The 128,516-nt window shown below is 41.9% G+C and overlaps 4 protein-coding genes and 3 long non-coding RNA genes across 7 annotated transcripts; 5 read left to right on the top strand and 2 right to left on the bottom strand.

Moving 5' to 3' along the window:
- The first annotated feature begins 23,699 nt into the window (after positions 1 to 23,699).
- On the top strand, positions 23,700 to 30,125 carry LOC120433972 (uromodulin-like). Its single transcript, XM_039601222.1, has 5 exons — positions 23,700 to 23,729; positions 28,432 to 28,538; positions 28,648 to 28,893; positions 28,975 to 29,137; positions 29,479 to 30,125. The coding sequence occupies exons 1-5, from the start codon at positions 23,700 to 23,702 to the stop codon at positions 29,569 to 29,571; spliced, it is 639 nt and encodes a 212-aa protein (XP_039457156.1). The 3' UTR covers positions 29,572 to 30,125.
- A 2,158-nt stretch (positions 30,126 to 32,283) lies between these two features.
- Positions 32,284 to 35,016, top strand: LOC120438954. The gene is made up of 4 exons (XR_005612277.1): positions 32,284 to 32,444; positions 34,305 to 34,494; positions 34,593 to 34,706; positions 34,861 to 35,016. It is a non-coding gene; the product is annotated as an uncharacterized LOC120438954 (long non-coding RNA).
- A 573-nt stretch (positions 35,017 to 35,589) lies between these two features.
- LOC120438953 lies at positions 35,590 to 36,804 on the top strand. The gene is made up of 3 exons (XR_005612276.1): positions 35,590 to 35,933; positions 36,034 to 36,134; positions 36,277 to 36,804. It is a non-coding gene; the product is annotated as an uncharacterized LOC120438953 (long non-coding RNA).
- Positions 36,805 to 42,730: 5,926 nt separating this feature from the next.
- On the bottom strand, positions 42,731 to 47,079 carry LOC120438944. Its single transcript, XR_005612269.1, has 4 exons — positions 47,019 to 47,079; positions 45,774 to 45,885; positions 43,823 to 43,980; positions 42,731 to 42,784 (listed from the first exon to the last, which is right to left on the bottom strand). It is a non-coding gene; the product is annotated as an uncharacterized LOC120438944 (long non-coding RNA).
- Positions 47,080 to 53,017: 5,938 nt separating this feature from the next.
- LOC116312290 (NXPE family member 3-like) lies at positions 53,018 to 84,055 on the bottom strand. The gene is made up of 8 exons (XM_039605366.1): positions 83,898 to 84,055; positions 82,445 to 82,514; positions 82,079 to 82,291; positions 69,117 to 69,575; positions 65,030 to 65,319; positions 64,547 to 64,617; positions 55,064 to 55,270; positions 53,018 to 54,975 (listed from the first exon to the last, which is right to left on the bottom strand). The coding sequence occupies exons 4-8, from the start codon at positions 69,384 to 69,386 to the stop codon at positions 54,422 to 54,424; spliced, it is 1,392 nt and encodes a 463-aa protein (XP_039461300.1). The 5' UTR covers positions 69,387 to 69,575; positions 82,079 to 82,291; positions 82,445 to 82,514; positions 83,898 to 84,055; the 3' UTR covers positions 53,018 to 54,421.
- A 23,402-nt stretch (positions 84,056 to 107,457) lies between these two features.
- LOC120439364 (Fc receptor-like protein 5) lies at positions 107,458 to 111,482 on the top strand. Its single transcript, XM_039610284.1, has 6 exons — positions 107,458 to 107,526; positions 107,829 to 107,864; positions 108,378 to 108,641; positions 110,206 to 110,451; positions 110,527 to 110,685; positions 110,833 to 111,482. Exons 1-6 carry the CDS (start codon positions 107,499 to 107,501, stop codon positions 110,925 to 110,927), a joined length of 828 nt encoding a protein of 275 aa, XP_039466218.1. The 5' UTR covers positions 107,458 to 107,498; the 3' UTR covers positions 110,928 to 111,482.
- Positions 111,483 to 111,922: 440 nt separating this feature from the next.
- On the top strand, positions 111,923 to 118,233 carry LOC116329336 (zinc finger protein 2-like). The gene is made up of 6 exons (XM_031751342.2): positions 111,923 to 112,230; positions 112,944 to 113,046; positions 113,147 to 113,262; positions 114,992 to 115,230; positions 115,346 to 115,449; positions 116,637 to 118,233. The coding sequence occupies exons 1-6, from the start codon at positions 112,008 to 112,010 to the stop codon at positions 117,955 to 117,957; spliced, it is 2,106 nt and encodes a 701-aa protein (XP_031607202.1). The 5' UTR covers positions 111,923 to 112,007; the 3' UTR covers positions 117,958 to 118,233.
- The last annotated feature ends 10,283 nt before the right edge of the window (positions 118,234 to 128,516 follow it).

Genomic DNA, 128,516 nt, shown 5'->3' with positions numbered 1-128,516 from the left:
CCTGCGACCCTGGAAAGGATAAGCGGAAGCGAATGGATGGATGGATGGATGGTTTGCTCTGTGATGAAATATTAAATAGGCATACATTGTACAGAGCTCTAACAATCAAAACAATCCTTTAGCCTGTTGATCAGAGAGAGGCAGTCATTATGTCCATTTAAAACCTGTAATCAAAGAGTACAATGTTTCTATCAAACTATAAAGTCCCATATGATCCTCATCATGTCCAGTGACTTCAGAGTGGATCCTCCCTGTCATCCGGCCAGTGTTTGATGTGTGGCAAGCAGCACAGAAGCAGGATGGCTGAGGACTTTAAAAGAAGATCAGAAAACAGGAACATGTTGTTAAGGGTTCAGATATTGAGGAGGAATCCAAAAATAATAACCACTGATCCGGCCGGGTGCAATTAGACGACATTTTAATGAATACACATGTGGAGTCCAACACTTGTGCAGATTCAGTGTTGAACTGTCTTACAATAGTCAGAACAAAGACTTTATAGGGTTTCTGTTGCCAAGCAGACTCAATACAGCATACGTCAATCCAAAACCACAACCGTTCCGTTGACAACTTTTAACATAGTTTAAAAAAGAACATTGTCTTCGGCTCGAACCCAGGTGCTTCCTGTCACCATCCTGCCCAGGCTTATCTTCTGGAACATCAGGTCCACGTTCTGCACAAACTTTCACATAGGCAGGCACAATTTTGCAGTCGCATGATTAAACTCTTACCTATATAAATGAGTCTAATACTGTGTGTGTGTGTGTGTGCTGTCCTTTATTTCACCCTTCACTTCATCAGCTAAACCTTGTAACCTTTCCACCAGACAGAAGGCCAGCACGTACACAACTGAAACTATGTGTGTAATAATCTTGACTTACATGTAAAATATATAAAATGTATAAAACAAATGTTTCAATCTAATACAACTACTTAAAGCTTAATCAAAGCTTAATCAAAAATATAAATGCATAATAAAATGACAAACCAACTCAGACTGCTTTCAGTTTCACTTCAGCAAGCCTTGCAGAAGTGTTTCCTGTCTCATTTTGGCACAGAGTATATTTCCTGTCCCTGCAGCTCAGTTTCTCACCCACTGAAAACTTCAGTGTAAGAATATAAAAACATTCAAAAGCCTTTAAAATTATAAATTCAACTCAACAGTTTAAAGTGGTTCTTCTTGGACCTGTAATAAAAGCTTAATTGGGTGCCAATATGTTTAAACATCTAAATGCAATATCAATATTAATAATTAATGGAATAGTAATAATGATCATAAAAAATAGCAGCAAATAATAGCAGCATAATATTTTACCACTCCGGACAATGTGTAGTTGTAAATGTAAATATCAGTGATACTTGTCTTGTCAAAGGGAATAAAATAATGAAAATGTTAACTTACACACTCATTTAGGGAGGATCTTGACACTGCACAGAGGAGGCACAGTCAGTCTGACAATGATGGTGATCTCCAGGGATGTTTTCCTGCAGCAACATTCCTGCCAACTGGCCATATGATCCAGAGTAGTTGGTTTGTAAGGAACAGAAAGGTGTATATGTTAGGTAGTGTGCACTTAGAGCTGGTCCTAAGAAACAAACACATCCTGTAATAAACTGAATACCTTTAGTAGTGCTGCTGCAAATATAAGCCCTTCTATCATGAGTGGTTTCAAAGAAGGTGTTTTGTAGGCTCAGTCACAGAAACTGTGCAGTCTGTTCAGTCCTGAGTGTCTCAGCTCTGAAGGGGATGGATCACAGAGGGAAACACCTGAGTACAGACATTAAAATACACTCAAAATAACACTCCTAAGGTCAAGTGAAAACACAATTTAAACACTTTACAAAGAATTAATACATGTTTTCATGGAAATAATGTCATTAACCCTTTTTGTTGTGAGCAAATCTCACCGACTGCTGTGGGACAAGCTAGAAGGGAGACTTATCACAGAATCTCTCCTGTGCTCCAGATGTGAAGTCTCACACTCTGATCGTACGGCGAAGATGGTGATGATGAAGCCTCTCTGATCTGTGGCATTACAGTTTCTGGCTTCTATGTGCTTCACACTGTTGGATTTTACATGTGAAGCTTGGAGAAGACACAGAACTGTGTCTCTCTTAACAAAAAAAAAAGAAAAAAAAGAAAAGAAACCTAACAACCTCCCACCGTAACCCCCCATTCAACTCCCACCTACTCACTCCACTCAACTCCCCAGCCTCACACCATCTAATGTCTATACAAATGTAGGGTATCAGCTAGTAACAAAAAGCAAGTATGTAGTACATATGTAACACTGCTGAAACATTTCTGGCCAGAAATGTGCAGTTATCAGCCAGTGCATTTATCAACCCAGACCCAGACCCACCCTGATAAATGCACCGGCTGAAACATGATAAAAGCTCAAAAAAATGTATGTTTCATCGAAAGATTTGTCCAAAAATATAATAATATACTTTTGAAAAAGTTTAAAGATCATAACAAACCAAAATCAATAACATTTTTGTAAATAGTATTTCAAAATAGAGGCACAAATAAACTGGCTTAACTGTCATTATTGCTGTAATTAGGTTTTTCTTTTTTTTTTTCTTTTTTTAAAAAAAAGCAACCTTTAGTCTGTGTTGCTCTCTCAGAAACAAGGAAGAATCTGTTGAACATTTATTTGTTGTGTGGGCAATCCTCTGGTCCACCCTCCCTCCCTCCCAGCCACAGTGAGACTGGGGCAGCCTGGCAGGATTTTGAAGCCTGGCTGCACAGAGGAGATGCCTACACTGTTCGTTTTAAACTGCTATATTTGATTTTTCTGACATTCATAGATTACTGTAGGTGATTTTTAGATTTTCTGTAATAAATAAAATTGTCATATTTTATTGATATCATTACTTAATTCATTTAATTGTATTTTACATTAAAGAATTCAAACATTATACTGCAATGCAGGGCGTTTTTTCTTAAGCCAACTTTTAAATATTGCTCTATTTTCTTAAGTCATTCAGGAACAAGGTTATTATCGTTAACGAAAACTAACGAAATAACGAATAAAAAACATTTTCGTTAACGGAAATAAAAATAAAAACGAGACTTTGCAAAAAAAGGAAAACTAACTAAAACTGAAATGACCGTTCACAAAACTAACTAAAATTAACTGAATTTATAGAGAAAATGTGTTTAGTTTTCATTGATGTGTATGTGTCTAGGGTGAGAATGAAGTGTAGTTTCCAGGTTATGTTCTTGCTGTGCCTCATTATGCCAGCAGGTGGCAAGTACCTCAGTCGGGTCGTCTGTGTTGCCGCTCCGTCCACGCGTAGCATCATGTCAACAAAAGTCGGGAGAAAGCGCCAGAGTCCAATTTGGGATTACTTCGAATATGATAGTGTTTTAGATAAAAGCAAGTGTCTTGTAATGGAAAGAGATAAAATATGTGGGACATTTTTAAAGGGGAAAAATCCCACAAACCTTAAATTGCACTTGAAAAGTTTGCACAAGAAGGCTAACCTAGCTTACCTTGAGAAGGTAAGGGAGAATGCCCAAGCCTCATGCCCAGAAACAGAAGCTAACCCCAGGCAAGGCAGCGTGATGCATGCTGAGACAACCCCACAAAAAACATTAATGCAGTGCTTCCAACGGCGACCCGATGGCTGCTGGTTGGTCAAATCGCAGGAACATCACAAGCAAGAGGAAGCGTTGGTGAATATGTTTATTGAGACTGGGATATCTACACAACTGTGTGAGTCAAATGCCTTCAAAAACTTTAGCAATTCACTTGAACCAAAATTCCGAACACCAGGAGCTGCAAGAGTTAATTGTCTCATTGGGGCCAAGATGGATATAGCAAAGCAGAAACTGAAAGAACTAATAAAAGAAGTGAGGAAGCTAACACTGTGTGTAGATGGCTGGAGCAAAAGGGGATTAACAGCATCTTTCATGGGTGTGTCAGCTTGTTTTTACCACACACCTGGAGGCCAGGTCCACCATGCTTTGCTTAACCTGCACCGACTGGAGCACCCACATACTGGTGAGGCCATTGCCCGCTGCATTGATCAGACATTAGAAGAGTGGGCTGTAGGGAAAGAGAAGGTGCTGCTCGTTGTAACCGATAACGGGGCCAACATCGTCAAGGCTGTACGGCTTCTTCAGAATCGCAGGCGAACTGATGATACCAACGGTTCTCGGGATGAGCAAAGAGCTGCTGGAGAGGGCCAAGATGAAATGTGGATGGAGTCTGAGTCGGAGGAGTCAGACACGGAGTGTGAGGAACGTGGAGATTTTGGTGACTGTTTTTATAGGAGCAAACACATTGTCAATTCTTTTTCTTTTTACTCATGTAAACCGTTGCATTAATCAACAGCATTTGCAGCTATAATGTTAGTTTCCTAGTAAATTTTCTGATGCATGTGAATATATGGATGAAATCTACTTCCTACTTCCTCTTCCTCTGTAGCTATATTGCAGACAGCATATATGTTGCAGAAAGGCTGGAAATGGAAACTAGCTGTAGCTGGTAAAGATTCACTATGTTTTTGTAAACGAAAGTTCCCCAACTTTTTTTATTTAAACTAAATAATTGCAATGCTGTTTATGCTTTATTCACATAAAAGGCTGCCCACATCATTTGACTCACAATCCCCAGTAAAAGCTTTAATCAGTGCTTCTGCTGTGATCCTACTCATGGCTATGGGGATAACACTATTAAGAAGTAAAATGTATTGAAACAGGTCTGCTTACTTAAGAGACCTGCAGCACAGAGCTAATGTCCATAGTTTACGAAATAGTTTTTATTAAATCAAATACATACCTCAAGTGGAAATATAACAACATTTTTAGACTATTGCTTCTATGTTTATAATGTTTACACGTTTTATAACTGTCTGTTTTGTTTTTTTAAGACCTTGAGCTGCAAGAATATGGGGAGAGCAGCAAGTTCCACAGAATGCCGTGCCTAGCACACACTCTCCAGCTCACAATCAAAGATGCCATGAAACACCCGACTGCTGATTCAGTCATAACTAAAGCAAGAAAACTGGTGCATGCTGTAAGAAAATCATCAGTGGCAAATGAAGAAATGATCAAAAGGTGTGGCAAAACTCTGATCCGGGATTGTACCACTCGTTGGAACAGTACTTTTGACATGTTGAGATGACTGCTAGAAACCCGAGCTGAACTAAACCAACTGCTTGAGCAGCTGAAGATGGATACACTTCTCACAAGTGATTGGGCCAAGCTGGAGAACCTTGTCAAGCTGTTTGAACCCTTTGCCATTCATACAGACCAGCTTCAGAGTGACAGCCAGTCACTCTCACAAGTAGTGCCATGTCTGCTCAACCTTGAGGCACATCTGCTGACGAGTCCTTTTAGGAATCCTTTAGCTCAAGTGCTTCTGAAGTCTTTAAGGAAACGGTTTGCTGGTATTCTTAATCCTGATTCCACACAGTTTGATGCTACACCAGCAGGAGCCTGCCTCCTGGATCCAAATGTTTCACTGATGCTTCAGTCACCAGATACAGCATCGCTGATGAAAGCAGCAAAGTCCTTTGTGCAGAACCTGGCAGCTCAGTATAACCCAGGCACTACTTCTCAGGATGATGTTAACACTGCAGAGCCCACTGAAACTGTAACAGGGGTCCCTCCTAGTGTCCTTCAGAAATACCGCTTCCTTGCATCTCGTATAGAGCTCAACTTGTCATATGTAAATCAAGATGGTCTGTTTACTGAGATGGAGAAGTACATCACTGAGGTCAAACAGGGTGTGTTTAATGAGACACTGCTGCATTTCTGGAAAGCAAGACAGGCTGTCTATCCAAAACTTGCCCCTGTAGCTCTAGATCTTGTTAGTGCCCCTGCTTCACAAGCATTTGTGGAACGCATCTTTTCTGTGTGTGGACTCCTGTCATCTGGGCTGAGAAACAGAACAACCACATCTCTGGAGCAGCGAGTTTTCCTTAAGATCAACAAAAAATTGTTACTTGACTGATGTACCCTGATGTACCTCTCCTTTTTCACCCACATGCACACTTGCAGTTCAGTTCAGTGCTTTTTTTTGCTTTTTTAAAAATATTTTACTAATGTATAACTAAACACTTAAAAGTTACTCATGATGGCTTGGCTTTTGTGTTGTGTTATTGTATTGCTAGTCAGTTGCAGTGTTTTGTCACAACTGTAATACCAGCATTGAATGTTGGGCTTCCTAATGTTTAACTTAAATTTCATCCAAGTTACTTTAGAGTTGGCTAAGCTCTGTTTATCTACACTACCTGCTTTTCAGATGCTGTTGTAAATCTGTCTACTAAATATTAAAGCCATATATCTTTTATAGTTGCCTGGTATCATTGTTTGTTCATCTGCCCTAAATTAATATTTTTAAAAAAAGAACCCATAGGTTCCCCATAGGGGGAAATGTGGGTTGTCTGTCTCTATGTGTTAGCCCTGCGACAGACTGGTGACCTGTCCAGGGTGCACCAGGGTATGGTAGCTGGAATAGCAACCTATCCAAGAATAAGTGGAAGAGGATGGATGGATGGATATGATGAAACTGGGATTTTGTTACACTTAATTATTTCCATTTTTTTAACAGTCTTGCCCCTAGTATGTAGCTCGTATTGCAAACAAGACTAAAACTATAACTATAACTAATAAAAACTAAACTGAAACGAAGGATTTTCAAAAAATAAAAACTAAACTAAACTACCAAACAAATGGTAAAAACTAATTAAAACTGATATAGAATTGAAAATCTGAAGTCAAAACTAAATAAAAATAAAAACTAATGAAAATTGCAAAACTATTAAAACCTTGTTCAGGAATATAAAAATTACTTACTGTATTCAAAGATCTAGATCATGAATCATCACAGGACAATACACAGTACAGGGAGTGCAGAATTATTAAGCAAGTTGTATTTTTGAGGAATAATTTTATTATTGAACAACAACCATGTTCTCAATGAACCCAAAAAACTCATTAATATCAAAGCTGAATGTTTTGGAAGTAGTTTTAGTTTGTTTTAGTTTTAGCTATTTTAGGGGATATCTGTGTGTGCAGGTGACTATTACTGTGCATAATTATTAGGCAACTTAACAAAAACAAATATATACCCATTTCAATTATTTATTTTACCAGTGAAACCAATATAACATCTCCACATTCACAAATATACATTTCTGACATTCAAAAACAAAACAAAAACAAATCAGCGACCAATATAGCCACCTTTCTTTGCAAGGACACTCAAAAGCCTGCCATCCATGGATTCTGTCAGTGTTTTGATCTGTTCACCATCAACATTGCGTGCAGCAGCAACCACAGCCTCCCAGACACTGTTCAGAGAGGTGTACTGTTTTCCCTCCTTGTAAATCTCACATTTGATGATGGACCACACAGGTTCTCAATGGGGTTCAGATCAGGTGAACAAGGAGGCCATGTCATTAGTTTTTCTTCTTTTATACCCTTTCTTGCCAGCCACGCTGTGGAGTACTTGGACGCGTGTGATGGAGCATTGTCCTGCATGAAAATCATGTTTTTCTTGAAGGATGCAAACTTCTTCCTGTACCACTGCTTGAAGAAGGTGTCTTCCAGAAACTGGCAGTAGGACTGGGAGTTGAGCTTGACTCCATCCTCAACCCGAAAAGGCCCCACAAGCTCATCTTTGATGATATCAGCCCAAACCAGTACTCCACCTCCACCTTGCTGGCGTCTGAGTGGGACTGGAGCTCTCTGCCCTTTACCAATCCAGCCACTGGCCCAGCCACTGGCCCATCCATCTGGCCCATCAAGACTCACTCTCATTTCATCAGTCCATAAAACCTTAGAAAAATCAGTCTTGAGATATTTCTTGGCCCAGTCTTGACGTTTCAGCTTGTGTGTCTTGTTCAGTGGTGGTCGTCTTTCAGCCTTTCTTACCTTGGCCATGTCTCTGAGTATTGCACACCTTGTGCTTTTGGGCACTCCAGTGATGTTGCAGCTCTGAAATATGGCCAAACTGGTGGCAAGTGGCATCTTGGCAGCTGCACGCTTGACTTTTCTCAGTTCATGGGCACTTATTTTGCGCCTTGGTTTTTCCACACGCTTCTTGCGACCCTGTTGACTATTTTGAATGAAACGCTTGATTGTTCGATGATCACGCTTCAGAAGCTTTGCAATTTTAAGACTGCTGCATCCCTCTGCAAGATATCTCACTATTTTTGACTTTTCTGAGCCTGTCAAGTCCTTCTTTTGACCCATTTTGCCAAAGGAAGGAAGTTGCCTAATAATTATGCACACCTGATATAGGGTGTTGATGTCATTAGACCACACCCCTTCTCATTACAGAGATGCACATCACCTAATATGCTTAATTGGTAGTAGGCTTTCGAGCCTATACAGCTTGGAGTAAGACAACATGCATGAAGAGGATGATGTGGACAAAATACTCATTTGCCTAATAATTCTGCACTCCCTGTATACAGGGTCATGGTAACTATGGTAGGTCTTCATGACTCCAGAATGGAGACATCGCTCTGGCTGAGAAATGAAAATAAGGTCAAGCAGTGTGTTCTTCTCTGTGGTAGGGGCAGTGATGACCTGTGCGTATCCCCTAGACTCAAACAGCTCCATGATTGGTTTGTTTGCATTGGATAAAACATTCTCATTAAAATCACCACACACTATGATGGGATGACAGTCCATGATTTCTAATGAGTCTAATAGGCTTACCAGGTTTTTCAGGAATGGCCTCAGAGTGTAGTCTGGAGGTCTATACACAACTGCAATCAGAGAACTGACTAGCGCTTCAACCTTTAAAGCCAGAAATTCAAGGTCAGTTACATTATGGATGTACTGTTTTTCATGCACTTGAATGTCACTTTTCACATAAACAGCAACTCCACCACCACTTCTGTTTGCCATCTGCGGAAAGTTTGTGTAGGACAGGTGTCTGTTGCATTTGAACAAACTGTAATTTTCCAAGTGGAGACTCTCTGCAACAAAAGAGCCCCGCAGGTGTGTTTCTGTTAGGCACAAAACATCTGCTAGGCACAATTCATGGTGACTCTTGATGTCATTAATGTGAGCTGGCAGTCCCTCTGTATTATGATGAACAATGGTGAAAACGTCTGACCTGCTCAGTGGTTGTCTTACGTGTAGAAGAGGCATCATGTCATCAAGGTTGGCTTGTCTCATGTTCTCAAGCGCTGCAGTGATTTCTGGGTTGGTGAATATTTTTTTCTCCTCCATATCAAGAAGATACAGTCCACTGAGAGACGTCACTCTACTGACAGCTACGTAGGCCATGCCGGGCTCAAAAATGCTCTTAAGAGAGACAACAGCTGATGTGGTTGTCATACCCTGTACCTTATGTATTGTACATGCAAAGGCCAGCTTCACTGGGAACTGTCTTCGTATCACTCCTTTCTGCTTCAGATTCTCCTCTGCTCTCTCAATGTACACCATGTCGTCTGCTGGTGTGCGGTTATTCTTTCCAGATGTCTCATTATCCATTTTAAGTCCAAGCTTGATGATGTGTTGGTCATTTTCAGAGTGAACTACTCTAAGTAGTTTTCCAAAAGCTCCATTAACCAAACCATTTTGTATGTCAATGTTTCTGGTGAGCATGACACGAGCTCCTTCTGCAACTTTCAGTGTGTCTGGTAACTCGTTTTTACCTCTTTTGAATGGTCTGTCTTGAAGTGCCATTCTGCCAGTTCTAGGATCCTTTCTATTATCATCTGCATGGATGTCAATGATATGAGTATGGAGCAGAGCCAGTGTTGCAGAGTTGTGTGCATCCACTTCTTTATTAGTTGCAAAAATGTGCAACGCATCAGTCGGACAAAGGGCTGGTTCAGTTATGGCCTGTGACAACAAATTTCTCTCTGCTTCGCAAAGCTCATCCAACTTTCCTTTCACACGGATTCTGTTCAGCATCTCAGCAAAGACAACATCATCTTTCTGACGCATAATCTCAGTCAGAGTGATCATCTGAAAATGCTCCCGCCACAGGTCGATCTCGGACGGGTCGTGCACACAGAGAGGTTTAGACTGTCGCACTGGGGGTAGCTGATAGAAGTCTCCGACAGCAATGACTGACATGCCTCCAAAGGGTCTCCGAGTCCCTTTGATCTGTTTGAGTCTTGCATCTACATATGCAAAGAGATGTCTTGACACCATAGACACTTCGTCAATGACGATTATTTCAGCATTCAAAAGTTCTGATCTGACTTCATCCAGCCGATTGCCAAGTCCCTGAATGGGAGGTTTTAAGCTTCTAGGGAGCTTGAGAAGAGAATGCAGTGTTGTTCCAGAAATGTTAAATGCTGCAGTCCCAGTGAAAGCAGTTAACAGGACAGTGGGTTTTGATATGTCAACGTCGTCTGCATATCTGGGCACTTTGCTCAGTATCTTAGATGCTTCTGAGTAGATGCATTTGATAAGATGTGATTTTCCTGTTCCAGCACCACCATTAATATAAAAGAAAAACTGCTCTGGATTTAGAGCACAGACTCTTTTAATGCACCAGTCTCTAACTGCAAAAAATATGCAGGCTTGCTTCTTATTCAGATTCTGAAACATCTGATGTAACAATGTGGGATCAATAGCAGGGGGTTCCCTGATGGCTCTGAATTCTGTTGAAGAATCAGCCTGACGGCTGTAGTCGGGCACATCTTCCTGTTCATTTTCATTGTCTCGCTCTCTTTCTTGTTCAAAAAGTCGCAACCTTACGAGATCTGATTCAGGTGCCAGATTACACCATTCGTCAGTCATACCTCTGTTCTGCTCATATTCCTCAACAGCGCTCTCGATCTCCTCACTGTTTTTCTCATATTTCTCTCTGTTTCTTTTGACAATGTGTTGCACGTACTCAAGACGGTCAGTACCTGGTAGCTGTACACAGCCAGCACCATAGAAAGCCTGATAGGTTGGCAAGGATGGTGTTTTCAGTTCGTGGTCTGAATGATGAGGAAGGTACAGTTTAAGCAGTCTTCCGTAATATTGCTCTGGATGTTTTTCTTGTGAGCAGCGGTGAAATCTGATGATAGCAGGCTTATCGTTTTTGTGCCTTTGCACAAATCCCATCTCATTGAGAAGGGGCAAAACATCTTTACCTTTTGTCTGTTGGCCATACACAATCCTGTAAGTAGCAGCAAAGTCTGCCATGCACATCTCCTCATACTCTGGTGTTTCAGGTCTGGCTTTGTATTTGTCATTCAAAGATGTCATCCAAACATTGGAAGACTCAGGTGTTGTGTTGTCCAGAACTGACAGGGGATGACTCATTTTCGCTGGATTATCATCAGTTGGTATGAATATTACAGCACGTGAACATTGCTTCATGTGAAGACCACATGCACGAGCAACACACTCCTGTGCACTGATCTCTCGCTTCTTTGAATATGCCTGCATGACGGCTCTCATTTCATCGCACTCATTTACACTGTCCTTATGGGAGTTCTCAATGGCAGTTTTCAGGTACTCAGATAGCCCGCCCTCTTTTTTTGATATATATTTCGTTAAATAGTTTGCAGCGCCGAAAGCATCTAGAACAAAGCTTATGTCAATATTACTGTTCCAGGCTTCAAGCAGATGTGGATTATAGCCGTTTATCCAAGAGTCTTTTGGATCACGCTTTAGTATGATCGTACTCCTCGTGTTCATTTTATTCAGGTATCGCTCATATTCTGCATGTGTCAACTTGCATCTTGCCAAGAGCTGCTCTAAACTCATGGAAGCAGTTTCAGGTTCATTCAGCAGCTGGTTTAGTGGTCTGAGCTTGTTCTTTGCTGTTTCTACTTCCAGTTCATCATCCTCACTGGGTCTTGTGATCATTGTCTCATTGCAGGGTGGTTTGGGAAAACCAAAACGGCACCCGAAGCTTAAACTCCTAAAGCACGTCTTTGTGTGGTTCTCACTGTGTTTTTGCACTTCTGTTACTTTCTTGTACAGTTCAGGTTGTTTATGTGGATCAGGCAGATGAGCTGTGATGTATTTGTTTATAAAATCAACAACAGTTTGCTCATCATCCTCCTCAAACACAGGAGCACCTTCTACCCACAGGAGACAGTGTATGTGTGGGCTTCCTCTGTGCTGAAACTCAACTCTGTAAAAGTAGTCAATGACTTTGCCAAGTGGCTCTGCAGGAGATAAGAGTAAATCTCTGAATAATGCTTCAACTCTCTTGTCAAACATGCGCATTGTTGTGACAGGATTGCTCCTCAGGATGTCACATTTTGCTGACCAGTCGAGTCCCTCAAAACTGACTTGTTCACCTTGCTGCCTTGTTATTGCTTCAATCACTTCAGGCCAGCGCATTTCAGCAGCTGAAAATGTGCAAAAGAATGTGGGAGTTCCCAACTGTCTGATCATGGCAAAAAGATCTCTTGTTGTTTTCTCCCAATAGGCTGGGGTTCCTCTCAGAGGCTGCATGAATCTTACTGCGTCTTTATTTCGCACCAGTTTCTCCACCTCATGTTTATCTTGTAACATGCCTGAGGTTATTTTTCTCCCATCTCTGGTCAAAGGCTTTGCCTTCCTTAACTGTATTGTCATGCTGGAAGTAGCCAAGTGTATTTCAGTCACAAACTGTGCAAAGAACAAATAGTTTGTGTCTTTGGCAAAACGGTCATCAGTGCAGAAAAGTCTTGATTTGAAATACCCACTGGGGGATACTTTGATCAGCCTTCTTTCATCAAGTGTGTTTTGGCCTGTAGGAAACTGCACAGGAAGGCCATGGCCTCCAGTTTAGGTGTTTTTGAAAAACTTATTGGATTGTTTCTCTCTGCAGGAGCAACAGAGTAGATTCCTTCACTGAAACATAATATCTCCTCAGCCACATCAGGGGGCTGCAAACAGGACTCGAGTGCAAAACCACCATTAGTCAGTCCATCTTCTTGCTCTGAATCATCTCTCATCTGTTCACGTGGTTGTTCACCATCACAGGGTAACATGTCAATATCCTGTTCATTTTTATTTTGTGCTTCACTCAGTGCATTTTTCTCATAGCTGTCAATTTCCATTAAATCAGCCTCATCATAATCGTTCTCATTCATGTTTTCATTATCATCATCCTCCTCATCTTCATCATGAAGTGTTGGATCACATAGCTCAGCATCATCTCTGATGCTCACATCCTTATACTGTGGATGAATCTGCTTGAGTTTATGCAGTGCTTGCACAAGTTTAGACCAGCTTACAGTCTGAAACAGCTGATGACCTTTGTAAGACAAGCGTCTCTTCAGTTTTACTCTCATCACCTGAGAATTAATTCTCAATCGAGGCAATGCTTCAACAGTTTCCTGTACCTCTGATGGGACACAGACCACATTCCCTCTAATTGCTCTTTGTCTGCCTTTGGGAAGAGGAATGATCTTGGCAAATGGTATGCACTTGGCTATGAGATGTCTCTCCAGTATGTTGAGATCAGACAGTTCAGGTGGAATATCAGCAAGATCCAGTTTATTGGCAACAGCAAGTGCTGGCATGGATCCATTTTTAAGATGAGTGTGGCAGGTGTGACAAATCCACTCTTTCTTTCTCTCATCAGGCACATTGCACTGCTTATTTCTGCAGTTTTCATCACAAACATGAACAAACTTTCCTGTCAAACATGTTGCAACCACATGTGGGTTTTTGACATAATTTGACCTTGTGCAGGGTCGTACTTGGTTTGGAAATGAAGCCTTGAAACAGACAGTACATGGGTATGATGGTCCAGCTTTGATTTGTGATTTGAACACAGATATGGCCTCTTTGAGCAAACTGTTGTCACTCTCTTGGGTTTGTCTGTTCACCCATCTGTATTTCCTTTTTATTTTCATTGCACATCTCATGTTGTGCATAATCCTGAATGCAAGATTACTTTGATACCTGTCTCGCATTAGTTGTTTCATCAGTTGTCTGTGTCTTACTCTGAAGGTGTTTTCATTTGCATACCGCTGAGTAACTCAAGATCTCTTTCTCTCTCTGAATTCTGGGTTTTCTCGATACCTTTTAGTGATGTAGCTTTTCTTCTCCTCTCTGAAATCAGTATTCTCATAGTAACGTCTCTTAATATATTGTTTTTGTCTAACTTTAGCATTCTCACAGTAACGTCTTTTAACATACTGTTATTGTTTCTGTCTGAATTCAGCATTCTCATGGTAACATCTTTTGATATACTGTTGATGTTTTTGTCTAACTTCAGGATTGTTTTTATATGCCTCGCTTGTGCAAGACTTTTTCTTTTCTTTGTAATCTTTATTTGAAGCATACTTTGTCGTTCTTTCCTTTTTTGGTTTTCTTTCCTCTGATTTCTGGGTTTCTCTGATGCCATTAATCTTCTCTTCATTTTGTGCCTTTGTTGTTTATTAACCTTTTTCAGTTTTTGTAAAACTATATCAGAAAGATCACAGGCAGCAACATTTTTCATTGCAGCATTTGATTGACATGAAAAGCATCCCTTGATGGAAGGAAACTTAATTCACTGCATAGTTCTTCAGTTGGTATATTAGGAGGTTCATTCTGATTTTCATATGATGTGAACTGAGTCATGTGGACTTCTTTTTGTTTCACCAGTGGTGCACAAATGGACATTTGACAAAAGATGTTCTCAGTCAGATCAGTGGTTGTGTTTCTCCTTGGAGTAGAGGAGTTTGCCTTATCAACAGTTGTATCAGAGTGAGTAGGTGCCACAGCAGTGGCAGCTGTTGGTCTGCAGACTGTGTCTGTGATAGTATCACTCAGGTTGACTGTGCTCATACTGTAGAACTGCACAGGCTTCAGCTCATAGTTACAAGAGGGTGATATCCATCATTTCATAAGAATCTTGGAGCCTCTTAATCATGTCACTGAGAAGTGTGAATTTCAGCATCACTGCTGTATCACGATTACGTGACAGTAGTGGTAGAGGAAGACCACTGGGTGTTCTGGGGTGTGGATCAAAGAACCCATATTTGCCTGATGTGGATCTGAACACTGCGATACACAATCCACTCATAATCAGTAAGGCATACTGCACATCTGACAACAGGCAGCTCAGTCCTGCTTCTAAGCTGAGAAAGGTGTCTACTGCCTCCTCTGGAGGTTCTTCAAATGTCCCATACCGGGAAGGCTGTGTCATATCGACATGATCCATAGACCTGCGAGCATCAACTTTGTCTGGCAGCTCATCGGTTGCCAAATGAATATTTTTAGGAAATCTTTTCTTGGCCTCTTTGTACATCACATCACCTTTATCCAAGACCAGATTAAGATCAGCTGTAGTCATGTTTTCATTCTCATGAAGAAAAGCAAGAAATGTGAGTGAGTTACATGTGCACTGACTGTTTCTAGAGTCTCCATATTTAGGATGTGCCTGGCTGTGAGATGCACAGACATGTGTTACAGAGGGCTGGTTTTCAATGTTCACTCTTTCTGCATGAGATGGACCTGCCACATCACTGTGATGGCCTCTTTTCACAATATCAGCATAACCCACCTGTGGGGCACTTGACACATGTTGTTCATTAAATTCATGCTGCAGTCCACTCTTTACAGCATCTGCATAGGATACCTGTTGTACACTTGCAGGAACATGTTGACCTGCCTGTTTAACACTGTCAGCATTGGTCTTTGCAGACACACTGTCTTCTGCAGAGCTCTTAGGAAAATCACACTGAGCTTGTTCACATATTGGTACTTTGTGAATCTCATGGAACTTCTTCCAGCGTTGTTTTGCAGCTTGTGACTTTTTCTGCTTCTTTGGCATTTTTCCACACCTGAAAGTGTTTCTATATGTTCACACATACCAGGAGATGTTTTTGTCTTTATATTTCCATTTTTATTTTTCTAAAACAGTTGTCTTTGTTTGACAGTTTGTTCTTCAGTCAAGAGAATATAATGCACTCTTTTTATTAGCTTGGCATAACTTAGCAGCAAGCCCAGAATGAAAAACAGGTAGAGAGAAAATTTAGAAGAGAGAACAGACAGAGCAGGAGAGACATGGCTTGGAAATCACAATCAAACCGTGAATTAGAGTTTTCTTTGTTTGTTCAGTTTGTTCTCAGGTTGAAGCAAAATATGCACTCCTTATTGCTTTAATGGCCCGGCACTTTCAGCAGCAAGCCAAGAGTGAAAAACACGTAGAGAGAAAATTTAGCAGAGAGAACAGACAGAGCAGGAGAGACACGGCTTGGAAATTCTCATCAAACCGTAATAAGAGTTTTGGTTTGGCAACTGAGCAACAAACCACAGCGTGAAATACAGATGGAAAGAAGGCAGAGACAGCAGGTGGAGCAGGACAGAGAATAGAGGGGATGGTGGGGGGGGTTGGGATGTGAGAGAGAAGACTGGAGATCTGGTCCTTGTTCTTCTTCTGAAAAAAAATATGAAGAAAATACATTAATTGGACTAAAATAATATCACATGCCAATTGTATAAACCAAATGTGTTTACAGCAACTGTAACTACTGAAACAAATATTCAAGCTAAACTGTTCTTGGCTACCATGTGCAAAAAGTTGAACAATTGTGTATTTTTTAAAAGAATAAATTATGAGATTGTCAACACAAACTTAGAATTCAGCGGGTTGAATATAAATTTAATTAGATACAACAATAACATTTTTTAAATTAGATTGAAATCATTTCTTGATCATTTTAATTACTCATTGTTCATGATTAAATTAATCATTAAATACATGCAGTCTGACTACAAACATGTACAAAAAATTTTTAGCCCAAGTATTAAGCTGCACAATTGTGTATTTATTATAAAATTGTGTTTAAGGGGCCTAACACAGTTTGAACCCTCACTTTACTGTTTGCATTAGTCAGATTATGTTTTTATTTTGGTCGACTTCTCTTAAAGTGTGTGCACACCTACCAGGCAAAGCACTGATGTCAGTCAGGTTCCTGAAAGTGTAAGAGAAATAATATGTTAGTTGTCTGTACAATATTATCAGACTAACAGAAATACAAAGCTCACTCGCCATGATACACTGAACTTACAGTCAGCAGGTTAATGATAGAGTAATGTAGCACACCAACTGACACAGCAGCCATTTTATCATTCCAAAAATTAACTGAAGGATTTCCCGTTATGGAAGGCTAGCATTAGACTTCTGCTAGCCTTAGCATTAGACTTCTGCTAGCCTTAGCATTCCTGCTAGAGTTAACACTGCAGCTAGCGTTAGCTGTTAAAACTGAGCCACACTGGCAATAACAAAGCTCATGTGTTACTTTTGTCTCACTGACTGCCAATAACTATCACATGAATAGCACACAAATACTCTTCTAGACAGTTAACAACTGCTAAGGGTAGTGTTAGCATTGCTGCTAGCGCTAGCCCTCTTACTGTTAAAACTGAGCCACAGTGGCAATAACAAAGCTCATTTGTTACTTTTGTCTCACTGACTGCCAATAACTATCAGATTAATAGCACAGAAATACTCTTCTAGACAGTTAACAACTGCTAAGGCTAGCGTTAGCATTGTTGCTAATAGTAAAATTTCATAAATCTTTATAAATAATAGCAAAGTTCGTTCTTTTTATCTCTTTCTTTATTCTTTGAACTCTGAACTTTAAAAGCACTTGCCATGGGGGCCTCTGGATGTCTAGAGTTTTGATCTCCTCCATACCTGCGTCATGCCCTGGAGGACTGGGCAGTGGCCCCCCACACCCTCTAGCAGATCATTACATGAAGGAACCTTTTAAAAACAAGCGCATTCATGCTCACAGGTGTACACACAGGTGATCACACACAAACTACACCCTTTTTGGCTCTTACCTCAAAGCACACTGTGCGCTGTCGATCTTATGTGCTGCACAATAATGTCTAACATTTAGTATTTACTGTCATATTCCCATAGATCATTGTGATGTTGTTTATTACTCTCGTTTTCTTCTGCTTGCTTTCTCTTTCTTTCTCAACAGGTGATCCAGATGATCGATATATGTATTTTTTGTCTGCTTATTCTGTTGGTTTTGGTTTTTGCCCTTTTCCCCGTCCCTCTTCCCCGCTTTTTTTCTTTCCCTTTCTTTCTCCCTTACTTTCCCCAGTTAAGTCTGTCCCGTATTCAGCAAGTGAAAATAAAATAAACAATAAAGGTGAATCAAATGGACCATTACGGCAAGGCTGGGATGGTCAATTTGGTAAAGTAAATCCGTTGGGCATCTTTCTTCGCCTTTAGACAATAATTCTGATGGCAAAAGAACCAAACGGGACAGGTTAAAAAAAAAAAAAAAAAAAAAAAAAGCACTTGCCATGTGAGTTTAAATGTCAAAAATGTATTTTTACCATCACAAAAAAAATACAGTGTAGCACTCAGTGTTTTGTACTTACCACAGCAGAGAGCAAAGCGGAATGAGAAAGTTGGCTAGTGATGGGTTAAAAACAGATGAGGCGTTCAGGGGGTGCTTGGAAATTTGAGCATCACTTTGAACAGCAAGCTAAAATGACATCTGTGAGCATGAACGTGTCTGTGTGTTGGTCTGTGTGTTTGAGATAGAGAGAGAAAAATACACAAGAGTCATCACTGTACAAATAGGTACTTTGTGTGTCAGTGACTATCAGCAAATAAGTGACATACACAGAAAGAGGTGAACTGGCATCTAACCTATGGGATCAAATTGTGGTCATAAATATTTTGTACTTGTAAATCAGTTTTGTACTTGTAAATCAGGATTTGTATGCGTAAAAAGAATTTGTGTGTGTGTAAAAAGAATTTGTGTGTGTGTGTGTGTGTAAAAAAGATTTGTATGAGTGAAAAGAATTTGTGTGTGTGTGCAAAAAAGATTTGTATGCGTGAAAAGAATTTGTGTGTCTATAAAAAAGATTTGTATGTGTAAAAAGAATTTGTGTGTGGACTTAGCCAAAAAAAAAAACCCGTATGAAACTCTGCAAGTTACAAGTACGAATTTTGACCCTATTTTTCTTCCTTTCATCTGATTGGTCAATGTCATGTCAATCACAAATGTAACAATCCAATCAGAGAACAGATGGGTTTGGCTGTCAGAGGGGCGCTTTTTTGAACTTGAGCTTCTTAGTGGGGAGATAAACTATACAGACTATAAACAGAGACATTAAATGAGGTTAGATTAGTTGAACTGTGGGAAAATCCACTACAGGTAAATCATTTCAACTCTGATAATCCAGTGAGAAACAATTATTCCTAATGTCATCAACTGACTCCAACTACCCAGATCTGAACTACCAATCTGATAAAGACAAATCTAGAATATCTGCTGTGTGAGTGTCTTTCTATCTGTTTGTGTCTGGCTCTCTTTTAGTACGCGTTGGTGTATTATTTTGTCTGTCTGCATGTGTGTAAAATATTTGATGAAAAAATGTTGAATGAGCTGAAATATACCAAATCATTCTGTTGAAGTTCACACAGAAGAAGAAGTTGGAAAATAGCTGAAAATGTTTTAATTGTAAATTAGAAAAACATAAGAAATGAGGAAAGACAATTTAGAGTCAGAAAACATCTGAATGAATATTAAAAGTTCATATTCTTTGAATCACTGAATGACTAAAATGTGATCCCTCCACTTGGATCCACACAGTTTTAAAGGTTTACATCTCTGAACTTTTAAAGACATGCTGTTGGAAAGAGAACAACGATGGTGTGGAGGTAAGAAATAACGACACGAGAGGTCCGTGTGTCTCACTCCAACTGTTTTATTCACACACTGTCTCTCAGAACTTAAGATACAGTAAGCGCCAAAATCTCCACCCAGCTCTTCCCTTCAACTTGGGTGTGAGTGGAGCCATCTGGTGGTCCGCCACACATACCCCCCCTTGAACACACAGTCAGGTCTCTATTCAGTCCAGGACCCTGGGCCTAAGCAAACGACCCGCACGACTGAACCTGGGAGGGAGAGAACAGGCAGAAGAAGGTCCATCCTGTGAACGAGGCTGGTGAAGGCGAGCAGGAAAGGCAGAAGGAGGCTCAAACGTTGGTGGTCGGGGGGTAGTCCTATGGGGAAACCAGAGTCTGTCAACCCCATTGAAGGAGGGCGGCCACGGCGAGGGGCCTGGGCGGCACTACATTACTGTCCAGAAGAACATGTGCAGGCTTAAGTCTGTCAACACACACAGTCTCCCTTCGACCCCCAAAATCCAAAACAAAATGTTTCTGGCCGGTTCGATAACCCTGAATGGGCCGTCATACAGCGGCGCATAGCGGTGTCTTGTGGGCATCGTGCCTGACAAAAACAAACTTAGCAGTCTCTAAAGTCTTTGGAACAAAAGTGTCAGGCACGCAATGGTGCACAGGACCAGGAACCCAAGCGAAGCGCAAAAGTGGGTTGAGCGATAGCACTGATGGATCGAAGCAGGGGAGGGTTCTCAGGCAAGAATTCTCCAGGCACGCGGAGGGGCTGACCAAACACGAGCTCAGCTGGGGAAGCGCCGAGATCCTCCTTAACCGCACAGCGCAGCCCAAGCAAAACCCACGGGAGGCGGTCAACCCAATTGCCATCTTGTAAGGAGGCACGAAAAGCAGCCTTAAGCGACCGGTGGAACCGTTCACACATCCCATTAGCTTGCGGGTTGTATGCGGTTGTGCGGTGGACTTTAGCCCCAGTCCATCAGCCATGGCCGACCAAAGCTCGGAAATGAACTGGGGCCTCTGTCTGACGTAATGTCCGCGGGCGGGCGAAACGCGAGACCCAGGTTGACAAAATGCCCTGGCCACCACTGCTGCAGTAGTGGATGCCAGGGGGACTGCCTCCGGCCACCTGGTGGTCCGGTCAACAACTGTCAAAAGGTGCGTAAAACCTTGTGACGGCGGCAGAGGACCCACCAGATCGACATGCACATGATCGAAACGTTTGCCGGGTATAAAGAACTGCTCCAGAGGCGCCTTGATGTGTTTATGAACCTTCGACGCTGGCAGGGAATGCACGCTGACGCCCATTCCTTAACTGATTTGCGAAGGCCTGGCCAAACAAATTTAGAGCTGACCAGTTTAACAGAGGCCCGGACCCCGGATGAGAGAGAGCATGTACCGAGTCAAAAACCCGACGACGCCAGGAAGCGGGAACCACTGGGCGAGGGCGGCGGTGGAAACGTCACAGACCAGGAAAGGACCACCGTCCTGCATGGGTCTGTCCTCCAGTATGAGGCCCGTCTGGGTGGATTTAAGCTCGAGGATGTCCGGGTCACCGCTCTGATCGGCAGCCATGGCGGAGTAGTCTATGCCGAGAAAGACAGGAGAAACCAGCGCACGGGACAAACAGTCAGCCACATGATTGGATTTACCAGCCACGTGCGAATGTCTGTTGTGAACTCAGAAATGGCTGCCAACTGGCGCTGCTGGCGTGCACTCCATGGATCAGAAACCTTGGACATGGCAAACGTCAAGGGTTTGTGGTCCACGTATGCGGTAAAGTGACGACCCTCGAGAAAAAAACGGAAATGGCGAGTCGCCAGGTGGAGCGCGAGTAGCTCCCTGTCAAAAACGCTGTAATTGCGTTCGCTGTCACGCAGCGTACGGCTGAAAAAGGCGAGCGGTTGCCAGACACCCGAGAGTCGCTGTTCCAGCACCGCACCCACCGCTATGTCCGACGCATCGGTGGTCAACGCAATCGGCGCTGAGGGGGACGGGTGGGCCAGAAGGGCAGCATTAGCTAACGCTGACTTAGCATCAGAAAACGCTTGGATGCTTTCTGGACACCAGTCGACGGCGTCATTAGCCTTCTTACCTTTTAACGCCCCGTAAAGGGGCTTCAGCAGATGTGCCGCCCTGGGGAGAAAACGATTGTAAAAATTCACCATCCCCAAAAATTCCTGCATTGCTTTAACGTTTGCAGGACGCGGAAATTCTGAAACAGCTCGGACTTTGTCAGGCAACGGAACCGCGCCCTCAGCGGAAATGCGGTGCCCAAGAAAATCGAGAACGGGCAACCCAAACTGGCATTTAGACGGATTAATAATCAGTCCATGCTCCGTCAAACGCTGAAAAACCTGATGCAGATGGAACAGGTGCTGCTCCTTCGAGCTGCTGGCCACCAGGATATCATCAAGATATACAAAACAAAGGGCAGCCCGCGCAAGACAGAGTCCATCAACCGCTGGAAGGTTTGGGCGGCGGCACCTTTCAGGCCAAACGGCATGCGCAGGAACTCGAAAAGGCCGAAAGGTGTAATAACGGCGGTTTTGGGACGTCCTCCTCCGCCGCACGGGAACCTGATGATATCCCCGTACCAAATCGATCTTCGAAAAACCGAGGTCCCCGCAAGATGGGCGGAAAAATCTTGGATGTGGGGAATGGGATAACGGTCGTTCTCTGTGACGTTATTAAGGCGGCGGAAATCCCCACAAGGTCGCCACCGACCATCAGATTTAGGCACCATGTGTAACGGAGAAGCCCAGGCACTATTCGAACGCTGCACGATGCCCAGGCGCTCCATGGTGGCAAATTCTTCCCGAGCGACAGCCAGTTTAGCAGGGTCGAGGCGACGCGCGCGCGCGAAAACCGGGGGCCCTACTGTAGTTATGTAATGCTCCACCCCATGCTTCGTCACAGTGCTCGAGAAAGTGGGGACAGTGAGTGAGGGAAACTCAGAAAGCAAACATTGAAAACGTCACCCGAATCCACTGAGTTAGCATGCACCACGGGCTGAGCACCCCGAGTAAAACAGGGTAATGAGGAAAATGACACAGCATCAATTAAACGTCTGTTAGCAACATCAACCAGCAGTCCGTGAGCACAAAGAAAATCAGCGCCTATTATAGGCACAGAGCTAGCAGCAACAACAAAGTTCCACTGAAAGTCACGGTCATGAAAGCAAACAGTCACCAACCTTTCACGAAGGTTTTGATGGGAGAGCCATTAGCCGCTGTTAGCAATGGCCCGCAGCCCTCAGCTAGCCTGTCCGAGCCAGCCGGGGAAGAAGGCTCTTCTGTGAGCCGAGTCCACCAGGAAACGCCCCGAGCGTGAGTCCTCTAAGAAAAGCAGCCTTTCCTTGTTGCCAGCGGTCGCGGCTGCTACCGAAGCGCTGACATGCCCGTTTCCCTGGGTTTGGAAACTGCAAGGCGCGGAGACAGCGCCGGGCCTTCGCTCCAAAACGCTGGTGATAAAAGCAAAGCCCTTTTTCGCGCGGCGCTGCCGCTGCAGCGATTCCGGCCACCGTGGGACGAGTCGGAGGGTCCCTGGAGCATCGGTGAGGAGGCAGGGGAAACGCTGGTGAGTCCTGAACAACCGCCTGGACGCCGAAACTCCTGGTAGCAAGGAGGATGCGATCTGCCTCTTCCGCCAGAGAGCGGTAATCCTTCGTGGCCAATAGCGGGAGTTGGCAAGGCCAGCGCGCACTGGAGCCGCAACTGTCGGAGAAAGAGGTGGGTGAAGAGAAATCCTCCATCATCCGCGCCCAGCAAGGACAGCATGCTTTCCATGAGCTCGAGGGCGGTGCCGCCGCCCAGGCCCGCGAGGGAAAGGAGTTTCTCGGCTCGCTCAGCATCAGAGAGGGAGTAACGCCGCAGCAGCAGCGCCTTGAGAGCGGTGTACTTGCCTTGGGCTGGAGGGTCCCGGAGGAGAGTCATCACGCGGCGGGTTGACAGCGGGTCAAGAGAAGCCACCACATGGTGGTATTTAGTATCGTCGGCTGAAACTCCACGAAGAGCAAACTGAGCTTCTACGTGCACGAACCATGAAGGGGATCGTGAAGCCAAAAATCCGGCAATTTAAGCGCCACAGCAAACGCAGCCATCGGCGGAGGTGCAAACGGCGGCAGCCGATGCTTCCAGGCCGGAGCTGGCTTCGTCGTCGAGCCTTAGCATGTGCGCTACCGGGGTCACCAATGTGGAGGTAAGAAATAACGACACGAGAGGTCCGTGTGTCTCACTCCAACTGTTTTATTCACACACTGTCTCTCAGAACTTAAGATACAGTAAGCGCCAAAATCTCCACCCAGCTCTTCCCTTCAACTTGGGTGTGAGTGGAGCCATCTGGTGGTCCGCCACAATGGCTACGTTTTGAGGGTAAAATGATGGCTGTAGAGCAAACACTGTGGACACAGCAGCTGTTGAAAGCGAAGTGTTTAAGATGAATCTTGGCACAGTGAGAGAGAGCTCGTTAGGCAGGCAGGTGTGAGCCTGGTTGCTATAGTGACTGCACCCAATGGCTCCATACACACACACACACAGACATGCACCTCACTTTTGCTGCTTAAAATGAACAGAAAAGTCAGCCCAAAACAAATCGCTCCCAAATGAAAAGTACAGGTCCTATTGACAAAATTCTTTCACCGTGAGTGCCAGCCATGTCCAGTCTACCAAATTCTCAGTTTTCATGCCTGTGGAGCTTATTATATGGACGTGGTGACAGTGTAAAGACAGCCTGTACTTCTGGTTTTCAAACGAACCTTCTGAGCCATTTTAACATTGGAGTCTATGGAGGAGTTGGAGGGAGGAGGCTGCACATTGGTGACATTTATGAAAGAACCATAACACCTACTACAATAATAAATACATTGGGTGAAAGAGGACAGCGATGGCTACGTTTTGAGGGTAAAATCAGACCGGTAGAGCAAGCGCTGCAGACACAACAGCAGTTTTAAGAAAAGATTTTAGGATTAATTCCCACTCTCCTCTCACTCTAGCAGTTGAGCTGTCTCTCTCTAGCCCCAACATTCTGTCCCATACACACCCATTATAAACTCTAAAACGGGTGAAAAAACATCAGGAAACTTAAACTGGAACTGAAGAAAAAGTATAATAGATATTGAAAAGATAAATACAAGTTGAATAGTTGAATGTCTTGTCTTCGTTTTAAAGTTTGAATGGTGGCTCTATGTCAATGTATGTGGAAGTAGTTAGAGTTGAAAAATGAGGAAATTTAATGAAAATTTGAAGTCTCCCATTGAAATACATGGGAAATTTTTGTTGAATAAAGTTGAATAATTTAAAAACTATAAATGTTAAAAATGAGAAAAATACAAGCACACATGTCCAAAAGAAGAGGAATCTAATGATGTTTGAATGGTTTTTCTCAGTTGAACGGTTTTGATACAGTCCAAAAAACGTACGGAATACGAAATAATAATAATAATGATGATAATACAGAAACAGAAGAACAATACTGCTTTTCAAGCATTCACACTAATAAAGATTAGAAGAACAATACTGTGAATGCTTTTCAAGCATTCAAACTAATTAGATTACAAATGAATTCACTTCAGTTGAAGTTAATTTTAGTTTATAGAGCATCAATTCAAGGTAGCAGTAACATACAGGTGCTTTTTTTGTATGGTGAAGAAAAGACAGAAGGTAAGGTAAAATTAGCCTGCACCGCAACAGTATTTTAGTACCATGAAAAGATATGCCGGTGTCTGGTCACTTGGGTCTTTGTATATAAGAATGATTTTAAATTAAATTCTAAATTAAATTGTGGATTTTATAGACGGAAGAAATGAGATGAAGAGAAAATAATACGGGAGAAACAAAATTCGCTTTTGTTAGTGCACTTGAAGAAGTGTTTAGATCAAATGACAGTTTTTCAAGGAGCTTTTTTCAAAACCTGATAAAAAATTTCAATATTCCAGGTTAGAAGTAACAAATGCACAAACTAGTCTTTGAGCATTACTCTGAGACAGGATGTTTCTGATTTTAGTGAATCTGTGCAGATGAAAGAAGACACAGTGTTACTGGAGACCAATGTACTGCCGTCTAGTATATGTGGTTAGACTCCATGTTTCCAGCATACACTGCTGTATTCCTTTTACCCTTTAAGACTGGTCGGAGCGGGCACGCCCCATTTTGCGTAACTATTTTTAAATCCCTGTAGAACCGCACCCACATAAGCTAGTGCAATTATTTTTTTTGCATATGGAACCGGAGGAGTTTCTGTCCACAAATAACTTTTGACACGCTTTGCAGATCCGATCAGCTGTTCGTAACACTTCCTATGTTGGAATAGACGTCAGTGCGAACTATGGCATGTCCGACATTACCTGCCCGAAACCGGAAGTGATGTCATTTTCGCTGAAAATTTAGTTTTTTACCTTCAGGGCCTTTTAAGCCTACACTGGTGTTTTTAAAAGTCATGTTTGACTTTATGGTTTTCTGTATAGTTTCTGGGATTCTTAGAACTCAAATTACACTGTTGGAAATAGTTGATTTTGATGCATATGCTGTTTTTTGGCAAATTTGCATTATGCGTTTTTCCTGTAGTATATAAAAATTGGTGTATCTCAAAAACAAAACTATGAAGACACTCAAAATAAATTTCCTCTTGTTGTAAACTATTTTTTGCAACTTTTTTGTATTTACACTTTTGAGGGATGAACCTCTTAAATTTCTTTAAATAGAAATATATGTAAAAATACAAAAACAATTTAAATTTTTTTTGCAGTTTATTACACTTTATTGCAATTTATGTAGTTACTATGCACTTAATGCATACATATTATTACAATTTGGGGTATAATGGTTGTATTGATGTATAGCAACTTGAAATGCTCCCAAAAATGGCACTACAGGATGTAAAAATATAAAGATAAGGCGGACTTGGTCCTATGGTAGGTCTTAAAGGGTTAAATAGCTTTGAGCAGTGTATTTGTGCCCAAGTAGAATATCCTCAGTTTTGTATGAAAAGAAAAGAAAAGTAGAAGATGCTGGCCCTAGGGCCTGATTCCCTCTAATGAGCCCTGTGTTTAATCCAAGATTGCCATTTGACATAGAATACAAAAATTGGCAGGTCTTGGCGCCCTATGCTTTACACAGATGAGAGCAGGTTTCATCCATTAACCTCAGTGTTATGCTGCCTGAAACATCATTCGGTATTAATAGTTTGGTGGTGGGTTAGTGGTGGTCTGCTGAAGCATACCCATAGAGGGAACCACAAAATCTGCAGACTAGGCAAAGGATCCCTGACTGCAATTGGGTATCAACTCCTGGACGATGAAGGAATTGATACCACTGACTGGATCTAACGCTAACCTGAACTAAATCCAAATGAACACCTATGGACCATTATATGTTAGTGGATTCCGTGCTGCCATGTTCTTCCTCAGACATCTGGAGACTAATTTCGGGTGTCTTTGAATTTAGCCCTCTACAGGTTGCTAATATTAATTTTCATCAAATCATGTGGTATCCTTTTATTCCTAATGCATAACACAGTCCAATGCTGTTGTTTGGTGATTGCATTGAATTTCTTTTTTTTTAATTGGTCCTACAGACTAACAACAGCCATATTATCTACTAGTGATGGGTCCTGCAACACTGACACACCGACGCTTGCATCAAGCTCACCTAGCGAAGCCTGTATCGGTGCGTGCGTCGCTTTAAGAGAAAGTCACGTGATCGATACAGCTGCTGTATCGCTCATTGCCAACGCGCCAAACTGTGTTTAAAAAGTACCGCATCCGCATCTGTCAACGGAATGAGTCGCCACAAAAAAACACGAAATTACTCTCGCAAAGATTAAAAACAAAAAAACACATCTCTCCATAACAAAATGGAGCCCGAAAGAAAAAGAAATGTTTCTGCTGTGTGGGATCATTTTGATCTTTTAACTGCAAATAAGGTAATAGTTTGTCTGTCTTTGTTTCAGTGTAATCTATCAGAATAGGAAAAACAGCAAGGTGAGTTGAAGTGTAAATTATTTATTTCATTTTCATGCAGGTTAAATGTCGCATCTGTTCTGCATTTCTTACACAAACAAAAGCACCTCCTCAATGTTTAGGCATTACAGAGCCAAACATGAAAATGAGGAGACAAACACACCGAGAATGAACACAGGTAGGCCTATACTGACACTGAGCAGCTTTATCATCATTTTTTTTTAATTAATATGTGTTTTATTATTTTGAAATCAAGCATCTAGGAAGACTGTTCTGGACCAGGCAGTCCTGAAGTTTATTATAAAGAACTGCCAACCCCTTAGTATTGTGGAGAGTGTCGGAGAGAAACATTCCAAGATCAGAGGATCCTTTAAGGTACTGGGGGAATAGGAAGACATCTTATCAGAACTTTTTCCACCTGGCTTTACAGTTTTTGTGTACCCCAGCTTCATCTGTGCCTGTGAGTTTTCCAAAGCTGGGGAAATTGTGTCAAAAAAAACGCAATAGACTGAATGCAAAAACATTGGATAAACTTATTTTTCTGCAGAAAAATAAGTTTATCCAATGTTTTTGCAATAGAATTTTATAATAAACTCTGAGTCAAATGGGTAATATTACATTCACAATACTTTCATTTTAATTTTCACTTAGTGTCATTCACAATATATTTTATAGATGTCTACAATATTTGAAATGTAAAAGATATAAAATGATTCCATGGAAAGTATAATACCTTAGTGTACAAGTATAACTAGGTCATTGAATCAGTGTCTGTTGTGAGTCTCAAGTAAGTTGCCTGCAATGATATTTAAGGTCCAGCAGGTGTCAGTATGGAGCAAAACAGCAACACTGTGTCGACACAGTATCAATACAGTTTGGGGAATGTGCTGAAACGCTTCACGAGGCCTCATCTACCCATCACTATTATCTACCATAACGAACCAGAACAGCTCCTCTGATGTCATCACTCGCCGAGACCAAGTCTACATCGACTTCTCCTGTGTCGACATTCAGCCAGCTATCGAAACTGCCAACTTCAGAATCAGAGACAGGTTTGTGGTTGGGGTTTGTTTGAATAACTTTCAGATGCGAATAATGTTGTTGTTTTTTGTTTCAAAGAAAACTAAAATGTGTGTGTGAATGTGTGTGTCTGTTCTGCAGTTCTGTGATCCAGCATGCTACACCCAGCGTTTGTAATTACACTTTGACCATGAAGGCCTACACTGATGTAGGTCGCACACAAACTGTGGAGTCTTTTGCTGAAGTTCCTCTGAACCAGAGAATCTGGGTGGAGCTGAAGGCTGATGGGTTGGATGAAGAAATGGTTGCCATGGTAACAGACTCTTGCTGGGCCACCGACCTGGCGTTGTCCTCTGGGAGCCTCAGATATGACCTGATTATCGATGGGTGAGACCACATTTATTCATAAATATAATTTTTGATAATTCTGATCAACTTCCCACAAAACTGTTTCCTACCTGTTGGCAGTTGTGCTAACCCCGCTGACCAGACTGTGGAGGTGAAGGAAAACAGGTGGGGAACCTCCAACTATTTCTCCTTCAATATGTTTCAGTTCACTGGGAGCTCAGGTGAAATCTACCTGCACTGCAAAATCCACCTGTGCCCCAAAAGGAGAAACAAATGCATCCCGGTAAACACACCACACACACACTCACGGAAAGCTTTGCTCCTTAAAATGTGATTCCCTATTGCTTGTGTAGTTTATTTAACCTTTAAAGTAACTAAGAATGCAGTCAAAGTTTCATGGTGTTGTAGTTTTAATAACTGTTCACATGACAGACCACTCTTAGTTTTCAACAACCTACCATGACCTTGGCATGCTCATTCTTTAAATGAATATTCATGTTTCATCCCCTTTGTATAAATGTGTAAAGTTTATAAACACTGAATAAAAGATAAAAACAAAAATATTTAAATAACAAAATGAAAGGATTGTGACGTCTGGATTTTATCGCTCTCTGTCTTTATCAGACTTGTAAAGGAGCTGCTCGCAGATGCAGACCAGCAAGCTCCAAATACAAACGAGCAGCACCAGCCTTCATCAGCTTGGCCTGGACTAATTAGATAATGAGCCACTCAATGAGTCAAACGTCCTGGATGGTCCTCTGCAGCCTGACAGTCCAGGATCAGGGTGAAGATTGACCTCCAAAGACATTTCAACAGACGAGAGAAAGAAGTACGAGGTGATTGACTGGAAAGAAGCCAAAGGGATGTAAAAGAGCAGGAGGGTCACAGTGTGGTCTGGTTTTCTTCTTAAGTGGTTTCCAAGGTGACACTGGCTGACGGATAAGGCTGCCAATCCCTGACTTCGGTCTCGTCCTGACCCAGAGCCTGGATGTTTATAAGGATGAACTCATAACTGGCTACTCTGAGGCTGGGATTACTGCCACAGCTGGATTAAGCAGCTGTTATACTGGAAGTATTGTGAGGAAAGATGACGATTCTGCAGCCCATATTTTTATTTAACAGTAACATCCATCATGTGGATGTGTGATTTATGCCAGACGCCCTTTCTGATGCATCCAAGAAGGAAAACAAGTGTGTGGCAACATGAATATTTCTATGAAACATCTGGACTTCACAGACATGTCATCACTACATCTCCCAGTATGACTGGGAGCACTTTACAACCTCCCAGGAAGGTTGGAGGCCTGTAAGCTTTTTATGTTCAATTAGATTTAAGGGTAATAGCCTCAAATCTAATCATGTGACCTCGTTCATATGAACAAATACCTGAGGACAGTGGCCTTGAATCAAAGAGGAATTTTTACTTCTCAGGTCGTTTGAGCTGAAGATATTAAAGATGCTAACATATCAAACTACCAGACAAGAATAAAATAAATAGGATAATATTGAAAATAAGCAGGTCATCAGATACCGTCTGCTGGCCGGAGGTGCTTTAAAGGTGAATCAATGTGAAAATCACTCCTGTAAAAAGCTGGTGTGCAGGGTGAAACATTAAAAGGGGGCAGACTGTTTTTTTCTCGGTTTAGCTGAATTTTTGGATTGTTTTCTGATTTCTGCCTGTTTGGATGACCCGTCACTCCCTTTCATCCACATGCTTACCACATTACTGATGTGAGGAAAGACTGAGTCACTTTTTTTTAAAAAAGTTTAATTTAAATAAATACATTTTGGCTATTTAAACTGAATTATTCGTGTGATCTCCCTACTTTGCCCGAACTTGGATGTTAAGGGTGATTTACAAAAAACTCGGCTGGTTTCTAAACACAAGTAAGTTGGTTAATTTCATGACATGCCTAATCTACAGGACACAGGACAGGTGCAGCTTGTTAATTGTAATCAGAAAAGTATAGAAATATAGATCACAGACATGTTGGTTAAATGTAGGCCTACAGTGGCAGTTTGGCAGAGAGAGTCATTATAATGAATAAATGTTTCAGTCACTGGCAGCCTGTGATGCAATCAGCGCATGCAATCAGTCGTGATAAGATCGCTGTCCATGCGCTGAAATCAGAGTGTAATAAAACATTAAAACATTGTTTTAATAATAAAACATTATTAAGGTTTGAATTTTATGAATGTAAATGCAGTGACTACAACAGAGATAAAAAGCACTTTCAAACTATCAAGATTTTTTTTTTTAAAAAAGGCTGCTATTAACTCGTCTCATGAATGACATCCATGCAGGGCCCGGATATTTTCAGGAAAAGGTCCAAAGTCAGCGTCGTCCCTCTGTTCTCTACATTCTTCAGCCATTTCTCTGAACCTCATCACAAGCTGCAGTATGTTGAAAAGAACCTGATTGAGGAAGATTTGCTGCTGCTGGTACTGCTTGACTCCTTCTGGTTGTAGGTTTTAGGTCATCTCTGAGATAATAGAGAAAACCTACAACTAGAAGGAGTCTTTAAGTGGTTTGGTAATCGGTATGTTTCTATCACATCTTTGTCTGACATTTCAAATAAACCGACATGAGTGGACAAATGTCTGATTCTTCTAGCACACGGTCTCTTTGATGCGTCCTCCATGCAACAATAAGTGCTGTTACATCAAGCTCAAGTAATAAGACATGCTCTTTCTTTCAGTGTTAAATACAGACATAATTATCAACGAACTGTGTACTGCAAACATTAGTAAATCAATTTAGATGCTTAAATCAGTTTTGCCTTTTCTATGTTTGGGGCCTTCAGAAAGGAACTCCCTTTCTAAAGGGAGGTGCATAGACAAGATGGCCAATCGGAGGTCCATCATACAAACTCATACAAACATCTAAGTAAAGAAATAAAAACCAAGGTATCACCAAAAAGTGCCAGTCTGAGATTGTCTGTTTTACAGATGCAAAAGGATGAAAAGGATGAATGATGCTCAGGTACGCTCAGGATTAAAGAGCATCTGCTCTCACAACACGTTCTCACTCCCAACTCGTCAAATGTGTGACGCATGGTCAGGCTCCCTCTGCTTCACTTATCGACGCGCAGGGTACCCCCCTCGCGTCGAGAATTGACGTGCAGGGTCCTCCTATTGAATACTGTAGAGCTCCCTAAACGTTGTTTATCGACGAAAAGAGATTTCCGCGCAAGAGCCTGTTGTTCGTATATTTATATATTTCCGAAATGACATTGTAGTGACGTGTACTGAACAGAATATATTATATAATGTAAACAACTACCTGAGAAACAGCAGATACAGCAGATAAATTAATTATAGGCTATTACTTTTGCATTTATGGAGGGAGAGGTGTATGCTGGGTAATGGCACAGCTAGCGACACGGTGACTTTATTCACCCGCTTCGGCTGTTATCAGTCCATACAATGGGCGTTATTAGCACAAATCAGTCCCATGGATGTGGGCCATCCACCTGCTAGATTGTTCAGAAGCTTGTTATCATCCATCCAGATGGAGGATCACTAACAGGAGCGTGGAAGACTCCAGAATCCACTCTGGCTGGAATCCGGTGGATACAGCAGTGTTACAGGTAAGACCATTTAAACGGACAGCATTTATAGAATGACTATTAAAAGCCAGCGAGTGTCAATAATGTTAATGTGGTTATGTTAGTAATACACCGAGTGCTAATATAACAGCTTTAAGATGCATTTGTAGATATTATTACGTGTTTTACCGTCTTTATGGTGCTAGCTTAAAGTTACGGTGTAAACGTTAGCTTATATTGTAGTAAAGCTGTTACTGTTTAAACGATGTTAGCACAGAAATATTAGCTTCTGTCATGACTGATGATAGTTACTAGTTAATAAAGTTTCCAGTAAAGTGATTAATCGCAGCCACAGATTGACAGTAAATATCTCGATTAGCTTCAATGCATCTGTAATAAATATGTGCAAGTTTCAGTGCTTCGTTTAAACTGTATGATACTTATACTGACCCAGGGTCAGTGTAAAATACAATCCTAGCTGTGTGAACAAAGCCTGGCTCCTTTAATCCTGCATGTGACAAACCTCAGGATGCAGGTTATTATTACTCTTTCCTGCTGGCACACCTGTCACACCTGAGAGTCAGCTAGAAACTTACAGTGACGTGGACATCATGCAAAGACTGCCAGACTCTGTAATACTGTAAATGATCAGTGACTCAGGTTAACACTAAACTTTAAACAGTCCCTCTGTGTCTCTGTGTGTGCTGAGCATCTGGAATCAGATTGAGTCAGGCTGCATCAGCTGAATTTGTTATTTGTAAATATCAATATTTTTTATTCAGGTGTGGGGATAATATGTAAGACTGCAGTGAAGCGATGTACCAGATTAATCCCTGGCCAAAGGTATTGTACTTAAATCAGACTACTGATCCAGCCACATCAGTCTTTTGTGAGGTCTGTTTAAAGTAGACTTCAAATGAACTCCAGGTTCCTGAGAGGTGGACTGAGAGCACAGGAACACATGTTCATACATACAGCTGCAGCAAGCTTACATTAATTTTAAATAGATTTGTTACTCTGATGTCTGTCTGTCTGTTAGTCCTCTGACAGACTGGTACCTGTCCAGGTGTGCTCTACCTATGACTACTGGGACAGGCTCTGGCTCCTGTAATAGAAATTTTCTATTATTCTCATTTAAAGTATTTAAGTGCTTATGCATATGCTTAGTTGTGACACTCTTATAGACTGATCAGTGAAAGTTTCTAAAACTAGATGAACTTACTTCAGCATCAGCAGTTTGAGAAAACAACTCCCTTTACAGGTGCTGATAAGGCCGAGGGTACAAAACAGTGTAACCATTGATCCGTTAGGTTTCATAGCGAGACACGTGAAGTGTGGTATGATCAGTTTGTAACTTCCTCCCTCTTCCTTGGAGTGCATAAAGGAGTAGGAGCATGACTTCTGTGGCAGAGCTGACATGACTGAACTGTGATGTTTGATGTGTGTTGGCTCTGCTGCGCGCAGTAATAAATAGCTTGATCACAGCTCTTTCTGTGTTGCAGACTTTATTTACAAACTTCCATGATACCCCCCCACCCCCCACTGTGAACCTGAATTGAATATTCAGAAGAAAAAGAATGGATAGACTGACATTTGTTTAAATACTTCTAGAAATCTGAGCTGTTGGTGTGGTAATAATATTAGAGCTGGCAATCTTTCTTACTGAATCTCTACTGTGAGTCATGTTACCTGAGATTAATACTATGTTTACCTGACAGCCTGGACAAATGTGCTGTGTGAAGGATGTAAATCAAATCAGATCTTAACTGCTTACATTTAAGGAGCCGGGTCATATTTAATTGTAATATGAACCAATGATTTTCTGATTGCTGATTCTAAGAGAGTCTTTGTGGAAATCCTGTTTGACTTTTTGTCATTTTACTTCTCTTTTCTGTTTTCCAGAACAGTTCTCCACAGTCACTGTCCACATGGGTCAGTGGGACCAAGCAGCACTCTGCTAATGTGAGACTCTGACCAGCAACATCCAGCAAGACCCAAGCAGCGTTTTCTATCTCCCAGCTGGAGTTGTTTGTTTGTGACTGGAGAGTCAGATTTTTGTTGAAGCTGGAGGAACAGCCTCACAGTTGCAGAGGTAAGTCAGTTTGTAGAGATCCCTCCCACCCTGGCTTTTATGTGGCAGATTTCTTATCTGAAACAGTAACATTTCAGTGATTGCTGCTTATATCACAGGTTAATACACTCTACTGATCCCTGATGGGAGAATCATCACCTCTGCCAACAAAGAAGCCTGGTGGATATTTGTTTGCAGTCTGATGATGGGACATCATGCTCTGCATCTTCAAAGTTTGTCTCTTGCTTATTATTCATACACAGTAATGTGAAGCATGCTTATATCTAGTATAACTGGACCAACCTGGTGCTCTTCATTTATGGAGGCTGTTGAGTCTAAATTTTGGATGTTGTGTATCTCATGTTCTCTGGGCTTTGTTGTCCTCAGTCTTTTTGCAGGATCAGAAAACAAAACCAGGAGGCCTGTAAATGTTTCTTCTCCAATTGGATGATGATAAGACCGTGACACAGGATGCCACCTTTAGTCTTGTGATGAAGCAAAGCTCAGGAAGAAGTGTGATTAAATGGTACCCACATGTCGGCACCTGCAGCCAAATCCAAGCCTCCTCAGGTTAGTTGTAGTTGCAGAATGCTGTAGGACTGAGACAGCTGAGGCATCAAATGTTTGATTAAAGCGATGAAAAAGAGAAGTTTCTTCCCTGTAATTATCATTTTTTAAAATCTGTAGCAACTTCAGGTCTGTCAGCGTGCTGAGGTCACAGAAACAAGAAAAGCAGCTTCAGACTTCAGAGTGTTGTTTATAGTTTTCTGTCATCATGATCTCCCCTGAAGTTTATCACTATTATACAAGCATTAAGTCCACAGTACTGTAATGATGATTCTGACTTTGGTCACGGTTGCATAATATTTTAATAATATACAATTATTTTTTGTAATTCATATTTTTTCTGTTAATCAAAAATTTACTTTGTGAAATTTGTATTTGAGAATGCAGAATGTGACAATATATTTTGGTTCAATATTTAATTCATTCAGATGCAATTGTTAAATCAAAAATAAATAAAAATATATTCTAATTTAGCAAACTAATTTATCAAAAATATATATACATATATCTGTATTAGTTTTTATACATTAATTTGACAGCTGTATTGAAAATACCATATTGTATTCATACAGAATCAGTTTGGTATCATTGTTTGTCTGATTGCTGAAACTAAGAGCTAGTTTTGATCTAAAGTATCCAAAGTTGAGCTCTAATGTTTCTTCACCCTTGTGTGTGTGATATGTGATTTCCTACATGCTGACAGAGCAGAGCGGCCGTTTGTGCTCACAGATGGTGACGGTGTGGAGAGACGGTGGTGTTTCCTCAGAAGAACTAGCAGAGTCACAAAGGGCACGAGTCCATCTCACCACCTTGACTTGTTGATCAGTGGACACACTTGTCTCCCCTTTAAAGGAGACACTCTTAGAGAGAGACGATCTGAGTCATCCTTAAATGTTAGTGCTTTCAAATACACAAACATTTTTAAAGGACAAAAACGAACATCCAACTTTGTAATACAATTAAATCTTTGCATGTGTGTTTTCAAACTCTCAGATGGGCAGGATATCAGTCTTGGACTGTCTAACCTGCAGGAGCAGCACTGAATGATCACCACACATGATCAGTTCCTGCAACATTCAGCAGCTCTGCTTTTGGTAAGTAGAGTTACCTAACTACAGTAACTCTAAACACATGCCATCCATTTCTAACGGCCTGGTTACTTCCTGTCAGTTATTTTAGAAACCATGTGGTCACCTGACCTAACACTGTTTCTTCTTCTTCCCCTTAATGTTGAAGTGTCAAATGTCAACCAGCTGGAGAGGAAACTACACCAGTGTACTGGGATGTTTCACCAACACGTGCCAGACGCTGTTCCTTCATGGTGACATCACCAGAGACAGCCCCGCCCACCTCAGGACCTCGCCATTGATCATGATGATTTTAATGATGACAGCGAGCGGAACTAAGACTGTAAAAATCAGAATGTTTAGATGCTTTCTAATTATTAATGAATACTGAGAGCCTCTTTCTGTGTTTTGTCTGTTTTGTTTTTTTTTACCTCATTTGTTACTAACAAAGTTCAACAAACTCACACAGTTTACATTCTGTATGTTTCCATCTTTACCAGCCACACTCTACCCGCAATTAAGCAAATAATCCTTAGAAATCGTCGTTTTTCTCTTTTGTAATTGATGATAATTCAGTGAATATACTGCGCTGCTTCCTTTTATTTCGTCACACATTGCTTTAAGTTTTTCCAGTGTCCAGTTATTTTTTTACTGTTGTTTGAATTCTCTGTATGTTTGACCCTGTAGACTGTTTAATGGACTGCTTGTCTTCCTGTTTGTAACCGCCGCCTGTTTTTGACTAAAGTTTTGGATTTCTGACTTTAACACAGCCTCTGCGTGTCCTCCCTTTGTGTCCTCTTCCTCTGTGAATGTGTTGCATGTGTCACAGATTCATTTATTAACAGCTTTCCCACAGTGAGTTGCATCAGCATTCATTCACAGCACATTTCAGAAGGATTCAGATTAATACAGTGATCTTATAGTTAGAATTATCCTGACAGACTGCCACTGTAAATTATCTTTCATCAGGTCAATTTTAAAGTTCAGTATTTCAAAGCAGGTGTTATGAAGAATCATACTGGCATTAGGACTGTAACAATATGTACTTACAAAGTCAAAGTTTTTAATTATGCTAGAATATTGGAAGACAATCAACTTTTAGTGTTTTCTGCATATTAATTATACTGACACAGAGATGGTGACCATAACTGTACAGAAGCACTAAACAACTGACAATCTAACAAACATTATTGGCCTGAGCCGTCATGCACGGTGAGTCTGATCCTGTGCTGTGAGAGTCTGACAAGCATGTTTCTGGTCAGTTTGGAAGAAATAACATCACAATGTTGATCTTTTTTTAATATTCCTTCTCTTTTACAACATAAACTGTGATCAAAGCTACTTATGTTCACAGCATGTAATAATAGTGACAGTCCAGGGCATTGTGGTCTGTTGAGCTAGGGTTAGGGTTAGCTATTCAGACATATGTAATCAACCTCTTGCTGGATATAACAAACACCTAGGAATTCATATTATAATTTGATTTTCATGAAATATTCATATTCAGTATCAGTCATTTTATATTATAACCACGTATCCACCCAGGCTCATGGTGGGGCAGGGCTCTGTCCTGGGATGCTTGAGTGAAAGGTAATGTACACCCTGACCAGGTATCCAGTCTGTCAGAATTGTTTTCAATATTTGGTTCTAAACTATGAGTGAAAACAAAAATATAACTAGGATTCTTGCGTATGATGAATGAAGTCTGTCTTTGACTGTATTGTCCAGCTGATCCATCAAACCCCCAGCAGGTGAACCTTATTCATGACATAACACAGTAACAATGTAAAAAATTAAACAGCAACAGTCTAAATGTAAAGTGCATTCTAAACTCCTCTTCAATAAATTATATGGATGTGCAGAGAGTCATTCAGGACTGTAAAACGTGAACTACAGAACCCAGAGTCTTCATCATTAAATCTCTGGTTGCTTCATTTTTCTATCCTAACTCAGATACTTTAAAGGTTTTAGTAAAGTTGCATTCTCATGGTGAGGCAAAGTGTTTTATGTGTGTGTGTGTGCGTGCGTGTCATGAACGGCTGTAAAAGCCCTTTAATTACAGAACAAAGCGGGGTTTGAGTTCGAGTTACGGCAGACTGTCGCTACTTCTAAACGGAACGCAGCCTTCCTACGGCGGACAGCTAATAACAGGAATCGGACGCGGTCCACCCTAGTCCACAGCAACCACCATAGCAACAGCCTAGCATGTCTTTAAAAACACATTCTGTCTTCATAACTATCAAAAACGTGAAATGATTTGCAAAGCATGAAAGTGTTACAGCTGCAGAGAGCTATGGCGGCATCTTTGGAAGCTGTTTGCATAGCTAATAATATACGATGTAACCATGGAGACAGTCAGTCACGTGAGCTAGCAGTGCATGTTTACTACAGTGAATAAGGTGATTGTGTGCACAGCGTCCACACGCTGCAGAGGGTAAAGACATTACTTCAGTATTGTTTTCTATTTATATATGTTTGCCTTCTGCTGACCATCACCTCAGGTTCACCATTACAGTTTCAGCATACAAATGCACACTGTTAAATATGAACACATTAAAAAAAAATCATGTCTCAGAAATAACCACAGCTGTTCATGTTTGTCATTATAGTTTTATTTGTAAGAAAATTCATCCATCCATCCATCCATCCATCCTCATCCGCTTTATCCGAAGTCGGGTCGCGGGGGCAGCAGCCTAAGCAGAGAAGCCCAGACCTCCTCTCCCCAGCCACCTCCTCCAGCTCATCCGGGGAACACCAATGCGTTCCCAGGCCAGCCGAGAGATATAATCTCTCCAGCGGCGTCCTGGGTCTGCCCTGGGCCTCCTCCCGGTGGGACATGCCCGAACACCTCACCCAGGAGGCGCCCAGGGGCATCCTTGTCAGATGCCCGAACCACCTCAACTGGCTCCTTTCGATGTGGAGGAGCAGCGGCTCTACTCTGAGCCCCTCCCGGATGGCCGAACTTCTCACCCTATCTCTAAGGGAGAGGCCAGCCACCCTTCGGAGGAAGCTCATTTCTGCCGCTTGTACCCGCGATCTCGTTCTTTTCGGTCACTACCCACAGCTCGTGGCCATAGGTGAGGGTCGGGACGAGATCGACCGGTAAATTGAGAGCTTCGCTTTTACACTCAGCTCCCTCTTCACCACGACGGACCGGTGCAGCGTCCGCATCACTGCAGCCGCAGCACCAATCCGTCTGTCGATCTCCGGCTCCCTTCTCCCATCACTCGCGAACAAGACCCCGAGATACTTAAACTCCTCCACTTGGGGCAGGAACTCATCCCCGACCGGAGTGGGCACTCCACCCTTTTCCGGCTGAGAACCATGGCCTCAGATTTGGAGGTGCTGATCCTCATTCCCGCTGCTTCACACTCGGCTGCGAACTGTTCCAGTGCGAGCTGGAGGCCCCCCACCGATGAAGCCATCAGAACCACATCATCCGCAAAAAGCAGAGATGAGATTCTGAGGCCACCGAAGTGAAAGCCCTCCGCCACTTGGCTGCGCCTAGAAATCCTGTCCATAAAATTATGAACAGAATCGGTGACAAAGGGCAGCCTGGCGGAGCCCATCACCCACCGGAAACAAGTCCGACTTATTGCCGGCAATGCGAACCAAACTCTTGCAACGGTTGTATAGGGATCGAATGGCCCGTAACAGTGGGCCAGACACCCCATACTCCCGCAACACCTCCACAGGACACCCGAGGGACACGGTCGAATGCCTTCTCCAAGTCCACAAAACACATGTAGACTGGTTGGGCAAACTCCCATGCACCCTCAAGTATCCTCGAGAGGATAAAGAGCTGGTCCAGTGTTCCGCGACCAGGGACGAAAACCGCATTGTTCCTCCTGTATCCGAGGTTCGACTAACGGACGAACTCTCCTTTCCAGCACCCTGGCATAGACTTTCCCAGGGAGGCTGAGGAGTGTGATCCCCTATAGTTGGAACACACCCTCCGGTCTCCCTTCTTAAAGATGGGGACCACCACCCCGGTCTGCCAGTCCAGGGTACTGCCCTGATCTCCACGCAACATTGTAGAGGCGTGTCAACCAGGACAGCCCTACAACGTCCAGAGCCTTCAGGAACTCGGGCGGACCTCATCAACACCAGGGGCTCTGCCACCGAGGAGTTGTTTAACTGCCTCAGTGACCTCGACCCCAGAAATTGGCGGGTCATTCCCTCATCCCCAGACTCTGCTTCCTCCTCGGAAGACGTGTCAGTGGGATTAAGGAGGTCCTCAGTATTCCTTCCACCGTCTGACAATTTTCTCAGTCGACGTCAGCAGCGCACCGCCAGCACTATACACAGTGCAGGTAGAGCACCGCTTTCCTCCTGAGACGCCTGACGGTTTGCCAGAATCTCTTCGAGGCAGTCCGAAAGTCTTTTTCCATGGCCTCCGAACTCCTCCCACACCCGAGTTTTTGCTTCAGCCACTGCCTGAGCCGCATTCCGCTTGGCCTGTCGATACCTGTCAGCTGCCTCTGGAGTCCCACAGGCTAACCAAGCCCGATAGGACTCCTTCTTCAGCCTGGTGGCTCCCTTCACCTCTGGTGTCCACCATTTGGTTCGGGGATTACCACCACGGCAGGCACCAACCACCTTGCGGCCGCAGCTCAATGCAGCAGCAGCTCGGCAATGGAGACGCTGAACATGGTCCATTCGGACTCAATGTCCCCAGTCTCCCTCGGAATGTTGTTGAAGCTCTGCCGGAGGTGTGCGTTGAAGATCTCGCGGACTGGGGCCTCTGCTAGACGTTCCCAGCACACCCTCACCACGCGTTTAGGTGCACCGGGTCTGTCCAGCGTCCTCCCCGCCACCTGATCCAACTCACCACCAGGTGGTGATCAGTTGACAGCTCAGCCCCTCTCTTTACCCAGTGTCCAGAACATATGGTCGCAGGTCTGGTGATACGATTACAAAATCGATCATCGACCTGCGGCCTAGAGCATCCTGGTGCCACGTGCACTTATGGACACTCTTATGTTTGAACAAGGTGTTCGTTATGGCCAAACTGTGATTTGCACAGAAGTCCAATAACAAAACACCACTCGGGTTCAGATCAGGGAGGCCGTTCCTCCCAATCACGCCCCTCCAGGTCTCGCTGTCGTTACCCACGTGAGCATTGAAGTCTCCCAGTAGGACAACAGAGTCTCCAGGTGGGGCACCTTCCAGCACCCCCAGGGACTCTAAGAAGGCTGGGTACTCTGAACTGCCACTCGGCGCATAAGCGCAGATGACAGTCAGGACCCGTTCCCCTGACCCTGAGGCGCAGGGAACAAACCCTCTCATCCACCGGGAAAAACCCCAACGCACCGGCAGCAAGCCGGGGATATTAGAATACCCACCCCAGCCCGCCGCCCTCACCAGGGGCAACTCCAGACTGAGACAGAGTCCAGCCCCTCTCCAGGAGACTAGTTCCAGAGCCCAAGCCATGCGTGAGGTGAGCCCGACTATATCTAGCCGGTACTTCTCAACCTCACGCACTAACTCAGGCTCCTTCCCCACCAGAGAGGTGACATTCCATGTCCCTATTGCCAGTCTTGGCAGCCGGGATCGGTCCGCCAGGGCCTCCGCTCCTGGCCGCCGCCCGACACACATTGCACCCGACCCCTATGGCGCCTCCCTGCGGGTGGTGGGCCTGCGGGAGGATGGGCCCATGTCTCCTCTTCGGGCTGTGCCCGGCCGGGCCCCATGGACTAAGGCCCGGCCACCAGACGCCGCCCTCGGGCACCCTCCCGGGCCTGGCTCCAGGGGCGGGGCCCTGTAACCCTATCCCGGGCAGGGTAAACTGTTCCCTCGATGTTCTTTTCATACGGGTCTTCTGAATCGCTTCTTTGTCTGGTCCCTCACCCAGGACCAATTTGCCATGGGAGACCCTACCAGGGGCAAAAGCCCCAGACAACATAGCCCCTGGGATCCCTGTGACACACAAACCCCTCCACCACGATAAGGTAGCGATTCACGGAGAAAATTGTGAACTTCAAATTGTGTATCAAGTCAAAGAACATTTGACAAGTCTGAGTCATTCCTTTGTCCCATGAGAGCTGGAATAAATATATATCCTGACAGTTACAGTTGAAACAGTAGAGACAGGTAGAAATGGGATCAGATTCATCTTTGCTTAGTCAGACACGTCCTGTGTTGGCCTTAACCCAAATTTCCCTCGGGGTCAACCTTCAGGATCAATAAAGTTTTACTGAATTGAATTGAATCATATTAAAAAACAAACAATAGCACGATTTTGCATCCATTTCCAAATTGTAGTCAAGCAGCCCAGTCTCATAAATAGGTAACAGAAATGTCTCTAATGTAGACGTGAACAGTGTAGTGTAAGCATTAAAAGACCATAAAGGAAACACTACTATTTATGTGAAACTAATTGTAATAAAAAATGAGCAGGTGATTTACAGATTTATAAGAAAGAATCTGAAAACAACACTTTTTTGGTCTAAGTGGTCAAAGTAGAAAACAGAACTGATGTTCAAGAACAAACTGTAGCTGCACTGATATTACACATCTCCATTGTTGTGGTGAACAGATATGTTGCTTTTAAAACCACATGCAGTGTGTGACCATGACTGTCCACTGAGACCATGAACGCCACTTCGCTGAAGTCTTCTTCTTCTTCTTCTTGCCATCAGAATGGAAGCAGACAGAGCACGAGCTGCTTTGATCTACTGAAAGGAAAAAGCAGAACATCTGAGCTGAAACCATTAAGACAGAAACAATCGTTCAATGCAGTCTCTCAGATAGCTGAGCCTGTTACAACTGTTGATACAAGCTCAGTACAGTTAACACAGTGTTGGGGAACTCCAGTGTGGGAACGAGTGGCTTTAGGTTTGTAGTCATTTAACTTTCATGCATTCATTCATTTAATTCAGGAGGAAGAAATGTCAGGTTGGTGCAGGCTGGCATTTGGTCCCATGCTGTCTTTAACCAAATGACTTGGTTCACTTTATGGCTGGGCTGTATGTGGGCTTATATCATGTTATTTGGGCAGGAGTACCTGTCCTCTGTTAGGCTTAGAAAGTTTCTCCATAAGCAGAGCTTCTAACTCTTATAGCTTTTAGCACATCTGTAGCTGTGCAGGCTGACAGGTTTTTGGTGGCTCTTTCTACCCCACACTGGTTGTGAGTGTGTAAATACCCCCACTAGTTCTTTTGGGTTGCAGTTAACTTGGGAGGAAGGGGTGGGTCTGCCATGACTAGATGAATAAAAATGATCTGGGATACATAAATTTCATAATGCATGCATATATCTCTATCAATTAAACCTGGCCTGAGTGCTGCCATTTTTTACACTCAGTTATTTCTCTTAGAAATGTTGGATCTAAATAATGAATGTGTTACAGTTAAAGTGACACTGGTCAGTGTAAATGGCTCATTGGGACAAAGAAACCTTTAAATTAAATACCATCACCTGACATCGAGTGTCAAACAATATCAAAGCTGTAAAAGCTGTTTACACTCAGAATTTATAAAAACTATTGTAAATAAATTCAAACAAGTGAGCTTTTCTCTTTGTGCTGAATATCAACACTGTGACTTCTCAGACTGTAAGATAGAATTTACTAAATGGTTGATATACATGAAAAATATGTCCATAATCACAAATGACCATGAGAGCCAGTAGAATTAATTCAACTAAACACTCAAAAGACGTCCTTAAATGCTCTTTAAGTGGCAGAACAAACAAACAAACAGTTAATCGCTCACTTGAGATGAAATCTGCTCAGCTACTTTGAAAACAGCTTCTAACTGGTTCCTCCTTTAACAGGATGACTGCTCAGGGGTAAGGCCATCATGCAGTCCAGCAACCTTTATGGTCCTGCTTTGATTCACCAGGAATTATTAGGGAAACCTTTCAGCGCCTCCTGTGAAAGACACAGGCATAAACACACAAACATTTATTAACATGTTCCACAGTCTTCCAGTTCGATTTTCTCATCCTGTGGACAACAACGTACAGAGATGCAGGTTTATGTTAACTTTTGTAAGGTTTCTTTACTGAACACATCCAGCTGCAGCTCCACTGTGATCCTGAACTGGATAAGCACTTAAGAAAATGTGTCAATAAATGGACAAACATCAGCTTATTATATTTATCCAAACAGACGGGACCAATAATGCTTCACTGAGTTAGAGACTTTAACAGTCTCTTCTATGTAAGAATGTCTCGTGATAGACCTGCAAACTTGACAACAAAGGTTTTTCAGACTACATGTAGCTGTCCTCTATGTCAGCTCACACATTTACATTCATGTCACACTTATTTCTGCTTTCCCATTTTTATCATTATTACTTACATTTTGATTGGATACCTTGAGTTTGTAAAAGATCAGATTACATAATTGGGATACAATTCAATAAAATTCATGTACCCAATTCAGGGTTGCGGGAGGATGAAGCCTATCCCAGCTGATACAGGACAAAGACAGGCTGCCAGTTATCGCAGGGCTAAGACAATACGTGTAACAGAAATAGGGCTGCCACGATTAGTCGACTAGTCACGATTACGTCGACTATTAAAATCGTCGACGACTAATTTAATAGTCGACGCGTCGTTTGAAGCTTTGTAAGATCCCAAAAGACGCAGGAATAAGTAGTAGTATTTAAGAGTGTAATAACGGACTGAAACAGAAGATGGCAGCACTGCATGTACAAGGATGCCAGCTGCCGTTAAACCTCAAGAAGAAGAAACTGTGTTCCAGAATTCATAGCGCTGCCCAGCGCAGTTGTCAACAATGGCGGCAGCTAGTTAGTTTTAATATTACAATTATTATTCTTTCTGGGTCACAAAATAAACGTTTAACATATTTTCAGGTGAGAATGTAGCTGTGTACCTCAAACCTCAAATATCTGCTCAGTCTATCAAGACACCACATATTTTCAAAAGCGCTCCAACGCTGGAGACGTCTGTTACCCACCAGCTCGATAGCGAGCCGGGGTTCTAGGCTCATTAGAGTCGGTGAGAACACCAGACTCCCGGCAAATCGTTTTCAAACTCACCGCCGTCTTTCGCTTACTCGGGTTAAACATGTAATATAAGTCACTTAGATAACTTAAAAATGTTATTGTTTGGCTTTTTTTTAGTATTTTATTTGTTCCTGAGTAAATTGGTTTGGCTGAGAAATAAAGTTATAGTTTTTGCACAGATGAATAAACGTCAAGCAGACAACTGATTATCAGAAGTGTGAGATGCTCGAGAATATGCTCCGGTGTCCTGTTATATTTTAGATAGCAAGGAGCAGACGGCTGAGTTTATTAAACTTCACTGAAACAATCTGCAAATTTCATTAAAAGTGTAATAAACTATCATCTTGTCTTTATTTTTAGTTAGCAAATACCTTAAACACTTCAAGCTGTAAGCTAATGATAGTTATATAAGAGCAGACGCATGCTGGTGCAATAAGCTGTACGTTTTACGTCCAATGGATGCATGATCTGATTAGTCGACTAATCGCAAAAATAATCGGTGACTAGTCGACTATCAAAATAATCGTTTGTGGCAGCCCTAAACAGAAAATCCACTTAGATGTTTGATATTTCTAATAATAATCATAATTATGACTATTATTTGAAATATTATTTAAAGGTTTCTCTATAAATACATTTGAATTTTTTTATAACCCCTAGAATATAAACCTGAGCTGTTTCAGATTCTGACCTCTGACCTCAGTGACCAGGCTGTGTCCTCACTGCAGCTCCCTCTTGGAAGTACGTCTGCTTCTTGTCTTCCCCCAGTGATGACCGCCTGCCCTTAATATCACGTACTGTACCTGAGGAACAAAACAGGACAAACACTTGCCTTCATTTAAGAAGTACATTCATACAGAGATAATCTATGGAAACACACTAGTTCACCCTTCGGGAGGAATCAGTTCCTGTGAAACATTTCTGTAAATCAACATCGTGGAGAATGAAATGAGTTCTTCAGGTGACTCAGCAGTCCCACACTGACAAATGAAACTTCTGTGGAAGATGAATCTGGATTTTTTTGATTTCCAATCCAGTTAAACTATTAAGGATGAAGTAGGAGTGCTCATCTTTGCTCTTCTGAAATCTTTGTTAAACAACAACAAACATAAATTAGTAACAAAAATACAGCTGAGTAGAGGCTTTACAAATCACCAGCAGCCATAAATTAATTAATTAATAAATAAATGTAAATTTTAATCATCAAATGTTTCTGAGCCGTCTTCAACCTGCTTTTAACACATTAAAGTCCCACAGTCAATGCAGCCTGACTCAATCCTAAATGTTCAGCACACACAGAGACACAGAGGGACTGTTTAAAGTTTAGTGTTAACCTGAGTCACTGATCATTTACAGTATTACAGAGTCTGGCAGTCTTTGCATGATGTCCACGTCACTGTAAGTTTCTAGCTGACTCTCAGGTATGACAGGTGTGCCAGCAGGAAAGAGTAATAATAACCTGCATCCTGAGGTTTGTCATGCAGGATTAAAGGAGCCAGGCTTTGTTCACACAGCTAGGATTGTATTTTACACTGACCCTGGGTCAGTATAAGTATCATACAGTTTAAACTTGCACATATTTATTACAGATGCATTGAAGCTAATCGGGATATTTACTGTTAATCTCTGGCTGCGATTAATCACTTTACTGGAAACTTTATTAACTAGTAACTTCATCAGTCATGACAGAAGCTAATATTTCTGTCCCAACATCGTTTAAACAGTAACAGATTTACTACAATATAAGCTAACGTTTACACCGTAACTTTAAGCTAGCACCATAAAGACGGTAAAACACGTAATAATATCTACAAATGCATCTTAAAGCTGTTATATTAGCACTCGGTGTATTACTAACATAACCACATTAACATTATTGACACTCGCTGACTTTTAATAGTCATTCTATAAATGCTGTCCGTTTAAATGGTCTTACCTGTAACACTGCTGTATCCACCGGATTCCAGCCAGAGTGGATTCTGGAGTCTTCCCACGCTCCTGTTAGTGATCCTCCATCTGGATGGATGATAACAACCTTCTGAACAATCTAGCAGGTGGATGGCCCATATCTATGGGACTGATTTCTGCTAATAACGCCCATAACATCCGAAGCGGGTCACTCAGTCGCTAGCTGTGCCATTACCCAGCATACACCTCTCCCTCCATAAATGCAATAAACGATACAAAAGTAATGGCCTATAATTAATTTATCTGCTGTATCTGCTGTTTCTCAGATAGTTGTTTACATTATATAATATATTGTGTTCAGTACACGTCACTACAATGTGATTTTGGAAATGTATAAATATACGAACAACAGGCTCTTCCGCGGAAATCTCTTGTCGTCAATAAACAACGTTTAGGGAGCAGCATAGTATTCAATAGGAGGACCCTGCACGTCAATTCTCGACGCGAGGGGGGTACCCTGCGCGTCGATAAGTGAAGCAGAGGGAGCCTGACCATGCGTCACACATTTGACGAGTTGGGAGTGAGAACGTGTTGGCTCTCAAAGCTTACTCAGACCCTTGTACTGGAGGGAGTAACCATGGTTACAGAAATCCTCTCTCTGAAACACTCTTGATTCATGATTCGGGTCATTATATCCATGGAAAATTAAGAATGTAACTTTACTGACATGTTTATTTATAACATTTATTACTCCATTAGAAAACTCTGCATCACTAATTTATTTTAGAAGGAAATAATGTAGCCTTCATTTGATTGGCTTACAGCTAGCAAGCTAGTGTTGGGATACTGTACTGTTGACCTTTGACCTTTGATGACTATTCAGCTCAAAATGCTCATGAACTTACAGTCAGAAGGTCAGAGTTTGATTGATGCATGCTGAGAGAGGACAGGAGGAGAGAGCAGAGGAGATTAAGAGTGCAGGACATTGATGAGGAGAGGTGAAAGAGAGGTGAGCATCTAAAAGGCCAGACAGAGATAACTCAGTTTAAAAAGAACCATCATGACACAATAGAGGCTCTGAAAATGTTAAAAACTACATTTTTCACGGCTATGCAACCCCTCAATTTCTATAACCTTGTGCATGATGTGACTGCCACTTGTCGTGTGGCCTGGGTTAGAAAGAGAATCCCCCACGTGCACCTTCACATAACAGCTAAGAGGTTAAACTGTCTTAATATCCAGCCAAGGGCGTAGATTTGGCATGGACGGAAGGGACATGTCCCCACCAATATCCAGCGATTATTGAATTGTCCCCACCAATAATTTGATCTCTTCGAGTAAAGAAAAACAAACCCAATAGAAAGAAAAAAACGATCTGTCAACGTCTCATTCACCCAGCGGTGCAGAAAGAGTTAAATTACGTTCTCTACTGGCGTCCTACCTCATGTGACAAATATGGCCAATGTGATTCGCTGTGCCTTTCAGGGAGCTCTGTTTAGTTTTAGCAGCAGCAAGCCTGCGCTGCGAGGACCTGCAAGGAGGAGAGGAGGATGGCAGCAAAAAGGAAGAACCTGGATATAAGAAAGTATTTTTCAAAGAAACCTGTAAGTCACTTAAAGTCAAGTTCACTCATAAAATGTGTCCGTCATAATAATGTTACAGGCTATGCTAGGCTTTGGCCCACATCAGTCTAAAATTGTATGTAACCATGAATAACGTGTTTTGGAAACTAACTGCACAACAGGCAGCACTATTAGTTATCTCAGTCTCCCAGCGTAGCATTTCTAATTTTGATTGAAACTGTCAGAGAAAACGGCAGCCTCGAGCAGTGGCGTGTCTAGAAATTTTTTGTTGGGGGGGGGGGCCAGGTAGGGGCACAGATTTGGAGAAGGGTGGCAGATGTAATTGGCAGATAATGTTAAAAAAAAATTCCACCAACCGTTAACCATAATTTAATAACCCTGTAAACCTAATAACCAAATGCGCTTTTAACTCTTATTAGAATGAGATTTTAACCACTACGGTGCAAAGTTTTTAGATACTGCACTGATAATGTACAAGAGATACAATCAGTGCTTTGTCAGTGTTTATTCAGCATTCAAGGACAGCAATATTTGCATAGTATTTTTACTGACATATAGTGCACATATGTTTTGGGCAAAAACATTTTTGGATATTAAAATACGAACATTTTTAAAATACAATTGGCAAATTAGCCAATGCAAAACTTTATCTGCCTATTAAAAAAAGAAGATAATCTTCTCACAAACTGGTGTTTGATTTTGAAACAGGAAAAAAGTGGGGAAACAAATAAAAAGACTAACATTTGAATGAAACCTGAAAGCAAGTAAATACTTTCTATGCTGCCTTATGGTAAACTTTGGTAATATTGATGTATAAAGAACAACACTGGCTGATGATGAAATACAGTCAGCTGGCATACGCTCAGGATTAAAGAACATCTGCTCTCAAAGCTTACTCAGACCCTTGTACTGGAGTGAGTAACCATGGTTACAGAAAGCCTCTCTCTGTCTGCCTCTCTGAAATGCTCACCATTCATAATAAACAACCTCCGGTTGTTATGTCCATGGAAAAAGAACTAGTAACTTTATTGACATGTTTATTTATAACATTAATTGCTCCATTACATAGAAAAAAACACGGAAATAATTAAGCTTTCTCTTGAGTGACCTACAGCTAGCAAGCCATTGTTGGCTTCCATTTTGCCCTTTGATCAGAATCAGAAAACTGTATTAAGCCCTAAAGAAAGAATCTGATATTTTTAATGTGTTCAAATATGTCATTAGTTGAGTCGATGAATAAAAAAAGTTGGTAAATAATGTGGTAAATACTTAATCATCACATCAGAAATTACAGATTTGGACAGAGTTTGATTGATGCATGCTGAGAGAGGACAAAAGGACAGCGTGCAGGAGATTGATGAGGAGAGGTGAAGGAGAGGTCAGAGTCCAGACAGAGATGACACAGTTTAGAAAGGACCATCATGGCACAATAAGGAAATAGGCGAGCAGCACAGGAAAACTTTAAAAATTGAATTAAATACTGACAGCTTTTCAACATGGAATCAACAACATTGTGGTTTTAATACTGCTGCTCAAAATAAAATTAAATAAATAAATGAAAATAAATAAATTCTAGCAAAGCTGAAAAACTCAAATTGTACTGTTTGTTCATTTCAGCATCATCCTGTGAAATTGAGGGAGTAACCATGGTTACAAAAGCCTCTCTGTTTCTGTCTGTCTGAAACTCTCACGATTCATCATAAACAACCACAGGTCATTATGTCCATGGAAAATGAAGACTTTTAATTGATATGTTTATTTATAGCACTAATTACTTCAATACATAGGAAAAAATGCACGCTGCATTACTAATGCTACTTTAGAAGGAAATAATAAGGCCCTCATTTGTGTGAACTAAATACTGACAACTGGTCAACAAGCAAAAGAAAACTATCATTAACCATAGGTATCTTTGAAACACTACCTATGTTATTGTGTGTGTGTGTGTGTGTGTGTGTGTGTGTGTGTGTGTGTGTGTGTGTGTTTGATATAATTATTATTATATATTGCATATGAGGCCACTCAATTAACAGTGGAGATAAGTTAGTGACCCAACCACCAAAAATTCCCAACACCTGTGTGACAGCCCCTCCTTTATCTGATTGCCTGTGGTCACACAGAATCCCCAAGAACCAGAGCAGGTATCCTGATATGTGCCGACCTATCCCAACCAGAAAACATCAATCATGGGGATCAGCACCCATGCAGAAGAGGCCAGCTGCCCGGCCCAGGCACAGCAACTGCCTCTGCAAGCACCCTGGGCAATAAAGGGATATTTACCATAGATATTTTAAAATGAAATGCCTGTAAAAGGTAACATAAATAAGATTTTTCCATTGTACTATTAATGGCACTGTATGGGCAGAAATCTGTGCTGTGAGCACTTGTACTCTTGTCTAACTGGACACAGTCTCCACTGTTCAATCGCAGGTTTTCTGCTTCAGCCCATCTGCCTCATCCTTCAGACTGGACGCAGAGTTGGAGGTTTGCTGCTCTCTACTGTTCATGTGTGAACTGCCTAAATCCACATTCAGCTATTATTATATCAACATTGAAAGTGCACGAAATGGGGAGGGAGACTGCACATAAGATCAGATTTGTTAGGTTTTCCATATGTGAGACACTTGGATGTTTGAAATCCTCAAACAAATGTTAGTATTTGACAAGTATAATCCAAGTAAATAGAAAATGCAGCTTTGAAATGATTTGTTAAGGGGAAAAAAGTTGTCCTACCTTCCTGGGACCACGTGAAGAAGTAATCCTCTCCAAAACCTGGTATATGGTTATGTTACTACTGGCAGGGCCAATCAACCATTTGTAATAACTGTTGATGAGTCTTTCACATCACTGTGGAGGAATTTTACCCACTCTGCTTTGCACAATATGCAGCAAACTGAGAAACCAGGAGGAGGCTAAACACTTTTTACAGCACTGTGAATTGATTTACCGCCCTTTAATGTGAGCAAGATATACTTTATATATGCTAGAAAATGAGATTTATATGTATAATAATAACTTCATAACAAACATTCATAAAGCTGCTTGGAAATCAGGTAAAGACTTCAGTTCCCACAGTTTGATTCTCCTCTGGTTTAGTTTTAGTCTGAATTTGTCTTCAGTCTGACTTTGATGATAATCAGACTTCTCTGGTGAAATGACCCCCATGGCTCTGAGTTGTGTAAATACTGAGGAATGTCACCATTCCTCAGTATTTACACAACTGACAGAAGAAGACGGCCGTAGTGATAGACGGAGCGGTTCTGAACGACAACAACATCAGGAAGAAGGAACACAAGAAGCTGGAGAAATAAAAAGGCCTCAGCGAAGAGCTGGAGAAGATGTGGAGGGTGAAGGTAACAGGAACAGCTAAGCGACTGCGCAGGACCCTCAAGCTCCCAGGCCTCTGGTAGATATTATCATATAATTATAAATTATTACTATAAAATATGTAGATTTTATAAATATCCTGAACAGAAATGTTAAGTTATTTAATTGCAAAGATGGTGACTAAAGTTTAAATTTCAGGTGGAAATAAATTAATTTCCTTAATTAAGGCATAAAAACTGTACTGGACCAAAATCAGGAATGTGCAGAGTGCAGCAAACAGAGGCGGTCCTAGCATGTTTGCTGCCCTAGGCTCTGCAGTCGTCCAGTTTCCTGTTTCTCCTTATGAATAAAAGATACATAAGCTAAGAGTGTTTCTCAAAACTGGGTTGTTAATTTTAATCTCTTTGTCTCTTTTTCAGAACACATAAAATTTTAATGAATTTAAAATAATAATATTCTGCATGTACACCCATCAAATATTTTAGGTTGTTCATTTGATATAAAACTGCTTCCAGGTTTGTCACACCAACTCTGAAAATCTAAAATTTTACAATCCTACTATTTATCCTAATATGACCTATCCTAAGGTCCCAAAGAAGGATTTACTTACTTGTAAATGAACAAAGAAAAAAGTAAAAAAAAAAAAAAAAATGCTTTCAGTGTCGAGTGCTTTCAACTAGGACATTTTGTTTATTTATTATATGTATTAATTATATATAAAGTATTGAATTATTAGAGTCAACAGTGAGAGCACATTTATTCTCTTGGCATCTGTAGCTCTAGTATCTCCAGCAGCCAGAGCTGGAGATTTTTATGAATGGGAGTCACTGGTAGGATCAAGAACAAGGGTGAGGGTGGTGGTGGCATTTTCCCTTTGGAAAAAAGGTCAAAGAAAACATATGGCATTAATTCTATTTTAAATAAATGCTTATTTTGTATTATTGTATTATAATTTAACATGTACTTCACAACGGACTAAACACATGACATGCTTAGCAAAGTATTACCTTGAGTGGGTAGTAGGTACATTTGTTGTTAGTATAACTCTAAAAATGGTGCTCCTGTGTGGTACCTCACAAAAAGAAAGAGAAAAATATTTTTTTTCAAAGCAGTTTTATTTATTTAACTTCACTTCTGGAAATAATTGGCAAGCTAGTGTAACAATAATCAGCATCTATCTGTATATTATGAAAATGATTTTAAAAAAATCAACTCAGGACAAGCTCTCCAAATAATTCATGCACCACATAGTCACATGACATTTTCCAAACACCTTTCAGACACAAATTAGCAAGCACAATGCAAGAGGAAAGGAAAAACTACTTCACACTCAAGTCAAGTCTCAACAAATCAAGTCCCAGATACTTCAGTTTATTTAGAACAAAAACAAATATGTTTTATTAATCACCAGTTCTCTCCAGCTAAATTCAGTGAATAGGAAAAAAAAAAACACTTTGGTTCCCAAGTAGTTTGCAATGTGGAAACAAAAGAAGAAAGTGTGTGAGGCATTCTCAGACACAGAATTACAAAATTTTGCAAAATCAAGAAACAAATTCAGGGCTGGCAGTCAACCATAATAACCAGCTGGGTGGACTTAAAACAATAGAGTTATGTTGATTGTTCACAGCCTGTTAAATTCCCACTGATCCTGTTATCCAGCAGTTTTGTTTGCTCAGCCTAAAAAACATGCACACTTAGTATCAAACAAGGAGGATAAATAGTGACAAATCATAAGATCAGTCACCTCAAGGTGCTTTATATTGTAAGGTAAAGACCCTGCAATAATAAACACATAGTGAGGAATCCCAACAATTAAACGGCTTCTATGAATAAGCATTTGGTAACAGTGGGAAAGAAAAACCCTCTTTTAACAGGAAGAAACCTGCAGCAGCACCAGGCTCAGGGAGTGGCAGCCAAGTATGGCTGGTGGGGGGATCGATAAGCTGTGACACAGATTTGGAGAATAACTTTGGCCCGCTTCCTTACCGGCCTGTCTTCACACTGACAACGAGGCATATAAAAAGTTAAAATGGGTTGAACCTTCAGTGAAGCACCAAATCCGAGTGATGTAATTGGTTGACCAGCACAATGGAAACACATAATTACATAAAATCACATTTAGAGACAGCATAATATTTCAGGTTCTTTCCATCTTAGGAACACACTGGAACATGTCAGCTTTGCTGGTTGTTTTTCATTTTTACCCCCTCATGTTACTATTTTATGTTTGGTATAATAACTAAAAAGTAAAACTGAATTTTTGAAATGGATTTTGATTTAATATTATGAATACTGAAAGAAACAGAAAATACAAAAGGGGTAACAGAATTGTTCTTCCCTCAGTAAATATAAAAGCATTAATATAAAAGCCCCAACTGAAGTCTAAGGAGAAGCCAAGAGTTGACATCACAGTGGAACTGTGAAAACTGGAGTTATGTCTTCATAAACTGCACTGTGAAGAGTGAAGTAGATAGATTAGATGAGGATTGAATATGTTTATACATGGAGTACAGAAACACATCTATCCACCCTTTGGAGAACATATGTATGACAACAGAACATTAATCATGTTCTTGATAATTGGAGGTTGAGGGTGCATGCTGTGTGGCAGATGGTGGGCCAGAACCATCTCCCAGGCATCCACCAGATGGACATTCAATCCTTTGAATATAGCCTTGAGTGCCTTTAGCCGCTGAAAAGTGTACCAGTCGCTGTTGACAAATGCACCACGAATTGTATAAGGTTTGGGATTTCCAGTCCGAATGACAACCACTGTGCCTGGAGCCCTGGACAGTAGCCGTACCACTGAACTGCGGATGGACATCAGTCGACGGATGTAGAACCCAATAGGGAAATTGTCAAAGTGTGCCCAGATGCCAAAAACTACTACAGTGTTACTGCCTCCAACCACATTGTCCAGCTCATTGGCAATATAATGCAGCTCCATGGATGGGACACTGACAGTACGTAGAGGAGGGCCGTGGGTGCGATACCTCACAAAGATGTTATTTGCATAGTCCAGAGCCATTAAAGGTCCGATTGATTTGTGGCTATGCAGGTTAAACTCCTTTAGATCTAAAAGAATTTGAAAGGGAAGTTAAACTACATAAAGAAAATAGTGTAAATAAAATATTGTTGTTTGCCAGATTTGCAGAGCAGCTACCTGGCAGTGCTGCATTAAGGTACTCAAACCACTGCCTCATTGTGGAGTCTCCATACATATAGACCTGCTTTCCTTTCAGACACTGAGTGATGGCTGAGGAAGTGTTGAACTGATGAACGGTGGTGCCACCTAGTGCTCGCCACACACCCTGGTAGTAATAGCCAGACGGTTCAGACTCCACACTGCTGCTGTTCACCTCTGACTGACCTGGTAAGCAGTAAAACAGACAATTACGTGTGTTTTTTACTTAATATGAAAAACAAACAAACAAAGCCTTTCCTTAACCTGTATGTAGTAATAAAACTCAATTAAAATCTGACAAAAGTACTGCTTTTGTTTTTATGTTTCTAATCTTCTAATCTGGTGAATGCCATTTTCTAATCTTGCACAATGGATTTGTATTCAATATGTTTAGGACTCTTTTTTTGATTCTCCAACCAATCAATACAAATGCACTACGCTTGAGATTAACGCATGTGGATGTACAGCAACACCCAATAAACTACCACAGCACTGCAGTAGTTTAAAAGCTACAACTAAAATCATACACCAGATACTGTACCTCCCTCTGTCCAGTCGCACACTTCTTCGAGTTGGCTGTGAGCCCTGCCTGCCTCAGAGACTAAAGGACCTGCAGCACATGCTGCACCCAGGTGTCACTGTTTATGATGACATCATCCAGGTAGGCAGAATATGCAGTGTGCAGACACAGCACTTGGTCCATGAGGTGCTGGAAAGTGTCTGGGGCTCCAAACAAGCTGAATAGAAGTGGAACAAATTGGTTCTGAACTTCCAGTATGATGGCGCCTGTGTTTGGCTCTTTCTGCTCTGTTGTTCTCATTTTGTTTTAATGATGTATTTGCTGCCTTGGTGTATGATTGTCTGGCTTTGCTATCCATTTGATCCTCTATGATGCCTCACGATTTCTCTTCGACTTCCTTCGGCATTTTCCACCCTCTTCCATCAGCTGGATCCTCGTCGGGCAATTTCGGCGGATCCTCTAGACCACGGAGAGGGAGAAGAGGAGGTATTCAGGTAAAGCTCAGGCTTTACTGGCAGTGGGGTTTGGCTGGTAAGCGCCGCCTGACGTGCCTTGTCTCCTGTGCTCTGTTTGGATACGCTAGGCCCGGCTCTTTGAGACCGGTCTGCCTGAGGAGGGTTTATCCAGACTCTTCTGCCGGCTGGCTCTTACTTCCCTTGGTGAGTGGATTCTACTAGCGTGATGGTTCAAACCCTGAGTATCTACATCCTTTAACTTGAGCCTCCGCAAATACGGAGGCTTCTACTTCGCTGAATATGGCGCTTTCTAACGCTCGAGCTCCGTCTAATAAATCATTCTTGTTGATTTTATATTATCTAAAAAACTGGATTTTTTTATTCCTGGCTGAGACCTGGCAGCCGGACATAGACTATTCGTCATTTGTTGAACTCTGCCCGGATGGCTATACTTTTATTACCCAGCCTAAAGTTTCTGGTCGGGGTGGTGTTCTCGCTGTGGCTTTCCAAGACTGTTTCTCCTGCCACTCCGTGAAAATTGGACATTTTCTTTCGTTTGAGCTGCAGCTGCTTAAAATTGGAAACAAGGATCCGTTTTACTGTGCTGTGTTGTATCGTCCACCTGGCTCAAATAGGTTATTTTTGTCGGAGCTCAGTGACTTCTTATGCTCAACTATAAAGCTGTCTAGGTTGCTCATAGTTGGGGACTTTAAAATACACATTGATGATGACTCCGACCCTTTCGCCAGAGATTTTATCAATATTATGGACTCATTTCATTTTGCTCAGCATGTGTCTGGTCCTACGCATAGCAAAGGTCACACACTGGACTTTGTTTTTACTTTGGGTTTAAATATTGATTTTATCTGCTCTGAGGACATTTTCATTTCTGATCACCATGTTATTGTTTTTAATTTGTCTTTTAATGAGCTTTCCTCCCCTGTTCAAAGGAAGGTTAGCTCTCGTATCTTAGACTCCTCCACAGCGGAGAAATTTGCGGATGCTTTTAATCTACAGCTATCTCCTCACAATGATGTTGACTATTCAACCAATCTTTTGAATAATTATTGCCTTTTTATTTTAGATGAAATTTGTCCTGTTAAAACGAGGAGAGTTTCTGCCTGCAAATCTCCTCCTTGGCTAAATGACAGCACTCATTATCTAACACATGATTGTCGTAAAGTGGAGCGCACGTGGAGGAAAACTCACCTAACTGTTCATCTCCTCTATCTAAAGGACCTTTTAGCTTCTTTTAATAATGCGATCAGAGATGCGAGGGCTTCCTATTTCTCACACTTGGTTACAAAGAACAGAGGTAATCCTAAGGTGCTATTTAACACCATTAGTGGCATTGTTACTCCTGCTCTTCCTGCGTAAGAATGAATTTTTCTCATTCAACACCTGTTATGTCTATCTCCACCTCATCTCGGCCTGTCATTTTGGATACTTTCTTTCCTGTTCTACTACCTGAGCTGGCAAAACTAGTGAATTCAGTGAAAGCATCCTCTTGTCCACTTGACATTGTACCGGCATCATTATTCAAAAATGTCTTCCAGGTTACTGGTCCATCTGTGCTCACTCTAATCAACTCTTCACTGGCGTCTGGTATAGTTCTGGTTTATTTTAAAAATGCTGCTGTCCTCCCACTTAAAAAAAACCTCAGCTAGACCCCTCTCTTTGGAGCAGCTACAGACCTATCTCTAAATTACCGTTAATTGCTAAGCTTCGAGAAAAGGTTGTAGCCAAGAAACTTACAGCGGCTCTGGACAAACATAGCATTTGCGATAAGTTTCAGTCCGGCTTTCGCAGAGCTCACTCCACAGAAATAGCCCTTATTAGGGTCTCAAGTGACATTTTGATTAGCAGTGATGCAGGAAAATGCTTGGTCCTACCTATGTTGGACCAAACATCGGCTTTTGATAATAATAATAATAATAATAATAATAATAATAATGGATTGCATTTATATAGCGCTTTTCGAGACCCTCAAAGCGCTTTACAATTCCACTATTCATTCACTCTCACATTCACACACTGGTGGAGGCAAGCTACTGTTGTAGCCACAGCTGCCCTGGGGCAGACTGACAGAAGCAAGGCTGCCATATCGCACCATCGGCCCCTCTGGCCCCTTTTGACACTGTTGACCACCACATCCTCCTTGAAAGGCTTAAACATTGGGTTGGTGTATCGGGTACTGCCTTGGAGTGGTTCTCATCATATCTACATATCCGATCTTTTTCTGTGGTAGTCTCCGATTTTAGGTCATCCTCTACCTCCCTTACTTGTGGTGTCCCTCAGGGTTTGGTTTTGGGGCCTTTATTGTTCTTAATATATCTTCTCGCCCTTCAGCATATAATGGGCTCTTTTGAGAACATTTCTTATCACTGTTATGCTGATGATATTCAGTTGTATTTTCTGTGTATGTTAAATCTTCTATCAGGGATTTAGGTGACACTTTTGACTCGACTCTCACATTGGATGGGCATGTGAAATCTCTGGTTCGGTCTTGTTTTTATCATTTAAGAAATGTGGCCAAGTTAACCCCCTGAACTGGAGATTGCTACACATGCATTTATTTCCTCACGCTTGGACTATTGTAACTCTTTGTTTATGTGTCTAAGCAAAGGTTCTCTGGATAGTCTGCAGGTTGTGCAAAACGCTGCAGCTAGGCTGTTGACAAAATCCTCCAAGTATTCACATGTGACACCATAGCTATTTCAGCTACACTGGCTTCCTGTTGAATTTAGAGTACATTTTAAGATCCTGTTCATGACATTTAGAGCCTTGCATGGACTGGCACCTCCCTAAATCTCCGATCTGTTACAGCCCTATGCCCCTAGCAGGTCCCTGAGGTCATTTGATCAGGGCTTACTTGCTATAAAACAGACTAAGATGAGAACTAAGGGTGATAGAGCTTTTGCCACTGTGGCCCCGAGACTGTGGAACTCTCTCCCTCATACATTCAGAACTGTGGACTTGGTAGTTGTTTTTAAAAAACAACTCAAAACTCACCTTTTTAAAACTGTTTTTGGTTAAATTTTTGCCTGTTTTACATTGTCTGTTTTACCATTTTATTATTTTTTATCTTATGTGCAGCATTTTGTGATTCTGTCTAGAAAGATGCTATATGAATAATTTTTTTTAAATTTATTTATTATTTATTTTGGTACAAACTGTACAGAGGGTAGAAGGATGTTTTTTCCTTAGACTCAGGAGACAAGGGAATCTGCCAGAAGCCCTTGGTCAAATGCATTGTCCTGAAAGATCAAGCAGTGCCTAACTGGTCCAGGAGCTCATTAACCCATGGCATGGGATAAGCAACGAACTGTGACACTTCATTCACCTTGGGGTAGTCAATACACCAGCCTGTCCGTCTGAGGATGGTAGACTGAACTGATTTAATGCCCAGTAATTTCTACTGCTCTTTTAATGTGAAAAGACATGAATGAGATGTGGTATGCTAAATGCGGAGACGACTTAAAACGGTGCCTACACCACACTCTTTGCAGAAATGGTGCACAGTTGCAGTGCTTAGGGATATTACATTACTTAATCGCCAGAACTATTACGAAGCGATATTCTCATGACCTCCGGTGAAATGGCCTGATCATGCTAATGTGCTCAAATGGGACCTCCATTAATGGTAATGGATGCAAAGCTGCTTTTGTAATACCAGGCTTGTTAACCAGCTGACACTTCGGGCAGAATGCCCACCACCGGTGCACATCCATTCGGATGCCTGGCCAATTAAATCAGGCCATTTTCCGCTCCAAAGTTTTATCATATTCCATATGCCTTACCATGGGGTTATATGAGCCACCTGGAAAATCATTTTCCAGCAGCTTTTTGGCACCAACAAGTGGATGTGTTGGTATTCTGTGTGAGTGTCAGGATTCTATCAGTCTATCTCTAATCAATACAAAATGCGGAAATGTCAGTTCTGTGTCAGGGTGCACCATATGAGCATCAATTTTTATCACTTAATCAAAGGCTAAGCTTAGGGTGTCAAAATGAGACTGCTCACATGGAAGTAATTGATCTGAGATTCAGCTTCAGATGCAAACAGGATTACTCCCAGAAGTCTGCAAATGTGCTCTTCAGTTAAGGTCCTCTGAGCAACAAACGTCCTCCAGAAGGCACAGCACCAGCTGCTCAATGAACAGGTGAGATAACCAAATTTCACCATCGGCGTGCTAAAATCTAAAAAGAAGCAGAGCAAATACGTATGAAAGTTTCAACCTGTCTCAGCAATGCAAAGCCCCCAGCATCCAACATCAACATGGAAGAGAGAAAGCAATTGCATTGCTTAGCAATGACAACAACAGTATCATCCTTCTGGCAAAAAAGGGTAAGTGCACGGTTTTGGTAAACCAGAGAGACTATAGTGAGAAAACTTTGTCACTGCTCAGTTACAAAATACTTGTGAGCCCCTGAAACTAGACCCAGGAAGTGGTTACTGGAAGAGGGTGATCTGTCTAAAGCAGTTAGAACAAGACAATGCTATTGATCAGACCTCATACCACAGGCTGTACCCAGGGGAATCTACACCAAGTCTTTATGGTTTACCGAAGATTCATAAACCAATTGTCTGCATGATCTACTCGATCACCTATAGCAGGGGTGTCAAACTCAGTTGCACAGGGGGCCAAAACTCAAGGCACACTTTAGGTTGCTGGCCAAACAAGATAAACAATGTTTTTTAACCTCTTAAGCCCCAAGGAGGTTTCTGAGCTTCCTGCTCGAAAATTTAATGCCCAAATTTAATAGATTATTTCTTTGTAATTACAAACTCTGTCCTTACAATCTTGGTATCAAAATAAAGCTAACGCTTGTGAGATTTCATCAGTGGTATAAATATTGAAGCAGATATTACTGTGTCAAAGTTACTGAGACTGGAACACAGAAAAAGTAAGTACATTTTATCCTCGCCCATTTTTTTTTTTTAATTTTTAGCATATAACCCTATTAAAAATATGCCTCAGATCACATTTGGTTCCAGAATTTCAGTAACCAACATATAAACATCATCTGTGCAAAGATTTATGTTTCTAAAGTGAAACAGTGAAAAATTACAGCCCTGTCAATACATGAATATCCAGACGTTGTACAAAAATGTCCAATTTTGGCACACAATTGGACACCATGCCAGCTGAATTTTTTAGGTATTAAAGAGCAGAAATTAATTAATTTTATTAACAGGCCTAAAAATGCTTTTTTTTATATATATTTTTGAAGAATTAACCACACATTTACATGGTAATGGAAAACAGCTCTGATGCGGCTAGGTAGGCATGGTAACTTCTGATAATCACGTGGCTACCGGCTACCGGTGAAAATAATGTAGGAAATCGGGACGGTAAGCCAATCTCTGTCTTAGTGTATCTGCGCCGCTGTGTGTTTTTGTGGTCTTCTTTTGCGGCTCATTCAGTGAATTTTGGTCAGAGCGTGGTGAAACTTGGTGTGTGGAGTCAGTGATAGCCCTGGAAGCTAACCAGCCTATCTTTAGCTGCTTACATGAAGTCTGGAGAATTTCTGGTTCAGTTTTGTTTGTTTAGCGGTCTTCTGCGCATTTACGTAACTGCTCGTTTAATCATGGCTTGTTTTCAATGTGTTTAGTGGTTGTAGAAATGGTTTATATGACATTTTAACTGAGATTCAGAGGTTTCTGTGGAAACCACACGTCTGGACTTATATTTCTCACCCCGTGTTATAACCGATTAAACGTGATCTCCTCCTTTTTGCCCCGGTACCGGGGGCGTGGGGCTTACGTTTAAACATAAATATGAATAAAAACAGACAGGAATATAATTCCAGAACAAATACACTTAAAAATAAATAAACTTTAACTTTAAATATTTTGCTCTCCATAAAAATATATCCTGTCAAAATTATGCAAGTTAGAAATATGAACATGCTGCCAAAAACCCCAGAAAAAAATAAATGAAAGCATACACAAGGTTTGAGCCGCATGTAGAGGGAGCTGGGGCATTGCTTCAGGAATGGAACTAATAAACTGTGCGGGCCATTCAGTGTCGTACTTTGCCTTGAGTGTCCCATTACAATGCAGCTCCATCTGAATCTGCACAGGTGCAGTTTCTCTTTTTGTGCTTCAAAGTCACCAAAGCGCCGTGCGAACTCAGTGCGCTCAGTTTATCAGCAAAGTGCGCATTTGGGAACACTGTTGCGCTGACTTGGTTCAACATTACTTGGCAACAGGGAAAGTGAGGCAAGTTGCACTGGTGCATTTGTGACAGCTTCACTTGAAATGCCTTCACCGCATCATATATGCCATGTCCATGAACTGACAGATTTCCTTGCTGAGCTCAAAAACTCGATTGAGAACTTTTCCCCAACTCAGCCAACGGACCTCTGTATGATAAGAAATGTCGGCAAACTCTGACTCTATTTCCCACATAAAAGACTGAAATTAACGGTGATTTAAACCTTTAGTTCAGATAAAATTTACGGTTTGCGTTACGGTGATCATTATATGCTCCATTTTTGGGACTTTACCACACAGAGTTTCCTGGTGTATGATGCAGTGATATGTTGTTAATGCACCGGTACAGTTCTCCTCCTGCATCTTTACTTGCATCCTACATCCTGCTGACTTGTCCACTTTTTTCACCATACAACACCGGCGCTCCATCTGTTGTCCCAGGGCAGTTTCATGTTGGTTACACTTTGAAATACATTTTCAAAAATGTCTTTTCCTGTCGTTGTCCCGTGCATCGATTTAATGTCCAATATTTACACTCCACGGATGAAGATGGCCAGCTGTGCGATGTCCATCATGTCTATACTTTCATCCACAGCAAGAGAGTATGCAATAAAGTTTTACAACTGTGTTCTTAAATCAGTGGCCATCTCACAAACCCGATCAGCAATCGTATTTCTCCTCAGGCTCACATTTGCCAAAATCTGCGTTTTGTCTGGACACAAGACGTCGCACACCTTCATCATGCAGCTCTTCAGAGTGGTACCGGGCTGATTTGGCTATCTCCTCTGCTACAATAAAACTTGCTTTCACAACAGCTTCACTTTGTGATTTTGCTCTGGTGAAAAACGTCTGCTGAAATGTCAGATTCTTCTTTAGCTCTTCTACTTTCTGTAGTTTCTGCTCTGCATTTAGGTTTTTCAGCTTATCCTGATGTTTTGTCTCATAGTGCCGTCTTAAATTAAATTCCTTAATTACAGCCACATTAGCTCCACTAATAAGATACGGGTTTACCAGCAATGTCTGTAAACATATATTCAGTCTCCCACCGGTGCTGAAAGGCTCTGCTTTCAGAATCAACTTTTCTCTCCAACATTGTGAGCGGCTAGCTTCGCAATAACAGAAGTTTGACTTGATTGACACGGGAATGTTCCCAGGTAGCCTAGCGTTCAGCAAGAAGGCTGCAGCGCTGCATTATGGGATCTGTGGTTTGTGTGTTATTAGCACCTCATATCGCCGGGCCATGCATAACAATAATAATAAATCTATATAAAATGACCTCGTGGGCCGGATATAAATGTACGCCAGGCCGGATGTGGCCCGCGAGCCTTGAATTTGACACATGTGACCTATAGCATCTCCCATTTCTGGCTTTGATCATCAACCCATTGGTAGGTAGCTCTGAACACCACATCCAGAACACCTTGGATTTTGTCGAGAAGGTGAGAGATGACGTTATGGAGGCAGATGAAAACATGGTCTCGTACGATGTTGCATCTCTCTTCACTTGTGTTCCAGTCACGTAAGTGTTGGAGGTAGTTCGTAAGAGATTACAGCATGACCCCAACCTCAGCAACAGGACCACTCTCAGCACTGACCAAGTGTGTTTACTTTTGGAACTGTGTCTTAATTCCACCTATTTCACATACCCCTTGTATGTAAAATAGTCCGTCTAACACATAGAGACAAGCAACCATTTGCACTCAAATTCACACCCACACCTATGGGCAATTTAGAATGACCAATTAACCTAACCCCACATACTGCATGTCTTTGGACTGTGGGAGGAAGCCGCAGTACTCGGAAAGAACCAACGCAAACACGGGGAGAACATGCAAACTCCAGACAGAAAGGCCCCGGCCTGATGGTGGAATCGAACTCAGGACCTTCTTCCCTTCTTGCTGTGCTAATCATCGCATTACCATGCCACTTCCTTCTGGTATGTGGATGAAAATCAAATCTCAGGACTTACCACAATTTACTGATCACATTTAGTTGGTGGACCAATACATCATGTTGACCAGGGAGAAAGGTGGCAGGTTAGCCTTCTTGGACTGTGAGATTTCCATCAGTAATAAGGGACATTTAAAATTTGATGTGTACCATAAACTAACCCATACAGATCAGTATATAAAGTTTGACCATTGGAGCACAAACTGGGTGTCATCGCACTACAACACAGAGCGAACACCATCCCCACAGAGTGGCCAGGGAAGATATAGATAGGAAGATTAAGATATAGATGTTAGCAGTAAGATTTGTATTTTTACCTTTCTGTTTTGGAAAAACAGTGACATTGGCAGGTCCTGAAGCTGGAATGGGGACTTTCATGTTTATGCCGCTGAGAAAAGTTCACACAATAAAATCTTTTCACAAAAATTGGAAAGTATTAAAATGATTTTTAAACTAGAGACATATTAAATACAGTCAGTCAAATTCAAATTTTTATCATTGTCATATTTAGGTAACAATGGCACACAACTACTAACAATGAAAATTTTAGGCTCGGTAGGCAGCAAACATAGCTCTTGTTATAAACTACCAATCATTAAGCTTCAGACCAGATAGAGAAAATATGGAACATTTTTCCAGGTAGCAAGCTACATAGTTCCCTCTCTAGCAAATATTAAAAAGTGAGGGAATTTATTTCATGTGTTTTGAAAGCATTTGCAAAGTAGCACTTAGTTTCCCTTGTATTAGTTTAGATATGATTTTAGTAACTCTAGAAATTTAACACCACAGGTAATGCTCACCTCTGAAAAAGCTTCTCCATGGTTGTCAGGCTTGCTTTAGAACCTCCATTGTAGTTGCTGATCCTGGTGTCACAACTCATATTTGCTGGCTTATAGCAGAACCATGGCTCACCTGTACGTAAATCAGTGTAGTTGCACACAGGTTGGGTTGGACGTAGACATACGTTGCAGGTGGTTGTTCTAGTGAGCAAGCTCGAGCGGAACTGACTCTTGAAGTAGATCCTGTCGGGTTCTTCTATGTTCACCCTGCGCAGCTCTGTGACTGCCTCACTGGGATGAACCAGTGTCACCTGGTAGAACAAATAATCAAAGTTTTGAAAATTGGGTCTCACAGAAGTACATATAATATGGATCTGGCACATGGTACTGTTAAATATTATTTAACAGAGCGTCATTGTGCTACAGTAAATGTGAAGTTGTTAATATAAATAGTCCCTGCAGGCCAGGATAGGTCTAAACCTTTGATCTGGCACCAGGAAGCGCCTCGTCTCCTGAAGTGTCACCTCTAATTCCTGTGACCATTAGCTTTCTTTACTCTGAGGCTTCCCACATCCTGGGGAGACTGCACGTCCATGAATCCACACAACCTGAGCCACTTTCACACACATGGGTCTTTGTGTGCCTGAGCTCACACACCTGTGGGTCCTGTGCACCTTGAACCTGAAGGTGAGCCCGAGCCTGTTTCCCATACCAGAAGAGTCGAAGCCTCCCATGTCTTTTGAGTCTCCACCTCTACTGCTCATCATCTGCCAAGTTTCCACAGCCACATAATTTCCTTAGGGATTAAGTAAGTATCCTGAACCTGAAGGGATTCTGCCTCCTCCATCATTGTTGGCCTCTGGCTATAATCCCAGAGGGTCATCTCACTATTATCTCTCTCTCTCTCTCTCTCTCGCTCTCTCTCTCTCTCTCTCTCTATACATATATATATATATATATATATATATATATATATATATATATATATATATATATATATATATATACTACACCCAGCACGCCCCTGCGGGCGGTTTATCCTTCAAGCTCGGGTCCTCTACCAGAGGCCTGGGAGCTTGAGGGTCCCTGCAGTATCTTAGCTGTTCCCAGGACTGTGCTCTTCTGGACAGAGATCTCCGATGTTGTTCCGGGATCTGCTGGAGCCACTGCGTCTAGCTTGGGAGTCACCGCACCTAGTGCTCCGATTACCACGGGGACCACCGTTACCTTCACCCTCCACATCCTCTCGAGCTCTTCTCTGAGCCCTTGGTATTTCTCCAGCTTCTCGTGTTCCTTCTTCCTGATATTGCTGTCATTCGAACCGCTACATCTATCACTACAGCCGTCTTCTTCTGTTTGTCTACCACCACTATGTCCGGTTGGTTAGCCACCACCATTTTGTCCGTCTGCATCTGGAAGTCCCACAGGATCTTAGCTCGGTCATTCTCCATCACCCTTGGGGGCATCTCTCATTTTGACCTCGGGACTTCCAGTTTATACTCGGCACAGATGTTCCTGTACACTATGCCGGCCACTTGGTTATGGCGTTCCATGTATGCCTTGCCTGCTAGCATCTTGCACCCTGCTGTTATGTGCTGGATTGTCTCTGGGGCATCTTTACACAGCCTGCACCTGGGGTCTTGCCTGGTGTGATAGACCCCAGCCTCTATGGATCTTGTACTCAGAGCTTGTTCTTGTGCTGCCATGATTAGTGCCTCTGTGCTGTCTTTCAGTCCAGCTTTGTCTAGCCACTGGTAGGATTTCTGGATATCAGCCACCTCTGCTATCTGCCGGTGGTACATACCGTGCAGGGGCCTGTCCTTCCATGATGGTTCCTCGCCTTCCTCCTCTTTCTTGGGTTTCTGCTGCCTGAGGTATTCACTGAGCACGCTGTCAGTTGGGGCCATCTTCATGATGTATTCGTGGATGTTTCTTGTCTCATCCTGGACTGTGGTGCTGACACTCACCAGTCCCCGGCCCCCTTCCTTCCGCTTAGCGGACAGCCTCAGGGTGCTGGACTTGGGGTGAAACCCTCCATGCATGGTAAGGAGCTTTCTTGTCTTTATGTCAGTGGCTTCTATCTCCTCCTTTGGCCAGCCTATTACCCCAGCAGGGCACCTGATCACGGGCAGGGCGTAGGTGTTGATGGCCCGGATCTTGTTCTTACCGTTCAGCTGACTCCTCAGGACTTGCCTGACCCTCTGCAGGTACTTGGTGGTTGCAGCTTTCCTAGCGGCCTCTTCATGGTTCCCATTCGCCTGTGGGATCCCCAGGTACTTGTAACTGTCCTCTATGTCTGCAATGTTGCCTTCTGGTAGTTCAATCCCTCAGTTCTGACTACCTTCCCTCTCTTTGTTACCATCCGACTACACTTCTCCAGTCCGAATGACATTCCAATGTCATTGCTGTATAGCCTGGTAGTGTGTATCAGTGAATCAATGTCTCGTTCACTCTTGGCATACAGCTTGATGTCATCCATGTACAGGAGGTGGCTGACAACCGCTCCGTTCCGTAGTCGGTATCCGTAGCCAGTCTTGTTGTCAATGATCTCACTGAGGGGGTTCAGGCCTATGCAGAACAGCAGTGGGGACAGAGCATCTCCTTGGTAGATCCCGCACTTGATGGTGACTTGTGCTATGGGCTTGGAGTTGGCCTCTAGTGTTGTACGCCACATCCCCATTGAGTTCCTGATGAAGGCTCTTAGGGTCCTGTTGATCTTGTACAATTCTAGGCATTCCAGTATCCAGCTGTGGGGCATTGAGTCATAGGCCTTCTTGTAATCAATCCAGGCAGTGCACAGGTTGGTCAGTCTGGTCTTGCAGCCTCGGCTGACTGTTCTGTCTACCAGTAGCTGATGTTTTGCGCCTCTGGTATTCTTGCCAATCCCTTTCTGTGCCCCGCTCATGTATTGACCCATGTGCCTGTTCATCTTAGCCGATATGATGCCTGACAGGAGCTTCCATGTAGTACTGAGGCAGGTTATTGGTCGGTAGTTGGATGGGACCGGTCCCTTCTTGGGGTCCTTGGGGATCAGGACCGTCCGACCTTCGGTTAGCCATTCCGGGTGTCTCTCGTTAACTAGCAACTGGTTCATTTGTGCTGCCAGACGCTCGTGGAGTGCAGTCAGCTTCTTCAGCCAGCAGGCGTGAACCATGTCGGGGGAAGGACTCCCTCATCTTCATAGTCGAGACAGTCCCGTCTCATCACGCCGTTCATAAGGAGGCCGAGACTATCATTCAGTTCCAGTTAACTGATGAGTTGAAGTTCAGAGGGTCACAGTTCTCGGTGCCATTGATACCACTACAGCCGCTCACGCTGGAGTTCAGAGCCACCACTTTGTAGGTGGGACTTCCTGAAGTAGCCAAATATAAACATATATATATACATATATATATATGTTTTATATATATATATATATATATATATATATGCACACACATATACACATGTGTATATATAAATACACATATACATATATATATATCTATCTATATATGTGTGTGTGTGTAAATAATAGTGACATGACCCTCCTGGGCAGGAGGGTACAACAACTCGGTGGAGGGTGAAGGTAACTATGGACCCTGTGGTAAGTGGAGCGCTACGTGCAGGGAACAGCTAAGATACTATCTTTTATAAGAATTTTTAGCATTGGTGCTTTAGCATAACATCAAGTATCTAGTCATTAAGTGTTCCTTAAAGCAAGTCAGCTTGAACCTCACCTTAGACTAAGTACCTCATTATCCATAGCTGTGAAATATTGCTACTACAGCAATATTAGTCATCACAGGGTGATGTGTTATTTTCTTAATCACTTATTTTTGTTCATACACTTCTTTTATTCTCTAGAATGTGAGGCCCTTGAATACTAAAATACACATATTATTTTATTTTTAGCTATTTTATTTTATTATTAATAAATTACTAGTCTTATTATTTTTTGTTATAAATTTTTTCTTTTTATTTCATTATTATTTCAGTTGATGCAACAATAAATTTCACAAATATGGGCTAAATTAAGCATTCCTATCTTAAATCTGCTAGAAACTACAAATACATAGATAAACTCACAACTCCAGTAACAATAAAAAATTATAAGTTTTATTATCACCTCAACCTGTGCGCTTCCTTCCCAGAGTAAAGAGAATACAGCAGAATAGGAACCATTGAGATGATCCACCACTTGCCCTGCAACACCAGCACCAAGGGTGGGGTTGTGCAGCCGGGCAAGTAAGACGTCTCCTCCATACTTCTTTGGACGGCCCATCAAGTCATATATTTTGATCAGGGCCTCCAGTTTATCCCCTATTTGCCACTGTCCCTCTCTCTTCCTGGGGAGAATGGTGAAGGTGCTGTGGGCTGGATCACTGCTGCTGTTCATAAAAAGAGGTGATGGTAAAGATGGGGTTTCAGGCCAAGCAATGGACTCTAGCAGAAGTTGTTCTTCAAGAGTCTCCTCAGGGGACAGTGGTTTTAACTTGCAGAAGTTGTGATGTATGTCAACAGGTTGAGTTACAATGGCAGCTGTTGGGTAGGGGATGATGTAGGTGGTGTTTATTTTCTTCTGAAACTGGAAAAGGGAGATAGCATGGCAGTTATATAAATGCTTCAAAAAAAAGAAGTATGTCTTTACTTTTAAACACAATATAATCAATGATTCCTCTTGACGTGACATTTCCTGCTTTCACTATTTTACTTGCAATGTATAATGCATGTCAGCTGAATTTCCCAGAGGAACCACCCGAGGGATTAATAAAGTTTTATCTAATCTAATCTAGCTCTTTATTCAATAGTCATTGAATCATTAAATTATTACTTGTAATATATTGTAATGGAAATTTCTTTTACGCTTATATATTGATTACATGTTCTGACAATAGTATATATATAGGAATTAGTTGTATATTAAGGATAGCATAATATGTTTTTTCTACTTTATTCCACCCAGATTTTTTTATGTGTGTATATGCATATGCCTATATATGCATATAGATTTACTTGTATGCATGTACGTACATACATGCGTACATACATGCATACATGTACGTGTGTGTGTATGAGCTCTCGTCCATCCGGGTGGTCTGGGTGAAAACTATTTTTGATTGTATGGTAGAGAAACGTGGAATAGTATAATAGGTCAAAAAAATTAAATTTAAAAAGGGGGGGAGGGGGAAAAAAGAGAGTGGTTTTCCTGAAAATGGTTTCCTCAGCGTGAACCGGTTAAAAAGGTGGACGAGCAGTTGGGGGAGGAAGAAAAAGAGATATTTGTAACCAACGTGACATCATGAGATTTAAGAGAAACAAAACAATAAACAAAATGACTAGCCATAACGATCATGGGGCCGTCTGTTTTATGAAATATTTTCAACATTTTCACCATTATTGCTTTTTTACTAATCATAAAAGTACCATGTGTATAGTTGCATCACTTTGACATTTCAGAAAACACAAATGGAAAAAGTTATTAGTAAGTAAGTAAATTTATTTATATAGCACATTTCACAGATAAAAATCACAAAGTGCTTCACAATAAGATCAGACATACAAGTTAAAATTAATTAAAAGCCCGTTTGTATAAAAATGTCTTCAGCTGCTTTTTAAAGGAGTCAGTAGAGTCTAGACAGCGTAACGACAACGGCAGGGAGTTCCACAGCCTAGGTGCCAGTGCCTGAAAAGCCCGATCCCCACGTGTTTTAAACCTAGTACGTGGGACCACCAGTAGCCTCTGACCTGAAGACCTAAGTGCTCGGGATGAAGCATGAGGTTTCAACAGGTCAGAGATATACTGGGGAGCTTCACCGTGCAGAGCTCTAAAAGTTACAACTAAAATTTTAAAATGAACCCTAAAATTTACTGGCAACCAATGAAGAGAAGCCAAAACTGGAGTAATGTGAGACCTCTTGTTTGTACCAGTTAAAAGTCTTGCCGCTGCATTCTGTACAGACTGAAGGCGATCCAGAGCTGATTTGTTGAGACACGTAAAAAGACCGTTACAATAATCCAAACAAGAAGAGATAAAAGCATGAATAATCATCTCAAGTTCTGCCTTTGACACCAGTAGTCTGAGTTTAGAAATGTTTCTTAAATGATAAAAACAGTTCCAGACAAGTTGTTTAGAGTGTTTCTCAAGAGACATTGAACTGTCAAATATAACACCTAAGTTTCTGAGACTCAACTGAAATGAAGGGTCTAAAAAACTGATATGCTGCTGAATTTCTGAGAGCATGTGATCAGGTGCAATAATCAAGGTTTCTGTTTTATCTGCATTTAACTAGAGGATATTGTCATTTAACCATTGTTTGATTTCTGACAGACAATTATTTAAACAAGACAATTTATAAAACTCAGAAGCTTTGAAAGAACAGTATAACTGAATGTCATCAGCATAGAGATGATAAGAAATATTATTGTAATGTTTGATAATTTGGCCTAGAGGGAGTATATACAGCAAAAAGACAATAGGACCTAAAACAGATCCTTGAGGTACCCCAGAAGGCAGAACTGACGTTTCAGACAACACATGATTAATACAGACAGTAAAGGATCTCTCAGACAGATACGACATAAACTATTTTAAAACAACACCAGTAATCCCGAACAAGTCCTTCAGCCTATTTATCATGATGCTGTGATCAACAGTATCAAAAGCAGAGCTGAGATCCAACAGAACCAGAACGGTGTACTCTCCAGAGTCTGCTGCCATCAAAATGTCACTAGATACTTTAAGCAAAGCGGTTTCAGTGGAGTGCAATTTGCGGAGACCAGACTGGAAAATGTCCAGAACATTGTTCTTCTCCAAAAAGTTGTTAAGTTGTTCTGCAACTGTTTTTTCTAAGATCTTTGACACCAATGGTAATTTTGATATTGGCCTGTAACTGCTTGGAAGAGATGCATCCAAATTTGGTTTCTTTAATATTGGTTCAACAATAGCTTGTTTAAAATAGCTGGGAACTGAGCCAGTATGAAGAGAAGTATTAATTATTTCCAGAATACAGGGGCCAATAGAGTCAAACACACTAATGAAAAATGATGGAGGAAGTACATCAAGGTGGCTTGAAGTCAGTTTCATCTGACCAAGCAGAGCACTGATGTCCTGTAAGGTAACAGGAGTAAAAGAGGACCAGGTGTCAGAGGTAACCAAGGTGTCAGTGTGATACTGGGAGGATGATGGAGAAATATTAGACCTGATGGCAGCGACCTTATTAACAAAATAGTTTAAAAAGTCATTACAATCAGATTTAGTATAGACTGGTACACGAGGAACATCAGGACAGACAATGTTCTTAATTGTATCAAACAATACTCTGGGATTTTTCTTTTTTGAAGCTATTAGATTAGCAAAATATTCAGTTCTGGCATTTTTTATCATGTCATTAAGTAAGAAAATTGATTCCTTGAGATGTACCCTATGGACCTCAAGCTTGGAAGCCTTCCATAAACGTTCTAATTTGCGACAATATCTCCTAAAATTTCGAATATTTTCATTTATCCAAGGACAGAAATTTGAAGAATGGACAACAGTTAGTTTCAGAGGTGCCACCGTATCTAAAATAGATTTACATTGATTGTTAAAACACAAAATAAGTGAATCCATATCATTTTGAGCCATGCGAGGGTCAAACATGGCAGAGAACCTTCCAGCAGCATCCTGGTTTATAATCCGCCTTTGGATCATCAATTTAGGAGGTGAAGGATCCACGTAAAATGACAAATTAAAAAATATGCAGCTATGGTCACTCACATGGACATCCTCCACACATACATCATGTATATTTAAACCCAGGGAGAAAACAAGGTCCAGCGTGTGGCCCTTTGTATGTGTGGGGCCAGAAACATGCTGCTTAAAGTTAAAAGACTCAGTGATAGTGATGAGCTCAGCAGCAGTGTTACTGCAAGCGTCATCAATATGAAGGTTGAAGTCTCCCAATATTACAACCTTCTCCAATTTAATGATCGATGTCAGAAGGTCGTTAAATTCAGTTAGAAAGACCCCAGCAGGTCCGGGAGGTCGATAGATTAAAATACAGTAAAAGGTTTTCAGAGAACCGACCTTCATCATCTGTGACTCAAATGAAGAAAAGAAGTCCGAGGTCATCAGCTTGCATGTGAGTCTGTCCTGGTAAACAACAGCGAGTCCTCCACTACGTCCTGACAGACGCGGAGTTCCAATGACAGAACAGCCAGACGGGCAGATTTCATTCAAGTGGACATAATCCTTATTTTGCTGCCACGTCTCAGTCAGACACATAAAATCTAGAGACTCTTTAATAAAAAGATCATTTAGAATAAATGATTTGTTCGTTATAGAGCGAACGTTAAGCAGGGCGAACCGAATTGATGACGGTTTATCTGCGAAATCTACAGCTGACTGCAGCGGTGGTTGAATTAGACACCTGTGCACATCTGTGGACCTGCCGGGCAGGGCGGCGACTCCAGAGCTGGGAAAAACCTTGATCGATGAGCAGACGTAGCTGTCACCAGCAAAACGGAAAATGGATGACGGACACAGAGTGAGCAAACTGCTTTCGAGCCATGGGGCTCGGGTCCCAGGCGGCGGCGGCGGCGGCGTAACATCCCCAGCAAACGACAGGAGAGGAACTGGTCGCAGGCACCGAGAGTCACCCCACAGCCAAGCAGCTAGCCCCCGTTACCTTCTCCGTTTCACCTGGATGCCGGCCCTCGTTCCCCTTTTTCGTCTCTTGAGGGTGGAAATGTCGCGCGTTGTGCACAGTAGTATTATTTGTTGAAATTATCCCGGAAGACTACAGGGAGTGCAGAATTATTAGGCAAGTTGTATTTTTGAGGAATAATTTTATTATTGAACAACAACCATGTTCTCAATGAGCCCAAAAAACTCATTAATATCAAAGCTGAATGTTTTTGGAAGTATGTCTTGATGCATTCTCAATCATCCAGGAAAGTAAATCTCCAAAAGTTGAATCTGTTCATCTGGACGTAGCGTTTTGTGGGAGAAACGTTTCGTCACTCATCCAAGTGACTTCTTCAGTCTCCAAGTGACTGAAGAAGTCACTTGGATCTTCACCCCAACCGGTCACAGCAGATGGCCCCGCCCCTCCCTGAGCCTGGTTCTGCCGGAGGTTTCTTCCTGTTAAAAGGGAGTTTTTCCTTCCCACTGTCGCCAAAGTGCTTGCTCATAGGGGGTCATATGATATGATTGTTGGGGTTTTCTCTGTATTTATTATTGTGCGATCTATTGTACAATATAAAGCGCCTTGAGGCGACTTTTGTTGTGATTTGGCGCTATATAAATAAAATTGAATTGAATTGAATTCAATATAGCCACCTTTCTTTGCAAGGACACTCAAAAGCCTGCCATCCATGGATTCTGTCAGTGTTTTGATCTGTTCACCATCAACATTGCGTGTTGACAAGTGTTAACAAGCCTGCTGCGAATGCAAGAGCAGTTACAAGAGAAGTTAACAGACCAGGAGTGCCACTCGAGGAGAGAGAATGTGAGAATATACGGAATACCTGAGGGAGCAGAAGGAAACGCAAAACCAATGGTAGCGTTTATCGAGAAAGTCCTCAAAGAAAATTTGGGAATCCCTGCCTCAACGGAGATGCACATTGAAAGAGGGCACCGGACCCTGGGTCCGCAGCCTCCACCAGACGTGAAGCCCAGATCTATCCTTGTTAGATTCCAGAGTTTTAAAATGAAGGAAGAGGTGATCCGTCTGGCATGGCAGAAAAAAGGTTTCACTATGGATAATCACCTAATTAGCATCGACCATGACTACGCTTCAGCAATTCTGAAAAAGCATAAGGAATACGCTGAAGCCAGGCGTGCAGTGAAGGAAAACAAGATACGTTTCCAAACCCTGTATCCAGCTCGTTTGAGAGTACATTACGAAGATGGAAAGATAACGTATGACACGGTGGAAGAGGCAACAGCGGACATGGCGAGCCGGGGACTGCCGGTAAAAGTGATTGAAAAACCAGTGTCACTTTGGGAGAGGATTCAGCGAGGAGCATGGCAGCCTGTGCGAACAAGGCAAACTTCGGAGGTGGCGAAGCCACGCAGCTTCAAAGACAAACTGCAAGCGTTCAGACGTTCATCACCGGACAATACAGGTTAAACTTAATCCTAACTACAACAAATGGACTTTAGAAGTGATAACTGACGGTTAAGACAAGATAAAGAGCCACACTTAACATAAATGTGTTAAGTAATTTGATCGAAGTAAAGGGACAAAAGGGGAGAGGACCATCATGACTGTTGCCACAGTAGAGGGCCCTGCAACTCATTTTAGGTTGGAGACTTTCCCTCGGACTTGCTACAGGTCAGAAAGAGGACCGTGTGGGTGGAAGTCAGAAGAGGGAGAACTGTTAAGTGTTCACAACTTTATTTATTTATTTTTATTTAGTTATTTTTATTATTTTTGGTGGCAATTTTTGTTTTACTGTGTTTACGAGGCAGCAGCTTATATGAAGTGGGGGAGAAAGGGGGGAATTGTAAGGTATGAATGCAGGGAGAACCAATTGAATTAATATCCTTTAATGTAAATGGAGTTCTAAATCCGGTTAAAAGAAGTAAGATTTTGTCTAAATTAAAAAGGGAAAAGGCACAGGTGGCTTTCCTCCAGGAGACCCACCTGAGTCAATCAGAACATGATAAATTGAGAAGACAAGGTTTTAAAAACGCATTTTCGTCTTCATACAAGGGAAGACATAGGAGAGGAGTTGCTATACTTATTTCAAATACAATTAATTATGAACATATATCAGAACTACAGGATGGGGAGGGAAGGTTTGAAAAAATTATGGGTAAAATTGAAGGTCAGGAAATGACGTTTATAAATGTGTATATTCCTCCGGGAAGTAACTGGACAATATATAAACAAATATTTGATTTAATGGTGAATTCACAAGGTCTGGTAATCTGTGGAGGTGATTTCAATATTAGATTGAACCCTAAACTAGATGTGTCTGGAGCATCTATTAGCTCAAATGCTCTTACAAAAAAATGTAATCAATTGATGGAGGAATTGGGGATAATTGATGTTTGGAGAGAGTTACATCCTAAAACCAGGAACTATACCCACTACTCCTGTCCCCATAGGACTTATTCTAGAATAGACTACTCTAGTACAATCATTACTGAACATAAAGAAGTAAAGGAATGTAAAATTAAAACGATAGATCTTTCAGATCATAGCCCCATTTCATTGTCTTTGAGTTTAGAGAAGAAAGCAAGGAAGGCGCTGTGGAAATTGAATTCAACTATATTAAACGATCCTATACTAAAACAAAAGTTAAGAGAAGAAATAAAAGATTTTCTTCAACTAAATGATATGGAGGAAGTGTTGCAAATCATATTATGGGACACCCTAAAGGCCTAAAAGCAGTAATGAGAGGAAAAATAATTTCAATGACCTCCCATCTGAAAAAGATAAGCTGCAAAAATTAGTCAACCTTCAGGCAAAGTTAAAACAACTACAATGGGAAGATGGATACAAAGGTAATTCTGAGATTAAAAAAAAGAAATAAAAAAAAAAATACAGGTCGAAATCCATGAAATTTATACGCAGGAAACTCAAAAGAAAATTATTTTTTTAAAGCAGAAATATTATGAGATAGGAAGCAAATCCTCTAAAGTCTTAGCCTATAAACTGCGTAAACAGAGACTGGAAAACACAATTCTTAAAATAAAAAACCCACAAAGATAATTGAAAATCAATTAGAGAAAATTCAAGAGAGCTTTGAGTTGTTCTATAAAGAACTGTATACCCAACCACAAACAACGGATGAAATAATAATTGATAATTTTTTGAACAAATTAAAACTACCAACTTTAACGAATCTCCAAAATGAAAGTTTACTCCAATCAATAACAACCAAAGAACTTCACCTGCCAATATCTAAATTAAAAGTAGGCAAGACTCCGGGTTCGGATGGGTATGGGATGCAGAGTGGTACAAAAACCTTAACGAGGACTTGCTTCCTATTCTATTGAAAACATTCAACTGGATTATGCAAAAGGGTAAATTACCCCCTTCGTGGAAGGAAGCCGTTATCTCCATCATTCCCAAAGAGGGTAAAGATAGGACAGAATGTAGCAGTTATCGACTGATTAGTGTATTAAGTTTGGACTATAAACTATTCACAGCAATTTTGGCATGGTGATTAGAAAAAAATTTTACCTGACATAATAGACCTGGATCAGTGTGGTTTCATCCAACAAAGGCAAACAGTGGACAATATAAGGCGTTCCCTACATGCTATGGAACAAATAAACAGAGATGGGGTCCAGGCAGTGTTGGTGGGACTGGACGCTGAGAAAGCCTTTGATTCAGTCAGATGGCTTTTTCTTTATAGGGTACTGAAGACTTTTGGTTTCCACAATAAATCCATCTTAATAATACAATCCTTTTACGATAAACCAAGGGCTCGCGTGAAAGTCAATGGAGATTTATCTGATTCACTTATTCTAGAAAGAGGGACCAGGCAGGGTTGTCCAGTCTCACCACTTTTATTTGCACTTTATATTGAGCCTCTTGGTCAGTTTATAAGAAACAATACCAAAATTAAAGGTATTGTAGTTGCTGGTGAAGAACAAAAATGTCACAATCTGAAAGCAGGGACTCAAGCGCAGAACAGGTTGACGTCTCAGAGCACCGTTTATTTACACACCAGTGGGATAATATATACAGTGACGGGGAAAAATCCAGGGTTGCAAGGGATTAGGGGAAGGCTCTCTCTCTCACGCTCGCTCACGTCCTCACATCCAACTCACACACGTTCGTACAGCTGGGAGGTCACAGGTCCGGGAAGGTAAACTGGAACAAGAAAGGGAAAAATCACTCACAAGTCACGAAGGTAGGGCGTAAAGGTACAAGACCACGGGAGCTGGGAAGAGAGACTAACGTCAGTAGCACAATCATCCAGCGATGAGAAGATCTGTGGCCCAGCCTCAAATAGTAGTTGGGAAATCAGCTGATCGCCAACAGGTGTGTGAGCCAAGGGCGGGAGCCAGCAGTGAGCTCCACCCAGGCAGAGAGGTAGGGGAGAGAGAGAGAGAAAGCAAAAACACAAGTGTAGCCTTGTGAGGCCGGCTGGGCAGGCACGGGGACCATGACACTACCCCACCCTCAACGGGAGCCTCCCGGCTACCCACCAGGCTTACCTGGATGCCTGCGATGGAAGTCCCGAAGCATATTCTTATCTAGAATAGCCGCCCGAGGCACCCAGGAAAGTTCCTCTAGCCCGTAGCCCTCCCAGTCCACCAGGTACTGAAAACCCCTGCCCCGGCGCCGGGAGTCCATGATGCGGGTGATGTTGTAAACCAGCTGACCATCCACGAGCCGGGAGGGGCGGCGGGGCCCTGGTGGGAGGGAACAGCGGGCTGGAGAGCACCGGCTTGACCTGGGACACATGGAAAACATTGTGAATTCGCATGTTGCATGGTAGTTTGAGGCGAACGGACACAGGGTTGACAACGGAGTCTATGGGAAAGGGACCAATGAACTGAGGTGACAGCTTCTTAGACTCGGCCCGCAACGGCACAAAACGGGTAGACAGCCATACCTGTTGACCGACAGAGTATTCAGGGGCCGGTGTCCGGTGACGGTCAGCGAGGGCTTTGTTGCGCTCCTTAGTGCGGAGTAGAGCGGCCCGAGTAGCACGCCAGGCACGGTGGCACCTGCGGAGGTGAGCCTGTAAAGAGGGGACAGAGTGCTCACCTTCGACAGCTGGGAGTAGAGGTGGTTGGTAGCCCAGGGATGCCTCAAAGGGTGACTTACCCGTGGCGGTGGAGGTGTGGCTGTTGTGGGCGTATTCGATCCACGGTAGCTGTTCACTCCAGGTTGATTGATTGTGGGAGGCAACACAGCGGACGGCAGCTTCCAACTCCTGGTTAGCCCGTTCGGATTGTCCGTTGCTCTGGGGGTGGAAACCGGAAGAGAGGCTGACCTTGGCTCCCAGTGCGGTGCAGAACTCCTTCCAAACTCGGGAAGTGAACTGTGGTCCTCTGTCCGAGACGATGTCCTCGGGGATCCCGTGGAGCCTGAATACATGTGAGGTGAGGAGCCGAGCCATCTCCAGAGCAGTGGGGAGTTTAGGAAGGGCGATAAAGTGTGCGGCCTTAGAGAAACGGTCAATGATGGTTAGTATAGCTGTGTTACCTGCCGAGGGAGGCAGTCCAGTGACCAAATCCAGAGCGATGTGTGACCATGGTCGGCCTGGCGTAGGGAGAGGTAGAAGACGGCCCGACGGAGGTTGGTTCGACAGCTTGTTCTGGGCGCAGGTCAGACAGGCGGACACAAACTCCCTGGCGTCCTTTGCCATGGCGGGCCACCAGAAGTAGTGTCGAAGGAAAGACAGGGTGCGGAGGACCCCGGGGTGACATGAGAAATGGGCAGTGTGAGCCCACTGGAGTACCTGGGAGCGGACAGCCGAAGGGACGAAGAGGCGGCCAGTCGGACCGGTCCCAGGATCCGGTTCAGTCTCTTGTGCCTCCTGAATGAGGGATTCAGTCTCCCAGGAAACGGCTCCAATAACACAGGCCGCCGGCAGAACGGGTTCGGGGTCCGACTCCTCCTCCGTGGTGGAAAATTGCAGGGACAGGGCGTCCGGCTTCACGTTGCGGGATCCTGGCCTGTAGGTGATGGTGAAATCAAAGCGAGCAAAGAACAACGCCCACCTGGCTTGCCAAGAATTGAGACGTCTGGCCGAACGAATGTACTCCAGGTTCTTGTGATCCGTCCAAACAATGAACGGGTGAGCAGCTCCCTTCAGCCAATGTCTCCATTCCTCCAGGGCGAGTTTTATGGCCAAGAGTTCCCGATCCCCGACGTTGTAATTGCTTTCTGCGGGCGAGAGACGGCGAGAGAAGAAAGCACACGGGTGAAGCTTACCATCCTCCTGTTGCGAGAGAACCGCCCCCACCCCGGAGTCGGAAGCGTCAACTTCCACCACGAACTGCCATGTGAGGTCCGGTTGCCGGATGATGGGTGCAGAGGAAAACCTCTCCTTGAGCTGGGTGAAGGCTCGCTGAGCGGCAGGATCCCACTGAAAAGGAACTTTCAGGAGAGAGTTTTGTCACGGCTCGGGGCAGCGGCCGTGTGAGGTGAGGAAGGAGGACTCAAATACAGCACTTATTAAGACGTGAGGGTGATTTATTAAGAATACTGAACATAAAGTGGGGATGGCAAAACAGAACCAAGGATGAACTAAACTGGGAGAAACTAAACCAAAGAGTAGCAAACCTGAAACACGAGAGGAGAACTGCAGGGACAGCACATAGAGGAGATACAGAGTAATGCAGAGTACACAGGGTAACACGGAGGATGAACACAGACGACGCGACGAGGAGCACAGGCAGACACGCAGTATAAATACACACACCAGGTAATTAGGAAATGGCAGACAGGCGGGGACACAGCTGGAACTAATGGACATAACGAGACACAAACCTACAAAGTAAAACAGGAAACACACAGACTGTTTTACACAACCAACTGGGGACACGAACAGAACACAGGTAGGGATGATAGAAACACACAACTCAAACCCTAAGAACAAATACAAAATCAGAATAAACTAGAAGAATGATAATAATAAACTTAAAGCGCTGGGTCACCGACCCAGGACCATGACAAGTTTAGTGAGAGGGAGAGCGATCTTACTAAAATCGCGAACGAATCTCCTGTAGAAATTGGCGAATCCCAGAAAACGTTCCAGTTGGCGGCGATTGGGAGGGACTGGCCATTCCACCACTGCACGTACCTTTCCGGGGTCGGTTCGTAGATTCCCCCTCTCGATGATATAGCCCAGGAAAGCTACTGCAGACGTGTGGAACTCACACTTCTCCCCCTTCACAAAAAGCCGGTTCTCCAAGAGGCGTTGCAGCACCTGTCTCACATGCACCTGATGCTCCGCGAGTGTCTTAGAAAAAACAAGAATATCATCCAAGTAAACAAAGACACAGCGATTAACAAAGTCACGAAGCACCTCGTTTACCATGGTTTGAAAAACCGCGGGAGCATTGGTGAGGCCGAAAGGCATAACAAGGTACTTAAAGTGCCCCCGGTGAGTATTGAAAGCCGTCTTCCACTCATCCCCCTCTCTGACGCGAACCAGGTGGTAGGCGTTGCGCAGGTCCAGCTTCGTAAAAACAGTCATGCCCTGGAGCAGTTCAAAAGCAGAGGAAGCAGCAGCAAAGGATATTTGTTCTTGACAGTGATTAAATTAAGGCCTCGATAATCGATACACGGGCGCAACGAACCATCCTTTTTGTCCACGAAGAAGAATCCAGCTGCAACCGGGGAGGAGGAGGGACGAATCAAGCCTGCAGCAAGCGATTCAGAGACGTAACGTTCCATAGCGTCCCGCTCCGGCTGGGAGAGGCTGTATAGGCGGCTAGACAGCAACGGAGCTCCCGGAAGGAGATCGATAGCGCAGTCATACGGGCGGTGGGGGGGAAGGGACCGCGCCCGATCCTTGCAGAAAACGTCTCGCAAGTCATGATAGACCCACGGGACCGCCGAGAGATCCGGGGGGTCGGACGGCGAGTCAGAGGGCGGAAGCGGAATGGGTGACGTGGCTGCCCAAAGGCAATTCATGTGACAATTCACACTCCAACCTAGAACATCACCTTTCTCCCAGTCAATGTGCGGGTTATGGAGCACAAGCCAGGGGTGACCGAGATCCAGCGGAGTGAGCGGAGCCGTGAATGCAAAGAAACAAATCCTCTCCGTGTGATTGCCCAAGAGAGGCAGGGAAAGGAATTCCGAGACATGAGTGATATCGGGCAGGCGGTGACCAGAGAGCGCGTGAACGCGGAGAGGGTGCGACAGGGGTTCCAAAGCGATGTTTAGTTTGGCAGCAAGCGAGGTGTCAATAAAGTTCTGCTCAGCTCCAGAGTCAATGAGTACTGAAAGCGAGTGAAAAACAGATTGTACCCGAAGTTTGGCCGGTAAGAGAAGTCTGGGGAGAGGGTTTTTACTAGACAGATCGCCCACCAGCACCCTCTCAATTACTAGTGAGCGCGCCCTTTTGCCAGCGTCAGGCACGAGTAGACAGAGTGACCCTTACGGCCGCAATAGACGCACTCACCAGCGGCCAGACGGCGCTGGTGCTCCGCAGGTGTCAGCCGTGAGTGTCCAAGCTGCATGGGCTCCTCCTCATCACAGGTGTCGGAGTCGCGCGGCCCGCAGCCGGCTGGAGAGGTCCAGTGACAATCCAGTGATTCCTGTCCCGTTCGTGTGTGTGCGCTCCGGTGTGCGCGCACTCTGTCGTCCACCCGGACACACAGGGTCATAAGCGCATCTAGGGAGGAAGGCAGTTCACGAAGCATCAGTTCTTTCTTTATTTCTTTGTTAACATTAGAAAGCAATGTACTCTTAAGAGCCTCCTCCCCCCACTTTGTCTGTTCAGCCAAGGTGAAGAAGTCAATAGAGAAATCAGCCACACTCCGCTTACCTTGTTTGAGCGCGAGCAGGCGCTGGCCGGCTGTGAGTGTGGTGGATTTTCTGTCGAAGACACCTTTGAACTTATCCAGAAAGTCAGAATAGGTTATGTCAGGGTTGGCGTGAAGCACAGCTTGAGCCCAAATCAGAGCTCAGTCCTGGAGTAACTGAACGGTATATGCGATCTTAGCACCATCATTAGAGAAAGCTTGCGGTTGCTGACGAAACTGAAGGGCACATTGAGTGAGGAAGCCAGCACATTTATCAATTTCTCCGGAGAAAGATTAAGTAGATTTCTTCAGGTTTCTTCAAATGAGGGATTATTTTAACAAACATTGCAATATCCCAAACCCAAATACGGTTGAGTCAGAAATTTTTAAGATAGTTAAATAAGCATATGATAGTTCTCTGAGAAAGGCAATCTCCAAACTATATGATGTGCTCCTTCAAGCAAGGAAGGATACTACTCAAAATGTTAAGATTAAATGGGAATTGGAATCGGGGATGGGTATAACAAACGACAACTGGGAGAGGATTTGTAATTTTCATTGGTACTCAACAAGTTCTTTATCTTGGAGAGACCACTGCTGGAAGAATATTATTAGACTTTTCAAAACCCCTCATCAAATTAAATATAAAAATGGGACAGCGGAATGCTGGAGAAGATGTGGATCAGAAGAGGCACATCATTACCATATCTTTTGGGACTGCCCCAACTTAAAAAATTACTGGCTGGGAATTCATAAAACTCTGTGCGAGGTTTTTAAGATAAAATTTGACATCAATTTTGTAAATTTGTACTTGGGCTTGGTTGCTGGCTCGGTCCGGGAAGGGGACACAAAACTCTTACAAGCGCTATTAGCGGCCAGCAAAAAATCAATAACCAGAAAGTGGTTAAATCCAACTCCGCCAACACTTGAGGATTGGTTTAATGTGGTTTTCGAAATATTTAAAATGGAAAAATTAACATTCTTTTTAAAAATTCGAAAAGACAAATTCTACAAAATATGGAATAAATGGATTAGCTTTGTGTCCCCCATCCGCCCTGAATTTAGGTAAGACAGGCCCTGAATTGGTGTATCTCCCATGTATTGTACAATGTCAGGTTGACCCTCGACTTCATAATATGTACCTAATGTAGTCTTTGTAAATAAGTTAAACATGCTGCATTATGTAACACACTGTCACACTCGCCCTATGACAGCTGGGATAGGCTCCAGCGCCCCCCGCGACCCTGGAAAGGATAAGCGGAAGCGAATGGATGGATGGACTGTCAAGCCACCGAGTTTTTTTGTTTTTTTGTTATCAGATTGTAAAACAAGAAAAAGGTGGGGTTTTTTTCGTTTTTTTTTTTACTAAATAATATCAGTGCACTTTATTGTAACAAGTCCTTTTTTTTTCTTCAATAAAAATATAATTAAAAAAGAAAGAAAGAAAGAAAGAAAGTAAAGAAAAAAAGTTCTCACCTCGAGAATGTCCATGACATATATCATTGAGATGAATACAAAGACAGCCAATAGTAGGAAAATGCAGCCACATTTCGGAAGGCGAGAATAAACCTGCATTTTAGAAAGTGGACTTATCGTGATCAATGAACAGTGAACACTGGCTGTAGCACACTGTGACTTGCTCAACTAGATTTGGATTTTTAAAAAACAAAAGAGCATTTCATGGTCTGGTTGAAAAACAGTAAAGTAGCCTCTGTGCTCCTCCTTGGGATGGAGCCCTTGTGGTACCTCCCAGGACTCCCAACTGATGTCAAACAGGTTGATATATAAGCTACCTGTCTGACAAGATTACCACTCATGACTCATATTTAATTGGATAGCAGTTCTGAACTCTAAAAATAGCAGTTGTTAAAAACTGTTGTCAGACATCTCTGGAACAATCTGCCCCAGCACATTAGAGAGGCTCCTTCATTGTCTACTTTTAAAACACGTCTTAAAATCCATTTTTACTCCTTGTCTTATGACACAGTATGACCCTGATTTTATTGTTTCAGTTTAATTTAATGTGCTGATTTTATTATTTTAAATTTAATACTAATCATCATTTTATCATTATTTAATCATCTTTTTTTAATTCTATGTATCATTTTTGGCATGTCAAGTGTACAGCACTTTGTTTTCACCTGGGAGTTGTTCTGAAAGTGCTATATAAATAAATTGCTTGCTTGCTTGTTTTCCACACTGATGTTGTATATTACTCAAAGTCACTAAATGCTTATTACTAAATGCATATCAAACAGAACACAATCCCACTGGCTGTTTCCATAAATGAGAGCATTTCCCTTTTTCATTTTCTTTTACCAATTAAAAACGGTGCGACGGCATTCTACCCCAGTTGCAGGCATGACAGAGTGCCCTGGCCAACCCCTAATAAAATTGAGTTGCAGTAATCCAAGCGTGAGGTTATAAAAGCATTGATGACAGTTTCCACGTCACGCCTGAAAAGAAAAGGCTTAACCTTCAACAGACATCTGAGGTGATAGAATGGAGATTTCACCACCGCATTAATGTGGAGATCGAAACAAAGCCCAGAGTCAATTTTTACCCCAAGATTAGTAACTCAGCTCTTCAGGTAAGGAGTGAGAGCAGCAAAGTCAATTTCTGGGGTACCAGAGGAACAACTGGGACCGAATAAAATTGCTTCCGTTGTATGTTCATTAAAATGTTAAAAATTTAGAGCCATCCATGACTTAACATTGCTAAGACAATCAAGCAGGAGTCCAATCGAGGAGCTATCAGAGTGACTGAAAGGTAGATAAAGCTGGCAATCATGAGCATATAGATGAAATGAAATTTTGAGTTTTCAGAAGATTGCACCAAGTGGCAGGAGATACAATGAAAACAGTACTAGCCCAAGAATGAATACACTGTTTAAGTACACTTTTTTCGCATTGCTTAGTTTTTTAATTTTCCAATAAAAACAGTTCATGCTTTGTGTACACCACATGGCAGAGGGGCCACAGAGGAGGAAGCCAAACCCAACTTAACACAAAAGCTCCTGTTAGAGAGAATCCTTTAATCCTTTAATTGTCCCGGAAGGGGAAATTTGGATGTAACAGCAGCCAGAAAGACACATATACAAACAAACAGGACACAGGACACAGAACAGAAACATACACAATTTTTACATATTTACATCAAGGACAATGGTTACCAAAAATAGTACTGTACCGTTACTTATTAAATTAAATACAGATAAGAGGCAAACCCAGGTTGTAGTGGGAATCAGTTGATAAAATAGTGCAAGTTACAGCGCTGACGTAAACCTCTATGTTGGGAGCAGTTCTGATTGTACAGTCTGACAGCTGCAGGGAGGAAGGACCTGCAGAAACGCTCCTTCATGCATCTAGGATGCAGCATTCTGTCACTGAAGGAGCTCTGCAGTTCAGGAACATTTATATGCTTGGGGTGAGAGACTGTCCATCAGAGATGTTATTTTGGCCAGAGTCCTTCTGTCTCCCACCACCTGCACTGGGTCCAGAGTGCATCCCAGAATAAAGCTGGCCTTCCTAATGAGTTTGTCCAGCCTCTTCCTCGCAGCTGTCGATAAACTGCTGCTTCAACATACAACACTGTAAAAAATGACAGATGCCACCACTGAGTCATAGAAGGTCTTTAAAAGCGCTCCCTGGACTCCAAATACAATACAATACAACTTTATTTATGTAGCACATTTAAAAAACCAGCGGTACACCAAAGTGCTTTACAATAGAAACAGGAAAATTAAGACATGATTAAATAAAAGACTGTTAACAAAGTACCACATATGTCAGCAGGTTGAGGGCACTAATTATACAGGATTAAAAGGGAATATAAGAACAAAGTTACTAAGATCAGATATAACTAAAAGATAAAGTACATAGATAAAAAATTGACCCAAATATAAAATAGGGACACTAACTAGATGGAAAAGCTAGTTTAAATAAGTGAGTTTTTAAACGGGATTTAAAAGATAAAATGGAGTTTGACGCACAGATAGCAATGGGAAGGTTGTTCCACAGGTTAGGTGCAACCAGGGTAAAAGCACGGTCACCCCTAGATTTAAGTCTAGATCTAGGCTGAGCCAAGAGTAATTGGGCTGAAGACCTGAGGGACATATGGACTAAGGAGATCAACAAGATAGCTAGGGGCTAAATTATTTATAATTTTAAAATGTTAACAATATTTTAAATTCGATATGATATTTTATGGGTAACCAATGCAAATCAGCAAGATCAGCAAATCACCCTAACCGCCTCAGCAGGTAGAGTCTGCTCTGACCCTTCCTGTAAAGAGCATCAGTGTTGTGGCTCCAGTCCAGTTTATTATTCAGGTGAACACCCAGGTACCTATAAGAGTCCACTATCTCAATGTCCACTCCCTGGATGTTCACCGGTGTCAGTGTGGTGGATCTGCGTCTCCGAAAATCCACCACCAACTCCTTGGTTTTCCCGGCGTTGATCAGCAGGTGGTTCTGCTGACACCAGTCTACAAAGTCCAGAGTCCACTGTCTGTACTCTGAGTCATCCTCACCTGTGATGAGGCCGACTATGGCAGAGTTGTCAGAGAACTTCTGTAGGTGGCAGCATGGGGAGTTGATGGAGAAGTCTGCAGTGTAGAGGGTGAAGAGGAACGGTGCCAGCACAGTTCCCTGTGGGGCCCCCGTACTGCAGACTAGTGTATCAGAGACACTGGTAGAATCTCGTAGTTGGGGTTGTTAACTAAGATACCGTCATTAAGAAGCGGCACAACTAATGTGTCTATGCGAGCTAATTTGCCATGTGCACCGCTGGCCCAGCCATTTATTTTTTAATGCACCTTCTGAGATTAATTCACTGCGTGTCGTGCCCAGGGCTGGACTGGGACAAAAAAATGGGCCCAGGCATTTTGACTAGAGACCGGCCCACCAGGTATTATAGGAAAAGCCATAAAGTCTTTGAATGAAAACAGACGCTGTTGTGACAGTGATGTACACTGTCTTGTTGGTATATGTATGACTTCTATACATTTTACATCAGATACAAATTTTGGTTGTAAGATTCAGATAATTATTTAGTAAAAGCGAGACATTTTAAATGAGAATAAGAAAGAAAAGTATTTCTTTGTGCCCCCTTTTCCCCGTTAATGCCCTACCTGGCCCCCTGGAAAAACCTTGCTAAACCCGCCCCTGCACAGTTACCAGCTGTCAGCTACTTAGAAAAGGATCCTGGTGTTATTTGTCTCTCAGAAACAGTTCATAACTTCCCTTCAACTCATTCATGTCACCTAAAAGGTAAACCTGTTTCTCCATCACCTGTTCAGCTCTGATGATTCAGTAAGGACATCTCCTGGTTTCATCTTCATGTTTCCCTCTCACCAGATATACAAACCGATATCATGACCAGCAGCTTTTACAGCTGTGGCTCCAGCAAAGATCAGCTGATGCTAGAAATTAATATTAAATCAATTCTAACAACAGCTGATGAAGCTTAAACGTGCTGCTGTTGTTTAGCGCGACATCCGCTGGTTTCCTCTTTCTGGCACAAAGTGGGCGATAAACAAACGAGAGAAAAGCCGATCAGCTGATCATTGATCAGTTTCATGATTGAAGTAGCAACAGGAGAGGGAGGGGGAGAGAATGAGAGAAGAAGAAGAAGCTTTGCAGCATAAAGACACAGAATAACTTGAGTGTAGCTCCACGTTGTAATAGGTCCTTTGTGAAGGCAGTCTTAAATTTCACCATGTAGTTTGAGTCATCATCGGAGACCTCCATGGTGTGATGCAGGTGACAGAAAGCACATAAAACCACTGAACATGAGACATGCGTCTCACCTCCAAGAAGCTCAGTCACAAACCTGTAGTAGACAGTTCAAGAAAGTAATTATTAATCTACACAATAACTGACAACTATAGGGCTTTTTCAAGAAATGGTAACAATAAGTTAAAAAATAGTTTTATTTTCCTGCATGGCTCAAGGACAGTCGCCAGCTTTTGGAGTTTTACCAGCTCTGATGGAGTTAAAACAAAAGCACACTAGCTTTTGCTTTTGTTTGTCTAAAGCAGCAAAAATAGCCTCTTGATTCTTTATTAGACAAGAAGCCATATCCAGCGTTAAATTCCATCCGTGGAAACATACCCACATAGCAAAATTGGTATGGTCCGGATCTAGCCAACACAATGTGCTTACACATGGCCCACATACCGCAAAGAATGACAGCCCTTTGGTGGCCCAGATCTGGTTTGCCAGAGTTGGTTGCAAGAGGTGCTTGCCCAGAACAGTTTCAGCTCTGGTCCCAGATGTCAGCCTAATGTGTACCTTAATCAAGCCATGTAATAACAACATGTGCCAGAACATAACAGTGCAAAAGTAACATGACGAAACTCTGTTCAGACAGTGAATGGACTGATTCTTGTATAGCGCTTTTGTACTCTCTTGGATTACCCAAAATGCTCTATACAACATTTCACATTCACCTAATCTCTCTAAACTGAATGCTTCCTAACTACATTCATACTCTTGACAGGCAGACTGGAGGAGCCAGAGATCGAAACACTAACCTTCCGATCAGTAAGTGCCCTGCTCTACCTCCTGAGCTACAGCCACCCAGTGGTAAACATGAGTAAACCCTCAGGTTTTCGATAAAGTGTACATTCACAAACCTGTCAAATCTGCATTTGAAACATTGGTTACCATAGCAGTATAGTATTGCAACATGGCAGTTGGGTTTTTGGACTATAACAGGAAAATAGGAACATAAATAGTGCCATGATTGCCAGACCTGGCCCACATCTGGTTGACATACACCCTGCCATGACACCAGTCAGTCAGAAGTGCCAGTTTGATGCCGGATCCGGGCCAGACCTGTTTTCTACGAGCCTGGGCCACATAAACCAAACCACAATCGGGCCAGTGGTGGCATGCCAACACATGAACAGTACCATCTACACCAGGCCTGGCCCATATCTGGATGGCATACCACTTACCATGCCAGAAGTCAGCCAGCAGTGCCGGCTTGACACCAGATCTGGGCGAGACCTGTCTGCTATGTGGGATCCTGTATGAGTGGCTCTTTCTGTTGCCCCAGTCTTGTTTGCTCCTGGTGTAGTTCCTCCATATTAGCAGGGCTGTCTGTAATGCATTTAATTTTGCTTGCTTTTCAGTGTCATAAAGCTGTTGAATTTTACTTGAAATAGTCTTTCGGCAAAGCAGTTGGAGAGTTGGATCACCTGACCCTAACTGTAGCAGATTTTCTAACCCCTATTTTCTACCACTGATAGTGGTCTACAGTCCAGAGCAATCCATTTTGCGAGAGAATTTGTAAGTTTGTCCGTTGTTGACTTACTAATTTTGGTACTGAAGCCAGTCATTTCATCAAGTTTGGGCTGCCGAACTGGAACTGCTAGTGTTAACAGCTCCTACAGTTTCTGTGTTTGCTGCAACATGTTTTGCATTTAGATTTTACTGTAAGTTTGAAGTGCTTCGGTGGTATGCAAACTCCTTTTTGCATAGTTTGCACAAAACCACGCTTTTATCAAAGCGTCCATCGGGTAGTCTTTTGAAATGAAATTTGCCTCCGATCAGTCCTAGCAACGCGTTTTCTTCTGATTCTTTGTAGCTCTCATGCGTGCATTAGTGTAATTGGTATACCAGGAAATCGTGCATTAACAAAAGTTACCCTTTGCTTGGAATGCAAAGTGTAATTAAATGCATTTTTTTACGTGTTATTTTTTTTCAAATTAATTAATCGCAATTAATGGGTTAAATTCCTGCCCCTAGTTTTAACCACTAGTACCACAATAATAGATTCATAATTATAGCAAGCATGCAGCCCAGCAAGTTTAACTTATTAAAAGCAGATGCAACTTATAATTCAATCTGTCCTGACATCTAAACTGTTTTGCCCAGGGCTATCAAGTGGGTTTTGAGACAATAAGAAAATGAGTCATGTGTTTTTCCAGTTTAGAAGGCTGTAATTTTCTTCACCCTATCAGTATTACCCAGCAGGCAATGCAGAGTTCAGTTGGAGCCAATGCGTGGGGGGACTCACCCAGTTCTCACTACCTCTCTCTCCTACTGTCTACTCTGCCTACTCTGGTAAAAACCAGGGCCTGAGAAGCCACTGTTTTGCACATGTCAACTACCAACCTCTGTATATTTTATATATTTTATTTTATTGTTTACTCTATTTAATTTGTAAAATATGTATATACACACACACACACACACACACACACACACACACACATAGAAAAACATATTTAGTATACACAGCCAGTAATGCATACACTCTTATATTGTACATATATTTATTACTCTCAGATTTAGCCATCCTTATATTTTGCTTGTTTCATGTTATTGTATTTTTGCACACCTCTGTTGCTTGTGAAGCTCACACGCAAGAATTTCACTCACATGTACTGTACCAGTGTACCTGCACATGTGACGTGACAATAAAAGTGATTTGATTTGATTTAAACCCTGTACATGTGTTTATATATTTTAGATGCCATTTTGTGCACCAGCACTCAGCCTGTGCCTGAGATCTATACCTAAACTGATCTGCTTTGCAAGATCATTTTGGTTTTAAAAGCAAACTAAAACTTGGTGCAAAAACGAAATCTTTGAAAACGCTGTGCTGAAACTGAAAAGTCTGAAGAAGCACAAAATCCAAATACCCTAAGCATAACCCTGAAATCGAGGAATAATCCAGGCATCCTTCAATGACTAGGTTTAGTTTTATTGCCTGAACAGTAGGCCCCAGGAGTCTGTTACCTTTAAAGGGCTGGATTAACCTGTAAGAGTTATTCACACTAAAGACAGAGGATTCATTCTCAGGTTTTACCTTTATTGTTTCAAAGGGTTAAAAAAGGAATGTGGGGACTTTACTGCAAAATGTTTTATTTAAGTAACTTTGTTCTGATATTTGAGAGATGGGTTGAGAATAGAATGAGCACGCCTTGGCCACCAGCTCCCTTTTCACATTCCTGCAGCCTCCCACACTAACCTGTTAAGGTCAAAGTTGGATCATGTCTTTTCTCGTGTGTTATTTTTTATTCTAAAAGGAAAACTATCATTAAGAATAGATTTACATGTTCTGCTGAAACTATTTAACATTTCCCTAACCATCCTATAAATCATGGGTATGGGGGGGCAGAGAACAAATTTAACTCCACTTTAGTGACTGATTGGTTCCAAAACATAAAAGAAAATAAGTTTGTTGAGCAATGGTAACATATTTAACATCAACTGAAACCAAATAATTAAATAATATTGTGGGCCCACACACACTCTCACCGACATACACACCTTACCTGCAACAGTCTTTCTGTTAACAAACACCTCGTTGCAGGCCTGAGTCGTGGCTCGGGTGCGTTGGGACCTAAAACAACATGGCCGCTTGACTTGTTGCCAAGCAGTAAAAATAAAAAGTACGTGCACACAACAGTACTCACGCCTCCAGGCAGTTCAAAGGATAGTGGGGGAAACTGGGTTAAGGCCACCAGCAGGGCGCGGCGGCAGCACTCACAGTTGCCGTATCCACGTGCTCCCACGTTAACACATAAGTTCAACACACCAGTAGAAGGGACCTCTCTGGCTTGCCAACAAGACATCCGTCTCCTCCTACCAAATCACACAACCTGGCTAAATGCCAGTTCACATGCTATTACATTCTGTCTTTGCAATATTAGCACTAGCTAAATACATGAGTAGAGAGCAGGACATGAGCTAAGCAACATGCTAGGTTAAGCTGGTGGCTAATCGCGGTAATCGGTTAGCCCGTTTTACACGGTAACTTAAAATACAAGTCTCAAACAAAATTCACATTTACCTCACGGTACGATACAACCGTTTTCCACTCCAGTTAACTGACCATCAACCTGAAAATAAGTTTGTCGCCTTTCTATGAACTCTGCTTCCCACGACACAGTTGCTCATCTCTTCCTGCAGAGCGTACCCGGCTCCCCACTTACCCCTTCCCTTCTACCTGAGACTACTTCAGTGTTGGCTGGATCTGTAGTCCATACCAATAACATTATAAAAAAAAGTAATAACATACACCTCAAAATAAAAATAAAAAGTCTGTGCATTTAACTGACACTTGTCACATACCTAACAGACGTTTGTATACATTCTTGAACACAGTGCGCATTTGCATTTAACCATCACAATAAATGAACTATTTAAATAAATGAGCTATTTATATAGCTAGGGCTACACAGCTAACTTGAGGCCAACAGCTGAGAGGAGGAGGCGTGAGGCTCCAACATACCACACTGTAAAAAATGACAGATGCCACCACAGAGTCATAGAAGGTCTTTAAAAGCGCTCCCTGTACTCCAAATGACCTCAGCCGCCTCAGCAGGTAGAGTCTGCTCTGACCCTTCCTGTAAAGAGCATCAGTGTTGTGGCTCCAGTCCAGTTTATTATTCAGGTGAACACCCAGGTACCGATAAGAGTCCACTATCTCAATGTCCACTCCCTGGATGTTTCTCTGTGTCAGTGTGGTGGGTCTGCGTCTCCAGAAGTCCACCACCAACTCCTTGGTTTTCCTGGCGTTGATCAGCAGGTGGTTCTGCTGACACCAGTCTACAAAGTCCAGAGTCCACTGTCTGTACTCTGAGTCGCCCTCACCTGTGATGAGGCCGACTATGGCAGAGTCGTCAGAGAACTTCTGTAGGTGGCAGCCTGGGGAGTTGATGGAGAAGTCTGCAGTGTAGAGGGTGAAGAGGAACGGTGCCAGCACAGTTCCCTGTGGGGCCCCCGTACTGCAGACTAGTGTATCAGAGACACAGCCCTGTGTCCTTACATGCTGTGGGCATTCTGTGATAGATCCACTAGGACACTGGGGACACACCACTGGGCTGGATGGTGTTAAAAGCACTGGAGAAATCAAAGAACATGATCCTCACAGTGCTTCCAGGCTTCTCCAGGTGAGTCAGAGCTTGGTGCAGGAGGTAGATGATGGCGTCCTCCACCCCAATGCCAGGCTGGTAAGCAAACTGCAGTGGATCCAATGAAAACCTCACCAGGGGGCGCAGATGGTTTAGAACCAACCTCTCGAGGGTCTTCATCAGATGGGATGTCAGGGCTACCGGCCTGTAGCTGCTGAGGTCCTTGGGATGGGAGGTCTTTGGTACCGGTACCACACAGGATGTCTTCCACAGCTGTGGTACTTTCCCCAGTGACAGGCTCAGGTTGAACAGATATCCTAGGATGCCACACAGTTCATCTGCGCAGCATCTCAGGAGCCTGGAGCTGACGCCATCTGAACCTGCAGCCTTCCGCACCTTGATGTTGCGAAGCTCATTCATCACTTGAAGTGCTGAGATGGAGAGAGGGGATTTTGGGGGAGGGCGGTGTAAGTTGGAGTTCACAGAAGCTGGGGGTGGGTTTGATGGCTGGGAGCTGAGAGGTGTGAAGTCCTGAGATGAAAGACAGGCAGTCCTAAAAGATGAGGGAGATTGCAGCAGGGGGGACGATGCTGTGGGAGGGGTGGGTGGTTGATCAAACCTATTAAAATATTCATTTAGGTCATTCACCCACCCCAAGTCTCCTGCAGCCTGGGGGGTTGGTTTTTGTCCTGAGATTGTCTTCAGGCTGTTCCAAACCCCTCTGATGTTGTCCTGTCGCAGCTGCTCTTCCATCTTCCTCCTGTAGTTTTCCTTTCCTTGCCTTATCTTCCATTTCAGCTTCTTCTGAACAACTTTCAGCTCCCGTTTGTCTCCAGATCTAAAGACTCTCTTCTTCTCCTTGAGGAGAGCCTTAATTTCAGGATTTATTCATGGCTTGTTGTTAGAAAAACACCGTACCTTTTTGATGGGTACGGTGTTGTCCACACAGAAGTTCATGTAATCCGTAATGCAGTCTGTGATGCTGTTGAGGTCATCCTCCAGGGGGCTGCAGAGGTTGTCCCACACAGTAGAACGGAAACAGTCTCTCAGGGCCTCTTCAGTCTCTGCTGACCATTTCCTTACTGTGCGTTTCACAACTGGTTCTCTGTGTACTAGAGGTTTATACACAGACTGGAGATGAACCAGGTTGTGATCTGAGCCCCCCAGGGGAGGGAGAGGTGATGAGCTGTATGCCTCCTTGGTGTTGGCATACAATAAGTCCAATGTTTTATTGTCTCTGGTGTGGCAGGTGACATACTGGGTGAAGGTGGGGAGAGTGGAGGACAGGGAGATGTGATTAAAGTCCCCAGAGATCAGGAAAAGGGCCTGAGGTTGCTGTGTTTGGAGTCTGCTGGTTACAGTGTGCAGGACCTCACAGGCTGCTGCAGCGTTAGCAGAGGGCGGGACATACACAGCTATCATAATAACGTGTGTAAACTCTCGCGGTAGATAGTACGGTCTCATGCTAACTGCTAGCAGCTCAATGTCCTTACAGCATAGCGTCTCTTTGATAGATAAATGCCCAGAGTTACACCATCTATCATTCACAAACACAGCCAGACCCCCTCCTCTCTTCTTACCACTCTCCGTTGTTCTGTTGGCCCGGATCAGATGAAAACCATCCATGTTTACGTGTGAGTCCGGAGTTAGCGCAGTTAGCCACGACTCTGTGAAGCACATCAGGCTGCACTCCCTGTAGCTCCTCTGATGTCTGGTTAGAGCTGCCAGTTCATCCAATGTTTTGGGGATTGAACTTACATTCCCCATAATAACAGATGGAATCGCTGGCCGGTACCTCCTAACCTTACTGCAACGCAGTAGGTATAAATACTCTGTAAGTGTGCTTTGGTAATATAAGCTTTCCTTACATGTTTCTCTGTTTTGTTTTGTTTGTGAAAATCCAATAAAATATGCCAAACATTTTTGTCCAAGCAGATCTGTATAACTTTTGATTGATGATACTAATAGTACTATTTAGTGGCTTATTGGGCCAAAGAGTTTTTTTTAAAAAAAGGCATATTTTTGGAAAACACACGCGCGCACGCACACACACACACACACACACATATATTTATGCATGTATATGCAAATATTGATAATTGTTTTTCTATTTTCTTTATATTTCAATATTTATATTATATTTATATTTTATATTTAGCCTGCAGCTACAGCATCTGTTCTGTCACCTGTGGCTGCCACACTGCCATCTGGTCCAGATGCTGAAATCTAGCCCCAAATCTTGATAGATCCTCCGCAGTTGGTCATAAACACTCACTGTAGAACATGTCTCCTGACATGTCTCCTCTGCAATAATAACGACAATTTAAGCTGAAAATGTCAAATGTGGATTCATCACTCCAGGAAGCTCGTAATTAATGGTTATTTTTACCACTAAATGTTTCAGTAAGTATGCAGTATGCTTTATGATGGCAGTGATAGTGAAATTTGGACAGAAAGTTCAAGTTTTGATTCTAATGCTGCTGGTTGTAAGTTTGCTGCAAAGACACTTTTACCAGTCAGCATTTCTCATCATCTCTCATCAACTCATCACATAATTCACTGTGAAAAGAAAAACTACCCATAACCACCCCTAAAGGCAAAAGCTGTGCTTTGTTGCAGGCTGTAAACAATTTACATTTTGCTGTGAATAATTTTCAACATTTTACAGTTTTTCTTTGGATCATCTATGAGTGAGATCTGGGTTTGTGCAGTGAGCACAGACTTAAAATGGAGAGCTGTATGAGTTCTCTATGAGAGACACGTAGCACACACAGTACTGGTAATCAGCACTACAGTCTATGACCTGTCTGTAAGTCCTGTTCAAAGCTACAGAAAGCTGCTGCTCAGGTATCGATGGGAACACAGATATGTAAACACACTGCAGCTTTCAACGTGTGAGAACAACAGAATTTAAAGCATGTGCAAGTGCTTGGTAAGAAATTATCTGATCTGGCACAAAAAAAATGTGTTTATTTTAGAAGTCACGAACACAGTCACGAACACTTGTAACACAAGATGATCTTGATTCATTTGCAGTGGACCTGTTAGCAGGACAACAATACACTACTACTTCAACCATCGCATACTGTTCATACTGTTGGGATTAAATAATTTGCAGTGCCTCAATAATGCTATGCTTTTTTATTAATAAGTGTTATAAAGTTACATAGTGTAGTATTAAGTTGACACAGCCCTGAAAAATAAAGGCATGAGACTGTAACACACTCAAGAAAAGATTTTAGGTCTGACCAACCATCTCAGCGGAGCAGAATCAACTTTTGGAGAGTTATCTGAACTATTTATTTTTGCTCTTTTAGGCAGAAAGCTTATTAAATGTTTAAACTATAGAGATAATGTTGCAGCTGTAAAATCAGCATTTTTTTTTTCCATATTTGAAATATAAATCCAATATATTCTGTTTCTTATTTTTTTTAAAAATACAATGATTTTTCTAATATCATAATTATAATAATCCATAATTATGTGGATATGCATATTAGATACTTATAGATAGAAATATAAGCCCTCCAGAAAGGCGGGAAAAGCCCTGTAATTTACTTTAAAATTAAATATGTTCACTAAAACAGTGCACAGAGCTAAAGACTCATGACACCCTTACCCAGTTAGCTGGCAGCTGTGACCAGCACACTGGTGCAGTTAATAAAAGGACAGGTAATGTTTGTTCCGGTGTTACACACACAGCACGCTCATTTGCTTCAGTTCTTCATTTGCCACACTTCCTACATTTCCTTTTTGTTCCTGGAACACAGGTAAGTAAGGTGAGTTCAAACTAAACCAATTAAAATAAATAACATTTTAACTTAACAAACTTTGTCAGACTTGATTTAAACCAAGATGTTATGTTATATAATCTGTAAAGGTGCAAAACATTAACAAACCTGGGATAGTACATGTTTGCCAATTACAGAATACATATGAGATATGGCTAAATCAAAACAAGAATGTTAACTAAGAATATGGACAAATGGTGTTCTCACCCACTTTGTCACATGAACTCATAAAATGTGAAAAGTAAGTATTAATTTTGCATTGATGGATCTCAGCCATCCGACTGATGGTAGTCTAAGGAACTTGGAAAGAAAACTGACTGGACTTGTTTAAGTTACTTGAAGATGTTTCACTTCTCATCCAAGAAGTTTCTTCAGTTCAAAAACAAAAGGGTGGAGAGTCCCACGTATTTAAAGGCCAGTGGGGGTCGTGCCTTAAGAGGGTCATTGAACCATGATAAATAACAACCCCTGTTTCTTTGTAACATTGCTGTGACAGGGTTTGTGTTTGTGTTGCATATAATTTAACACATTAAACACTTCAAACTACAATAACTGGTTTTTGTGTTCTTGTCAGCAGCAGATTTAAAAACACAGCACAGGTTGGTTTTCCACAGAAACACAGTTCATGTTTATGCTTGAGGCAAATACTGAACTCTATAAGTCAAAAGGAAATAATGTTTGGTATTTATGACTCCATACAACACAAATGAAGTGAACTTAATACAAACAACACATGATCATATTTTATTCTCTGGATGGTGAAGGCTTCAAACTTTACATTTCTGAAATTAAACTTTTTAGAAAATTGTAAAGTTTAAATAAACTGACTATAAATGTTAAAATTTCACATATCTCGCAGCTTTCTGTCCGATCAGAGGTGACAAAAATTGTGTTTCAGGGTTCTGCCAGCTGATTGGCCCTCTTCAACATGCTCAGCCCTCTTCTCTTCCTGTGTGCTTTCATTGCACTGACAGGTAAACACACACACCTGGCAGCTATTTTGAAAGAGTCCTCACAATACTCGAGTCCAAAGCATAACAGTGACGATGACGAAAGCTTTAAGTACAAATAGTCTGACATTCTTAGAAAACTTTCATCTTTTTTTTCTTAGATTTTAAATTATTCTTTAACAATAAAGTAAAACAAATAGCCAAAAAAAAAAAAAATAGTTCACAGAAAACAACCTGCTCCTCCAGAAGCATCTTTAACCCTCGAAATCCTCCAATCAGAGAAAACACGTTCAGATTTACACAGAAAACAACAACAAACCAAATGGATCACAAACAGAATCACTTGTGTTCGTATTATTCATGAAATCAATAAATACAGCTCAAGTTGAATAATTGATTATTCAACTTTTTAAAATGACATTAATGAATAAGTGACATAAAGTCTCTGTGATGACAGCGAGGCTGTGAATATTTTACTGTATCATCTCCTGATGATAATAAAACATGAAAGAAAACCCAACTCAGTAACAATGAAGACGAAATATCAACAAGAAGTCTGCAAAACTGAACACAGATCACATCCTGACATATTTTAAATCCTAAACTTGTCTAAATAATTGTTTCATTATATTTGTGCATCAAAATCAAAATGAACAAGTGAGGTTGCAACACAGCGACTCCAGGAAAACAAACAAAATGTCTCTGAGAGTTCGGGCTTTTGCTGACACTATTACTACCAGTGTTGGGGAGTAACGGAATACATGTACCGCCGTTACGTATTCAGAATACAAAATATGAGTAACTGTATTCCGTTACAGTTACCGTTTAAAAAGGTGGTATTCAGAATACAGTTACTTTGGTGAAATAAATGGAATACACGGCGGTACTTCCCTGTTTCATATTGTCGCGGGTCAGGATTGTTTGGGTTTGTTTGACAGCTACGTTCTGTTGTTAATGTTGTTCCAGGCGGCAGCGTTACGGTTGCCATGGTTACAGGGTGACGCTCTCTCTCTGCGTGTTTCCTGGGTGAGAGAGCGCCTTTGTGTTGTTGTTGTTGTGCTAAGCTAATAGGCAGACTGCTACAGGCATAGCTCTAAAGAATGTAGCATCATGGGCAGTGTAGTCCGTGCTGCAGGGAGAATGGACTACCATACCCGTTATGTGTCTGTGAGCGAGGGAGGAGAGAAAGGAAAAGTCCGAGCTGTCACGGAGCAAAACGGGAGCTGGAAGCATGTAAATATAATAATAACCACAGCAGCCAAGAAGAGAGCCTGAGGAGCCCATTTGTAAGTAAGCTATTAAGACTCAACTGTACACTGTGTTCGTGTTTTCCTCCGGGAAAAATAAGTTCCGTTGGAGCAGCCTTTCAACGCCTCTCTGTCTCCGCAAGCAAAGTTGACCCAGACAACAAAGTAAAGCTAGTTTTCGGCTACCAGCCCGACACGAACCCGACGTATTAGCCCGAGGTCCCTTTACTACGTTTCGGACCTTCAGTAACAGTAATAAATCACAGCAATAGTACATTCACGTAGTTGTAAACAGCATGATAATATATTAAGTATTCCAAAGTATTCAGAATACGTTACTGTCATTGAGTAACGTAATGGAATACATTACAGAATACATTTTGGGGCATGTATTCAGTATTCTGTAGTGGAATACATTTTAAAAGTAACCTTCCCAACACTGATTACTACTACTACGCTGACATTACTTAATACATGAAAAAGTATTTACAGTGGTCCCTCATTTATACTTCCGGCGCCCCCCGTGTGCGGCAGCCTGTTACAGCAGCTCTGCTCATTCTGAGTTTCTTTCTTTCTTATCTTTTTTCTTCTCGTAATTTTTATAACTAACGTATTAGTAATTAGACTCTGCAACCATGTTCTACCGTTTTGTGCTTGTTCTGGTTGTTTTTCTTAGTTTTTTTCTACTTTTTTCACCCGTGTCTGGGGACCCAGTGCAGGGATCCTTTGTTTACAGTAGGGATCAGCTGTTAGCGCTGCGTCCCGCAGCGGTACTGCCGGCGGACAGACTCGACATTCCCAGCGAGCTGAGGAAGAAAAGACGGGGGTGTCGTGCTGGGAAGGGCGCCGTCGCCCGAGAAGAGCGCGTTATCGACCATCTCTTCCTTCTGTAATCATTGGAAACGTAAGATCCTTGACCAATAAGATGGATGAGCTCACGTCGCTAACCTGGTCACAGAGGGAGTACCGGCAATGTAGCATCATGATGCTAACGGAGTCGTGGCTAACACCGCTAACTCCGGACACGAGCGTGACACTACCGGGATTCCAGATGCTGCGAGCGGACAGGACGAGAGAGAGCGGTAAGAGGAAAGGAGGGGGACTGGCAGTGTTTGTGAATGACAGATGGTGTAACCCTGGGCACATCACTGTGAAAGAACAACTCTGCAGCAGAGACATTGAGCTGTTAGCCGTTAGCATGCGTCCGTACTACCTGCCCCGGGAATTCTCGCATGTTATCGCGATAACAGCGTATGTCCCCCCCCCCTCGGCCAACGCGGATGCAGCCCGTGACTCTCTCCACTCTGTGGTCAGCAGACTGCAAACACAATCTCCGAGAGCCCTTCTCATAATATCAGGGGACTTCAATCATGCCTCACTGGACTCCACACTGCCCACCTTCACCCAGTATGTGACCTGCCCAACCAGAGACAATAAAACACTGGACTTCCTCTTCTGCATTGGCATACAGTCATACAGTTCATCACCTCTCCCTCCCCTGGGCAGATCTGATCACAACCTGGTGCACCTTGTCCCTGTGTATGAGCCCTTAGTGCGCAGGGAGCCACCAGCCACCTGCACAGTGCAGAGATGGTCGGAGGAGAGCGAGGAGGCTCTTAAGGATTGTTTTGAGTCGACTGTGTGGGAGGTGATCTGTGACGACCACGGAGAGGACATCGACAGCCTTACTACATGCATTACTGACTATATTAATTTCTGTGTGGATAACACCGTACCTACCAGGACTGTACGGTGTTTCTCCAACAACAAACCTTGGATTACCCCAGAAATTAAAGCCGTCCTCAAGCAGAAGAGGAGGGCCTTCAAATCCAGAGACAAAGAGGAGTTGAAAAGGGTGCAGAGAAAGCTGAGGGGACTGATAAGGAATGGGAAGGACAGCTACAGGCAGAAGATGGAGAACCAGCTTCAGCAAAATAATGTTGGTGAAGTCTGGAGAGGCCTCAGAACCATCTCAGGCCACAAACATCAGAACTCTCTGCCTGGGAGGGATGTGAGGTGGGCAAATGAACTGAATCATTTCTTCAACAGATTTGATTCATCCATGAGGCAGTCTCCAACATCGGCTGCAGACTCACCCACCCCCACTGCTGCTGTTCCACCTCAGACACTTCACACCTCCTCTACTCACCCTGCTCACTCCTCCCCACCCCCAACAACAGCATCCAATACACACTCAACACAAGGCTCCAGCCTGTCTCTCTCAACCACCCAGGTTAGGAGGGAACTGAGGAGGATTAATGGCAAGAAGGCAGCGGGCCCAGATGGCATCAGCTCGAGGGTCGTCAGGTCCTGCGCGGACCAACTGTGTGGTGTGATGGAGCACCTCTTCAACCTGAGCCTGAGGCTGGGACGAGTCCCACAGCTCTGGAAAACCTCCTGTGTTGTTCCAGTGCCAAAGACTTCACGCCCCAAGGACCTCAACAGCTACAGGCCGGTGGCTCTGACATCCCACCTGATGAAGACCCTGGAGCGGCTGGTCCTGGCTCAGCTTCGGCGCCTGGTGAGCTCATCACTGGACCCACTTCAGTTTGCCTACCAGCCTGGCACTGGAGCGGATGATGCCGTCATTCATCTCCTACATCGTTCCCTCGCTCACCTGGAGACCACTGGGAGCACTGTGAGAATCATGTTCTTTGATTTCTCCAGTGCCTTCAACACCATTCTTCCTCGGTTCTGAAGGACAAGCTGGAGAACTCTGGAGTGGACCATCACCTCACTACCTGGATTTTGGACTACCTCACCGACCGACCACAGTATGTGAGGACTCAGGGCTGTGTGTCGGACAGGGTCGTCTGCAGCACGGGGCCCCACAGGAACGGTTCTGGCTCTGTTCCTCTTCACCATCTACACTGCAGACTTCTCCCACAACTCCACCCAGTGCTTCCTGCAGAAGTTCTCTGATGACTCTGCAATAGTCGGCCTCATCACTGATGGGGACGACAAGGAGTACAGAGGACTGACTCAGGACTTTGTGGACTGGTGCCAGCTGAACTACCTCCAGATCAATGCCAGTAAAACCAAGGAGCTGGTGGTAGACTTCCGCAGGCACAAACATCCTCCACTGCAACCACTGAACATCCAAGGTATGGACATTGAGGCTGTGGACAGCTACAGGTACCTTGGTGTTCATCTGAACAACAAACTGGACTGGACTGATAATTCAGACGCCCTCTACAGGAAAGGGCAGAGCAGGCTGTACCTGTTGCGGAGACTCAGGTCGTTTGGAGTGGAGGGCCCTCTCCTGAAGACCTTCTATGACTCTGTGGTGGCCTCAGCCATCTTTTACGGTGTGGTCTGCTGGGGTGGCAGCATCTCTGCTGGGGACAGGAAGAGACTGAACAGGCTGATCCGAAGGGCCAGCTCTGTTCTGGGATGCCCTCTGGACCCAGTGGAGGTGGTGAGTGACAGGAGAATGGCGGCGAAGCTGTCATCCCTGTTGGACAACATCTCCCACCCCATGCATGAGACTGTGACAGCACTGAGCAGCTCGTTCAGTGGCAGGCTGCGGCACCCACGGTGTGGGACGGAGAGATTTCGCAGGTCTTTCCTCCCCACTGCTGTCAGACTCCACAACAAAGACTTTGGCAGCTGATCAAACCCTCACACGTGCAATAAGACTGCTATATGTGCAATTCTTTCTCTGACAAAGTTGTACTTTTGTATTTTCTTACTCAGTTGTATATAGTATTTGTATTCTATTTTATTCTATTGTATATATTATTCTATTTTATTCTATTGTATATAGTATTTTATTTTATTTTATTTTATTTTATTGCATTCCAGTGTTTTCTAATTTCTGCTATATAACTTTGCACTTTTGCTGTAACAAAACAAATTTCCCACCTGTGGGACTAATAAAGGTCATCTTTATCTTTATCTTTTATCACGGGAGTTATAGGTGAAATCCGCATAGTCAGCTTGTCAGCTTTATTTTTTGCAATTATTATAGATGTTTTAAGGCTGTAAAACCCCTCACTACGCACTTTATACACTTTTCTCAGACGGGTATGAACACTTTTCTCTCTTGTTTCTCACACTGTAGCAATTGAAGATTTATGTAAATTTGACAAGCTGAACGTATTTTGTACTGTACAGGAGACACGGCATGGAGGAGATTGATTGACAATGGTCTACACCCAGTCAGGACACAGAACACAATGCGTTGGGGAAAAAAAACATGCAAAATTGCCCCCCCCCCAAAAAAAAAAAAAATCAGCAAAACAGCAGGGCCACAACAGTTATTTCAAAGAAAAGCTGTGATCACACAGAGACTCGATGAGGGCTTTTTTCTTTTAGCTGTTTCAGGAGGTTTCACTTATTGGGTCTCTTTTACAGAAAACTTTTAATGTGAAGGAGCAGCAGCAGGAAGTGTTAGTATTACATCAGCAGTGACTGAACTCATTTCGAACAGTAGCTCTAATCACAGCAAAGAGATCAGTGAAAAGCCAGTTTGATAAAAGCTTCACACTTCACACACAGCTGCTGATTCACAGCTGGATTATTTGATGAATCCGGTTTCAATAAAACCCCTTCTGTTTGTTTGGCTGGCGTTTCCTGTAGCGCCACCATCAGGTTTTTCTCTGAGGTGTCTTGAATATGAGAGCTCCCCCTGGAGTCTGCAGCCCTCATCAGCAGTTCATTAAGATGTATGTTGTTTACCAGGATACTGTATGTCCTTCAATGCACATATTGTACTCAGCCCTAACAAATATGGTATCTAACCAGATTCTTACTCTGGATGGCATTACCTTGGCCTCCAGTAATGCTGTGAGGAACCTTGGAGTCATTTTTGACCAGGACATGTCCTTTAACGCACATATTAAACAAATATGTAAGACTGCTTTCTTCCATTTGCGCAACATCTCTAAAGTTAGAAATATCCTGTCTCAGAGTGATGCTGAAAAACTAGTTCATGCATTTATTACTTCCAGGCTGGACTACTGTAATTCATTATCATCAGGATGTCCTAAAAACTCAGTGAAAAGTCTTCAGCTAATCCAAAATGCTGCAGCAAGAGTACTGACAGGGACTAGAAAGAGAGAACATATTTCTCCTGTTTTGGCTTCCCTTCATTGGCTTCCTGTTAAATCCAGAATTGAATTCAAAATCCTGCTCCTCACATACAAGGTCTTAAATAATCAGGCCCCATCTTATCTTAATGACCTTGTAGTACCATATCACCCTATTAGAGCACTTCGCTCTCGCACTGCAAAGTAGTAAACTGCCATGAACAATCCCAAATCACACCCATATAAAGTTGTGTTGAGCTTAAATTTGGGTATAAAAATGTGAATTCAGTCATTTTTGGTTTTAAAACAAAGTCTCCAACAGATTTCTAAAATAATTGTGTTTTCTTGTTTTTATAAAAGCTCCTCTAATAAATTTGCTTAGGACTAAAATGTTATAAACTTAATAAATCCCAGGGAGCCCAGACTCAGCTAAAATTTAAAAACATCGACAGTGAACTGTTAATAAAATGGTTGTTACATTTAAAAACCTTTCTCAGTCTGTCCCTGTTTTCTTTTTACTCTCTATCATCTCTTTCTGATAAATTTGTCCTGAAACAAACTAACAAGACAGACAAAATGTTTTAATGATATGACATAACTAAATAAAATTCTATAATACTGCACTGGAGAAGAAACTATACAGTTTTTAATCTAGCGTGTTTAGAATAAATATGTGAGTGTGCCAGTTAAACTCTACTATGCACATAATTATTAAAACAAACCTCAGCTGCAACTGTTTAGGGAATAATTCTTCTCTTTAGTGTCATCCCAGGTTTCTAATCTAGTAATAAAATAAAAACTTACCTGAATGCCACAAGTCACATAAAGATGTCTTCAGGTGCTATCCATAGTTGCATTTGATGATGACAAGCAAGGAAGTACAAAAACATCTGATAGCAGGGAGCCCTCAACTGGTGAAGCTCTGACACAGCAGCTATAGAAGGATACAGCTAAAGATGAAGAACATTAGGAAAGATGAGGCAAAATAAGCTGTCTCATTTGTTTATTGATGGTTTACTGATAGGGTATATTTAAGATCTTTGTTTAAATAACATTTGGTGGTACTGTGAGGTCAATGACCCTTTCAGTCAGAATTAAAGGAGACAGCTGGGGCCCCTTAAGGAGGTCATGTCTCTGTGACTGTCACTGCAGACTTTGTACATTGCTACTGCTGCAGTTTGTCAGTCCTCAGGGGCCCTCTGCTGGCCCTACTGCCCTGGGGCACCTAGTAGTTACCTGCCTTACTTGGTGGCACCTCTGCATGCACCAAGAATTTAAAGAATTTAAAGAAATGTAAATGATTTGAATCATTCAAATCCTAATCTTTTGGAGTCGTGTCAGGAAAGGTATCTGCCAAATCTTCCAAACTAAAACACGCAAATTTACTTGCTGTGGTGACCCACTGTGAATAAGGAAGCAGATGACATCACATAAAAAGCTGGCAACACATCTTTAACGCTATGACCAGTGGTGGCTAGTGGTACAAATGTTGGCGCTGGGAATAACTGGGTCCGACTGATTCCAATGTAAAGCCTTTTACAGGTTAGGAAAAAAAATCTCCAAATACAAAATCAGCACACTGTAATATTTCTTAAACCTTAGCAATAAGAAAACAAAAACTTTAAAAACACAAATATCCACACTGTGTACATATTTGTGTGGTCAAAGTCATCCAAGTCTCTTATACTCTCTGCATTCAAATTCAATATTCTTCAAGACAAGAGCGATTATAACATTCTTAAATAAGGCAGGTAATCCATCTAATTGGTAAGGAACAAATTCCAAGCTCCAATTGAAACTCAGCCGCAGACCCTAGTGACTGAAAAATTATTGGTCTGTCCATTTAGCCGGCATTTGGTCGATACATAATTATATTATTCCCAAGAACTTAATATATAATGTAAAGAAGTTTGCACAATAGATGGATTCACTGACATATTGTGACATCAGTTTTTTAAAGTACTGAGATTTATTGAAATCAAATTCCCCAGTATAGGATATTTTTGAATATTCACTTTTATTGTATGTAAATGTGGGCAAAAAATTGAGAGACCTCTTGGTCCATGCTGAGTTTGTATCTGAGAAGCCAAATTGGTGTATTTTTAAAATCTAATTAATGGCATATGCATATGAAATGTGCTAATCAGTTAATTCTGAATCAATTAGTTCTGCCTGATGGTCAAATCATCTTTCCACTCTCCTTTGACTACGATGGCCTTGGTGACTGAGAACCTTCACAGACATCCTCCTGAGGATATCTTTAGATGGGACTGAAACATCGGAGGATTTAAAGGTGTATCTTGAGGAGATCAAATCAGCAAATGTATCTCAACTCACTTATCTGGTAGCCGAGTTGGACAAGTCACATTTCTTTCTAAGTTAGCTTTATGAACTAACCATCCCCAGATTTGTGCACCACAGATAAGAGAACACTTGAACAGGTAGCTAGCTTTAATATTTGGTTGTTTGGCTCCTCCTACTTTGCTGTTTCACAAAGGAAACAGAGGTTTATATTCATGCCATCAGATATGAGCCCACATTTTGTACATCTGAAAAACCATCGTTATTCATTAAAGCTTAGTGGAGGGAACCTGTTAAACTTACACATGAGACCACTGACTGCAAGATGCCATATAATAATTGATAACCTTAAATTGGGCCACCTTTACAGGCTATGCAACTAATTTTGTGCTAAACAGTCTCCTTCAATCCATGTCACAAAGCAACATGCATAATTGTTTGCAAAGATACATTTAGCCCTAATTACTACATTCTGAGACAAACTCTGTGACTACAGAATTTCTTCAGGACGTCTTCATTTATTTTGCTATTTTCTTGTGACATCATCCCTTAAAGCTAACTGCACAAGCTTGTGAATGATCTCTTTTTAGTCGCACTGACGTGAGGGAAATCTCTCTAACTCACATCAGCCCATCTGCTCTGGACTGTGTTTGTACTCATATATGTTGTCTTTCATGTCAGCATCAAATATGATGAGTGAGTGATTTTAAAATGGTCAAATAAAAATCTGAGTGTGTTTGTGGCCTAAATTCACTGGATGTTTCATAACTCGTCTGAAGAATTACTGTAAGAAGGTCGGGTTTCCTGTCACTGCTTTTAAAAAACCCCACAAAGCAGCTAGACCCGAGGAAGGCGGTGGTTGTGACTGCTCACATCTCTGTATGGCACCATGGGTCAAATGTCTCTACAACTCCTCTGTAAGTACGAAAAGCTTTATTTACCTACATTTACAGCTTGATGAAAAAGAGCGGCACAATTAAATAAAATTTGACTCACAGAAAGTTTCTAAATTAAACTTTTGCTTCATTAAACGGTTTAAAAATAAGGTTTAGCGATCAAACCACAGCAGTGTTGAATTACTTTCTCACCTACATCTATAACCTACATCCTGTCCCTGAAAAACACTTTCTGTTTGTCACTGCTGCTTTTTTTTCCTTTTCATTTGGAGTTTGAAGCAAAATTTCACTGAAGCTCACTGAAACTTTGCCTCTCTTTGCAGTTCTGACCTCACTGATCTGCTGCACAACAAACCAAGGTTAGTGAACCTGTTATAGGACATTGAAAAGTTAAAGGTGAAACGGGAAGTTTTTGGTGCTGAACATTGCGCTGTTCTACAAAAAAGAAGTCACAACAGAATGAAGTGGATCCAATAATGAGCAGAATAACCTGCAGAATGAAATGTTTAATCCATTTATCAACGCTTCTTCATAATCAACACCCTGATTTAACCAGAAATACCCAAAAATTATGGTAAAAGTTTAAAAAAGAAAAAAAAATCCTCTTTAGTTTCATTCAGACAGACCTTCAGAATTATATCTGCACAGCCAGCAGCTGGTCAACTAAAGAGCCAACTTCAACCTGCAAGCATCTGTGAGGCTTAAATAAATAAAATATGTTAACTGGGTGGTGTTTTACCATCTGATAAACCTTCCAACTCATTAATCTATTGCTACACTCTTGTATAGTTTTTTTTCTTCTGCACCTCAAATAGACCAAAAACAAAGTCCCTGATATTTATTTAAAACCCAGACTCGCTCATGTTTCTCAGCACGACTGACTGTGAGTCCCAGCAGCTCTCAGCTGTTCTACGGAGACTTTGTGTCTCTGAGCTGTGAGGAGGACGACAGCTCTGCTGGATGGACTCTGAGGAGAAACACAACCTTTGAAACCAGGACTCAGTGTGGAGATGGGTGGGGAACACCAGCTGGCTCGTCCTGTAACATCAGCTACGTTGACCCGCTGGACAGCGGGGTTTACTGGTGTGAGTCCAGAGAGAAAGCAACTAGCAAGAGCATCCACCTGACAGTCAGTGGTAAGCTCAGCACATACAGTGGTGTGAAAAGTGTTTGCTCCCTTCCTGATTTCATTTTTTCTGTATGTTTGTCACACTTAAATGTTTCAAATCAAACAAATTTAAATATTAGACAAAAATAACACAACTAAAACACAAAATGCAGTTTCTAAATGAAGGGAAAAATTATACAAACCTACATGGCCCTGTAGGAAAAAGTTATTGCCCCCTAAACACTAATCTAACACTAATCACACTAGCACCACCATACTTTACTGTTGGTATGATGTTCCTTTTCTTAGATGCTGTTAATTTTATGCCAGATGTAAGAGAGCACACATCTTTGACTAGTTGCTTCCTTATGGTAGAATTGTGAATTCTGACTTTAACTGAGGCACATGAAGTCTGCAGTTCTGTGGATGTTTTTTTGATGTCTTTCGTGACCTCTTCGATGAGTTGCAGCACTCTTAGGGTAATTTTGGCCACTCCTGGGGATATTCACCACAGTTCCATGTTTTTGGCATTTGCAGATAATAGCTTTCTCTCTGGTTCACTGGAGTCCCACAGCTTCAGAAATTGCTTTATAACCTTTTCCAAACTGAAAGATTTCAAATGCTTTGTTTTTGATTTGCTCCTGAATTTCCTTGGATCCTGGCATAATGTCTGGCTTTTGAGGATCTTGTGATCTACTCCATTTGTCAGGCAGTTGCTACTTAAATTATTTCTTTATCTAAAAAAGGTGTGGCGGTAATCAGGGTTTCCAAAGATATGATACACCACAATTAACTTTGCACACAGACCATGTAGGTTTAGATTTTTTATCCTCTTAATAATAAACACCTTCATTTAGAAACTGTATTTTCTCTTTACTTGTGTTGTCTTTGTCTAATATTTAAATTTGTTTGATGATCTGAAAGTGTGACAAAATATATGAACTCAGGAAGGCAGTAAACACTTTTTCAAGCCATTGTACATATAATTTTTATTTATTTACTTATTATATTATTAGGATTTCCATCATTATTACCAGAGTTATGAGTCTTTGAAGGACATTGAGCTTAGCAGGAAATTGGTACTTTTTGAGTCACCTTATCTTTACAGAATGTTTGAGTCTCCATAACATTTAAGTAAAGAAGACAGTCTTAAGATCTTTTGGGGATAAAAAAAACATCTTTGAATGCTGTTGAAACTGCACATACTCCAAGTGAATTTCAGCCCACTCTTATATTATTCTGGGGGTCTGTGACTCTGAAATATATAAACGTCATAGTATGAGGTTCAAACATTGCAATGGCTTCAAATAGTTACTGTTAAAGTTATTGGTTATTTTTGTTTTTTTAATCAGCTGATTCTGAAGTTGTGAGGTGGAACGTTTTTCAGATTTGACTTATGGAATGATCCCACAGCCATTCTTCTAAGTTAGCCCTCTGCTACTTTCATGCTCTTATTGTGTACTTAGATAAGGGGGGAAGTGTGTATCACGCTTTAGCCCTTAAAGTTGGTACCTGTGGATCAGAGTGTGGAGTTAGTGTTGATGAAGCTGTGTGTAAATGGATGAAATGCTGTAGTTTGTCTCTGTGTTGAGGTGGATCAGTGATCCTGCAGAGTCCTGTCCTCCCTGTGATGGAGGGAGATGACGTCACTCTGCTCTGTAAAACAAAGACCACTCCCTCCAACCTCCCAGCTGCTTTCTATAAAGATGGCTCCCTCATCAGGAAGCAGCCTACAGGTCACATGACCATCCAGCATGTTTCCAGGTCTGATGAAGGCCTCTACAAGTGTGACATCAGCGGTCATGGACAGTCTCCATCCAGCTGGATCACTGTCACAGGTGAGGAGCTTCACTCTGATTATCACTCTTATTTTATCCACGTATTTACTGTAACAGGTGGGATTCTCTCTGCAGGTGAACTTAAAATAACTGCATCTGCTCCTGACTCACCTCTTTCACCTGAGCCCACCTCCCCCCAACTTGTGTTCATACTGATATGGTACCTCATGGTGTTCTGTCCGTACTTCATCTCCACTCTCCTCTTGGTTTCTTTATATCGACACAGAACCACAGGTAACACTCTGAATCGTTCATTGATCAATCAATATGCTGACAATTAACTCATCTCTCTCTGAACTCTTCATGTGTGTATTCTGTTTTTATTTTATTTATAAAAACATATCTATTATATTATTTATATTCTACCTTTTCTGACTGCAGGTCAGATGCTAAAGTCTCATGCCCAGCCTAAGCATGGATTTGACAACAATTATGATGATGGCATCCATGCTGTCACCACAGAGCATCACTTTTGATTTTCTGCACTAAAATGTGATTTTAAAAAGAGACTTGACCTTTAGATAGAGTTAAAGATCAAGTCTCTTTTTAGAGTCACATTTTAGTCCAGCTAAGGGTTACTAGAGCCTATCCCAGCTGCCACAGAGTGAGAGGTGGAGTACACCCTGAACAGTTTGCCAATCTTTTGCAGGGCTAACAATGAGAGACAGACAACCATTTACAAATGGAATTTAGAATTACTAGTTAACCTAACCCCACTAACTGCATGTCTTTGGACTGTGGGAGGAGCGGGAGTACCTGGAGAGAAACTACAAAAAAAAAAACAACAACAACACAGATGGCATATTTGAACCCATGACCTTCTTGCTGTGAGGCAACAGGGCTAACCACTGCAGTACCTTTAAACTGAAAGCTTTTACTTTGTGCATTGTGTTTGTATTAGTTTTTATGCCACTTTTAGGGTGTTTTTCTTCTACTTCTATATTTTTTTCAACCTTTTGTAGTCTTTTGAATCCTGTATTGGTCATTTTATTGTTCTTTCATATCATTGTTGTAGTTTGGGCTCTAAATAATTTTTTTTATTACACCATTAAGTGCATCTGCACAACAAATGTGAAATAAAAATATATTTTTGTATGTTTCTGTAGTTATTGTCATTACTTTATTCACTATTTCGATTATTTTTTCTCTTAATAAATTTTCTTTGGACTAGTTAGTGTGTTTTTTACAATATGTATATGTATCCCACATTTTTATTCGATTTTACAGTTTTATGCAGCTAAAATTGAAAATGTTAAAGGAATTATAATACATTGATTAAAAAAAAACTGAAGATCATTTTACGTCATTTTCATATAATGATATCTCGTTTTTTTACGTTCTCATTGATTAAAGCTTATTACGGCTTCTGTAAAAAAAAAATAAAAAATCGACGCACAAAAGAGGACGGCTGAGGTGACCCGGGAACGTTTGTGACGGTCTCTGTTTCTAGTAGGAGAAAATGAAACGGGCACCAAAACCGGAAACGCTCTCAGATTGTAAACAATGCTGCGAGTGACTAAGTATTTGATATAAACATTAAAGCAGTGGTTGCGGTGATGAGCGGAAACACAGCGGACCGTTTGGCTGACATGCCTAAAGCCGAGGCACTGCGGGAGTTTGTTACAGAGAAGCTCGCCGCCGCCTCCCGGGAGATCTTAGCGGCTGTGGACAGACTGGTGGCCGGGTACGAGGAGGAGGCTTCGGGCTTCAGACAGGAGATCGACCGGCAGAAGAGACAGCTGGAGCTTCTACCGCATGAAGCCACGCTAAACAAAGCGGGTGGGTCATTTTCTTTGTAGCATATAAACGAGAATTCAGCAAGCCTGTTCTCAAAGTGATCTCCCTGTTGGAGCTCAGTCTGGGGGGAGTTGTCTTTTCTCCTCGTCTTTCCTCATGTTGTACATTTTTCCATTGTTCGTTTCCGGGTCGCTGCTCGTGCGGCTGACCGGCCAGCTACCTAGCCTGAACTGTCTCCCCAATGTGATGTTTGTGTATTGTATGTACGGTCGGCAAGGTCAGTGTCTTAGTTGCCCCTTGGGGATAAATAAAGTCTTCTGAAGTATGTGTTTTTTTCCCAGCCATGTTTGTCTTTATACCATTTATTTTCATTTCATTTTCATTTTTCATTTCTTTATTTATTTCACACATTTTATATTCGCAGTATTAACAGCCCGGCAGCCATGTTTGTGTTAACTGTGTACAATCATGTCCTTTACACTTTTAAAATTGATTCTGAATGGCAGAATAGTAGATTTTGTCATTGAAGTCTGGCATGTGTGGTCTATAACATTAAAAGCAGAGCATCGTAGACAATAATATTAATACAAGCTAAGATAAGATAAACCTTTATTAGTCCCACATGTGTTGTGTCATAGCAGAGAGTGGACAGCGCAAGTAGCAAAACTTAAGAAAAACAATGGAATAGGATAAGATAAGAATAAAACAATTCTGTTTTCAAAGAGGCTCTTCTACTTTGTTCTTGTTTTCTTCAGTATCAAAGTCCAGCAGGAGCTTCAGTCCTGTTGAGGAAGAGGAGGGTGAGAAAGAAGAGTCTCATGAGAATCTGCAGACGGCGGACATAACCGGTCCATCAAGGTTGAAAATGAACCATCCTTACCTGTATATCGGATGATTTCCATTTTAATATTGGCCATTTCAGACTGTAATTAGCCTGTGGATGATCTCTGTCTTTAAGGTCTTCACCACACCAGTGTGAGACAGAAAGAAGAAATCTTGCCAGAGCTCAGAACCACATAGACCTCAAGATCAGCATCCTGGAGCACTCTCAGACCAGCCTGCTCTTGAAAAATGGTAATAAGTATTTCAATGTAATAAAAAGTATAAAAAGAATATATATATATAAAAATAAAAAAGTTAAAAAATGGTAACAAGTTAATTAACTAGCCCCTCCCATAACCCTTTCTTGAGCCACAGCACATTTTTTTAGGATTAAAAGTATCCTGCAGCACATCGCCACCCAAAAATGTTACACACGACAGATTGCAGTGGCAATTTAGTTTCTCACTTTATTCATACTCCGTGTACTCACAGTCTCTCTCTATTTTTAGTTTTTATGGCAGCCATGCTTGAAAAGCCCAGGGTTACTCGTAGTAGGCAGTAGTTAATGCATTCACATACTTGAGTGTCTATACCAGCCTCCTGGTGGGGGAGGCTGGTACAATACAAAGCTTTAAACCATGGTCTTGTCTAAGTGTAAGTAGTTTTACTGCAGTGCTGTGCTGCACAGCAACTATCAAACCTCCACATGGGAGCAATGAGGCCTTACGCACCATTTCAAGTTCCTCACATAAAGTTGGAAATACAGTGGTTCCTCGTTTATCTGGGGAATTACGTTCCAAAAATAACCCGCGATAGGTGAAATCTGTGTAGTAGCCAACTTTATTTTTTACAATTATGATAGATGTTTGAAGGCTGTAAAACCCCTCACTACACATTATACACTTTTCTCAGACAGGCATGAACATTTTCACACTTTTCTCTCTTGGTTAAACACTCTCAAAGTTCAAACCTTTGTAGAAAAAAAAGGTCCAGTGTTATAGAATGAAACCAAAGTTGCCTTTGATGGTGCAAAACATTCCATCGGCATTGTTGTGTTTGTTGGGGAAAAAACTTACAAACATACAGTACAGCACTTCAGAGTCACACTGCTAGCGATCGAAGATTTATGTAAATTTGACAAACTGAACACATTCTGTACTGTACAGGAGATAATGCACGAGATTGATTGACACTGATCTACAGCCAATCAGGAAGCAGAACAGAGCGCAGTGTAAAAAAAACAAAAAAAAAAAACAACAGCATGCAAAACTGCACACAAAAAAATCCGCGAAACAGCGAGTCCGCGAAAAGTGAACCGCGTTATAGCGACTGACCACTGTATGCGTCTTTTTAGAGATTTTTTTTTTTTTACATTTTATGCTTGACCATCTCTGATTTACATGAGTTTTATGTAAATTTATATGTAATATTTGCTGTTTTTTTTTTAATGTTCATATATCAAATACTTTTCAAGATACAATTTATTTTTATTTTTATTTTGAAAATTGGTCCAGTGACAGACTTCTGTTACGGTTTTTTTCGCATCATTTGAATGTAACACATTTTGAAACTTGGTCTCTCAACTCAGAGAAACACCTATTTTATACCATATCTCACTGTGTTGTTCATCTTCCACCTTCATGGCTGAATTAAATAAAAAGAGAATTTTATATTAAAAAGCTAATCCTTTGGAGTTTTCCACTGGAGGAGCTAAGTGCAAAATGAAGATGCAACTCTGAAAGCTTTAAGGACCTTTGGCAGGACCAGTGATCTACATGCTGACATCCCTAAAGGAGATTTTAAATTCACTGGAAATATTAATGTCACAATCTCTTCTTTTTTTCTTTTCTTTTTTTTTTTTTAACTTTTTTTTACTAACTATGTCGTCACTATTTACTGTAAATGTTTTTTATTTTTAAAAATGTTAAAGGGTCAAGTGTAAAAAGCTAAGCAGCTGTTTCTATGCTCCCCTATCTGTTAGTCCTGAAGAAATGTCCAGTCCTGAAGCTGAAGTGTCCGCGGGGACAGCAAGAGGCGGACTTCCTGAACCTGCTTAGATCCACCTGCCCGCAGCTGGCCGGAGACAACAAACCTTTTGACATCTTAACGTTGGACAAGAAGCGTAAATTACAACCTCTGAAACTAGAGACGCTGACGCCAGAGGAGATCCACAGAAGCATTACGGGATGGGGGCGGTCTACGGTCTACATTCGACTGAAGGTAGTTTAGACTCTGTAACCTTTGAGATGGAACAGCACTTTTTTTTTATTAAGCAGTATTTCTTTTACGTTGTTAGTGCTGAGTGTTTTTTTTTTTTTTTTGTTGCTTTTTTCAGACTCAAGAGGTGCATCAGCCCAGAGAAGAAGACCTTCATCGTCTTCAAACTGAAAACATGAACTCTGCTGTCTTAACTAATGATGAGACCAGACAACAGACAAGGTAACTCACAAAAAAGTATCGCCTAGTGCTGTAAAATATCTGGACAATCAACACATGTTTTGGATGTTATGGATCGGCTCGTGATTGTTGCTCCAGTTCATCCCATTCGTGTTGGGTTTGGTTGAGTTTACGACACTGCCACACCGAACTGGAAAAATATTTTATTAAGGTTCTGGTTTTGTTAATTTGGAGATTATCATGTTTCAATCTGGAAAGTGAGACGTTCCAAACATGTGTCAGTGAGGCGTTATGTGAGTAGTGAGGCATGAAATATAACCAAACAAATGCAAATGGAGTAACAAATTGGTGAATTTGAAGGTTTCTTGGATGCTAAAATCCAGTCATTTGGAACCCATTTTCTAGTATGCTGACTTAGTCACTGGTGCAAGTGTCAATTTTTGGGGGTCTCATTGAATAGCCGGCAGATATCCAAGCTAGGGCTTCCTGTTTTGTTCATCAGCCAGCCTTTACAAATACAAAGTCATTGTCAGCTGATGACCATTAAGGGCTTTTGGTGACCCTGTGTGTCCAGTGATTATTTAGTCCAATCAAAATTTAGGCTCACTGATAGCAGCATGTCTTTTAACTGTAGCCAAGTTAAAAATTAAGCTTGCCTCAAGTTAGTCCATGTAAGTGCAGAAAAGGCAAGGTACTTAAAGTGAACATCTTTCATTCTGTCAGTCCAAAAGTGGACTTGGCAGCCAGTTATGAATCTTAAAGGTCTGGAGCTTTTGTGCCTTAAACTCTTTCTAACTTTGGTTAAGGGCAGTATTAGATTTGAGATAAGATTGGTGAACTCTCCACAGTGAACTTTGCCTCTCGCCCCACTCGGACTGGAAACTGGACCACAATCTTGATGAAAATGGATGGATAATAGCATATATCCAGCTTGCTGTGACTCTCGTGCATTTTTCAGTGCCTCGGTTAGCAGATTGTTTAGTGTGTCTGCTTCGAGAGGAGTGGGCAGAATATGCCTCAGCCTAGAGTGCCAAGGAGTGCAAGAACAGTGAAGAAAGGCTTTTACTTGGCTTTAAATATTTGTTCCCAGCAAAATTAGATTTTGTACTTAAAAAATTTCAAAATATCTTCAGGTTTCACGTTTGGCTGTGTAGCACTGGCTTATCATACTGTACTCTATTGTAATGTAGACTTTAAACCCGGTTAATTTTTGCTTCTGGTTTCTACAGCAGCCTTGCCCAAGAGATTGACGGCAGCAAATCAGAGATTGCGTCTGGCAGAGAAGAAAATGAGATAGAAATGGGAGAAGCTGATAGTGAAGAACCGGCTGCAGATCTTATAGCCGGCTCTGCAGCTGAGGGGAAAGAAAGTTTCAGGAACTGCAACAAAAGGAAAGAAGAAAAAGTAGAAGGGAATGAGAAGTCCAAAAATGAACTGAAGAGATGTGATTCTAAAATGCAGTCTAGGATGTCAAAAAAGCAAAAGATCAGACATCCTGGCATCACTCGGACTAAGACTGAGAAAAGTGTTGCTAATCTTTCCTGCTTGGTCTGTGGAGCTCTGCACATGTCAGAAGTTATGCTTGTTAAACATGCCTGGAGTCACGGAAACGATCCAGGAAGTGTTTGCGGAGCATGTGGAGAGCGCTCAGAGTCTGTGGAGGTCTTAAAGGATCATCTTCAAAGTCGACACAAAACTGATGACTGTCACATCTGTGGAGAGTCTTTCCTTAGTGCTCTCAGCCTCGACGAGCACGTAGCCTGCCACTCAGGGGAGAAACCATACAAATGTGATGTTTGCCATAATGAATTTGCACTAAAGGCTTCCCTGGAGGATCATCGAAAACTTCACGAGGAGGGGAAGCGTCACAAATGTCACACCTGTCATAAAGTGTTTGAACTCAAAGAGCAGTTAAAGGCTCATCACCGGACTCACACCAACAGGAAGACACACCTCTGCGGTGTGTGCGGTAAATCCCTCTGCGACTACAGATCGTTATCCCGCCACAAAATGACCCATTCTGGGGAAAGACCCCACGGCTGTAAGATTTGCGGGAGGCGTTTTAAACTTCCTGGGACTCTGAGGCAACACGAGAAGATTCACACAAACAGAGAGAGGTCATACCTCTGTGACATTTGCTGCAAAATGTTCCTGACTAGTGCGCAGCTGGAGATCCACATGAGGATTCATACCAACGAAAAGCCGTATCACTGCAGCGAGTGTGGCAAGGGATTCAGCACCAAGGGCCCGTTGACCGTTCACAAGCGGGTCCACAGCGGCGAGACGCCCTACCACTGCCCAGACTGTGGCTGGTCCTTCAAACGCAAGACCAACCTAGACAACCACTTAGTGCTTCACTCAGGCATCAAGCCATTTGTGTGCGGGATTTGTGGGAAAGCTTGCGCACGAAAAGAATACTTGACTGTTCACATGAGGACCCACAATGGAGAGAGACCATACAAGTGTACCCTCTGTGACAAAGCCTTTACTCAGAGCCATTGTCTAAAAACACACATGAAGAGCCACCAGGCACCAGGATCTGCAACGTAACACCTAAAAGTTCTGGTTTGATTTTTTGTTTTTAAACATCCACACGTCGAATCTCTCTTCAGCTTATCAAATTCGGGGGTCGCAAGGAGGCTGGAGCCTATCCCAGCTACCGTAGAGTGAGAGGAAGGATACATCCTGGACAGGTCACTAGTCTATCACAGGCTGTTTAAACAGAACAGTGAAAGTTAACTTATTTGCCTTTAGCTTTATTTATTGTTGTTTTACATTAATAAACGTGTACATGTATTAGCCCTGTGAGACGTCTCTAATAAAACCTTTGCTACAATCGTTATTGTACTGTGTATCTTTCAGTGTTGCTGCACTTACAACAGAGGATGTGCAGTCAAACCTTTTAAGGCTGTCATCCTGTGACATAAAATAAATTTGTATAGTAATGCTAGTAAGATTTATAAAATGATAGCCACTTTTTAGACTTTATGAGCCTAAATCACAGAGCTCACTTAGGTTTTTAACCTAGCTTCTTAGAAATTCTTTTACTTTGTGTACTGACCTCTGGATATTTTTTAAACTTGAACAGGCTGCAGCCATGTGGCTCCATAGTGTAGTGGTTGAAAACACTTGCTGGTTCAATTCTATGAATCTCCTTTGGGGTTTTGTCAGGAAGAGTACCTGGTGTAAAACTGCCAAATCAAGCAGAGCTACCGAATGTGATAAGGCCGTGACTGAAAGTAGCTTTGTACAGGATGCAGCCACTCAAACTGTTGCGATTGTCATGTTTCCACCATTAAATTAATCAAAATTGAAATTTCATCCACAGGCATCAAGAGTAAAGCAGGCGGTGCTTCAGTAGTAATAGATGCCCTTTTGAGAGTCTCAGTAAAGCTCTGAATATAACAGGGATTTTGATAACCTTGTCATATGTAGCTCATCTACCCTTGTTAGTCATGAGAAACTTCTTTCACAATGTTTCTTGAGTATCTTCTAAAGTAAAAGCTTCTTACAGCTGCTCCCTTATTCACGACAGGTCGCCCTTCATGTTCGATTTGGCAGATTTTCAAACCAAACCGTTCTGGCACAACCTTTGAGGCATTTGTGTCTTCTCTTAGAGTCAAATACACCTAAACAGACACACATCACAAGATTGTTCGTGCATCCATTTTTATTTGTTTTCTTACAGATGCAGCAGTGTGTTCTATCGGTATTTGACCTTTTCTCCCGTTTCCCCCCCTCTTTCTTTCTTTTATTCCTGCCTGCCAGCTCTGGTATTGCTACAACAAAAATGAATGAATAAATAAAAGAAAACACTAAAAAGATGAGCCTATAAAGAGTTTATAGAGCTCTTCTTGGAAAGGGTAATATGTTTGTGTCAAGAGATGTATTCTAAGACACTTCTTCAGCTTCGAATCAGAGAGGAGAAACACACAGTTTTTTACTTGCAGCAAGGGCGGTGACAGAAATACTCGCACGGAAGTGAGGGCTCTGAGACTCGCGCCGTGCCACTGCCCTGGTCTTTATTTATACATCATTGGGTGTGTGTGTGTGGGGTCAAAGTGTGACCCCGTGAAGACTTCCCTAAACCTGCTGGTCTGGAAGTCCAGCAGTTCATCTAAACAAAAGGCACTTAGCTAAAAACAGACATAGGTACGTTTATCCTATCATAAAACAATAAGAGAAGGTATGCCCTTTTCCCATGCTTGGAGGATGTGGGTGTGAATGCCAGAACACTCTGGAATGCACACAAAGTCCCAGCAGCCCACTAAAGATCACACACTCTATCACTACACAATCGATTATACACCTCTAAGCATATATGGAAACTTATATCATTAAAAGATTATACTGACTACTAAGTACAATTTTCCATTGACAGTTTGTCACAACGATTCATTTAGATCAAGATTCTGATTGCGAAAGCTGCCAGATAAGAGGTTTTTAAAAGATGATTGTGGATATATTTTACTGTTGACACTTAAATTAAGTCTGCAGAAATGAGCCCGTCATATCTTACATCATGGACACACATTTGCATTAAACACACACAATGTATTTAATTTTCTAATTTGAATAGACAGTAGCTTGCACATGGAAAACTTAATGCTCTGTGAAATGCAGCATTACTTCTGTTTTGCATCTGAATTCTCTCTACATGTTTGTAGACAGGAAACTATATTGTGTTCAAAATGTGGATTACACAGCGTTACCTGCTTCCACCTTCCACTATGCTTTAGTCTCCAGATATTTATCATCCCTCTTACTTTATATACAGATACCAAAAAAGAGTTGTCTACATTGTATTGATTTGCCTTTTATAGTGCAAAAATCCTCTAATGTCACACATATAACACGCCCAAATGATGAAATGATGTCTTCAAAAAAATAAATGGTGTATTGCCAGCCACTATACAAAGAACGAGCTTAAAACCAGTCTCTATAAACAAAGTTTACAGTGCACAAAATAACAGCAAGCAGCACAACACAATGCAATTCAACAAGGAGCTTACAGAGTGTTTAGAACAGTGCAAAATGTAAGTAATTAGTTTCCCTCTTCACAAAAAAATTCCCTAGACTCAAATGCCCAGTATTAAACTCAGGCTGCATAAAACAGTTCTCAATGTAATGACACTTCTTTAAAAAAAAAAAAAAAAAGAACAGAAAAGAAAAGAAATAATGAGCTCTTACCATGTGGGTTATTTTGTTTTCCTATTATAAGGATAATAAGGTGGTTCTCCAAAAGTGGTTCTTCTTTCGGCTTTGTTTACAACAATGTAGTTTTCTAGCTCGCTGAAGAAATAATACAGCTAACCAAAGACTGCTGGGCAGATTGAACCACACTAAGGAGAACATCACCACACACGCTTTAGTTGGGGTCAGCACTGTAGGGGTCACCTACAACTGAATTATATGTAAAAGTGCCAATCATATAGCACCCAAACCTGATCAACAACACTACCGATATGATAGAGCGATAATGGTGTAAACAGCCCTCTGTTTTGATCGGTCAACCCACTCCCTGTTTCTACTCAATTCCTCTGGCCCTGGGTGCATGAGGGCACAGCGAACTGAAATACTGCATATGACAGTTAAAATGAAGCCTGTAATACAGAAGAACATGATCAGGTCAGAGCTAACCAGATAATATACAATGAAATTAAGTAAGTACACAGGGCTCGCAAAATCGCTAGCCCGACGTCCCGGGGCTAGCGATTTTTCCAGTCGGGCTACCAAAATCTATCTCAGCCCTGCCCGTCGGGCTATCATAGGAAGGGAAAATATATGTCAATGCTTTTGCATTCTTTCGGAAATGTAGCTGAGTAATTATGTCATCGGCATCGATGAGCCACTGTCAATATACGACATATTGAAATCGCCTTTGAAGTTGTGCTTGTTTTTTGCTTTCACTTTCACTTTGCAATCGCGTGAACGGTGTGCAGAGCGCGGCAGCACTGATTGGTGAGTGACGATTAATTGCGCACCAATTCCTCTGACATCGTCTTATCACTCATTAGCTTACTATTCAAACGTGACAAGTGAAATCTCCCACAGCAAACTTAAACATGTGAGAGGTTGATTGCGCAGAGAATCGCTGACTGTTATGTAAGTACGTGTGTAAAAGCAGCAGGATTTACGCCGGTATTTTAGTTTTGCTGAGCCAAATAAGACAGGTCAGGGTGAAGAAGGGGCAGCCAAATAAAAACCTACCACAAAATGGAAAAGTTATGACAAATCAGACTATGAGGCAAAAAGAAAGCTCAGCTTTTTTGGTTTCATGGACAAAAGAATTTCTGTGGCTGGAATATGACGAGCTAAATAACATGATGTTCTGCCAGGTGTGTTGTGAGTTTCATTTCATTTGAGTCGACAAGCGCCTTTGTAACTGGGACCAGTAATTTTAAGAAAGACCCCATCAGAACCCATGAGAAATGCATTATTGCCCAGTCTGCAATATCTTTCCCAGAACAAACAGCAATTGCAAAAAAACATACTAAAAATAAACCAAGCACAAGAAGAAGTCCTGAAAAATCTTTCAAAAGCGTACTATGTTGCAAAGAGTGAACTACCATTGGCCAAATTTAGCAGTCTTTGTCAAGGCCAGCTGGGGCAGACCGTGTGGAGAGTGTGTGTGGTGGACCCAGGCGCGAACACAGGCGAGGAGACGGGAGTGAACTTAAACTGAAAGCGAGCCTTTATTTGGGCTGATGCAAAAGGGGGGGGTAGACAAAACATAACAGGGACAGAGACTGCAACTAACCAAAAACCTAAACTGGAAAAACACTAACCTGACTGGAAGGAACAACTATGATCACTGTGGTCAAAGGAGTTTGCAAAGAAAAGCGTCTGGACTTCTTTGAGTTGCTTGAAGACGTTTCACCTCTCATCCGAGAAGCTTCTTCAGTTCTAAGGTCAAATGGCCGAGAGTCCCAGATTTAAACCCAGTGGGAGTATCCCCCCATGATCACTGTGAACAGAATGCTGTGCAGCTGCATGGAAACTGTGAACCAAATGGCATGACGAAACAGACATGAACATGACCTGCACGGAACCTCATCGTGCAGCTACATGAAAAACAACATAAACCAAATGGCAAACATGAACTGCACAGAATCCTGAAAAACACTTAGCTTAACCAGAGGGGAAGTACACAGACAACGCGACACTGACACAAAGACACACTGGGCTTAAATACACTGAGGAAGTCATCAAGGAATTAGAGACAGAAGGGGAACACAGCTGGGAGAAATAAGACCTAATGAGACAGGGGGAACAAAGCTAGAAACACTGACATAAGACAGGAACATGAACCTTCAGACTAAAACAGGAAACAAGACACCACTAAACAAAGACGCAGACACGAAACTGAGAGACAGACTAAAAACTGAACTAACCTGCAATAAACATGAGAACACAAACCTACGAACTAATCCCTAAACAAGAATAACTGAAACAGAGTCATAATCATCATTATCATCATAATAAGAAAAGAATCCAAAATGCAAAAACACACCAAATCATAACAACTCAAAATACTGGGTCAAACGGACCCAGAACCGTGACAGTCTTTGCAAACTTCAAAAAGCAAATGGCCTAGATCTTGGTTCCACTTACCCCTTACCCTTGACTTCAGTGGAAATTTCAGATTCAGGATCTGACACAGACTGATTCATGTTCTACACAGTTCTTACAAGTTCATAGAAATTTCTGTTCAGTTAGAAACAAGTATTTGAGTTGATGACTGTGATTTTTATACAGTTGTTGTGATTTGTATTTTAACAACTTTCTGATTAATTTTTGTTTCCGTTACAATATTATACATTAAAGTATAATATTGTAAAGGAAACAAAACATTAAAAAAATTGCTCTCTTTTTTATTCGGGCTACTTAAATTTATTTTGGGCTTCCAAAAACTGAAGAGTGCCTGCCCGAAGGGCTACCAGAGATTTTGAAATTTTGCGAGCCTTGGTACAGAATGCAAACGTTTCTAATGCTGATGTTTCTGATTCTGATCCCATTTGCCTATGTTAGTCTGTTGTAGGTGATGGGCTTAGTAACAGCAAGGTAGCACTCCACACAGGTGAAGAGTTGAAACAGAGCCTGTCCAAAGCTTCTGATTCTCAGAAAACATTGGACCACATGTATTTTGGGGGCAGTAAATGTAACCACCACAAAAAAAATCTCCTTGGACCTGAAATAAGGCTGCTCAATTAATCGAATTTTAATCTAAATTAAGATCTGGGCTGTCAATGATCATTAAAAACGACTGAGCCGATTATTAGCACCGCCCTCGTGCTTTACTCTCGCGCTGCTCCGTGTGGTAAAACAAGCGCACCTCTCTGCGATTCGAACACGCGTCACAACAATTAAGAGGACCCGAGGGAAGCTTGGAAAGCTAAGCAGAAGTTATTTGGAGAGGATAATGGCTGCTGAAGAAAGAATGCTGTTGGTTGAAAAGAGAGGTAAAACGACTTAAGTGGTGTGGAACCATTACGGGTTGGCGGAGTCAGACGTGGATCAAGTAGACATAGTGTGTAAACTTTGCTACGGTGTCGTAGCTGCACCACAGAGCAACACTACAAATTTATTCAATCATTTGAAGACCACTCACAAAGTGACATACGATCAAACAATGAAGGAGCAGCAACTTTAGTTGACATACCTCAATGTCAGTTTGATGCAATTGTGCATTGTGTGGCTACACAGCTTGCCGTGATGTTTGGTTATTTGTATGCATAAATATTATGCAGTATTTTGAAGTTCACTACACATAGATCTTTACATTTTTCATTTATTTTTTATATTGCAAACATTTGCACTGTTATCAGTATTTGCACACTATTTTATATTATTTTTTGACAATCTTTAAAGCCATTATTCAATACATTGTTATTGTTAAATAAATATCGTCAAATAATCGAGATCTCAATTTCAGTGAAAATAATCGTGATTATCATTTTTGCCATAATCAAGCAGCCCTAATCTGAAACATTTGTTCATGGCAGGATGGGAGGAAGTATTGGTGTGTGATCTCAGGAGGAAGAAGGGGAATGTCAGTGAAGGTGGAGGAGTTGACAGGGATGCTTAAAATCATGGAGGCCTGAAAACAAAGAGGAGGTTTAAGAAACAAAAGGGATTAATGGTGAATAGGGGCAGTGGGAAAGAAAACAGAAAGGAAAAAGAGTAAATCCAAGGCTACAGCTTGAGACCTAAACAGGTTTACAGACCAGTTAGCAACGATTGGGTCACTACAGACGTTTCTGGAAGTAACTAGATGAAATTGGTTGTAAATAGGGTGCTGCATCAAAAAAAAGAAGGAAAATTGCAATTCCTTTGGTTGCTAGCAAATTACTGCTGTGGCTCGCACTTTTAAAAAGTGCAGCACAAAACAAAAATGTGCTTTGCTTTCTGTTGCAGTTTTCACATTTTTAACCCTGTTTGGTTGATATTTTGCATGTGTTGGAGATGTGTCAGAATCTTCCATTCAAGCTACATGCAACCACAGCAATCTGCAAGTGATCAGAGCAATCACAAGGAGGTTTTTTGTACAGCACCATGTACTTCTTTGTAACAAATTTCACCTACAACTACCAGCAACTACTTAGGAATCACTCAGGGAATATACAGGGAGTGCAGAATTATTAGGCAAGTTGTATTTTTGAGGAATAATTTTATTATTGAACAACAACCATGTTCTCAATGAACCCAAAAAACTCATTAATATCAAAGCTGAATGTTTTTGGAAGTAGTTTTTAGTTTGTTTTTAGTTTTAGCTATTTTAGGGGGATATCTGTGTGTGCAGGTGACTATTACTGTGCATAATTATTAGGCAACTTAACAAAAAACAAATATATACCCATTTCAATTATTTATTTTTACCAGTGAAACCAATATAACATCTCCACATTCACAAATATACATTTCTGACATTCAAAAACAAAACAAAAACAAATCAGCGACCAATATAGCCACCTTTCTTTGCAAGGACACTCAAAAGCCTGCCATCCATGGATTCTGTCAGTGTTTTGATCTGTTCACCATCAACATTGCGTGCAGCAGCAACCACAGCCTCCCAGACACTGTTCAGAGAGGTGTACTGTTTTCCCTCCTTGTAAATCTCACATTTGATGATGGACCACAGGTTCTCAATGGGGTTCAGATCAGGTGAACAAGGAGGCCATGTCATTAGTTTTTTCTTCTTTTATACCCTTTCTTGCCAGCCACGCTGTGGAGTACTTGGACGCGTGTGATGGAGCATTGTCCTGCATGAAAATCATGTTTTTCTTGAAGGATGCAGACTTCTTCCTGTACCACTGCTTGAAGAAGGTGTCTTCCAGAAACTGGCAGTAGGACTGGGAGTTGAGCTTGACTCCATCCTCAACCCAAAAAGGCCCCACAAGCTCATCTTTGATGATACCAGCCCAAACCAGTACTCCACCTCCACCTTGCTGGCGCCTGAGTCGGACTGGAGCTCTCTGCCCTTTACCAATCCAGCCACGGGCCCATCCATCTGGCCCATCAAGACTCACTCTCGTTTCATCAGTCCATAAAACCTTAGAAAAATCAGTCTTGAGATATTTCTTGGCCCAGTCTTGAGGTTTCAGCTTGTGTGTCTTGTTCAGTGGTGGTCGTCTTTCAGCCTTTCTTACCTTGGCCATGTCTCTGAGTATTGCACACCTTGTGCTTTTGGGCACTCCAGTGATGTTGCAGCTCTGAAATATGGCCAAACTGGTGGCAAGTGGCATCTTGGCAGCTGCACGCTTGACTTTTCTCAGTTCATGGGCAGTTATTTTGCGCCTTGGTTTTTCCACACGCTTCTTGCGACCCTGTTGACTATTTTGAATGAAACGCTTGATTGTTCGATGATCACGCTTCAGAAGCTTTGCAATTTTAAGACTGCTGCATCCCTCTGCAAGATATCTCACTATTTTTGACTTTTCTGAGCCTGTCAAGTCCTTCTTTTGACCCATTTTGCCAAAGGAAAGGAAGTTGCCTAATAATTATGGACACCTGATATAGGGTGTTGATGTCATTAGACCACACCCCTTCTCATTACAGAGATGCACATCACCTAATATGCTTAATTGGTAGTAGGCTTTTGAGCCTATACAGCTTGGAGTAAGACAACATGCATGAAGAGGATGATGTGGACAAAATACTCATTTGCCTAATAATTCTGCACTCCCTGTACATTTCTCCGTAGCAACTTGTGAATGTCAGAAAGTTACAACCAACCTCCTGGCCTTTGGAAATGGAGTCAAATATAAAATATTTAAGACTACACCCTACATATAGAATAGAATAGTTTATAGAACTAGAAAGTTTAGGAAGTTCTAACTCAGAAGACAGAATTTGTTTGAAAGATTAACAGTTTCTAAAAATTTTTTAAACAAAAGCAAAAATGTAGTGCAGAAAAAGACTTAATATAAAGCACAACTAGAGCTGGGCGATATATCGAGTTTTTTAAAAATATCGATATATTTTTATACGAGATATAAGATGTGACAATATCCTTTATATCGATATAGTCTATGTTACGTTATAATTATAGTTGCGGAGCCGCAAGTTTGCCTCTCTTCGTCCACTTTTGTCTTTACATAACGTTACTCGACCTCGCCTCTCCTTCACTGAACACAACTCCCCTCCTCCCCATCGGTTCACCTGCAGGCAGCGACAAGATGGACACGGCAAATCTCCGTTAATGAGTTACTGCGCATCGCCCCGTGCGTGGGGCTGGACGGCGTCAACGTGTTAACGAGCTAGCCATGCTAACGCCATGCATGGCCTGAAATCCTTTCATTTTCTCAAAAGTTGACTGCGCGCCTTTTGTATGAATTCTGGTTGTGCTTGATGACCGCGAACCGATTTTATGTGATACACCGCGCTCAGCAATCTGTCAAAAAATGTTTTAGTTCGCCTTTGGTAAGCTACGGAGCTGCACCGCTTGATGGATTGTCGGAGCATTACGGCTACCGAGGAGCCTCGCGGATGATACGTACTGTGCTTCAACGTAATAGTACCGTATTGTGTGTGTATAAGGACCACAAATGGCTCCTGTTCAGAGACATGGTTACGAAGCGGATTTCAAACTCCAGGCTGTCAGTCACGCAGTAGAAGTTGGGAACAGAGCAGCTGTAAAATCTGTCTTTGTTATTATGCTCAGCGTCTTTTAGTTTACATTTTGACTGCACAATTGTGAGCTCTTTGTTGTGCACAAAACAACATAGTTTTCTTTTATTTATAGAGCATCATTATTTAATAAATGCTCATAATTTATTTTTGAGTAGTTTTTTTCATGTACATCTATGCTGTATGTTAATAAAACTGCCTGTGTGACATCTGGGACACAGCTTTGACTAAGAACTCTCTGTTTGTTCTTACTTTATGGCTTTAAAAAAATATCAAGATATATATCTTATATCGCCATCCAGCTAAAAAATATCGAGATATGAATTTTGGGTCATATCGCCCAGCTCTAAGCACAACCATATAAGAAACGACCTAAATTAAGTGCACAGCTCAATTAGAAAACTCATTAAGAACTAAATAAATCATCTACCTAATCAAGTACCTCACCAAAATTTCTTCCCAGTCGTCCTGTTTCAGTGTCTGCAAACAACCAGACTCCTGTTCACTGATGTCTGATCAAATATTAATCTCTAAGATAGGTTTGTGTTCCTTTTTCGGGTGGTATTTTTTTTGTTTGTTTTTTTGGCAGACCAGACAGTCAGATGTATTCTTTCATGCCTAGGGATTCAAATCGCAGGGTCAGGTGAACCACTGTTTGAATAAAACATCAATCACCTCTACTGAGCATTTACAAAAGCAAAGTATCATAAAAGTGAATTACAAATGCACGGTGTAAACTATAATAAGAATGATAAATGCATGAATAAAACATGCATATCAGTACTTCTATCACAAAAATAATTTCCCAAAATTATTGAATAAGTCTTACGTCACCAGTCATTAACAATTTCCATCATTGTGAATAATGCAGAAATTGTATGGATCATTTAGTCAGTCCATTATTCTGAAAATTTGAAAGTATTCAAATGGCTCGTAAGTGAAAAGGTGTGGATGTAGTCACGCAGCCCAGCGCACATGTG

The sequence above is a fragment of the Oreochromis aureus genome, linkage group 3, assembly GCF_013358895.1.
Source record: "Oreochromis aureus strain Israel breed Guangdong linkage group 3, ZZ_aureus, whole genome shotgun sequence".
NCBI lineage: Eukaryota > Metazoa > Chordata > Actinopteri > Cichliformes > Cichlidae > Oreochromis > Oreochromis aureus.
Note: the sequence above shows the minus strand (reverse complement) of the source record. Positions and strands in the feature narration are given on the sequence as shown.

Coding starts and splice junctions, on each gene's coding strand:
- LOC116329336 (XM_031751342.2), top strand. CDS start 112,008: ATGAGCGGAAACACAGCGGACCGTTTGGCTGACATGCCTAAAGCCGAG. Junction 113,047..113,146: donor GACATAACCGGTCCATCAAG/GTTGAAAATGAA, acceptor TCTGTCTTTAAG/GTCTTCACCACACCAGTGTG. Junction 115,450..116,636: donor GAGACCAGACAACAGACAAG/GTAACTCACAAA, acceptor TGGTTTCTACAG/CAGCCTTGCCCAAGAGATTG.
- LOC120433972 (XM_039601222.1), top strand. CDS start 23,700: ATGTGCGCTACCGGGGTCACCAATGTGGAG. Junction 23,730..28,431: donor CCGGGGTCACCAATGTGGAG/GTAAGAAATAAC, acceptor ATAACGAACCAG/AACAGCTCCTCTGATGTCAT. Junction 29,138..29,478: donor GGAGAAACAAATGCATCCCG/GTAAACACACCA, acceptor TGTCTTTATCAG/ACTTGTAAAGGAGCTGCTCG.
- LOC116312290 (XM_039605366.1), bottom strand. CDS start 69,386: ATGAACAGCAGCAGTGATCCAGCCCACAGCACCTTCACCATTCTCCCC. Junction 65,320..69,116: donor AAGGAAGCGCACAGGTTGAG/GTGATAATAAAA, acceptor TTGTTCTACCAG/GTGACACTGGTTCATCCCAG. Junction 64,618..65,029: donor ATGGAGAAGCTTTTTCAGAG/GTGAGCATTACC, acceptor AACTTTTCTCAG/CGGCATAAACATGAAAGTCC.
- LOC120439364 (XM_039610284.1), top strand. CDS start 107,499: ATGGGTCAAATGTCTCTACAACTCCTCT. Junction 107,865..108,377: donor CTGCTGCACAACAAACCAAG/GTTAGTGAACCT, acceptor CATGTTTCTCAG/CACGACTGACTGTGAGTCCC. Junction 110,686..110,832: donor ATATCGACACAGAACCACAG/GTAACACTCTGA, acceptor TTCTGACTGCAG/GTCAGATGCTAAAGTCTCAT.